General features: G+C 44.3%; 2 protein-coding genes across 3 annotated transcripts; both read right to left on the bottom strand.

Moving 5' to 3' along the window:
* Positions 1–39,790: 39,790 nt before the first annotated feature.
* On the bottom strand, positions 39,791–65,005 carry LIN9 (lin-9 DREAM MuvB core complex component). Of its 2 annotated transcripts, none has more exons than XM_035111452.2 (15): positions 64,927–65,005; positions 57,409–57,441; positions 55,732–55,826; positions 55,264–55,368; positions 53,611–53,744; positions 52,662–52,787; positions 51,155–51,312; positions 49,122–49,255; positions 48,760–48,879; positions 48,495–48,596; positions 47,986–48,066; positions 46,728–46,853; positions 43,556–43,738; positions 43,030–43,127; positions 39,791–42,877 (listed from the first exon to the last, which is right to left on the bottom strand). In XM_035111452.2, exons 1-15 carry the CDS (start codon positions 65,003–65,005, stop codon positions 42,772–42,774), a joined length of 1,680 nt encoding a protein of 559 aa, XP_034967343.1. In that variant the 3' UTR covers positions 39,791–42,771. The 2 variants fall into 2 exon arrangements, with proteins under 2 accessions (XP_034967343.1, XP_060128953.1); XM_060272970.1 differs by lacking the exon at positions 64,927–65,005 and adding an exon at positions 61,463–64,892.
* A 3,972-nt stretch (positions 65,006–68,977) lies between these two features.
* On the bottom strand, positions 68,978–111,155 carry PARP1 (poly(ADP-ribose) polymerase 1). Its single transcript, XM_060272969.1, has 23 exons — positions 110,680–111,155; positions 102,637–102,799; positions 101,711–101,826; positions 100,436–100,650; positions 97,223–97,319; positions 95,507–95,623; positions 92,190–92,366; positions 89,961–90,102; positions 88,578–88,718; positions 87,245–87,487; positions 86,961–87,029; positions 86,438–86,570; positions 85,276–85,471; positions 84,155–84,283; positions 83,716–83,799; positions 79,553–79,675; positions 78,203–78,331; positions 77,506–77,604; positions 76,177–76,329; positions 73,413–73,540; positions 73,020–73,081; positions 71,403–71,517; positions 68,978–69,551 (listed from the first exon to the last, which is right to left on the bottom strand). The coding sequence occupies exons 1-23, from the start codon at positions 110,797–110,799 to the stop codon at positions 69,470–69,472; spliced, it is 3,033 nt and encodes a 1,010-aa protein (XP_060128952.1). The 5' UTR covers positions 110,800–111,155; the 3' UTR covers positions 68,978–69,469.
* Positions 111,156–144,179: the final 33,024 nt, after the last annotated feature.

Genomic DNA, 144,179 nt, shown 5'->3' with positions numbered 1-144,179 from the left:
TTTATCTGATGCGGTTTGCCAGCATCAATCTAAAATCACTGCTACAGGAGAGTCCCAAGTCTGCAGCACATACGTGTGTTTGGAAGTGTCTGTTATTACCACGTGCCCAAAGAGCGCAGACACAAGCTTGACTCCAGAGCAAAAGCAGGTATCCTGGTTGGATATGCTCCTGGAGGTAAGGGATATAGAGTTTTAGATCCAAAGAGTGGCAGAGCAGACCCATACCATGTGGTTCATTTTGATGAACAGGGCAAGTTTGATACAAATAACACTCTTATTGACTGTTCTAAAGAATCACCAGATGAAGAGTTTATGAGTTTTCCTTTAGCACAAGGAACTAATGTACCTTCTAGTGTCACAACACCCCCTACAGGCGACACCCCAGAAGACGCAGAGGTCCAGACCCCTGGCGGCACCAGAGACGAAGAGGAGGAGCTGTACGTGGACATGCCAGCGTTGGAGGAGGATGAAGATGCTGATGCGGTTGCACAACCAGAGGTCAGATGCTCATCCAGAACCAACAAGGGCGTTCCACCACTACGACTGTCCTACTTTGCAGGGTCGGCGTCTCCACCAGAACCTTCCACTTGGGAAGAGGTAGAGCAGATGCCAGCCACCGAAGCCAGTCTCTGGAGGAAAGCCGCGCAGGAGGAGATAGACGCACTGCACAAGAACAAGACCTGGACACTCACAGAATTACCTGCTGGTAAGAAAGCAATTGGGAGCAAATGGGTGTTCAAGGTTAAAAGGGGTTCAGAAGGGGAGGTGCAACGTTACAAAGCAAGACTAGTGGCACAAGGTTTTTCACAACAACATGGCCACGACTATGACCAAGTCTTTGCACCGACAGTGAGATACAGTAGCGTAAGATTACTTTTAAGCATCGCAGCATCTAAAGGGATGGAGGTGAAACACATCGATATAGCTACTGTGTTTTTGCATGGGGAAATTTCTGAGGAAATTTACATGAAGCAGCCTAAAGGTTTTATAAAGCCAAATGAGGCACATTTAGTTTGCAAGCTTCAAAAGGGACTGTATGGTTTAAAACAAGCAGCCAGAGCCTGGAACTTGAAATTGCATGGAATGCTGGTGAAACTTGGGTACAAGCAAGGTGAAGCTGACAAGTGTTTGTACACTAAGCAGAGTAATGGACAATTTTCTTATATTCTTGCCTTCGTTGACGACCTTTTAATCGCAACGTCAAATGACAGGGATTATAAAAATGTAGTCCAGCACCTCAACAAGGAAGTGCAAGTGAAGGAATTAGGACCAGTTGAGTATTACCTCGGGATTCAAGTGGAAAGAGAACAGGATGGTTCATTTCTACTCAATCAGAAGCAAAAGATAATTGAACTGTTGGAGAGTATGCAATTGCAGGATGCAAAACCCATCAACACCCCGATGGCTACAGACTTCTTAAAGAACCAAGAGGATTTGAAGCTGCTGTCAAACAACACTTTTGTATGGTAAACTTTTGTATTTAGTTACCACGTGCAGACCTGATTTAGCCAATGCAGTAGGGATTCTCAGCAGGAAAGTGAGTAGTCCCACTGAGCATGATTGGGTTGGTGTGAAGAGGGTGGTTCGATATCTTAAGGGTACAATGGATTGTAAATTAAAGTTACCAGCTGTCAGTGACCCTAAGCTCATTGGGTACACTGATGCTGACTGGGCGGGTGATAATTCTGATTATAAATCCACAAGCGGGCATGTCTTTATGTATGGGGGCGGAGCTATCACATGGGGCAGTTATAAACAGAAATGTATAGCTTTATCGTCTACAGAATCGGAATATGTTGCGGCTACAGAAGCGTGCAGAGAGATTTCCTGGCTGGACCAACTCCTAACAGACTTTGGCGTGGAGAGAAAGGAACCTATAAGCCTGCTGGAGGACAACCAAAGCTGTCTAAAGCTGGTGCAGAATGAGAAGTTCCTAGCACGCTCAAAACACATTGGGGTCAGGTACCACTACGTTCGCCAGACGATACAAGATGGACTTGTCGAACTGTCGTACTGCTGCACATCGGAGATGACAGCAGACATCCTGACGAAACCCCTGCCAAGACAGAGTTTCCAGAACCTGCGTGTCAAGCTGGGACTCTTGGGTGGTTGAATAAAGTTGTTTATGTTTTGTTTTGTATGTAATGAATGTTGTGAATTGCCTGAGAAGGGGTTTGTGGGATGGAACACTGGGGCAGACAAGTCACAACAATTCCTAGAGTGTCCACTAACAGGAACTCACCTGGAGGGACACCTGACTACAGGTCAGTTCCTGTCCCCTCCTGATATGCAGATGAGATTAGCTGGGATTTAAGCCCCTAGCCTGCAATCACTCACTCTCTTAGCTACTTCCTCCTTCGATGAGGACACATCTCCAGAGAATCTCTAGTTAGGATGGTTCTCACTCTAGGCCTGCAGCCAAGAGTGAGACCACATGGAGTCTCACTTTACTAAGTAGTCTCTAGATGTATATACTTGTAACTTTTCTAAGCAAGCCTGCCTTTCTGAGATTATGCTGTAACTCAGGATGAAACTGTAAGTAAACTCTATCTTATTTTATAAACACTGTGTTGTGTATTTCTTTTAAGAGGGACAAAGGGGACCTTTGCCAGGAAGTGTAATATTGAACTATAAAGTGTAATATTGTTATAGAGATTCTAGCGAATCTAACGCACATGCTTTGCTGCGCACAAAAGGGGAATGTCACTCTGCTGATATTGGAAGCTTGCTAACACAAGCTTGGATAGGATCTATCTAATAATATATCCTAATCCACATCCCTAACATTCCCACATGCCCCTCCCTAGAAGCAGGGCTGGTGGGCGGAGGCGGAGCCCAGCCCAGCGGAGCGCGAGTTCAGCGTTTCCGCCCACCGCGCCGCGCTCCCTGGTTCCCCGCCGCGCTTGGCCTTGCCTGAGGGCGCGACGGGGAGCTGGAGGGAGGGTGCGGCATGGCGCGGCGGGAATGGCGAACTCGCGCTCCGCCGGGCTGTGCTCCGCCTCTGCCCACCAGCCCTGCTTCTAGAGTAGGGCAGCTGCCCTAACTTGCCCCGTGGTGGGTACGCCCTTGGACGGCGCTTTTGTCAGCACAATCGCGAGGCAAGGCCTGGTACACAGGAGCCAGCCTGCCTAGGGGTCTTCGACGCCCCCAATAAAATATTTGAGGAGGCTACCTCCACCACCCAAGTTGATGGGCATTGCCATTCAAACGGGCGGTGTGCACACCACATCATGTGATTGATTATGTAGGGTGGGGCTTACCTCCCCCCCTCCAATATTTTATTCAAGTTGGCACCCTTCTGGGGAGGATTGGGCAGCTAAAAGTGAGATGTACTTAAAGAAGCCCTCCATGTATGGATGCAAGGAGGGTTTCTCAGTTGACGCTTTCAGATTTCAATACAGTATCTGCCTCTGAACACACACATCTCTACATCTTAAGAGAAGGCTGGATGGTGCAGGTGCTTTTAAAACTTAAAAATAAATATCTCCATATAACCCAAACAACAAAAATAGAACTCAAGGAGATAAACACACCAAAAAAAAATTAAACAGAACAGAACCACGACTGGCATGGGATGTCATGGTACATGTGAGTGTTAGTACAAACCAAATTGTGTCCTCCCAGAAAGTGAGTCATTCTCCCTCCCCGGAAGACTGCAGAAACCCCATGGAAAAGGACTTGAACCACCTGCAGCTGCAGATTAGTGTGGCTGGAGATTGGAGGAACAGGGTTATAAGTGAAAATCAACCAATGGTTTAACTGCCCCAGGACTCCCTCAGCCCCTTCACAAAATATGCCGAAAGGAATTCAAACGTGGAGGATGAGCAATTTAGTGACCCAGCTCTCGACAGTCTTCTACAGCTGGGTTAGTTGAAGGCAGTACTTTTGGATGACGCGGCCGAGTGCTCATTTTACAGCATTTTATCAACATAGTTCAATGTCTTCCACGTCTGTTGGCCTATAATAAGCTCCTCCTTTCTTTAAATGAACAGGAATTTTCTGGAGGAGTGGCTTGACCAATAATGCACATGAGCCTGCAAATAATAAATCCCCCATTCTCCACAGTTACCTAAGAACAGGACTGAAACCAGCTTAGAAAATACAGTATACAATATTTACTTTCAGATATTCACTTTATTTATAGTGGCAGTATTCCCCCCCCTTTTTTTTTACATTGCCTGCTGCAAGAATCCAGGCCAATAAGCTTTCAAGCCTCACTCAGGCTGCTGTGAAGATAACATGTGCAGGTCAGATCCAGACACCCTACAGAGGAATACAAGAATCTTACATAGGCTCACAAATGTAATTATTCTTTTTTAAAAATATATTTTTCAAGTTGTGTTTTCTACAGATCAGTTTCATTTGTTGTGATGCATTAGTGTTGCATACAGTGTTAGGTTAGGAATAAAAGAGGGGAGAAGAGGGGGAGTGGCGAGTGGGGTGGGGTGGGGTGCCAATGCTTCTATTCTTCTTGGTGTATGTATGGGATTTTGAGTTGGCGCTACTTGTGTGGGTTCTCTTACTATTCGCTTGTAGGGTTGCCAGACTCAATAGAGGACAGGACTTCTGTGCCTTTAATTGCCCTGCTCTCTTTTGAGTCTGGAAACCTTAAAGAGAAACCAGCAGACCCTTAGTTTAAGGTTTCCAGACTCAGAACAGGGCAATTAAAGGCACAGAAGTCCTGTCCTTTATTGAGTCTGGCAACTATTCGCTTGTTGTCTTTCCTTGGGGAGAGGTTGAGGTTGGCCTAGGCTGTGGTTGGTTGTCTTTGGTAGGCTGTAGTGAGATTTGTTTTTGTGTGTGTGTGTTTTTGGATCAGGTTACAGATTGATCTGTAAGCTGTTGGTGGATTCTTGTCCTTGTCTTGTTTGGCTGGCTGTGTGTGTGATAAAGGGGAACCATAGAGGGATGAAGGCATCTTCTATTTGTCCCCATGGCAGTTTATTGGTTAGTTTTACTTATAAGGCTGTTTCCCATACTATTTGATACCATTGGTTAATGCTTACTCCTGACAGGTCTCTCCTGTGTTTGGCTATGATGCTTCTGACTTCTGAGAGTAGGTGGGTTATGGGCTCTTGATATGAGTGGGCATTATCTTGGTAGATGTTTAGTGGGGCCAGTTCCGGGGTGACGTCTAATAATTGCTTAGTTATTTTGCATATTTATTGTATGATTGGTGTCCAGAAGAGATGGATTTTGGGACATTCCCACTACATGATAGTATGTGCCTATAGAGGTGCATCCTCTCCAGCATTTTGCTACTACTGGATTGTTTAAGAGGGCAGGTAATTATTCTGTATAAAATACAACTGGAGAAAAAGACAATGCACATATATTTGTAAACCAAGAAAATCTTTAATAAAATTAAAAACTAATGTTTCACTAGAGACTGGTTAGCTTGGCAACTACTGTATATCAATTGAACAAGTCTGCACTTGACTTGAAGAAATTGCTGACAAAATCTGCAAAGTGATGTGCCTGGAATTGAAACTTGAGAGACTTAAATGTTAACATCACAATCCACAAAATTATGCAAAATGATTTGTGTGCTAAAACATTATCTTTCTCAAACAGAAATCACAAGATTGTTGCATTATTTGTTAATGCAATTTAAAATAAAATTAGCTTCAAGTTTTGTGCTCTCCCTTTTTACTACAAGACACTCCTTTTTGAAAACTGAAGGTAGCAATTTTTAGTGTGTACACGTGCACAAGTTGTTAGCTTTGCCTAGGGCACAAAATAGCCTGACACCAGCGCTGCCCATGGGGGAAGCTTGTGAACAGGATCACAGCCTTAGCAATAAGTGTTAGAAACTCTCCCATTTTTCCCATCCTCAAAGTTGTGGGATGTGAAACATGTGTATTGAATTTGCAGGCACAGCACAGCAGCAGAGCACCCAGCAACTAGTCAAGGGAGGTAGTGACTGCTTTTAATTAGCTTCACCTGGGTTGGTGCCATGAATAAAGATGTTACTATACTACCACTGGCTGGACTCACTATATAACAAAACACATAGCAACCAAGTACAACATTCCTAGAGTGGCACTTCTCATTTCATCCTGGGCTGGGACAAAACTTCCTCTGCATGTGATTAGAGGTGGGTGTGACCTTACCTGCCCAGATAACCAAAGGGCAAGTCAGGGAGCACACTTCTTTCCTCTGACTCCATTCGTTGAAGCAGCAATATCTCTTCAGCTAGAGATGCCCTGGAACTATCTCCGTATGGGATAGATTCCACATGTATTTATATTATAACCTAAGTCTGCCTTCAGGAATCCATCTGTGAACTGAATGAGTGTAAGTAAACTACTTTTATAACCTTTTTAATCAATACTGTGTTGTGTCTATTCTTTTTAAGAGGGATATAAGGGATTACTGTATATTCCTGCGTATAAGACTACTTTTTAACCCAGGAAAATCTTAAAAGTTGGGAGTTGTCTTATACGCCCAGTCGTCTTATACACCAGAATATACGGCACTAGGAATCTTATATTTAGAGGCTAAAACAAGCCTGCAGCAAGCTAACTGCTGTGCAATTTTAAAAGGGAATGCTTAAAACTATGTTATAGAACTTCCTAGCGCAAGTTAGAAGGATATTTTTAAACAATACATCCTCTCCTGCCTCCCTGAACATTCCCACAGAAGTCACCACCAAACTCAGAAATGCTTTATTCATTTACCCCTTCATCTGATTTCATTTCAACGCCTGCTAACATCCAATAGATCTCAAAGCGGCATACAGATACATGAAAGCATCACAATTAAAACCAAAATATACACAAAATATGCCCAAAAGTGAGAGGAGGAAAAAACAAATCATTCTTGAGCAAAGGAGCCGCACCTTCAGGAGGCCAGGGTGTGTGGGTGTGTCATGCAGGCTTCTTGACTGGCTCTGCTACTTTTTTTGGGGGGGCGGAACACACCAATGACTGAGCTGGGATATTCTTTCAGTGCCTATAAAAGGACCTCTGTAGCTTCAACACCCACATTTCATCCCCACCACCTGATCAGAGGAGCAGGAGATGGCTTTCCACGCCTTCCAGAACGACCTTCCCATCTCTTCGCAGGAGCCACCTGCTCCTCTTCCCCCTTCCTCTCACCTTCGAGGCCAAGAGCAGTGCTAGATTGGGGGGGCAGCTTGGGGAAACCGCAGCCTGCTTAACACCCCACTTTTCTCCTCTGCAGAGATCCCGATGTGCAACCGACTTCGCTCATTGGACCGGAGGAGGAGGAGAGTCTTCACCGAATTCCAGCTGGATGTGCTGGAAACCACCTTCAAGGTGGAACCAAAGCCGGGCTACTATAAGAGGATGTTGCTGGCCTGCCTCACAGAGATCCCCGAGGATTGCATCCAGGTGAGTTGCGAGGGGAGAGATGTTTATTATTATTATTAAATTCACCCAGGACCTACAGGATTATGAATCCAACAAAGTCTATCCATGGTTTGATAAATCATCATCCAATCATAAGCCAATCATAGATCTCAAGGCGGCATACAGACAGATACATGAAAGCATCACAATTAAAACCAAAATATACACAAAATATGCCCAAAAGTGAGAGGAGGAAAAAACAAATCATTCTTGAGCAAAGGAGCCGCACCTTCAGGAGGCCAGGGTGTGTGGGTGTGTCATGCAGGCTTCTTGACTGGCTCTGCTACTTTTTCAGGGGGGGGAACACACCAATGACTGAGCTGGGATATTCTTTCAGTGCCTATAAAAGGACCCCTGTAGCTTCAACACCCACATTTCATCCCCATCACCTGATCAGAGGAGCAGGAGATGGCTTTCCGCGCCTTCCAGAACGACCTTCCCATCTCTTCGCAGGAGCCACCTGCTCCTCTTCCCCCTTCCTCCTCTCACCTTCGAGGCCAAGAGCAGTGCTAGATTGGGGGGCAGCTTGGGGAAACTGCAGCCTGCTTAACACCCCACTTTTCTCCTCTGCAGAGATCCCGATGTGCAACCGACTTCGCTCATTGGACCGGAGGAGGAGGAGAGTCTTCACCGAATTCCAGCTGGATGTGCTGGAAACCACCTTCAAGGTGGAACCAAAGCCGGGCTACTATAAGAGGATGTTGCTGGCCTGCCTCACAGAGATCCCCAAGGATTGCATCCAGGTGAGTTGCGAGGGGAGAGATGTTTATCATTATAATTAAATTCACCCTAGACCTACAGGATTATGAATCCAACCAAGTCTATCCATGGTTTGATAAATCATCATCCAATCATAATCAGTCTGACCCTAGATTTAATCCTTCGAATGCCACTAGGTTCACGAGTGAGTCTAGCATTTCATCACAATCCCCATTGACAGGGTGCCATGCATGATAAACGGGATTTTCGAATGGACTACTAGAGTAGATTTATATAAATTTGTACGCGACGCGTTTGGCACTAAGGATCTACAGCCACAGCAATTTAGACCAAAATCTTTTCTGCCAATCCTGGTCCATCCACCACGTGTTGCCTTTTGTTGATCATGCTCTTAGCCAGAAGCACATGACTCATCCTATACAGAGGATGGAAGCCACAAGGTAGAAAGTTTGAGGCTTTTCTCTGCAAATGTAACTGCAACTAAAAGATAAAGCCTGACATTTGAACAATATCAACTGAATGTAAATAAACTTTACCATAACTTTAAAAAGAAGACCGTCGTGTCATTGTTTTTAAGAGGAAACTAATGGGGAAATTGACCAGGAACAATCCAATCTGGACAAGCCAGACTGGATTGCTCAACTTGATTTTAACAAATCCCAGCAATATGCAAGGGAATTTGCTCTGCTACTACCTCACTAGTGTTTAGTGAGGAAGGATAATATTTAATCAATATAGCCTCTCCTACTATCCACAACATCTGGCCAGTCCTGGTGGGAATCCCGAGTCCATTAACATGGAGGGGTGGGAGACTCAGGTCTGCCATCCCTGCTTTCTTGAGAACACCTGTGCTCACACTCCTCCTCTCATTCTTAACAGCTCTGGTTCTGCAACCAGAATCATGGAAACTGCCCTCCAGAATGTCTTCAGAGCCGCCTTTACACCTGCCGCTCAGGTTCAAGATGCTGGCCTACTATTGCCTCCTCTTCCTCCAAGCTGTAACCTACCACCACTTCACCTGCCAAGGCATATTCAGCCTCCAAACTTCAGCCTGGCTCCACTTCCAGTGCCTCAAAGATTCAGCCTGCCACCAACTCAGCAGTTCCTAGCAAGGAGCCTGTCAGCCCCTCAAATCCCAGATCAAAATAAATTTCATTATTTTTAGCCTTCCAGAGGACTAATGTTTTTGTTGTGTGAGGGGGGTAGCTATGTCAGAACTGGTCCACGCAGTCGGAAAAAAACTACCCCAGGACAAGCAGGTATGTAGAATAGGAGATAGTTTCCTCCAAGGACATGGAGGTGGGAGAGGGAAGTCTGCGGGGAAGCATTTCTGTGCATGCTCCTCGGAATGAGGAGGAGAAAATCCCTTTGAGGTCTTTTCCTTGCTGGAGTTTGCTTTTGGTGGGCGGGGTGCTTTCCTACAGGTTAATTTCAGGGAATTTGTGTTTTTTTTGTTTTGTTTTTTGCATGGGGAACAGGGCAGTTTGGGAGGGAACAAAGGGAAAAGGCCAAAAGGCCCAGGGATTTTAACTGCGTCACACTCAGGAGTGTAACTTGGGACTGATTGGGCTGGACTTCCCACCACCTGTGAACATTGCTCACACTGGCTGCTTCTGGTGGGGGGAGCCAGAGCCCAAGAACATGAGGGGTTTGAAGGCAAAGGACTGCCTAAGAATTAGGAAAATATAGTGCCTTCTAGGGGAGGAAGGGGAAACTACAGATGCTGAAAGCACCTAAGGGTCCTCTTTAAACATAGCAAGCCTTTCTGAATATAGAAGACAGAGGGTGTAGAGTGGGTTATCTCGGTGACAGTAGAACTCCAAGATACCAATTAAAATAAGTGAAATTAAGATTGAAATTAAGAGGTATTCATTAAATAGTAAATTCTCTTTTGCTCTTTTAAGAACTTGGACTGTATTTAATAAAAAAAAAGAGAAGGAGGAAATAAAAAATGGGAAAAGGAAGTAATGAGATGAATTATTAAAAGGTTTTTCCCACGGGAACTCTTAGTACGACAACCTGACAAGAAATTCATTGAAGGAAAGGAAAGAACAACGAAACAATAGTAAACCAAACAATTTTGGATAACATGAGTTCAGGGCCAAATAACAAGAATAAAATGAGCACAAAAAGTCAACAGCCTACAATAACAGCAACCATAGGATTGCAGTCTAGAAGACAATCAATGGTGGAACCAGACTCCATTGGTGACCTCAAGGAGATGATAGTAAAAATGGGTAAGAATCTGAGCGATAAATTAGACGTGGACAGTAAGAATGAGCAGAATGCAAAATTAATCAAAGAGCTCTCAGAACAAATAAAAGACTTAACAGTAAAATAGAAAGCTACAGCCAAGTCAATCCAGAAAAAAAAACAGTAAGATGTCTCTAATAAACTGATGACCGAAAATAAAGAAATGAAGAAAATGCAAGAAACAACGAATGAAGAAATAAAGGATATAAGGATATTACATGAGAGCACCCTGGACCAGATAGTCTTACTGGAAATGCATCAGAGGGAAATGATTCTATGTTTTAGAGGCCTCCCAGAGGCACAAGCAGAAAAGATAGAAGAGAAACTAACACAGGAACTGGCAACATGGCTGGGAGTGCAACAAGATGAGCTATGGGTGGCTATAGGCAAGATATTCTGAATAAGATCTGAAGGCGCAAAATCATTTAGAGGACCAGGAGACAAGATCCTTTTAAAGATAAGACAAACAAAATTGATAATAGATGACAAAAGTGTGAAAATCTGACTTCTGGCGAGGCAATATGGTGCACGCCACGGTGCCGCAGAGCTCCCCCACATCTTTGTTTTCTGCCCCCTTTTCCTCTTACATTTTCTGTTCCTTCTTTTTAAATTGAACCCCCCCCTTCTCTAGTCTGTCAACCTGTCTTTGAGGGGGGAGGCTTTTCTCCCACTCATCACCCCCTCCTTTAAAACAAAATCTTTCCCCTATGGTAGCTACAGTTCCCTCTCATCTCTGCCTACTGCCCCCCCCCTCACGTGAACTGTCTGTCTGCTGGTCCACCCATTTGTCTACTTATCTGCCCCCCCGCTCTGGTGACATCGCTGAGGCAAACACGGAAACCCCAAAGAAGTTCTTGAAACACAGCCAAGAAGTGACACAAATGGCCACCTAACCCGAAAACTCTAACAGTGCACCAGTCAACAACGCCTGATCAGCTCAACAAGTCAGCAACACCCAGGAACTATCAATGCCACAACTCCTAACTGCAACATGCCATACTCCAAGCAGACCTCAAACCAAAATCCTCAGGGAAACTGAGATGACATCAACCAAGTGGTGGTTAGGCAGCCCTGTTTAGGGAAGCTTTTAATGTTTTGATTTCTGTATTTTAATGTTTTGTTGGAAGCTGCCCAGAGTGGCTGGGGGAACCCGGCCAGATGGGCGGGGTATAAATAATAAATTATTATTATGAATGAAGGTGCAGCACAGAGATTCCAAGGAATCGACTTTCAAGTACAACCCTTTTAAACGTGTATCAGCCTTTCTCTCTTTCCCCTAAGTGATCATGCAGGTTCTGTGTACTATTCCATTACCCACCCATATCTGCATACCATGTGTATTTTCCACTTATTTGCCATCTTAATTCAACTGTAAATATTCAGTTGCCCACCCAGTTATCTAATTCAACTGGTATTACCAACACATAAATTATTTTTTCCCCAACTAGGCTCCAGGGGTCTATTGAACTTCACCAAACAGGAGCAATAAATGGATTCACACATCTTCCCAGTTCCAGAAGAAATGCTCCACCTCTACATTGCTTCTCTTCCCTCCACTTCACAGGGTTCCTCTAGCTCTGACAAGCATCTAGTCCTCAAGAAAGGGGGCTGGCCTTCTCCATGTCAAGGGAGGGAGGAAAGCCAACACTTCTCTTCTGCAGCTCAAGGGATCCCACAATACAATAAGGGATTCCGCACTGCTGTGGATCAGGGTCATCTGACCTGAGGAAGAAGACAGCCTTCAGCCCCTTCCAGTTGGGTGCTTTAGAGATGACCTTCAATGAGGTCCAGATTGCAGAGCACCACCAAACCACATTGTCAGCCAGCCTCACCAGCCAGACCCCAAAATTTCTAGTCAAGAATACATTACTCCTGTCTGCCATTCCTTTGACACCACTGAAGTTAGGAATGGCTGTGTCTAGCTTTCCCATCCTGGAAGAGGATGTCCACTTCTGCTTAGAGGAGAGTCCAGCACCTCCTCCATCCACCTCAGACAGTCCCCTCCAGTTCTGATCCTCAAGGCAGAGAGAGTAAGGCAACCTTGCTAACCCAGCTTGCCCCTGGCAACTCTGGGCAACAGAGCCACTATAGCCCATTGGGCCAGAGTGGCAGGAATCAGGGAGGTCCAGTTCAGCTGGATGTCCTGGAGGAAGGATTCAAAGAGATTCTGGCTGTCCAAGGGAGAGAAGAGATGGCCTTTCAGAAGCAGAGTGCCTCTTATAATCACAGATGGTCCTGGAGAACCTCTTTCAAGGGAGACTAGTGCAGCTGGTGGAGATTCCAGAGGGTGCAGTTCTGGTGAATGGAGGTACAATTCATTCTCCCTCTGCCTTGGGAGATGCACAAGACCTCAGTCTCCAGCCTTCTGGTCTTCAATTGAAGGAGCAGAGTTTTCAGAGCAGGAATGGAGCATCTGAAGAGCAGCATTTGCTGCAGAAATCAGTTGGTGCTCCTTTAAATGCACATTCCAGGAGAACATGAGGTTCCATTTTCACCTAAGAGAAGCACAAGAGGAAAACAAACTATTAGGAATAAGAATCAGATATGGCTTCCTTCCACCAGTCACCTCAACATTGAAATTCAGATGCCCTAGAGATGACTAAGCAGTATGCAAAATGTCCAAATAATACTATGTATTGATTAGATGCCAAAGCAGATGGGAAGTAAAGATTTGCCCATGGTTTAATTGAAGCTAAAAATAGCTGAGAGATTCTCAATATACCTGTTTCTCTATCTTTCCATGTTGTACTAGACTAGCTCAAACTTACAGAAACATGTACAGTACTAAGTTGCTGCTGACTGGGAGATCAAACCACAGGTTTCTGTATTGCCTCAAGGTGTTCTGGCACTTTCGTCCACTCCCTTGGTCCTCTTTTCATTCCTGGGACCCCTTCCTCCACCACAGATCCTCAGTTCAGGGCTCATTGTGCCAATATAGGGTCTATTTTGCCCCCAACCCATGCCTCTTCCCTCACACAAGTGAAACCTGGAACGCCAGTGCCTCATCCTCCCCCCTCCTGCTCTCACACTCACTGCCCTCGTTCACATACACACGTGTGAATGCGGGCGTCAACCAGACCACGATACACTTTCCCTAAATCACCCCCACTCCCTTCACACACTTACAATCGTCTTAATGAACTACAATACCCCCAACGAATTCCTCACAGCCTCAGAGACAGCTCCCCGTTTCTTCCCTCCCCACTCCTCTCACCCCCTTGGCACCGCCTCTGAGCCCATGGGGAAAAGTGGGGATTTAAAGAGTGACGGGATGTACACTAGATGAAATAAACTCAGTGTAGAGCCATCGGTTTCCTTGTGTTTATTTCAACTCATAGTAAAAACAGTCAATCATCCAGTAGGAGTCCGTCCTGCCCCTCCCAAACCCCAGGCTATATACAGGTGAAACTCGGAAAATTAGAATATCGTCGAAAAGTGCATTTATTTCAGTAATGCAACTTCTTTTTCTTTTAATTTTTACAAACGCTTACTTTTGGAAATTCCACAGTAATAAAATAGTTACAATAATACAAAAATAAAAATAAACATCGCTACCGGTACTACATTTCATTAATTACACTCCATTTATAATTGACCCGCCTAACGACAAATAAATGCAATTACAACAAATAAGGCTTGACATATTTTGCTTTGTATGTCATGCATCTATCTCATATATTGGTTTCACCTTTTAACTTGCATTATTGAAATAAATGCACGTTTCGACGATACTATTCTAATTTTCCGAGTTTCACCTGTAAACTTTATTGACACCATCAGTCACGCCTGATAGGCTGATTCAAACTTCCCTCCTGTAGCCGGATTGGACGGCTCCTACGGGCCAACCAAGTTACTGCAGTCTAGAATCCTACCTGCCTATTGTTCTGGGATCCATGCTCAATACATAACTCTAGAGCAGGAGAAGTCAATCACTCTCTTTCCATACCAACAACAGCTAACTCCTGTCGACTCCTTTAGTCAAAAGCCACAGTGTTCTCGGAGAAAGCTCGCAGGTTGCATTCCAAAAGTAGACCCTTTGCAACTAGCAAAGCTAAATCATCCATCCCCATTCATTTCAATGAGTTTTCCCCAAGAGAGAATGACATTCCTTAGCACATCCTAGTTTGACTGGGCTGGAGATTAGAGGAATTAATTCCTTTAGAAACAAAAATCAAAAAAATTCAGCAAACAGAATGTTAACGGCAAATATAGCATTTCCATTGCAGAGCACGGGGAGTAAATCAGCACTTACTGCGAATCCTCGCGATGTACTCAGCAACATAGACGCGCCAGCAGCAACCTCTTCTCAAACCGAGGACTGGTTGAGTCTGTAGCTTTCCTCCCTGGAGAATATAAAGGGCTGAACCGGATTGGCCCCAATTAGGTCCAGCTGAACCGGATTAACCCAAATTGGATGCCGGTGTGTCCCGGGAGAAGCACCCTCCCGCAGCAGACAGGAAGGATACGCCTCAGTTTTCCAGGGGACGCCGATAAAGTGGCAGGTGACCCCTCCGAGAGCTCCCCGTACCAGGACTGGGGCGGGGGGGCGCTTTAAGTGGATGCTGTGCATACAATCAATGAAAGAGGTTCTTGCTTCCTCCCTGCTGTCTTTGCACCCAGGTGTGTCTTTTTGGCAGCCCAAAGAGGTTCATTGCAGGCAAGTCAATTTACCTAAACAGAGAGGCAAAGCCTGTTGAACTTCCTGGAATTAACTGCTGACTAATCAGGCTTAGGGTCGCAGTCGAAAGTGCACCCCCAAGGTTTCTCTATCTGACCCAGACCATGCCTCTCTCTTCCCCATTGCAATCTGCAAAATGGCATTGGACTACTTAGCAGGGTCGTTGTGAAGGCATGAAGGCCCATGACTGCAACTTCTTCTACAGGCGTCTTCCATTCGTAAACATGTCCAGTTTGGGTCAATTAGTTCTGTCATGGGAGTCAACTCCTAGGGATCAAGGGGTTTTCGATGCCCAGAAAGAAATATTTGAGGGGGCCGGTCCCAATAAAATTGATGGGCATTGCTATTCAAATAGTGTGTGTGCACCATGTCTTGGGATCGATTATGCGGGGCGGGGCTTACCTGGACCCCCCAATATTCAAGTTGGCACCCCTCACTATGCAGTGCTCTAATGGGGGAGCACCAGGGATGTCAAACTGAATAAAATATGGGGGGGGGGAAAGCCCCGTCCCGCACAATCGATCACATGACACAGTACACGCACCCCATTTGAATGACAATGCCCATCATCTTTGGGGGGGGGGCTGTAAGGAGACCTGTAAGGTAGGGTTGGCAGAAAGGGCAGGAATGGGTCAAGACCAGGCTATGAGGTTCATAATTCTATCCAGTTCCCCTTTATCAAACCACTAAGGCTGCAATATGATACCTTTTTTTTTACTAGGAGTCAGTCCCCCTGAGAGAGTGTGGGGTAGCGATTAGCGTGCTGGACTAGGAACTGGGTTCAAATCCCCGACCCCCAAGCCGTGAAGCCCGCTGGGTGAACCAAGGCCATTCACTGCGTCTCAGCCTAACCTACCTTGCAAGGTTGTTGCATGGATAAAATAGGAGGGCATGTATATACAGCACCTTGAGCTCCCGGGAGGAAAATGAAATAAACTCAGGACGACATTCTGAGGGTGACAGCATTGTATTCGGAAAGATGGCTGCTGCCCGTTTATTTACCAAAAACATTACTATACAGTATTGGAAACGCTTTGTAGCATTTCCCTTGGATAAGTTTTAATGAGGGTCGGGCGCAATAGAAAGAGATTGCGGTTTGTGTGTGTGTGTGTGGGGGGGGGGTCCTTCGCCCCTCCCTTAAGCAGGGAGTCTCAACGACCCTGTAAGTTCGGGCTGGCTGAAAGTGCAGGAATGGTCCCAGATCAGCCAGTGAAGTTACAGTAATGGTTCTCCCCAATTCCATGTTTTCAAACCAAACCACTAAGACGCATGTCTAGCAGGAAGACCCTCTGAGCGCCACTGCACTGTGCTGGACAGGCCCAGTTATTTATGGAATATGAAAGGCAGAGCCAGAGAAAATGTTTTGTTGTCCTGGGTGTTTGTTGAAACAATGTTATCGTATTTAGAGCTTATGTTTTAAACTTGTACGCCCCTTTGATGGCTTCACACTACAAAACAGCTTATAAATTTGTTAAGTAACAATTATTTAAAATAATAACCACTACCAATTCTCGATCTCACTTTGCTTGAAACCCATTTTCAAAATAGACTACGCAGTATGTACTTTATAAAATATTTTGATAACTTTTTAAAAAGTGAGAAAGAAACCCATTCTCTCTAAAATGCCAACGTTTATGGAATATTAAGGGCATAGCCAAATAAAAGGTTTTATAGTTTTTAGAACTTATGCTTCTTTCTCTTTTTATCTTGTACGCCGCTGCGATGGCTTGATGCTAGGAATCAGCTTATAAATTTGTTAACTAATAATAATTTAGAATAGTAACCGCCGTCTCTGTTTCTTTAAACCGGATCACTCTAGAAGTTGCACCCCAATTCTGGATCTCGCTGTGCTTCATTTTGTCCCAAATGCCAAACATTTCAGGTTCACACTGCTGTCCTCCTGACATTTTATTCCCTTGGGGACCCAGGTTCCCTCACCTGAAATGAAAACTTCCTGCTTTGGGAAAGGGCTCCCCAAAAGGCTTCCTTCATCTCCATTTAAAGCGTCCCCTTTTAACCTCAGGGAAAACGACCCCCCAGGAACCAGGAGAGAAGCACACGAGGCAAGGTTGCAGCGCCACCCAAGGCGCGCTTACCCGAGAGTAAGTCTCATGGAACTCATGCGGACTTACTTCGGAGTAAAAATGCTGAGGTTTGCGCAGTCCCTTCGAAGGAAGGTTGGAAGGGTTACTCAGTGCCCATGCCAGACTATTTTACGCCCTAGGCAAAGTTAACTACTTGCACCCCGCCCCCCAAAATGAGAAATTCAATTCTTCGGAACAGTGGTCTTGCAGAAAAAAATGTAAAGCACAAAACTTGAAACTGCTAAATGTATTTTAAATTGCAATAATAAATATGACAATCTTTGATCATGATTCTATTTGATTTCTCAAATACAAAAGAACTTGTATTAGCGCACGAATAATTTCAAATAATCGTGTGAGTTGTTAAAATTCAAGTCTTTTAAATGTTTCACTTCCAAAGTTCCAAGCATATCAAAATCTCTTTGCGTGTTTTCTTTTCTGTTGCAAATGTGGTCAACGATTCCTTCAAACCAACCACACCCTAAGCCACCCCAACCTCTCTCACCACCAAGGACATACAACAAGCAAATAGTAAAAGAATCCATACAAGTAACGCTGACACAAAATCCCACACATACAGTAAGCAGAAGAATAGACGCCTCCCCACTCACCATTCCCACCTCCCCCTCTTTCCCCCTCTTTTTTATTCTTTTCCTAACATAACGCTGTATGGAACACTAATGTCTCACAACAAATGAAACTGATGTGTACAAAACACAACTTGAAAAAGAGACAACGCACGTAATTTCGTAAACATTTTTTTTTAATTTAAAAAACCCCTAAGTCCTTAAAGTTCATGTGCTCAGTCATGTTTCTATAGCTGCCAAGGCAATCGGCCTCTTTTGTAACATTGTTGAGCGTAAGTTTTTATAAGTTCGAGCTTTGAGCAACTGCGCTCACCACTTGCCTATTGCGGCAGCATAGAGTCTTTCGAAGCTTTCGAGCTATTTATACATATAAAAAGTAAAACATTGTCAGAAATTTATAAGATCTAACAAAAACCAATCTATATAAAACTGTGCCCCTTTGATGTCTCTCGCCCTAAGCTAGGCGGCTCCCCCTCGGCCATCAATATGAACTTGGCTTGGGCGAGTCTACCCGGAGAGATTTCAGCCAGCTCTAAATCAAAGGTGTCAATTAGTATTTGGAACACGTGGGATGGGGGTTTACTCCTGTTATCTCTTCGCTGAGGAACACTGCACTAATCAAATCAGAATGGTCGACATCCGGTTGCCAAGCCTCAGCAGCTGATTGAGGACTTGACAATTAGTACTTGAACTTGAATAACTCCTCATTGCAACACATATCAACTTCCAAATCTGCATGGCTGTGGAACTGATGGCGCTGGGCCTGAATTGGTCTTATCTAGATGCGTGATGGGATAAGGGATGCCAAATGCAATAGATAAGAGCAAGTATTATGTGGTTTGTGCCATCCTTGAACTTTCGCTGACCATCTCAACAAACACACCTCAATATGCATTTCGAGGGCATTTTATGTCCAATGTGGGTTTTTTGTTTCCAAAAGGTAAATTGTACTTTGTTGAAATTTTGGGATACAGTATAGACGGACTTTTGTAGCAATGCCTTAGAAGGATTACCCTGAAGGACCACTTATATGTAGGCTACCGTACAATGTTGTTGTGAGGATAAAATGGCAGAAGAAAGAAGAACCATTTTTAGTGCCTTGGGGGCGGCGGGCGGGAATATAATGCAAATGTGGGAGTACTGGCAGAATGTGTGCTTCAAACATCCTTCTACCCTGCTTTATTTTACCCACCGTTGCTGCCTTGGACTTTACTGAAGCAGGAAAACTTTCACAACTTTTGAGCTGCTGCTGCTGCTGCTCAAACCTTCACCAAAGTAATGAAATTGTGTGTGAATAAAGTACAACAGTAGTTGACCAAACCTGGACAGGTATAAAAAACAACTTCCTGACCTCACAACAAAGACCCATCGAGCCAGCACCTTCTTTTCACTGGGGCCAGTCAGGGGCCCATAGAGAGATAGCAACCACGTGCTCTCCACACCGGCGTTTCCCAGCAAACTGGGAGTCAAAGACACGGCGTCTTCATACAGAATGTCACCCCCTCCCAATTTAAACCTTAGCTCAACCTTTCCCCCGTTCCAATCCCTAGGGAAGATGTGGCGAAGCTGGAGCCCTGAAGATGTGTGGTACCCCAGTGCCTTTGATCATTGGTCATGCTGGCTAGTCCCGATGGGTATTCTAGTCCAGCCCCACTCTCTGCATCGCTGCCACGGGCTGCCCCGCCACCTCCTAGAAAGAACGAGCCGGTCCCCTGGAGTTGTTCTCTGCTGCCTCCCCTCCCCACCCATCTTCCAGGTCGAGACTCTCCGGGGGCGCATCAAGTGAAAGGCGGATTCCCCGTTTGTTGGGGGGAGGGGAACAAACAACTCCCCATTCGACTGTTTCTGCTCGGTTTGATGAAACCTCGCTTTGAACTCCGTTGCAACCCAGACGGCGCTTTTGCCAACACAACGGCCAGGCAGGGCGTGGTGAAATGGCAAAACGTCGCTCTCCTCTACCTAGCCTAGCTTTTGTGTCTGAGATGTATAGGGATGAGTGTGTGCGTGATTACATTTATAGATTGCTATCTTTGATGCTGATGACGAGGCCAGCTCGACCAACAGCGATTCCACAATATATGCAAGATACACTCAAAAGTAAGGGGGAAATGTCACCCCCCCCCGAGGTTCTTAGGCGGGGGAGGCTCTCTTTCAGCTGCTGGGGGTCCCGACTCCCGCCGACACTTTGGCTCCACCCCTCTCCCCAGGGAGGGGGACCAATGGCTGAGCTGGGAGATCCCGCCGACGCCCTTTCGGCGGCCTAGAAAAGGACCCCCCGCAAGTCCTGCGCCCACATTTCATCCACACCACCCGACGAGAGTAGCAGATGGCGGCTCCTCTTCCCTCCTCTTCCTCCGGCTCCGGTAAGTATCTCGCCTTCGAGGTAAAGATTGGGGAGGGGATTTAGGGAAAGAGCAACCTGCTTAACGTCCCGCTTTTCTCCTCTGCAGAGAAGTGCAACCGACTTCGCTCGTCGGATCGGAGGAGGAGGAGTCTCTTCACCGAATTCCAGCTGGATGTGCTGGAAACGACCTTCAAGGTTCAGCCCAAGCCGGGCTACAATAAGAGGGTGTTGCTGGCCTGCCTCACTGAGATCCCCGAGGATCGCATCCAGGTGAGTTGCGAGGGGAGAGATGAGATGGTCCGGGAGGGAGGATCCGATTCTGCCGGGAATAAAGGCGAGAGGGGAGGACGTCGGATAGAGATTGGGGGCACAGGAGGAGAATCGATTGGGAGCTCCCTTCCAGGTCCGGCTCTTGCAGCCCCTCGAGCCTGGGCGCCTTTCTCGGGGCGCCCGTCCACTGTGCTCGACGGGCAAGGGAAACTGCCGGAGACCTTCCTTGGCCGAGGCGAGCAGGGCTGGAGAGCTTCCAGGGGAGGCGTTGGTCCTCTTCCCACGGCCTCGCCTTCTCACTTCCCTCGGGGCGCTCGCTGTCTTTCCGCGATCGGTCCTCCTCCCTCGCAAGAAGGCTCCCACCCAGGCCTGGTGTCGCCGACGGGGCCTTCTGGGAGTCCCATGTGTCCTTCCCGCTCCCTCCCGGCTGGGTCTCGGGGGTCGCGTCCTCTTCCGAGCTGGGGGCCAGCATCCTCCTGGGCCCCTCACGGCATTTTGTCCCAGGGGAGGGAAACCGGCCAGGGAGAAGCAAATATGACGGGAGGGAGGCCTCTTCCTCTCCTCTAAGGACATGATGGCGGGGGAGGGAAGGCTGCAGCAGGGCCCCTTTCTGTGGGGCCTGACAAGACCCCCTCACCTCAGCCACCTTCCAGGTCTTTTCCTCGCTCCGGTCAGGAGTGGGGGCTGATGGATTTCAAGGCAGGTTGTTTTTTTTTTGCATGGGGAGTTGGGCCTGTTTAGGAGGTAATATAGGGAAAAGGACCAAAGGTCCAGGGATATTATCGTGATAGAATTCAGTGTGTGGGACTTGAGACTGGATCCCCGGGATCAAGGGGATCTGGCGGGAATCAAAGTCCAATAACACAAAGAGATGGTGGCGGCGGGTGGGGGTCAAGTCTCCCATCCGTGGTTTCTTGAACACCTGTGCTCATGTTTCTTTTCTTATTCCTCACAGCTCTGGTTCCGGAACCGGCGGGCAAAGGCGAAGAGGGCAAATCGTGAAAATTGTCCTCCAAAAGATGTGTCCTCCAGGGCTGCTCAGGTTCCAGTGGCTTCCTTTCCTCAAAGCTGCAGCCTGCCACTTCACCTGCCAAGAAATGGTCAGCCTCCAAGCTTTGGCCCGCAGCTACCTCACCTGGTCCAGCCTCCAAGCTTTGGCCCGCAGCCACCTCACCAGCTCCAGCCTCCAAGCTTTGGCCCGCAGCCACCTCACCAGCTCCAGGCTCCAAGCTTTGGCCCGCAGCCACCTCACCAGCTCCAGGCTCCAAACTTTGGCCTGCAGCCACCTCACCAAGTCCAGGCTCCAAGCTTTGGCCTGCAGCTACCTCACCAAGTCCAGGCTCCAAGCTTTGGCCCGCAGCTACCTCACCTGGTCCAGCCTCCAAGCTTTGGCCCGCAGCCACCTCACCAGCTCCAGTCTCCAAGCTTTGGCCCGCAGCCACCTCACCAGCTCCAGCCTCCAAGCTTTGGCCTGCAGCCACCTCACCAAGTCCAGGCTCCAAGCATTGGCCTGCAGCTACCTCACCAAGTCCAGGCTCCAAGCTTTGGCCTGCAGCCACCTCATCAAGTCCAGGCTCCAAGCTTTGGCCTGCAGCTACCTCACCAGCTCCAGCCTCCAAGCTTTGGCCCGCAGCTACCTCACCTGGTCCAGCCTCCAAGCTTTGGCCTGCAGCCACCTCATCAAGTCCAGGCTCCAAGCTTTGGCCTGCAGCTACCTCACCAGGTCCAAATAGCAAACACCAGTTTTACTGGTGAAACTAAACTCCAGTGTACGTCCGGTTAAAACAAGGATATTGGGACAAAAAATGTATTCTAAAAGTCATGGAGGCACCCCTTATTTCTCATTTTAATGAAGTGAATCATAAAGCCACTGATTTTAAATGGTTTGTAATTTACAAACATCCCAGAGATAAATGGAGATGTTTTAAAAAAGAAATTACATCAAATAGAGTCTTATTGGATTTATAGGTTTGGTTCTCTAGCTCCTTCAGGCCTTAATCTTTCTATTGATTATAGTTCCTTTTTGTCATTCAGTTTTTTAAATCTATATCTTATGGTATGAATCCTGTTATGTGGTCATGCTGTATTGTTCTGCCCTTTTAAATGGCTTTTAGCCTCCATGTATTTAACTCGGAGAAATTTACAGTTTGTATCAGCTTTTGCCGACCTCAAGGATTGTATGCAACGCTGGAGCTTTTTAGCCATTGTTTAATTCTCTCTTATATTGTCTCCCCTTGGTGAGTATAAGGAATTGTTTTCTATAAAATTTTTAGATTGTTATATGGAATGTTGATTGTATTTTATTATTGTTTCTATGAGGAAACTGGAGTTTCACCAGTGAAACGGGAGGATTTTCAGCTAGCAACCCGTCAAGATAGACGAGGATAGAAGAATTTTGCTGGGAAAAGAACACCAGTGAATATCAACTTTATACTTATCTGGAACATTTATGATTCCCAAGTGAACTATTGCACTTTAGACTTGTAGATTAGTAATATTTGTACACCATAGAATGTATGTGTCAGGCCATTGCATTTGCATAGATATTTTATTATTTACACTGTTGCTATAATTATTTTTCACTGTCGAACCTCACCAGGTCCAAGCGTGGAGTCAGCCCCCCCCCCAATGCTGTATCAAAATAAATTGTTATTTTTGCCTACCAGAAGACTCTGTAACGTTCTGTCTCCTCCAGGGCTGGCTCTGCACCTGCTGCTCAGATTCCAGATGTCGCCCTACCATTGCCTTTTGTTCCTCAAAGCTGCAGCCTGGCTCCACTTCCAGTGCCTCCAAGCTGTAGCCTGCCACCACCTTGCCAAATCCCAGCATAGAGCCTGTCAGCTCCCCCAAATCCCAATTCAAAATAAATTTGGTCATTTCTAGCCTAACAGAAGACTCTGTAATGTTTTTGTTGCGTGAGAGGGGGAGCAATGTCAGAAGTGGTCGGTGCAGTCAGAAATCTTGTGGGTGTCCTTGGGGCAGTTATTTGCTCTCTTCTCCGTTTTAACCATGCAGGTGTGGGAATGTTGTGGATAGTAGGAGAGGATATATTGATTCAATATTATCCTTCCTCTCTCACGCTAGTGAGTTATATAGCAGAGCTCATTCCCCTTTACACAACAGGGAGCTAGTTGCAGATTCATCTGAATCTCTTTAGTCCAACAATCCAATCTGGGCATGCTCCAGCTTGTAGTTATAGTGTAATATAGACTACACTGTAGTACGGCTTACATCCCTGTATGGGTGGGCCCATGTGCTGCTGGCAGAGAGCCAGCAGACAGCATCAGGAGCACTGGCAAAAATGGAAGAGAGTAGCAAAAGAGAAAGATGTCCGCGGGACTGGCCCCTTTGTAGGGTTTGCAAGGTCACATGCAGGGGTAGGATGCTCCAGACCAGGTGGAACAGGAAACTCTACCTTGGCTGGAGTAACATCCCCCTATCTGTGTCCACTCTAGGGAAACAAGCAATGTTGTACTTGACTGCTCCAATCGATTACATCCCACAGCAGGGTCATGAGGAAGAAGCACCTCATCTTACAAGGAGGGCGGGAGGGACTTTTACAGGGAGGCTCAATAATCATCCCAGGGCCTGGGTGTGGGGTCTAAGACACCTTGGTTTTTTTTGCCAACTACATTGTTTTCCTGACCTTCATTTCAGGGGTTCAAAGCAGCATACAAGTGTATAAAATAGAATCAGGGTGGGGAGATGGGAATTTATGGCAGAAATAATAGCCTAAGGCAGGCATATCCAATAGGTAGGTCATGATCTACTGGTAGATCACTGGATGTCTGTGGTAGATCACTGGCTCCCCCCACAGCTCAACAACTTTGAGCTGAACCCCCCCAAAATATGGGGGTAGATCACGGCCAGATTTTAATTAAGAAAGTAGATCACAGCCTCTTGGGAGTTGGCCACCCCTGGCCTAAGGCAATTCAATGAGCTCTTAACAGAGATTTTGAAATGTTGCTTTAAAATTGGTACTTTTATATCTTACTTTTCCTCCCTTGCAGTAGAGAGTGTGGCTGGGTTATGTATGTGGCCTATTCTTCTGATATTGCCAACATTTTATAGATACATTTCTACATATGGAGTCTTTCACCACCACCCCGGTCCAGCTTTTGCACCTTTTTTTGACTCTGCCTTTCCCCCTCTCCATTAAGCCCCTGTATATTGCGATACTCCTTGTGTGCTCTGTGACAAACTTTGGTTTGGGGGTGGGTTCAGGATAAGCTTGTGAGCGGGGTGGGTGGGTAAACCTCTCGCTCTTCCTTTGCCCTTCCTGACTTAACACACAGGAGAAGCGTCCCAGCAAAAGAGAAGCCGCCAGCAGCGGCTGCCCTGTGCAGGAACTTTCCCTCCGCTCAGCTCCTTCCTGCAACGAAGGCATTGGGCAAAAGTTGGGTCTATTGTCACCTCAAAGTGCCCCAGACTCCCAGTTCCTCTCACTGTGGCAATGGCGGCAGCAGCGGGGAGAGAGGTGGTGGAGATGACCTGTAGCTATTGTATCCCCTGTTGCTGTTTGTACCAATGAATGCGCTAAGAAGCCATGCCTGGCCCACCACCCAGGGGAGCCCTGGGTCCTATTGGACAGGTGAGAGAAGAACAGTCCAGTCATAGCTGGGTCCAGATAAATAGCCCTGAGAAGGGAACGCACTGGCTGCCGCCTTGCCCTCCTCTGAAACTGGATGAAGCTACTTCAGTCTTATTCCATAGTTTCTTTGTCATGGTCATTGAGAGCTAAGAAATAAAAATGATCAGGCAGTAAACATTATTAAAGCAAGCCCATTTTATTGACAAAAACATTACCAGTGGAATTTGCACTTTATTAAATTTCTATGCCACCCTTTATTCAAGGATCACAAGTGGTTTAGAATACAAGAATGTATAAAATAGTAACAAGCTGGGGGTATATTGATTTTGTTACTATGCTATGCATTTTTGTGTTTTCTATTTTGTAAACTGCCCTGTGAGCCCTGGTCGAAGAGCAGTATATAATTTAATAATAATCTTGGCAGACCATTAAAGCCCCTCCCCAGCTTCTCTGCTTCATTCCTTCGCAGCCAGGAGGCAAGAGGGGAGAGAAATTTGCACATCTTCTCAGTTCCAGAAGAGTTCCTCTAGTGCAGGGGTCTGCAACCTTTAAGACAAAAAGAGCCACTTGGACCCGTTTCCGAAGAAAAAAAATAAACTGGGAGCCGCAAAACAGGGACGTAATTAGAAATCAGAGGGCCCCATAGCAAAATTTGCTATGCCCAATAATCAATGCCCCAAAATGCCATAGAAAATTAATCAGGGCCCCAGTGTACCATAAATCATAATCAGTGCCTGATGTAAATAATAATTAATAATGAGGGCCCAATGTCATCCTCGTCATTATAAAAACAACTTTGAGTTTGGGCTGCCTTGATTACTGGGAATGGGCACCAGCAACCACTGCCTTATGAGTTTGGGCTGCCTTGATTACTGGGAATGGGCAAAACTCTGACTCCCTTATTAGGACACCTGTATGGTTTCATGTGTGTTGCTCCCATCAAGTAAACTTATAAAATTTCCTCATATTGAATCCACCCACTGATTAATACATCTACCTCAATCTCCTGACCAGGCCGGCAGGAGGCCACAGGCAGGCCGCAGGCAGGAGCAGCAGCAGCAAACATGCGCTCCGAGCCCGCAAGCCTTTTCTGCTGCTGGGCGGGAAGAAGCGCGCCCATTTAAAAAAATAAATAACTCCGCCCCCGCCCCCGTGAGCCTATTGGCTGCAGAAATGCAGCGGGGAGGGGCTGATGCAGGGAGGGGCCGACCACGCTCCCCGGGCTGCTAACGTCACCTTGCGTCCTTTTTGCACAGTGCACACGCACAGCGGAGTTGTGGACTCCGGCAGGCGCCGTGCGGGGCGCAGGCGCACAGCGTGCCACCGCAGCTGTGTGCTCCGGCGGCGGTGGGCACCGTGCGAGTGTCTGGCGGGCGTGGCAGGCGCCACCGCATGGCTCAGGCAGCGCATGGCTCGGACGCCTCCTCCCCTTGTATCCGCTCCGGAGCCGCAGCAAAGGTGTAAAAGAGCCACATGCGGCTCCGGAGCCGCAGGTTGCAGACCCCTGCTCTAGTGCTATTCAGTATCTAGTCCTCAAGACAGAGTGCTGGCCCTCTCCATGTCAAGGGACAGAGGAAAGTGAACCCTGACAACAACCCACTTCTCTCCTGCAGCTCGAGGAATCCTACAAGGGGATCTACACACCAGATCCACCGGAGCACACTGCCAGTTGGCCTCACTAGCAGGATTGCTTCCAGGTGCACAAAGGAGGAAGTGTGAGAAGGGTGGGTGGGAGGAGTCACTTCTCCCAAGGTGATCTGGAGCCCTGAAACCCTTCCACCTCCAAAGGCAGGTAAACTGAGCTTTACTAACCCCACTTCCCCTTTGCAGCCCAGAACAACTCAGGACCTTTTGACTCGGAGGCTGTGCGAGTCTAGAAAGTGAAAACCAGGCAGACCCCAAAATTTCTCAGTTAATACATGACTCCTGTCTGCTGTACCAATCCAGACCTATTAGACCTTCTCACTATAACCACAGGTCCACAGACGGTCCTGGAGAGCCTCGTTCAAGTCTTTCAAGGGAGACTCTGGACTGGTGCAGCTGGTGGAGATTCCAGAGTGTGCTGTGCAACAGGTCACCTTGTTCCAGTACTGAAGCGTGAAAGAGCGGAAGGCAAGGCTCGGAAGATCCCTCCTGCAGATCCCTCCAACGTTGATCTCCTGGGCTGACTGCCTCCCTAGCATCCAGGGTGCAACCTGCCTCTTGTTCAAGCCCCAGAGGAGTATTTTCAGATCACAATGATGGCGCCTGAAATAAACTTCATGGACTGCAATGCCACCGCTGCACCTTGTTGGATCCCACAATAAAGGCTTGCATTTTGAAAGTGTTCTCTCCCAAACAGAGCCAAAGCACCGTTTGCCAACCAATCTTCTCTTCTGCAGCTGGAGGCTGTTGGGAGACTCAGTTTCCCATCGGGCTGGAGCAACAGGACCTGCACCTGATATTCAATGACATACTTTTCCTTCCTTCTGCTGCCAATGGCCCGGGTAAGTCACTAGTCCTCAAGAGCGAGGAATACAGCCAACTTAAAGTAACTGAAAATGGTGTGTGTTGGCTCATTCAAGGTTCTCTTCTCATTTGCAGCTGGAGCCTTTTGGGAGCCGCAGTTTCCCGTCAGGCTGCTGGGGCGACATCACACCAGGAAGACAAAGTAAAACATCCAGACCCGGAAGCAGCCTTCAAGAAAATACTTTATCCCACCTATGAGAAGCGGGCGACCCTAGCACAACACCTGAAGCTGCAAGAGTGTCGCATCCAGACGAGTGAAAGAAGGATGTGCAGGCTGCCTCTTGTTCAAGTTTCAGAGGGTTTTTTTGCATTCACGATGACGGAGAGTCAGCTGAGGGCTACGATTCTGCCACTACATCATGTTTGATCCCTCGAGTGAAGGTGTGCAGGTGGAAAGTGCAGCAAGACCCTCTGTTGCTTCCTTTGGGTCACAGAATGGCAATGCTGTAAAGGATGACAAAGAGAACAGGAAAGAGTGACCAAAGGTGTATCGAGGTCACCTCAACATTTAAAGTTTTTGAAAGTTTGTGTACTAAGTCTGAGCTAGTTTAATATATAAAAAAATGGGAAGATCCAGGACAAACAGGCATATTGGGAGCCTCACAGCTATCTCTAGCTTCTATGAAAACAGATGGACAAACCCTTACTTCCCATATCCTTTGGGATCTCTAATCAATACATGGTATTATTTAATTAGACATTTTGCATACTGCTTAGTCATGTCCAAGGCACCTGAACTAAATTGTTGTGGGAATGTTCAGGGATGTGGATGAGGAGATATTGTTTAATATATCCTATCCCCGCTTGCGCTAGCAAGCACCAAACTTTAGCAGAGTAAAAACATTCCCCTTTTGCAAAATACACAGCAGAAAATGCGTTTGCGCAGGCTTGATTTAAGCCACTAAAATAAAGTTTATTTTCCTGGTATTCCCCCTTTTTCCCTCTTAAAAGAAAAGACACGACACAATGCTCTTAAAAGTATAAAAGATGTTTACTTACAAGCATCTCGAGGTACAGCACACTCAAGAGGTAGACTTGCTTAGTTAAAAGGTAATATATACATTACTAGTGTATTTCAGCCCATTTAATAACGGGCGCTAGAACATCCTGGGGTTCGGAGAAGCGCTTGTGCAGCGCTTCTCCGAACCCTGGGACCTGTCCTTGCTGTCGGCGGCAGGGGGACAGGAACGGAGGAGGAGAAAGCGCTGCATTCTCCTCCTCCGTTCCTGTCCCGCAGCCGCCGACAGGAAGAAGACATCCCAGGGTTCGGAGAAGCACTTGCGCAGCGCTTCTCCGAACCCTGGGACCTGTCCTTGCTGTCGGCGGCAGGGGGACAGGAACGGAGGAGGAGAATGCGCTGCGTTCTCCTCCTCCATTCCTCTCCCCCAGCCGCCAACAGGAAGGACGCGCGCACTCTCCCCCCCCCTGCCTCCTCCAACCGCCGCTCCTCACGGCCAGGGAGGGTTGTGAGGAGGCTTTCGCCGGCCTCCACCCTCGCTTCCCTGACGTGCCCTGCAGTGAGGCGGTGTCCGGCGGGAGCGGCGGTTGGAGGAGGCGGAGGGGGGGGAGAGTGCGCGCGCGCAGTCTCTGCTGTCCAATCCCTGTATCCCTGGGGCACATGCGCAGTGACCCAGGGACACACGGGACAGCTTGGACGCAGGGACAACTTGGACATTATTATATAGGATAAGAAGTGAGACTCCATCTCATCTCTCTCTCTAGGCTGGAGGCCTTGAGAGAGAGACTCACTAAGATGTGTGTAGTCCAAGAGGTCTGGTCCAAGAGAGGGAAATGGCTGTTTCCTTCAGAATTTATCTATCACCTTTCCTATCTAATTAGCATGTAAAGGAAGAGGAAACTAGGCTTAGTCATGTGTTCTCCTCAGTCCTCCAAGTGGACTATCTAGGGATTTTGTGACTTGACTGCACTTAACCCTTTGCATCCCACAATTATACCATATGTGAGGTTCCCAATGTGTCTGTTTCGCTGTGGATCTTCCCTTTAACTAGCAATTTTTTGGGGTGATATATATATATATATATATATATATATATATATATATATATATATATGTATGTATATATATATGTATGTATATATATTGTCCAGTAGCACCTTAGAGACCAACTAAGTTTGTTCTTGTCTCATTACATATGCTAATCACCTGCATACTATCCCTTGCTTTCCCCCCCTGTAGGACTAATTGTGTGGGAATGTTCAGGAATGTGGATGAGGAGATATTGTTTAATATATCCTATCCCCGCTTGCGCTAGCAAGCACAAAACTTTAGCAGAGTAAAACATTCCCCTTTTGCAAAATACACAGCAGAAGAACGTTTGCGCAGGCTTGATTTAAGCCACTAAAATAAAGTGTATTTTCCTGGTATTTCCCCTTTTTCCCTCTTAAAAGAAAAGACACAACACAATGCTCTTAAAAGTATAAAAGATGTTTACTTACAAGCATCTCGAGGTACAGCACACTCAAGAGGTAGACTTGCTTAGTTAAAAGGTAATATATACATTGTGAAGTTCACTTATAAGAAGTGAGACTCCATCTCATCTCTCTCTCTAGGCTGGAGGCCTTGAGGGAGAGACTCACTAAGATGTGTGTAGTCCAAGAGGTCTGGTCCAAGAGAGGGAAAATGGCTGTTTCCTTCAGGATTTATCTGCCACTTCCTCAACTCATTTGCATGTGAAGGAAGAGGAAACTACGCTTAGTCATATCCTCCTCCTCAGTCCTCCAAGTGGACTATCTAGGGATTGTTGTGACTTGACTGCACTTAACCCTTTGCATCCCACAAACCCCTTCTCAGGCAATTCACAACATACACAAAAACATACATAAATAACTTTAATCAACCACCCAAGAGTCCCAGCTTGCCACGAAGATCCTGGAACTTCTCTCTTGGCAGGGGCTTTGTTAGGACATCTGCAGTCATCTGGTCAGTGTTGCAGTAACACATTTCAACAAGTCCATCCTCGATCACCTGGCGTATGTAGTGGTACCTGACCCCAATGTGTTTGGTGCGTGCAAGGAACTTTTCACTTTGTGTCAGCTTCATACTGCTCTGATTGTCCTCCATCAAGCTGACAGGTCCCGTTCTTGGCACGCCAAAGTCCTTCAGGAGCTGATCCAGCCAGGGGATCTCTCTGCAAGCTTCCGAAGCCGCAATGTACTCAGATTCTGTGGACGATAAAGCTGTATTGCGTGTTGTTTGGCAGCAACTTCGAACCTTGTTGATTCTTCAAGAAGTCTGTGGCCATCGGTGTCGCAACTGGGTGTGCGTCCTGCATCTGCATGCTTTCAATCAGTTCAGTTATCTTTTGCCTTTGGCTGAGTAAGAACGATCCATCCTCTTCTCTCTCAACTTGAATTCCCAAGTAGTATTTCACTTTTCCAAGTTCCTTGACCTCTACTTCCCTGTTGAGGTGTTTGACTATGTCTTTATAGTCTTTCTCATTTGACGTAGAAATTAAAAGGTCGTCAACAAAGGCTAAAATGTACGAAAACTGTCCATTCCTTTGTTTGGTGTACAAGCACTTATCAGCAGTCCCTTGCTTGTACCCAAGCTGCACCAGCATCTCATGGAGTTTCTGGTTCCAAGCCCTCGCTGCTTGCTTCAAACCATAAAGTCCTTTCTGCAGCTTGCACACTAGATGTGCCTCATTTGGTTTAATGAAACCTTTGGGCTGCTTCATATAAATCTGCTCAGAAATTTCGCCGTGAAGAAAGGCTGTCGCAATGTCAATATGGTAAACTGACATTTGCTTAGATGCTGCAATACTTAAAAGTAGTCTGACACTGCTGTATCGAACTGTCGGTGCAAACACTTGATCGTAATCCTCTCCATACTTCTGGGAAAAACCTTGTGCCACAAGCCTAGCTTTGTAGCGTTGCACCTCCCCTTCTGAACCCTTTTTAACCTTGAACACCCATTTACTTCCAATTGCTTCCTTACCAGGAGGTAGTTCTGTGAGTGTCCAGGTCCTGTTCCGATGAAGTGCATCTATCTCCTCCTGAGCAGCTTTCCTCCAGAGACTGGCTTCATCTGGTGGCATCCTCTCTATCTCTTCCCATTTGGAAGGTTCCTGTGGAGACGCCGACCTTGTAAGGTAGGACAGCCGTAATGGTGGAACACCTCTGTTGGTTCTGGATGAGCGTCTGACCTCTGGTCTTTCGACCGCATCAGCTTCCTCATCCTCCTCCAGCAGTGGCATATCCCCATACAGCTGCTCGTCATCATCTTCGTCTCTGGTGCTGCCAGGGGCCTGGACCTCCACGTCTTCTCGGGTGTCACCTATAGGGGGTGCTACGACACTAGAAGTTGGATTAGTACTTTGTATTGGTTCAAAAGGAAAAATCACAAATTCCTCATCCTGTGGCTCCTTGGAACAATCAATGGCAGTGTCCTTTGTATCAACTTTGCCTTGCTCATCGAAGTAAATTACATGCTGCGAACTTGTCTTGCCAGTTTGCGGATCCAAGACTCTATATCCTTTTCCTCCAGAAGCGTACCCAACTAGGATCCCTGCCTTCGCTCAATCAAGTTTGTGTCTGTGCTCCTTGGGCACATGATAGTAGCACAAACTTCCAAATACACGTATATGTGACAAATTTGGGGCTTTTCCATGCCAAAGTTCAAATGGTGTGCGCTCTGCGCCTTTTGTGGGCAGTCTGTTCTGAAGATAGACTGAGCAACGAGCCGCTTCACCCCACAGCCTGTGTGACAAGTTAGCTTCCTTTAGCATGCACCTTGTCATTTCCAAAATGGATCTAAATTTCCTCTCTGCAATTGAGTTTTGTTGGGGTGTGTAGGCAACTGTGGTCACGTGTGATATGCCTTCTCTAGCCATGACGGCCTGCATCTCATGTGAACAAAATTCCCCACCATTATCGGACATTAAAATGGAAGGGGCTCGCTGGAACTTGTTCTTGACCATGTTAAGATAGTCCCTGAACAATTCCACTGTCTCACTCTTCTCCTTGATAAAGTAGGCTACGCAGAATCTCGAGAAATCGTCCAAAAATATCAAAATATATTTATTACCTCCTAGAGAAGACACATTCATTGGTCCACATAGATCTGTATGGACAATGTCCAATACTTTAGTGCTTCTCTTCTCTGCACAACGTGGGAAAGAAGGTTTAGTTGCTTTCTCACTAACACAAGTTATACATTTTGATGTTGGTGTATTTGTGTTGCTTTGCTTTACCTGCAGACCTCTCACAAGATCACCTTTCTGTAGTTCCAGAATAACGTTGGTGTCTCTGTGTCCAAGTCTCTTGTGCCAGAGTTCCAGACTTCCTTCGTCCTTTTGACTTGGTTGCGCCACCTTTGCAGACTGGTTCTGCTGGTTCTCTGAAACATTAAGCTCATATACACCATCCTTTAGTGTGCCTTGAACATAAACTTCATCATGCTTAGTCACAATACATTGTCCTTTTTCAAATGTAATTTTAAAACCTTTCCTGTCCAAACTGGACACGCTGAGTAAGTTGCAATTAAGCTTTGGTGCAAACTTAACTTCAGTTATCTTAGTATTAATTGTTTCATGATCTACGTTGAATTTCAAATTCACAGTTCCTGAACCAATTGCCTTTACAATGTTGCCATCAGCAATCTCAATTTCAGAGGTTTCATCCCCATTAATCTCATTAAAATACTCCTTTTCATAACAGAAATGAGAACTCGCTCCACTGTCAAGAATCCACTTATTGTGCTTATTTTCACAATCCTGGACAGCTAAACTCCTCTCCTGCATCAACATGGTTTGCTCATGACTCCCCTTCTTAACACCTTGTGGTTTTGAGGGGTGGGATTCAACTTTATCCCCATTTTGACTCTTGCAGTTCCTTGCTATGTGGTTTTTCCCATTGCATTTAAAACAAATTATTTCTCTAGATGTCTGTCTGGACTTTCCAAAATGCTTGGATGCATAGCTGCTATCCTTCCTCCTTGGATTCCTTTCTTGAGAATCAAGGCTATCTCTGCATTCCTCTCTTAAATGGTTGATAAGCTCATTAAAAGTTAAATCCTTTGTGTGATCCATTATACTTTTAAATGGAGCAAACGTAGGTCCCAATGATGCAAGCATAAACGTTACTTTAGTCACATCATCAAAGGCTCTGGGAGTAAGGGCAATTCTTTGAACAATCTCAGAAAAATTCTTAAAATGCTCTGTAAACTCTTCTCTAGAATTCATCTTCAACTTGAGTAACTTATCCAACAAGTATCTATAGGAACTCTCTGTAGATTGTGCATAAATGCGTTCAATGTCCTCTAGGATCTTAGATGCATCATCTTCAAAATTTATCATTGATAGATGCTCATTCCTCAAACTGCTCAAAATTATGTGCTTGGCTTCATCATTTTTAATACTCCAAGCTTCTATCTTAGCTAAAGCTTCTGCATCGGTTCCTGTAGGCTTTTCTTCCTTAATGGCCTGCAGAACACGCCTAGCAGCAAGATAAACTAAAACGCGCTGCTTCCACTGCACAAAATTATTGTCATCCAGCAGCATAAAACTTGGTCTTGCCTCACTATCAAAACTGGAGCTTGCCATCTTAAAACTTCAAAAATTTCCAAAATTCAAAAATCTTTCAAAAATCAAATTCAAAATCTCAAAAATATCTTCACTACCTCTGAGCTTTCTCAGTGCTGTAAACTCTGAGGGAGGGGAGGGGTAGTTAATCCCCCAAGCACACTGCAGAACAAAGAGACCATGTGCTCAACCAGGAAATCCTAACTGGAAAAATCCTACAGAGTTCAAAATCACAATCCAAATCAATCCTTCAAAAATACACAAAATACGCAACTCTGGGCCGCAATAACCCTTTGTGGGAATGTTCAGGAATGTGGATGAGGAGATATTGTTTAATATATCCTATCCCCGCTTGCGCTAGCAAGCACAAAACTTTAGCAGAGTAAAACATTCCCCTTTTGCAAAATACACAGCAGAAGAACGTTTGCGCAGGCTTGATTTAAGCCACTAAAATAAAGTGTATTTTCCTGGTATTTCCCCTTTTTCCCTCTTAAAAGAAAAGACACAACACAATGCTCTTAAAAGTATAAAAGATGTTTACTTACAAGCATCTCGAGGTACAGCACACTCAAGAGGTAGACTTGCTTAGTTAAAAGGTAATATATACATTGTGAAGTTCACTTATAAGAAGTGAGACTCCATCTCATCTCTCTCTCTAGGCTGGAGGCCTTGAGGGAGAGACTCACTAAAGGAAGAGGAAACTACGCTTAGTCATATCCTCCTCCTCAGTCCTCCAAGTGGACTATCTAGGGATTGTTGTGACTTGACTGCACTTAACCCTTTGCATCCCACAAATTGCAGTCATTAACAGTCGTCAACAGGTTTCAATCACCCATCTACTACCCTCCAGAGAAAAACCCCACCCCACCTTCCCACTATATACAGGAGTCTGGTGACTTCTGTTTCAATGTATCTGAAGAAGTGTGCACATACCAATGACAAACCTAGTTGGTCTCTAAGGTGCTACTGGACATTTTATTTTATTTTTTATATATATTTTGACTGCGTCAGACCAACACTGCTATCTACCTGAATTTTTTTGGTGAGTTTGAGCTAGTCTAAGTGATGGGGAGATCAAACCTGTTGATGGGGAGATCAAACCACACGTTTCTATATCGCCTCAAGCTGTTCTGGCACTTTCGTCCATTCCCTCTGCCCCCTTCCGGGACCCCTCTCCACAAACAGATCCTCAATCCGGGGGTCGTCATGCCAATATAGGGCCCCTATCTTGCCACCAACCCACACCACTTTTCTCATGGGAGTAAAACCTGGACCCCCCTCACAGGTCCAGTGCCTCAGTCTCTCCTCCTGTACCCACATTCACTCACTGCCCTCCTTGTCACTCACACCTGTGGGAGTGATGGGGTCAACTAGACCACCATGGACCACCCCACGTAGCCATCCTGTCCCACTTTCCCCAAGACACCCCCACTTCCTTCTCACACACTTACAACCGCCTTCATGAATCAGAATACCCCAACGAATACCCCAGTCTCAGAGGCAGCTCCCCATTTCTCCCCTCCGTCTGCACTCCTCTCACCCCCTTGGCGCCCCCACAGAGCCCATGTGGGAAAGCAAGTCAGAATTTAAAGGGTGACGGGCTGTACGCTAGAGCAGGAAAACTCACTCCACATCCAACAAACCTCTCCACCTGCGGAAGAGGTTAGATCAGGGGTCAGCAAACTTTTTCAGCAGGGGGCCGGTCCACTGTCCCTCAGACCTTGTGGGGGGCCGGACTATATTTTTTTTTGGGGGGGGGAATGAACGAATTCCTATGCCCCACCAATAACCCAGAGATGCATTTTAAATAAAAGGACACATTCTACTCATGTAAAAACACCAGGCAGGCCCCACAAATAACCCAGAGATGCATTTTAAATAAAAGGACACATTCTACTCATGTAAAAACATGCTGATTCCCGGACCGTCTGTGGGCCGGATTTAGAAGGTGATTGGGCCGCATCCAGCCCCTGGGCCTTAGTTTGGGAACCCCTGGATTAGATAAACAGCTAACCGAGATGGACTCCAGTTTCAGATCCAAGCCACATTCTTTAGCACCCCCAGTTTGAAAGGGATGGACATTAAAAGAACTCACAATTTTCAAGAATTAAAAAGCGAAACGGTTCAGCAAACTGAGCTACTGTATAACATTTCCATTGCAGAGCACGGGGAGAAAAAAACCAACACTTACAGCGAATCCTCGAGGTGGACTCAGCAACATAGACGCATCAGCAGCATCCTCTTCACAAACCGAGGACCGGTTGAGTCTGTAACTTTCCTCCCTGGAGAATATAAAGGGATGAACCGGATTAACCCAGATTGGATCCTGGTGTTTCCCGGGAGAGGCTCCCTCCCGCAGCAGACAGGAAGGATATGCCTCAGTTTTCCAGGGGATGCCGATAAAGAGGCAGGTGACCCCTCCGAGAGCTCCCCGTACCAGCACTGGGGCGGGGGGCGCTTTAAGTGGATGTTGTGCATACAAAATTAAAAAATTCCTTCAGTAGCACCTTAAAGACCAACTAAGTTTTTATTTTGGTATGAGCTTTCGTGTGCATGCACACTTCTTCAGATATCTTCATACTTCTTCAGGTATGTGAAGAAGTGTGCATGCACACGAAAGCTCATACCAAAATAAAAACTTAGTTGGTCTTTAAGGTGCTACTGAAGGAATTTTTTTATTTTGCTTCAACTCAGACCAACACGGCTACCTACCTGTAACTAGTTGTGCATACAATCAATGAAAGAGGGCCTTGCCTCCTCCCTGCACCCAGGTGTGTCTTTTTGGCAGCCCAAAGAGGTTCATTGCAGGCAAGTCCGTAGGGGCTTCCTTCCTCCCACGTAAGCGCGCCTAGCATCCTAGTCTCCAAAGGTGAGCTTCTCAAGCTACCTAAACAGAGAAGCAAAGCCTGTTGAACCATATGATCAAATAGAAGAGGTTTTTACAGGGTGGTTGCAATATCATCAAGTAAATGATGTCTTTAAGGGAGATGAGAAAATTGGTTTTGAAAATAAAAAAATATAATTTCCAAATCGAGTTGTTGGAAGGCAGATGTAAATTGTTATCAAAAATGTATAATTTGTTATTGGAATAGTATACAATGGATGAGCAGACGAAAGAGGTTATGATAAAATGGGCAATAGACTTTGGGTATAATATTGAATATGATGCGTGGTTAAAACTGGGGAATGAAAATATAAAATTTACAGCCTGTGTGGCTTTAAAAGAAAACGTAATGAAAATGATTTACAGATGGTATTTGACACCGGTAAAGTTGGCTAAAATGTACAGGATGAATAGTAGATTGTGCTGGGAATGTAAAGAGAAGGATGGAGATTTTTACCGTATGTGGTGGACATGTTACAAAATAAGATGTTTTTGGGAACTGATATATAATGAACTTAAAATGACTAAAAAACCAGAAGCATTTTTGCTGGGACTGATGAGGGGAGAAATTGCGAAAGTAGATCAAAGACTATTTCTGTACGCCACAGTTGCGGTAAGAACTTTATTAGCCCAAAAGTGGAAATTGCAGGAAATACCAACGATTGCGGAGTGGCAGACGAAAATGATGGACCATGCAGACCTGGCAAAACTGACTTGCAGAGTCAGGAACGAGGACGATTCAAAATTCCAGAGAGACTGGAGTACATTTACTGATTATATTAATAATTATTGTAAAAGTTTGAAGACACTAGCAGGACTGAAATAACTCCTGCCGCCACGAGGACTTTACAGTTTAAGTTAGTTATAAATGCGAGATATAGAGTTGCAATAGAAAGCTTGCTGAAGGGGGGGGGGGGAGGAAGTCTTGAGCTCGGCAGAGCGTGGAAAGATTGGATTGGTGATGTAATGTGAAATTATTCTCTGTTGAGACTATGAATAAAAATTATATTAAAAAGATAATTCTATTTTATCTTTTTTTTGTAAACCACTTTGAGTTTTTTTGTTTCTTTTAAACAATCAAACCATGGGTGTAGCCAGGAGTTTTGTTGGAGGTGGGGCAGGAGGACTTTGTTAGGGTGGAAAGAACCGACGTGATTGGTCAGTTAGTTATTGTTTTACTGCCCCGCTGCTCCCCCTTTAGCTACGCCCGTGAATCAAACTATGTATATTTGATGACATTAGTAAATAAAAAGCAGACTCTCTCTTCGGGGCCAGTTCTTAAGCTGCTGCTTCTCAGATTCATTCCTAAAACCTTGCTTTCCCAATCCTGGAGGAGTGTGGAAGGGGTTAGGTGGGGGCCGAGGTTGTCTGAAGTGGAGGCCTGGGGAGGAAGCGAGAGGAGAGCCCCAAAATCGCTTGGCTGTCTATATATCTGCCTCAAAGCGGTGCACGATAAAACAAAAAGAAGTTCAGTTAAAACCAAAACACCAAAATCTAATCCAAAGACAGAAGAGCATCAAAGAGTTAACAGATCAGGCCAGGCGGTTGCCTCCTGGCTTAAGCCCCGCCCCCAATCCACAGGGGAACCAGTGACGGAGACGGAGCCACGCACGCCCACTTCGGGCGGTCCATAAAAGGGCCCCGCAGTGCCTCCCCGCCATTCATTCATCACCACCGGCGGAAAGAGGCGGGAAATGGATTTGCGCATCTTCCCAGGTTCAAAGAGACCCTCCTTTTCGCGGCCAAGGGAGAGGAGTTGCGCAGAGAAGGCGGCCCTCTGGCGGGATATGCCGACGGACGTCGATCTCCCAGGTCAAGGGGTCCCGAAGCCCGACCACCACCGGAGAACAGTGCTGGCTTGCCCGGCCGACCCCCGATCCAGGTGCGTGAGGAAGACTCGGGACGAGGCGAGGGTGGCCGGCAGTGGAGGAGGATGACCTGGTCCTGCTAGGAACATAGGAGCCAACTCCTGGGGGCTGAGCTCCCTTCGGCTACATGGGCGTGGCCATGGGGGGGTAGGGGGCAGCTGCCTCCCCAGCAAGTACATCGATTAGAATACTTACCTATCTGTAGTTCTTCTCCCTCAACATAAAGCCTGCCCCCCAACAGAAATCCTGACCACGCCCATGCCCCCTAACATATTTTTTGGGGGGGGGGCAGAACCGAATTAGCTGCAATGCAATTGGTCAGTTGTTTTATTTACTTGATTTAGGGGGCAGATGCCCCCCCTGGCAACACCCATGGGCTAAGGACCTTCCCCAAAGTTGATGGGCGTTGCCATACAAATGATGTGTATGCTGCATCATATGATTGATTATGCAGGGCAGGGCTCACCTGCCCCCCCCAATTAATATTTTATTCAAGTTGGCACCCCTGGCAGGGAAATCCTTCTTGCACCCTCAAGTATTGTGAACCATGGTATACAAATTTAATAAAGGGGCAAGGTGGGAGGTAGCGTCTCTCTTGGGAGCTTCTTAGGGGCAGGCAGATTGTAGGGGTCCCTGCTTCCAGGCCTGCCTGTTACACTACCTTAAGCCTAGGTGGGTGTCCTGGGAGTGGGGTGTCAGTACCCTTACCTCAGTGGGCAAGTGAATCAGGGGGTGAGGAGGGGGGGTGTCAGTTCCCCTGGCCTGGTTTCATGGCTCACAAAAGGCCCTATTTTCCCCATTCTCCCAACAGGTGTGGTTCCAGAACTGCAGAGCAAATCGAGCAGAGGGGAAAGCCTTGGAAGATCCCTCCAGGAGATCCCTCCACTGTGGACCCCTAGGCCGATTGCCTCCCTATGATGCAGGGTGCAAGCTGTCTCTTGTTCAAGATCTAGAGGGGTGTTAATGGAGAGCTGGACTTATGTCATGGGCTATGATCCTGTCCACAGTAAAGGTGTGCATTTTGAAATTGCCGCAAGACTCTGGACAAAAAAAAAAATCTGCTGGACAAAGAAGAGGAGCAAGGCATGGAGGCCCAATGCCCAGAATTGCCCCCCCCGCCCAATTTCCACCTGCTCCAGAGATTCCAAGCTGCAGCATGTAGCCACCACACAAGATGAAGCCTGTCACCACTTCATAGGGTTCCAAGCTTTCAGAAGAGACTGAACTGTTTTTGCTGGGTGATAGGATGGCTTAACTTGCCTCCACTGCTGTGAGGGGGTACATTGCTTGCTTAATAATTTGCTACTGGGCCTGGTTCAAGTGTTACTTCATAGATCCCTAACCAATTGGGGATAAACTTACTTTAAGGAGTATCTGATTCCTTATGTTCTGCTTATGCCCCTCTGTGTGGAGAGAACCAGAGCTTATAGGGTTAATAGCTCTGAGGAAGTGCGTCCTGACACTGGGGGCAGTCCCATCCGGACTTGCGCTTTGTTCTGTGTGACTCTATCACTTATGTTTTTTGAGATGAAGGGGTGAAGATTTCTTCATGACCCGGACTGATTTATGTTCTTGGCTGTACAATAAAGCTTCTTTAGATTAGAGAAGCTGCTTTGGAGTTCTTCTATCTACTCTCCTGGGGCAAATTTAGTGGACCTAGATGCTTCAGAGGTTTAGCAAGGGTTGGGACTTCAGCGTGGCAGTTCATCCCCCTCCTCAAGGGAGCTTTGGCATGATTTGTCCTTGCTTGCTTTTCAAAAATATTGTAAAAACTATATTCAGACAGGTCTTTCAAACTTGATGTGTTGGATATTTTTCTTGTAACACTGTGATTTTAGGCTTGTAATATTTTATAGCAAAGTGTGGTTTATAAATATTTAAGATAAATAATAAAATAATTCTGTCTAGCTGGTACACTTTGAATTCTTACTTCTTCGCTCCCCCCCCCCCATGACATTTAGTCCTTTAGTGTTGTGTAACTGAAAAACAAAGGGGTTGTTTCAGGCTGTCACCGTTAAAAGGGGATGCAGAGGCTGGCAGGATGATGGGAGTTGCAGTCCAAAACAAGGGCACCAGGTTAGTGAAAGCTGATTTAAGCAGCTCAAACCAATTCCAGTTAATAGCACCACTGGTGGTGGTTATGTTACAGTTTGGTTTGCCTGGAGTTGACGTGGGAGAAAGACACAGTGAAGAAATTCTATTGTGAATATTACTCAAGATTGTATACTGAGGTACCTTTGAGAAATATACACAACATAGACCTCGAGAGCAGGAATTATCGTAGCAAATGAAGAATAAAAGCACAAATCCTATAAAATCAAAGTGGTTATTTCGCAACCAAGTAAGGGGTCGGGTCCTGGGATTTCCATAGGATTGTACAAAAATACAAATTGTTCCTCTTTGTGAGAGGAGCTGAACCTTGGAAAGAAACCACATACACATTGATCTTTTCCTGACCCCATTGTCTATGAAAAAATGAAGAGGCGTTTTACTACTGTTCTATCCACTAACATTGGCTCAGGCAAACACATACCCCAATAACAAAATTCAATTTTACGGTTATTTTATGCCACCAATGGTTTTGTTTCCATAAACTGTTATGTGGTAACTGACTGAAATTGGTGACATTGTACTAGGTCTATGTGGCTGCTGCTGTTTTACAATCTATGAAATAAATATATAAATTGCAGAGAAAAATACACCAGGGGAGCCTTTGATCCCCCCACAAATTGGATGAAGTTCAAAGTCCATCTAAACATTCACCTGTGCACACACCTTCCAAATCACCAGGCAAAAATGCATTTCTGAAAATATATTAACTAAACGTTTAAAAACTATTTCAGGCCTAATGCTCACGTTTCGCAATTTTTGTAAAACATTACAACTTACATAACTCAATGAGAATAAAAGATTTATGCATTTCTTAAAAGAACAGGTTTTGCTAAATATAGACTCTGCAGTTAAGTTTTAAAGCAGCACAAATACACACACAGAATACAGAAGCATTTTTAAAACTATACAAAATTTTAAATTGAAAATTGTTTACATTTTCTTTTTACATTAACATACAAAAGACCTCATTTTATGAGGCATGAAAGAATCAAAACATTGCTACAGCTATCTAAAAATTCAAATCTGGAAACAATTTATTACACTGAAGCTTTACAAGTCTATTCTAAATAACTCAATACACCCTTTTTACAAGATTGATATTTCTGTTTACTGCTCAGATCTTTGCTTTTTTTTTTAGGCAGTTCAGGGGACTGGCTTTCCAACTGCATCGTGAACTCTGTTAATTGCTTGATAAGCAGGTATCTAGTTTAAGTTTGTGCAAACAAATCAATGGAAAAATATTACCAGTTATTTGTGTGAAATATCTTAACTAGAACACTTTGCCCATTATGGAGGGGGAAAAGCAAGTCATATCAATTTCTGGGAATTCAGCAGTCCTTTTCTACTCCTTCATTAGATTACTTTTATAAGTTATGATAAATAAAGACATTCGAACGATATTAACTGATTTACAGGGATTCCCAGTATCCACAAGTGTACAATAGCTACCTACCCACTCACATTCCTTTGCATATCCTGCTGCCACATCACGAGAACAGGAATACACACTGCTTTTTACCAATCACAGCACTCTTCAGAAACTAAAATCAAAAGGCAGTGAGACACTAATACTAGGCTTTCAAGAAGAGATTGCTATGCAACCTCTCAGTGTCACTTCCTTCTTCAAAACAGCTCTCAAATTAAGTTTAAAAGTATTCTTGCTTCACATTATAAGAAAACATGTCTGTATAACTTTCAGTTCAAAAACAACATACCTATGTACTTTTATAACTAAAGGTTAGCTGTTAAACAAGATACTGTATGTGCATAGCAAGTCAGGAAGTCTATAGCAATGCTGGTAATTTTATGCTGGTTTCTTCAGAAGCAGTACAATGGATCTCAAAATATCCTTCTCTTTTCCTATTTCTTCTAGCAGTTAGGATATTTGGTGAAGCTTATATAAGAAGGCTTTTTCATAACTACATTCTGTACACTTGGACTAAGGGGAACGTTTCTCTCAGTCTCTGTTGGTGTTATTTGCAGCAAAGGCATGTAGATTTCCCATCTGGCTGAGGCCACTCTGGATGTGTGCAACGTGGATCTCAACATTATTTTGAAAACAGCTAAAGAAAGAAAAAGTTTTCATCTGTCAGCATCTCTGAAATGTTCAACTTACTGAATGTATTATAAGCTACCCTGGGCTCCCCCCCTTTTAAGGCAGATGGATATAAATACAAATAAGCACACCAATAAATAAAATACTGCAAGATATTACCTGATGTTGGTGGAATCTATGGAATTCTTGATGTCGTTTAATGAATCTGTTAACGACTTAAACTCAAAGGAGTTTAGATCCCCTCCTTCTGCTAGACACTAGAAGAAAATAAATTTAAAAAATAGAGGTCCAGGAGATAATACATGCTACAGCCGTTTACAAAATCCAAAAACTGTGGAAACTGCTCTGCCACTTTGTGCATCCTGCTTGAAAGTGGGTGTGGGGTGGGAGACTAAAGGAGGTTAGTGGACATTGATGAGGTCCTCAGAGCATGCATAAACAGTAAGGGAGCACTACAGACTAGGTTCTGAGAAGGAAATGTAATGACAAGCCAAGTCCCTCTCTGAAAATTGCTGGAGTGGTATGTATGGGGGAAGTTTAGTTATTAGGGGTAGCAGACTTCCACACTTTTCTGAGGCCAGCATTACTGTTTCAGCATCAGGGACAAGGCTGAGCTTTGGCAGCATCCTTCACCTCAACAGGGGGAATGAGCATATTACAATATGCATTTTCATTCTCTCAGTACCTTAATCTGCAATAATATTGCTGTAAGCCTAGCAATCAAATCTGTCAGGTTTTCATTCTGAACACACGGCTGTCCTGTTGTTGATGTATTTGACTGTCTGACAATTTCCTGAGCTTCTTCTTCACATCTCCGTCTCAGGTCTGTGGGATGGTCTGCAGGCTGTAGACCCTGATCTGGGGCAAGCTGGGATATAAAATGAACATAGTTGGAATTAGATTTTGTCTGCCAAGAGTTCATCCAGGTTCTATATTCTAACATTATTGCTGACTTATATTCTGTTTAGATATGTTATCTAATGTAACAGTATCTGACTGAACAAGTTTTGCATTTAAACATTTTTAAACACCACCACTCCATTAGGGACAGTAGCAGAAGATGGTAGTGTATGAAACTAATAGAATAGTGTCCAACACTTCAGACTGCAGATATGGGATGCAATTTTTAATGATCCCCACACTTTAAAAATCCCTTCAAGCAGAAAACTAGCATAGAGTGGGCTGGAATAGGAGCTCTCTCTCTGATGTACTAGCTTTTTATTTGTGGGGAAGCAATTAAATAGCATCCCTCACTTGCAATCTCAGTTGCTACTGTCCATTCTACCATATCAGAGACTTACTACCTCATTCTCTTGCATGTGTATATCAGTTATCTTAGAATTTTAAAGTGTCAGGCATAGCTCTAGTGGCTTTAGCCCAAACGTAGCAAAGTTTTCCTGCACAGCGCAGAAGCTAGTTGAGGTGGAAATGACTAGTCGACTAGACGCAGAATAACTATTTACAGGATTTATTAAAAGAAAAGAAAACCAGCAGAGTTTCTGCATACAAAGCAAAGCAAAATAAATCCTTACTCTCTTTCTCTCTCTCTCCAACCATACGCAGCACTCCTACTCCTAACACCCACAAGAAACAACTGTGCTAGCATTCCTAGATGACAGAGTTCAGTGCTGGTCATTAACCAATGAGAGAGTTGTTGCCAGGCCAGGCAGACCTTGGCTTTCTGCCAAGAGTAAATTGACACTGCCTTGAGTTAATTGTGTGAAGCAAGAATCTGTAATTTTCCCATGAGAACCAATTATCAGAAACCGAACAAGTTAAGTTTTCCATTCATTTATGTAGCAAATATGTGAAGAGGCTTCTAAACAGTTGGAATATCAGTCATGGTGAAGTGGAAGAGTGTCTCTCTCTCTCTCTTACACACACACACACACACACACACACACACACACAGAGACACACACACACACACACACACACACACACACACACAGAGAGAGAGAGAGAGAGAGAGAGAAAGATGGGAACTGCAAAAAGTAAATGTTGCAGCAAGAAATGCTGAAGTCCTTAGTTTCATGTGACCATGCCCTCCTCTTCTATGATTCTGTGTTCTATTCCCCCAATTGACACTCAGTATTCTGTGGTTACTGAACATGCTCAATCCTCATTGGACTGTTTGTGAGTTTTGGTCTTTTTCTTACTCTCAAGGTTTCTAATAAAGACATCTGCAAATGTAAGGCTTCTGCTGAGTGCGCCAATACTGCTCCTTCTTTGCAGTGGCCTCATTTTGCTAGAGAAAGTAATGAAATCTTTAGAACAGGCATAGGCAACCTTGGCTCTCCAGATGTTTTGGAACTACAACTCCCATGATCCCTGACCACTGGCCCTGTTAGCTAGGGATCATGGGAGTTGTAGTTCCAAAACATCTGGAGAGCCAAGGTTTCCTATGCCTGCTTTAGTCATATACCAACAGATGACCAGACAGAAGTGATTTAATTATTACCATATTAATCCCCCCTCCATCCTTTTCTCAAGAAATATTACAGATGGTGGAGAGCATAAAGTATTTGAAACTCCCATTGTTCTAAGCGCATCTTGCGACAGGAAATTTCATTAGCACGAGCATTTTCTGAGCTCTGGGCGCAGTACTGTGCCTAATATTTCGGATTAAAACTGCCACTGCTAAAGAGACCCTCTTAAGAATATTAGGGGGGTGGGCAGGGGGACAACTAGACCATGTGAAAATTGAACATAATATTTTAGCTACAGTTCATTCACTTTCAGCTTTGTATTCTTGTTATAAAAGAGCATGCCTAGACATTCCGTTGTTGCACCCATAACCAAGGTTTAAGGTCCCATTTAGCTCCTAGCTTTCATATCTCAGTTTCTAACACTGTCTACCCCAGGGGTAGTCAACCTTTTTATACCTACCACCCACTAATGCATCTTTCTTGATAGTAACATTTCCTTACCGCCCACCAGTGCTCGATGGAAGGAGGATTCAGCTTGTGCTGTAGAACCCCCTACCGCACACCTAGAATCCTGAAACACCCACTAGTGGGCGGTAGGGACCCGGTTGACAACCCCTGGTCTACCCATTGGAGAGTGACACTGTACGAAACAATGCCTTAATTACTAATATGAAAGAGAACAGTTCCTCATGCCTGCAAGTCATGACAGCAGGGCGTAGTGGTCAATGTGGGACTTAGACCTGGGAGACCAGGTTTCAAATCGCTACTCAGCCATGACACCCACTGGGTTATCTTGGCCAGTCACTATCTCTCAGTTTAACCTACCTCACAGGGTTGGTGTGAAAATAAAATGGAGGAGGGAAGTGTATATGCCACCTTGAGGAACTTGGAGAAAAGAGGAGATATAAATGCAATAACAACACTAGTTACCTTGATACTACGTAGGTATTTGTGTAGTGAGAAGGGCACTCTCTTTCCTTGGCCTTGAGAGTAGGGCTTATGTTTGGTTCATATTTATTTAGCTTCCATTCCTTTTTCAGTAGTGATATTGTGTTACTAATATGGTGCCTTAATTATTTAGCCCTGTGCAATGTAAAACTAATTTTCAGTAATGAGAGATAGGTTTTGGGGTTTAAGCCTCCCTGTCTTTACTCCTAGTTGCAGATGTTGGCAGAGGACATGGTGAAATGAATTCTGTATCTGCTTAGAGACACACTTTTTCTTTTGTAGTCATGCAGCAGCTATCCAGGATTCAAAACAGGAGATATTCACAGTCTTCCCTAGGAATGCCAGGAATTGAATCAGTGACACTTTTCATGCAAAACTGATGCTCTACAACTGAACTACACCAGTTTCTGAGGCTGCTATGGGTTCTTCCAATGGCTATAACCCTCTTTATTTTGGAAAGATAGAATAGCAGCATTTTACCTCATAACAATACTGTTGAACTTTATGTAAAACTTTGTTTAGATCCTTGTTCAGCTGTTCAAGATCTAAGACAATAGTTGCGTATCTTCTCTGAAATTCAATGCCAATAGGCATTGAGTAGGATTTCTGTGCAAAGAAAAGAGAAAGAAAAGAATTAAGTGCACAAAGCAATAACTTGTTTATTGTACATTACCTTTCTTGCACAATTAAAGAGAGATTTCAAAACAATTTGGTTTTGAAATAGTTTTGACATGAGGGCTTCTTAAAATGCTTGCTGCACTACCTAACCACCTTAAGGAAAGTGTGAGAATATATTTAAATTTTCTATGAAGATTTAATCAACAAACGGAGTATCTTTTCAAAATCAATTCCTGCAAATAAATCTGAATTTCTGATGCAGATATTTTGTGAACTGTATTACAGTTTATTTTTAAAAAATAATAATTTTTTTTTACACCCGTCCCTCTATAGAAGTCCAGGGCAGCAACTGCATGCCTATTTAACTGATGGATGCCCAAGATAGCTTGGGTTGAGTTCAGATTTAGTACTGCTGAAATCCTACACACAATTACCTGTCAGTTCTCAGTGGGATTTACTTTTGAGTATGCATGCATAGGGTTGTGTTGGAAGGTGTTTTAAATGGAGAAAGATTCCTACCAGGACTTGTTACCATTTTTTATTTGAACTGTGACAGCAAAGGTAAGGTCACTCCGTGTTTGTTGAATGCTCTTCCCCAGGGAGGCTCGCTTGGCACCTTCATGACGTCTTTTTAGGCAACAGATGAAAACATTCCCTCTTTGTTCAGGCCCTTGGCCAATTAAACAATCTATGGCCTTTCAAACTGAGGTGGGGAGGGAGTATTGCTTTTGTTTGTTATTATGTTATGTATGTTTTTATCGTAAACCACCCTGTGGTCCCAGATGAAGGATGGTATAGGAATTGAATAAACAATAATTAAAAATAGCCACAAAAGAACATCTTAGAAATATATAGTTCTTTCTTTATGTCAATACTTAGAAAAGCTGCTACTAAGAACAAATTCTTTTCAAGTATTCTCCCACTCTTACCTAGATCTGAGAGTTAAAACCTTCAAACTGAGGCTTGGAGGCTCAGGGGGATGGGGCATGAGGCCTTCAATCCAAATTCTGTTACACATCTTCCTTTGTTTGAACTTATTTAAACAAGCATACACCTTTAAAACTCCTTAAGCCCTATGTAACCTTTACAAAACAGCTGAAACAAGTATATATAGATTTACCAATTTTTCTGCTTCTGTGTTCATCTCCCTTAATTGCTTGATGTGTTCCTTCTTGATCATAAGAATCTTTGATAATCTGGTCTGCAGAAAACAGAGAAAGCATGCCATATCAGAATAAATATAAGATCATTGGATTGTAAAATACATTATAGAAGCAGAAACTTAGCAAGCTATTGTTGTAGATATAAATCAGATGACCAAAATACAAATTAAATGTACAGACGATGTAATCTGGCTTTCAAAGATTTATGGAACGTCATTGCAGATGATTGACGAGGAACCCCCAAACTCGGCCCTCCAGATGTTTTGGGACTACAATTCTCATCATCCCTGAGCACTGGTCCTTTTGGCTAGGGATGATGGGAGTTGTAGTCCCAAAGCATCTGGAGGGCCGAGTTTGGGGGTGCCTGTGTTTGACAGTCATGTATAAAGTAATTAAACCGATTTTAACTTTTGGAGGTGCTCAAAATCAGTACAGATAAAACTGAAAGAAAAGGATTTACACTCACCACTTGGATAAGGAATTCTACTGGAAAACCACCTAATGTCTCACTATCTGAGCCTGAAAATTTGTTCTTCCAAGAAGACTGTCCTAGTAAAGGATCACTGTCCTATACAACAAAGAAAGTTGCCTTAAGCACTTTATTTCATTAATTCTTATATATGTATTAGTTAACTATAGAATTTATTGAAATGATACTTCAATTTGCTTCAGATGGTTTAAAATGCAGCAATTTACTGAATGAATTAAAAATTTCACTTCATGATACTTACTGTAATTGGTGACTGGAGGGAAGGTGTGTAATGTAACCGAGGAGGAGTCATAAAGAATCTAGAAGGTCGCTGTTTTTGTCCAAAGGCAGCAATTGGCATGGTTTCATGAGGTTCATTACTCTTAAGTTAGAAAGAGGAAGAAAAGTTAAGCAGCCTTCACTACGATTAAGAGAATGAACTCAAGTTTTAGTAATATCTTGAAAAAGAAAATGTATTTTAGATATATTAATAAAATTGACAAAAATACTATATGCCTCTTATTCTTGAAATGTCTTGTAAAATAAAATTATGACATTCATCTGGGAGAAAAGAATTCACATGCTTGCTGACTTTTTTTTTTTAAAAAAGTAGATATTACTTACGAGAACTTCATAATCTGGGATTGTATGCGTTCCAAGCCCTGACCTCTCAAAGGTTACTCTGTAAGTAGCATTAAGAGTGTCGACAGCATCTATCTGTCCAGTGAAGAGTCCATCATGAGCACCACGTAATCGTGCTAAAATAAAAAAACAACCCCTAGTCTTAATCAGAGCAAAATACTGTTGCATGCACAGAAATCAGGTGTAGCTTCCTCTGCCTTTCCAGCCTGCAGCAGTTGCATCCAGTTTCTAGCTCACATCACTCAACTCTGGTCTTTTTGTCCTTCTAATTAATTTCTTCCAGTAGCACCTTAGAAACCAACTAAGTTTGCATGCACAGGAAAGCTCATACCAATGACTGGAAGGAATTTTTAAATTTTGTTTTGGCAGACCAAACACCGCTACCTACCTGTAACTAATTACGGTAATAGATAGTTGAGAGAGAAAGGCCCACCCTGTGGCACAGAGCCATTTCCTTTGTTTCCTTAATGACCCATACTTAACAGGCCATTACCAGGCTGGCTATTCTAACAACTGAATCTATGCTGGATCCAGGAATCAGAAGGGTGGCTCAGGCCTAAAGGTAAAGGGACCCCTGACCATTAGGTCCAGTCGTGACCGACTCGGGTTGCGCGCTCATCTCGCATTATTGGCCGAGGGAGCCGGCGTATAGCTTCCAGGTCATGTGGCCAGCATGACAAAGCCGCTTCTGGCAAACCAGAGCAGCACATGGAAACGCCGTTTACCTTCCCACTATAGCGGTTCCTATTTATCTATTTGCATTTTTATGTGCTTTCGAACTGCTAGGTTGGCAGGAGATGGGACCAAGCAACGGGAGCTCACCCCGTCATAGGGATTCGAACCGCTGACCTTCTGATTAGGAAGCCCTAGGCTCAGTGGTTTAGCCCACAGCGCCACCTGGGTCCCATACAGCATCTCACAACACTATCTCCTCCCAAGAACAAGACATCTGTCCCTAAAGCTATGGGTACAGTAAGGCAACTATTTAATGATAGAATCATTTAATGAACGAATCTACTATCTAATGAAAGAATCAGAGTTCTGCATCAACAAATTCTGTACCAGGAAAGCAGAATTCTATAGCTAGTATAGTATTGCAAATTAATTTTTAATCTCATATATTTTCTTATTTTGTACAATTTAGTCTGATTTTCTAAATGGGAGAGGACAAGGCAGGTGCAGGACCGTGATCCCTGTCCCTATCCCAGAGAATCCTTTCTGGCTTCTAAGATTTCACTAGGCATTGCTTGCCTAATGTAAAAGCCTATCTTCACATAGCTATGAAGGCTAGAACCCTGCATTTTCAAAATGGAAGATTATGAGGAAGTGGAATTATGTGCTTGTGTGGAATCAGAGAATACAAAGCCCCTATTATAAACATGGCAGGAAACAAATGAAACTAAAACTCCAAATGGTGGGCATTTAAAACAAAGCTGCATTCTTGTTGTTGTTGTTTAGTCATTTAGTTGTGTCCGACTCTTCGTGACCCCATGGACCATAGCATGCCAGGCACTCCTGTCTTCCACTGCCTCCCGCAGTTTGGTCAGACTCATGTTAGTAGCTTCAAGAACACTGTCCAATAAGCTGCATTCTTATTGTTCTATAATTCTGGACAAGGCTGGGACAGCCCATTCTAGATGGCTGATAGAAAGACTGCTGGAACCAGCAAGCAGAAAACTCCCAATGATGTAATATCATCATGCTGTGTTAAAGAAAATAGTGGCAGACAACAGTCATGGAAGTGACAGGGTGGGTTAAAAGGAATTATGGAAGCTAGCCCTTGATTTAAGTACATGGTCCTGACAAAGACTAGAGAAGTTTTGCAAGATACATGACTACTTGGGTCATTTGAAATACCAAACCTAGGGAAGGTTTGTAGACTGTTTACAGATGGTGCAGTACTAGCAGTGGAGATGTAAAAGCTTCACTCCTTTAAATAACTTCAAGTTAAACTACATCTTCAGAATTCAACACCAATTAAAACAGTTGTGTAATTTAGAGATGGGAAAAGGTACCTGTAACTTTTGTTCCTATAACTAGTGGCAACGGAATTTCTTCTGGAAGATCTTTAAATTGGGATATATCTGCCACCTTCCGCTGTTGCAAAAGTCTAATTTTTTGCCGTTTCTGTTTTAATGCGGACCTTTCCTCTTCAAAGAATGCAGAAGAGCATCTGCAAAACAATTGTAATTTCTTTACTCTGTGTTCATTTATTCAAACATCTTATAGCTTTATCCTCGAAAAGTATGATAGATTGGGTCGCAACCAACAGTCACACAAGGACATCCGCTTGTGCAATGGCAGTTTCCTCCCTCAGCCCTCTGGTGAAGACTACAGTGATTGGGGGGGGGGGGTAAGTTCCAATGTGCAAGTGGAAGTCTTGCACTAACAGGACTTCGTTGGAGAAAACCGACTGCTTTTATACACTTGTTGGTACACAAACTGGAAAGGTCCCCTGCAGGAGTATTTGACAGAACTGAAATCTGTATGTGCTGAAAATAATAGTTTATCCCTATGTCTAAACATTGACACACAGAAATGATGGTTGTCGGTAATAAATTTAGTTAGATGCAACAAGTTTATCCTTTCTTTGCAAAACTGAAGCCTGTCAAAACCAAGTATGCACTGAAGAACGCCAGTGGTCAGCAGCAGCTATTTTATTTGTGGGGCTATCCTTAAACAGTTTATCAACTCCAGGCTCAGCAGAATAATAAAAATAAAAAACACATCCTAAAGAAGCTAGGAAAATGGTCTAATCCTTTAGCATCTGCACTGGTTGTCTGTTATTTATGTACATTAGTATGCTGTTTTTGACTTGGATACAGATTTAACATCAAAATGTAATGCTTTCTTATAAGGATTTACTGGTCTTCATTCAGTCCATTACTCATCCTGATACCTGAATCAGATGAACGTAAGAGACAGAACCTATTCCGAAAATCAGAATTACCTTACTCAGTGGTTTCAGGTACCGTAGATGTTTAAAAATGGAGAGCAATACAGAACCCTACAAAACCCCGTAACATAAATGTCAAGAAGCCAATAAGTAGTTGTCCAGTGGTATCTTCTGGAATCAAGCTCCTAGGTATGAATGGAAACACTGTGCTCCCATTTCTCAGCCCTATGCATAAGGATGTCATGGTCCATGGCACTGAAAGCTGCCAAGATACTTAACACGGTTGTGCTCTCCCAGTCCAGTATGGGGAGGGGGTGGGGCATTTGGTTAGCCACTTTGAGAATAGGATGCTGGACTAGAGGGGCCAGTGGCCTGATCCAGTAGGCTCTTCTTATGTCCTTATATGTGCTAAGCTGTACTCCTCAAGTGCTTTGCATTCATCATCAGGCTGAAACTTGGCTACATACTCAATTACGATTATGCAACATATCTTAAAATTACCCATTAAGCACCAACTTTTAAAAATGAATCATCCAGGAAACCCTTCAACAAAAACCACTACCACCAATTCCCCACAAAAACTCTACAGGCTAAAGAGCCTTCAGTCTTTCAAGTTAATATTTTACCTTCGTGGCTTCCCCATTAACCGTCTGATCTTTCCCCATTCAACTCTTGTTAATTTTCTGGTTTTCAGATTGGGAAAAGATTCTTTCAGGCAAACACAGAAATCATTATCACCTTCAAAGAGTGGCCTATTAAAAACAATTGGTATTCTGTCATTATATTTTCAAGTACATTCGGAAAATGTATTACGACATGCCAACACAATTTTACCTCCATATACCTAAGAATAGAGAATTTTGCTTCCTAAATGTTTAAATTATAGTCCTTTGTCAACATGAGCTTAATATTAATTTCTTCATTTTATAAGAAAAATGTTATAACTGAAATGTAACATGTTATAACTGAAAACTAAAATGTTATAAGCTAATGCAGTCAATTTAGAAATGAACAAGGCATTTTTACAAAAAAAAAATACTTTCCTATTTATTAAAACCCTGCCTTGCATAATATAGTTTACAGAACCATGAAAGTCATTATTACGCTTATGACCCCAGTAACTGTACTATTCAGAAATTAAAGTAATAAGCTTTGTAACATTAGAAATATTGCTATAAGTTGTCACCAATATATGGTAGGCAAAAATGATAAGAACCAGGCCAAGGTACAGTATATTTTAGCAAGAAAATATCAATTATTTTCTTATCTCTTTAAAAAACTTGCTATTGCAAAACATTTTGCAGAGAAACTGATGAGCAATAATGAATTCTTAAATATTATTAAAATCTGACAAACCATTTTTGCCCCATTTTGCTTTTTAAAAAAACCAAGTTTCATTGCACAGCTATGAAGCAGCCATATGAAAATACAAATAGCTTAATTCCAGTATTTTGCTTTATAATGCTATCTCATACATGCCTACACAGAAGAAAGCACCTTTGAGGTAAATGGTACTTGCTTCCATGTCTGCATAGGATTGTAATCTTAAACTAACAAATGAAAATTCATACATACTTATCTATATTTGAGTAGAACCACTCATAAATACACCATTTGTGTGCTTTAGGAAGTTTGAGTAAGTTACGTAGCCGCAAACCAATCTTCTGTGATGCCTTTTTGTCTGGTGTTGGCATTGTTGCAGTAAACTTCTAGATAATAAAAACAACAACCAGATATTACTAACAGAAATACTAAAAGAACAGAACCACAGAGAGCCAGTGTGGTGTAGTGGCTAAGAGCGGTAGACTCGTAATCTGGGGAACCGGGTTCGTGTCTCCGCTCCTCCACATGCAGCTGCTGGGTGACCTTGGGCTAGTCACACTTCTCTGAAGTCTCTCAGCCCCACCCACCTCACAGGGTGTCTGTTGTGGGGGAGGAGGGGAAAGGAGATTGTTAGCCACTTTGAGACTCCTTTGGGTAGTGATAAAGTGGGATATCAAATCCAAACTCTTCTTCTTCTTCTTATAGAGTGGGAAGTGACCTTGAGGGTCATCTAGTCCAACCCCCTATAATGCAGGAATCTCAAGTAGATCATACATGACAGATGGCCACCCAACCTCTGCTTAAAAGCCTCCAAGAAACTTGGACAAGTCTTAAGGGCAGTGCTGTGCACTTAAAAACCTCCAAGGAAGGAAAGTCCACGACCTCTCTTAGGAGTCTGTTCTGCTCTTACTGTCAGAAAGTTCTGCCTGATGTTTAGTTGGAATCACTTTTTTTGTAACTTGACTCTATTGGTTCAAGTCCTAGCTGAACTTGTCTTAGTTTTTAGTTGCTATTTTGTTAATAGTGATTTATAGATTGTAATTGTTTTACTGATTATTTGTTAATTATTTCATATGCTTTATGCTGCACTTGTGATGTTCTGTTAAGCTCTACTACTGTATGTTATTGTTATTTATTGTTTGTAAGCCACTTTGGAATTCATCTGAATGAAAAGCAGCATAGCAATACAACCAATCCAATTTGCAAACCTGAGTTCATTCTGAGCTTTGGCCCACCTGACCTTCTCCTTACAACTGTTGGCTACTCTTTTCTTTGTGATTTCTCATTTCTTCCATTTTTTTACATGCCCTTCATAAATCTCAGTTCATCTGTAAGCTCCTTATGCAGCCACACTGGTTTCTTTAAGTGCAGCACATTTTTCTTTCTTGTTGGAATTATCTGCCTTTGTCCCTTCAATCTTTCACCTTTAAGAAACTCCCATCCACCTTGAACTCCCTTCTCTTTGAGTATTTCTGACCATGGAATCTCACTCAGTAGTTCCTTAAGTTTTTTGAAATCAGGCTTCTTAAAGTTCACAGTTGATGTTCAACTACACTCAGTTTTCATTGCCTGTGCATAATAAAACCCAAGAGGACATAATCAGTTCCTCCCAAGCTTCCGGGTACTTTCACTTTTTCGATCAGTTCCTCTCTGCTGGTGAGCACTAGGTCCAAGAGAGATGACACCCTTGTTGCTTCTTCCACTTGTCAGTGAGGCAATGGAGGAATTTGTTGGACCTTACATTCTTGGCAGAGTTTGAGTTCTAACAGATAGTGGTAGCTGAAGTATCCCATGACTACTATATTTCTCCTTTTTGAATGTGTTTGAATTTTTGAAATAAAGTGGAAACTGAGAAGGTTTAGTTTACCTATCAATGAATGCAACAAACTTTACAGATTAACTTACCTGGGGAACCATTGCAACTCTCTGATTTCTTTTGGGTGATCGTGTATTCATTTGCCTTTCCTCTTCCTCACAAAAGGACCGACTTCGTTTTGAACTTCTGAAGGGCTGGGGCAAAAAGAAAAATCTGACTCAATCAACTGAAAAGTTTCACAACGCGCTTTCCTGCAATACAGCAAACCAATGATAAAAATGCAGAAGATGCTTCTTATAATATAATCTTTCTTGATCTATGTAGCACAGTTACATACTTTTGTGGCCTCACCTCACTTATTTTACTTAGCTGAAAGCAAATTTACCTAAACAGCTGGCTTCCTTTTGTACAACTGCTACAGTACTCATGTACTGTCATATTTTATACTGTTACTGTGTGCTTACGAAACCAGGAAAAATGTTTATTCTTTAAAAAATGTAACGGCCAAAGGAAAGAAAATCAGAAGACCACTAATATAGGTCAATGTTACTCCTTACCATTTCTACAGTAGCTCCTGCATTCTTGCCTTTCCAAATGGGTGTTTTCTGCAAGGAACTGAATTTTTCATTCCATGTATTTGATAAACTTCCCTCTGTATTAAGTTATAAATCATAAATATTATTATTCCTATGTAAAATTAATATGTTCTCTAAAAATCCTTTACAAATCAAAATTTAAAAGTTTACAATTCTTAACCTTAATATTATACCCACATTGCAAAAAACCTCTGTTTAATTATTTAAAAATTATGTTATCTTTCTATTTTGAAAATGCAGAATGCCAATTTGTATTATTTACATGCTGAAAGCAGTTAATTGCAAATTGGCATGTTTCATTTTCAAAATAGTTTTATCTTTCTATGCCAAAATCCATAGGAAAGTTATGAAATATAAAAATAGAATAGCATCCAAATAGTATAGTATTTAGTTTTACTACCTTTTAAGACCAGTCTCTAAGTTTCACCCCACAGTGACCAACATTCTCTATCTTAATTAGGTTTCAACATAATCTTTCAGAATATCAAAATGTATCAACATATGATTTCACCTAAGGACGACTTAGCTCAAGGCAATTTCCCTACAGATGTATTGCATCTTTTTAGACTTAAAGTTTCCATGGGGAAATATGTTTCCTCTCCCCCCTTTTTGGGAGTATGGGGAAGAGAATTATAAATTTTGGGGGAAATTTAATTTTGGTAAGTAAAATGCTTTTAAAGTACATTTAAAAATAAAATTATAGTCTATTTACACTGCTGCAAATCTCTTAGATCCAAGATACAAATGTTTCAGAATAGATATTAATCCCCTCCAATTCCCGATTTTTCAATTTCAGGATCATTTGTTTGGTTTTCTTAAACTGTTTATCTTTTACAGGTATTATACAGAACAATAACTCTTTCCCGAGCTGACATTGAAGAACAGATTCATACAAGAGATATAGAAAAACTATAGTTTGAAAGTCACCCTATCAAGAGATGTTAAATAAAAGAATTGATCCACAATTAGGACCATTTGTCTTTCTGGTTCACATCTCTACTTCTGTGTAGCAAAACTGCACAGAACCATAAAATTCAGGAAATGCAGATACAACTCTTTGCCTTCTGACAAGGTTGAAACTTAAAAAATAAAATAAAATCAGAGGGCTTCCTGTATTAGTTTTAGCTGATGTGTGACTTTTCAATAGTTTCTTTAGTTATTATCTGGCTTATTTTATTATTGCTTTATCTTAATGGATGTTATAATGTATTTTTGATTCTTCTTAGCTACTTTGGATGTTTCCTTTAACAGAAGAGCAGGAAATGTGGTTTTTGATAAAAACACATTTCATTGTACACATACAGCAGAATTCATATATTATGTACACATATTGGGTGATATTCAATGTTAGTCAAAGTGAACCCACTGTAATCAATGGATGTACATCTATTGATTTCAATGACTCTTTGCTGATTGTGACTTAGTTGACTATCCCCTATTATGATGTATAAATCTGACAGTGCTGCACAAAGGATTTTTTTTGTAACTCCCCCTGAATACTTCAGGACCCAATGCTATTTTTTTATCTGATCCAACTTCCCACTTAAGAATGAAATGCTCTTTAGATATTCATTTACACCATGACTGAACTTTTAGTTCCAAAAGTACAACAAATTAAAAATAAAAGGTATGTCCTACCTTTCAAACTAACCAGAGCTTTTGCTGATGAACCTGAAATAAGTAAAAAAAATCCAATAAGGGAACAATATTTCCTGACAGTGGATTCACAGTTCTTTCAGCATTTATTTTTATTTTTTAATAGGGAAATGCCTTACGAATGTAAACAAGCTTCAGTCTGTTCAGCTATTATGGCTTCCAACCAAGGAAGTATTACTTCAGGGAATATGTACTTCTGGGAAGGTCAGGAGTCTCTGTGAAAACATCCTCAGCATGCTCACAAAGTATTCATCAGAGAAGTGTAGCTATGACAGCTAAGTCAAATTCAAAGTACTGTATAAAGTATAAATATCAGTTGTGTCCAATTGGTATCCCTCTACTGAGGAAGGCTCTTTGATCCAGCAGAATCTACCATCAACAGACTAAGAACTGAGGTGATCTTTGGTAATTCCCCCTGCAGATTCCACACCATCTCTCACACTGTACTGAAGGATCCATAACAGATTTGGGCAGGTATGGAGTTGAAGGGGGTTGGCATTTGTCTGTCTTGGGAGACAATGGAGAGTGTGCCTTTGGGGGTGAAGTCAAACTGTTGGAAGGTTGCAGTGCCTGCTGTGACTGATGTGGGAGAGACATGTTTTGTTGCAGCTGGGGCAGATGAAGGCACTGGATGTGCTGCTGCAGATGCACCATGGCGTTTCTTCTCTCTGTGCTCCTTGCAGCAGTCATTCCTCCTCTGGTCACTGCTGTGGGCACACAACCTGACTGATTGTCTCCAGGTACTGTGGTTGTCTGCAAGGGATTCCCACACGGTGAAGTTAATGTTGCCAGTCTTCATGTCACATTTGCAGACATCTTTGTAAATGCCAACGGGCCTAGGGAAAATTTCTGAAAATCACTCCAATCCCTGGTCCACTAATTTAAGTTTCCACTGGATCAAAGAGTTTTCTTTTGGTGGAGGAACACCAACTAGATACAGCTCAGAAGTACATTAGCGCTAGGGTTATTTCACACATATAATGTCAAATTATTGTGTGATGGTAAAGGAACAAGGACTGTGCTCCGTTGCCCTAGTCCCCTAATTACTAACTTCCTGATATTCAGCAAACCATATTTTGTGGTTTCATATAAGGAGCATGAATACAATCTCCTCAACTATAAAGTCAAAGTAAGCCAAAAAATGAAAACAAGCTTTCAGTAGAATGCAACATAGCAGTAATACCGGTGTCCCATGAGTCAAATCTGAGTATAGAAGGTAGGCACCAGAAGCAAAAAAACGGCAAATATCATTAGTTGTAGTTATTACATTTGTATACTGCCCTTCATCCAAGGATCACATAACAGTTCATGACACAAAAATGCAAAATGAGAACACATAATACATTTTAAAAAACCAATAACCTCCCTTTCCATAGACACATTTAAAAGGCCATTAAATGTTTAATCAAGCAATGGCCTGGTTATAAATGTTTTCACCTGGCACCTAGTGTTATGTAATGAAGGCACCAGGCAAGCCTCTCTGGGGAGTGAATTCCACAAATGCGAAACCACAGCAGAAAAGGCTTGTTCTTGTGTTGCTACCTTCTGGTCCTTTCGTGGAGAGGGCACATGGAGAAAGGCTCAGATGATGATAACAGGGTCTGGGTAGGTTCAAATGAGGAGATGTGATCCTTGAGGTATTGCAGTCCTAAGCCATTTAAGGCTTTACAAGTCAAAACCAGCCCGGAAGCCAATTGGCAGCCAGTGCAGATTGGTGTATGTTCAAACCGTTTTGCCCTGGTGAGCAACTTGGCCACCAAATTCTACATGAGCTGAAGTTTCCAAACCATTTTCAGAGGCAGCCCCATGTAGAACACATTGCAGCAGTAATCTAATTTAGAGATTACCAGAGAACAGAAGACAGAAGTTAGGCTATCTTTGTCCAGATTAGGGGCACAGCTGGGCCACAAGACAAAGCTAATGGAAGGCACCCTGTGTCATCGAGGCCACTTGAGCCTCAAGTGACAGATTGAGTGACAGCAAAGGATCCGGGATTACCCCCAAGCTATGTACATACTCTTTCAGAGGGAATGTAACCCCATTAGGAGCAGGCAATCTCCTACCCATCCAGTCTAGGGAAGCACCCACTAGCAGTGCTTCAGTCTTATCTGGACTGAGTTTCAGTGTGTTGGCTCTCATCCAGTCCATTACTGAGGCAATACAATAGTCCATCACATCTACTGCCATACCTGCAGATGTAAAGGAGAAGTAGAGCTGTATGCAATCCACTTATTGCTGACAATGCACTCCAAAACTCCAGATGCTCCCACTCATCGGCTTCAAGTAAATGTTAAACAGCATAAAGGATAAAATTGAATCCTGAGGAACCCCACATTGAAGGTTCCACAGGGCAGAAGAACACTCCCCAAGCATCACCCTCTTGAAATGGCCATCCAAGTATGACCGGAACCAAAGAGGTTTCCGTGCCTAAACCAGGCCTAAACCTCAATTGATACGGACCAAGAAAACCAGTTTCCTTCAAGAGCATCTGGATCTGGTCTGTGACTACTTCCTAAAGAACCTTGCCCAAGAAGGGGAGATTGGATTTTTCTGAATCCAGGGAGGGCTTCTTAAGGAGTGGTCTTACCAATGGCTTCTTTCAAGCAGGGAGGGACCACCCCCTATCACAGTACCCTCTGTGCTAGTTTTTATTAGTCAAGAGGGGCGAGAGCTCAAGCAGCTTCCCTGACCGATCCAAGTATCTTGTCCACATCCTCAAGCCTTACCAACTGAAAATCATCCAACACAACAGGACTAGACAGTGCTTTGGACACCCCTTGAGAGTCATTACTGTAACAGCGGAGTCAAGATCCCTGTGGATGCAAGCAATGATGACACAAAGCAAAATCTTACTGACAACATTGATTTTCCCTCTGTCCCTGTGCAATGTTGTACAGTAACGATAAAAGATCGGTTTTACTCTCAAAGATTAGTCACAGGTCCAAAGACTCAGATGTTATAATGCAATACAACATCACACACCTGTATTTTTACAGACCACAAACAAAATAGAAAGAGAGAGAGAGCAGTAAGCTGGAAGCATGGCTGAGCAGATAGTCCACACACCAGTCTAGCACAGACCCAGATGAAACCAGTTAGGAAGGCAGTAACAATTAGTATGCAATACTGCAAGAACTGTATTAGATCAGCAGTCATTATTTGCCAGCACTACTGAATCACACTATCAGATTATGATCTCAGGCCACTTTCTTCATGGTAAATTCCATTACTTGATGGGACTTATTTCCAAATAAATGTTTTTGGAGTCAGGTATGAAAGTGGTTGACAAATGTTGATCTAACTACAGAAGCCTATCACTTTGTGAAGCTGGTGGAGAGTGGGATGGGGAAATTTAATAGAAAGCTGTTACACCACAAATGATTGAATAAGAAGGCGATCTCAGCACTGTTTGCATTTTGTGTTTTAAAAAATAAGCATTCTAAATCAACCCTACACCTCCCAAGTGAACTAATTAAGTTTAGTTTATGTAGCTTAATTTACCTATTTTGCATCATTTTTTTGGCTTGGGCTAATGGGAATTGACAGCTTTGTTCAGATGTTGATGCAGAACATCCCAACAGATGCACCTTTTGTAAAGGAAGAAACTTCTGGCTTGAATGATTATGAGTACCTCTTAGCACAGGGGTCAACAAACTTTTTCAGCAGGGGCCCGGTCTACTGTCCTCAGATCTTGTGGGGGGCCGGACTTTATTTTGAAAAAATATATATGAATGAATTCCTATGCCCCACAAAAAACCCAGAGATGCATTTTTAAATAAAAGGACACATTCTACTCATGTAAAAACACCAGGCAGGCCCCACAAATAACCCAGAGGTACATTTTAAAGAAAAGGACACATTCTACTCATGTAAAAACACACTGAACCCCAGACTGTTCATGGGCTGGATTTAGAAGGCGATTGGGCCGGATCTGGCCCCTGGGCCTTAACTTGCCTACCCATGACTTAGTAATTATTTTTCATGTGAATGCAGCCATCACACAAACTACTTATCAGCATGGTTGCACCAACATTACTTCCTCCAGGTGGCTGTGTCCTTCAGAATGCGCTTTGGGGGATATCTGGACTGGACCCATGTGTCCTTATATAAAAAAAAATCAGTTTCCTGAGCAGAAACCTGCATTTAAAAAAAAGATAAAGCATTATGTTGTTCAATTCCATACTGCCAAATGATTTGTGCAATAGGTTGACAAGCAACAGTTATTTAGATAACTGTGTTATCTAAATCAGTAGTCTTCTACTTTTTCAGACCAAGGACCAATGTTAACCCAAACATGCATTTGGAAACCCAGTTCTTAATTTCCCCCATATATTTGAATGGTGGTAGTGCTGCTGTTTTGACCTAACTTAAACCAAGCTGCAACCTGGTAGTGGGTCCTAGCCTACCAGTTGAAGGCCAATGATCTAAATACATGTTCATAACTTCTTAATCACATGTTTGGAAGGTGGTTGCATGTGCTAATGTAGATGTATCTTGAGTTTTCTGATTATCATGCTTGGAGTGGGGAGGAAATTTCTTCTATGTCAGAGTAGACAACTAGTTGTAATTGCCTTCCTTTAACACCTGGCTTGGGTGAGTTTCTCAAGATATTTGGTATATAGATGCACCGTGCAATTCCTTAGTGAGTGGTCATCTCTGACATGGTGTCGATGCATTCTGCTTGATGCACATGTTTATACTTGGGATCATGCAAGTTAATATGTAGATAGAATAGTGATAGTGCAAATAATAGGTACCTGATTCAATATTAAACATACAAACAAATGCCTTGCATGTTCTCATTAAAGAATTCTCATACAGGTCATTTTCATATATGCATCTCCCAGTACAAAACACTTGTATATAAACATTGTGCATTCACACTCATTAGTCTCACCCTATGAAGAGGATAGCCCCCAAATGATAGCTCCCAAATCATATCAGACTAGAAAATACCTTTCAAAATGACCCTTACAGTTTGTCATGTGGAACCAATGGACCTACTGAGAATGACTAACAATTGATATCACCTAATACACTGAGTAGGGACGCGGGTGGCGCTGTGGTCTAAACCACAGAGCCTAGGGTTTGTCGATCAGAAGGTTGGCGATTCAAATCCCTGCAATGGCATGAACTCATGTAGCTCGGTCCCTGCTCCTGTCAACCTAGCAGTTCGAAAGCACGTCAAAGTGCAAGTAGATAAATAGGTACCGCTCCGGCGGGAAGGTAAACAGTGTTTCCGTGCACTGCTCTGGTTCACCAGAAGCGGCTTAGTTATGCTGGCCACATGACCCGGAAGCTGTCTGTGGACAAACGCCGGCTCCCTTGGCCTATAGAGCGAGATGAGCGTCGCAACCCCAGAGTCGTCCACAACTGGACCTAATGGTCAGGGGTACCTTTACCTTTACAACATTGAGTAAATCTAGTAATTTTTACCAATCATAGTAAACTGTAACCAAACTTACTTACTTTCAAATGTACTTTCAAATGTACAAATACTGTACAGCTCAAAATAAATTTATTAATATTGTACAGTTTCCCCACATAATGATTTAATTCTTTGCTTAATCTACTATATAGCACATTAGACAAATACCTTTGATTATTATAACCTATATTCACAACACCCTTCAAAGCCATTGATAGTTTGTCCATAAATGCAATTTTATATAATTCAGTTTTTCTTTAAGCTTCAGCTTTTGCAATATCAACACAGTTGTGAACTTGAGTGTATAGTGTGTATATTGCCTTGCATTATTTCCCGCACATTTGAACAGATCTTTGGCCACCACCTGCATAACTACTAAATGAGTCCATATGCAGTAAGATTTCATGTTTTGTATTCATTTTCTTGTTTTCATATACACAGTTATTTTCAGTGTACATGCAAACCTGCATTAATTTCCACCAATTCAACACAGAACTCTATATGTAAGTCACCGAAGTGTTCCTATTCCTTAGAAAGAAGTTAACAGTGACATCCACAGCACATTAACACCTCCTGTTAATACTCTGATTACCTTTTTACATAAACACAACAAAAGGTCAAGTGAATCTTGACCTGTCTCAGGGTGAATTTTTGTGGCAGCTCCCAATCCTTCATATAATAAATGCATCAGAGAACATGCATTACTTTTATGTTGAGAATATGAGCCACCATTCTTCTATATCCAGTGCTTACTCTTTTTTTATTTGCTTACATTGGCACCCTACCCTATAGTAGAACTCTTGGAGCAGTTTACCTGCTTTACACTTTTGAGCTGAGAAACATCTCCCAGATTCAACGAAAATGCTTCCTCATGAAGATATATACTTGTTTTTGCTTCCCTGGACAACCTGAATGTCCCCTCCCCCACATACATGGAACTTCTCAATATACCATGCCACAATTTTCCATGGTGCAACATACATAGCAAGCAAACTCTAGGAAGCATATTCAACCCTGCCAAGTGATCGGCCACAAAACCAGCACTTTTTTTTCCTGAAGAAAATGTTTAGGGCTACTTTCATTTTCCTACTATATTGAAATACTGCCCCTCAATGAGGCCAAACTTAGATTCACAAAATGTTTAGGGGTATGTGTACCCCTGCGTACCCCCCAGAAAAAAGCACTGCACAAAGCAATGCACTACCTTGGGTCCATATTGAGAGGTTGCTAAATTACTAGATGACATACACAAGAGAAACAACAATATAGACCTTGCCTTTGTCACTTTCACTATCCTGTTGCTATGGACAAAAGGAGAGTGAAAAACAATGCTTTATTTATCCTGGTTAAGAAACTATCTTCCCAAGCAGCAGGACGTTCCGTAGTGAAAAAGGGTGATCACCTAAACCACCCCCAAAGCATCGAAGATTAGTGCCATGTCAAACCCCCGGGGCAGGATGCCCATGGCAGGTCAGACCCCCCCCCCCAACTGCGCTGTGGTGGTTGCTGTACCCTTTATTTCCACTGCCTCCCCGGAGATGTGCAATGTCAGTGGCAGCCACCTGCCCCGCACGAATACTTCACTGCCCGGCCTAGGGAAGCTTCCACATCTCCCTTTCCAGCCCCGGGCACTGCCCCGGCCTGCACCAAGACTGGGGGTGCAGGGTGCGGCTCACCCCCGACAGGAGAAGTGGAGGTTACATAACAGCGGCTTCCGGCCCTGCTCTGCTGGCCTCTCCCCGCCACCGCCTCCCGAAGAGGGCAGCTCCGGGGTACGGGCGGATTGGAAGCCACTGGAGAACTGCACTAGGCCGGGCACTGAGGGAGGAGGAGACTGTGGCTCCGGCCCCGCACAGCTCCCACAACAACAGCAGCAGCAGCAGGAGCAAAAACAGCAGCAGCAGCAGCGAGCGCCGCCGGCGGCGGCAGCCGGAGCGACCAGGGCGGCTCCAGGCCGGGGGAAAGGGAGCAGGCGGAGGGTCCCGTCCCCGGGACCGCCCTTTGAGGAGCTGCGGCGGAGGAAGGGGCCGAGCGACGGGACGGAGCGAGGGGCGCCGCGGGTTGCTACTCACTCTCGTCAGGCAGCTGATCCAACTCCGCCATCTTGAAGGAGCCGCGCCGCTTTTTCAAAGGCTGCCTGTCGCGGTGCATTGTGGGGGAGGAGACGGAGTCCTCCAGCCCGCCTGGCTGGCGGAACCGGGGCGGCAGCGTCGCGCCAAGCCGCTCAAGCAGCCCGTCCGGGGCGCCGCCGAGGTTCCCGCGAAGGCAGCCGCGGGCGGGAGCGCGCTCCGCTTGGCTGCCGCGCGGCAGGCGGCTATCTGCTCTCTTTCGTAGAGGCTTGAGAGAATTCCCAGCGCTGGCTTCCCTGCCGCCCCGGGTGCAAGGGCTACCCCTCTGACACGCGTCTTGCAGTCGTGGGCATGGTTGAGGCTGATGACGCGCAGAGCCACCGGGCTGTGCATCTCTTGCTCTGCTCTCAGGAGGGGATAGTTGGGTGTCGTGGTGCGGGGCGTAAGAGAAACCCCCCTCTCCTCCCCAAGCAACTTTATAGGTACTCGTCGAGATGGTGCTTTTTGTTGTTGCATTTTGGGGTTTTTTGTACAGTCCTTAATTTCTGGGCACCGCATTTTAAGGAGGCTGCGGGGTTTTGTTTTCCAAAGATGGTGAGGGACTTGGAGACCACGTCTGACGAGGCTGGGTATATATTTAGCTTGGAGAACAGAGACCATTAAAAGACGGCATGATACCCATCTTCGGGTATGTTGAAAGGCTGTCCCATAGGTGTTGGAGCACACCCTGTTTCCTCACAGCGCAAGACTTTGAACCGGTGGGTTCAAATGACAAGAAAGGAGGTTATGAATAATCCGGAGGAAGAACTTCCCGAGTGTAGGAGCGATTCAGTTCACTCTTCTCCATCGCCCCTCCAACACGGTTTTTTCCTCTGAGCGGAAAGAAAGAAAAACATTATGATAACGACAACTGCCTAGAGTAGATCTTTCTGCAATTTGTGCTGCCATTGAATGCTAGTAACATTTCTTCAGGACCTCTCCGGGGAGTCACAGGGCAGTTTCCGTTGCTAGACTCAAACTCCCATCGTCCTTGGCCGTTGGACTTGCTGGCTGGGGCTGATGGGAGTTGGAGTCCAACAGCACAAGGTCCCTATCGCTCAACTAGGGCGACTACAGTATAGATTTGCAGTCTTTGTGGAATATGGGAGGGGAAGCAGCTATGTAGTAAGTAACTGGTGGTTAACAGATTGAGGTTGAATCCTGACAAGACTGAAGTACTGTTTCTGGGGGACAGGGGTGTGTGTGTGTGTGTGGGGACTCTCTGGTCCTGAATAGGGTAAGTGTGCACCTGAGGGACCAGGTGCGCAGCCTGGGAGTCATTCTGGACTCACAGCTGTCCATGGAGGCGCAGGTTAATTCTGTGTCCAGGGTGGCTGTCTACCAGCTCCATCTGGTACGCAGGCTGAGACCCTACCTGCCCGCAGACTGTCTCACCAGAGTAGTGCATGCTCTGGTTATCTCCCGCTTGGACTACTGCAATGTGCTCTACGTGCGGCTATCCTTGAAGGTGACCTGGAAACTGCAATTAATCCAGAATGCGGCAGCCAACTAGTGACTGGGAGCGGCCGCCGGGACCATATAACACCCTTCCTGAGAGATCTACATTGGCTCCCAGTACGTTTCCGAGCACAATATTGCTGTATCATTCCCCCCTAATCTAAATTACCCCTCCCACAGAGCTCACCTGTGATATGTAATTTTTCTGCCTAGCCAATAGTGGCAAGTGGGATGCTCATGTTGGTATAATTTGAAAATATGTGTGAAATTGCACTAGCTGCTTAGCCTGTGTCTTCAGTTACCATTCCCCCATGTCCAATGTTGAGGGTTAGGATGCCAGTTGTGGTGGGCCTCTTGAAACAGCCCAAGGCCACAGGCCTCAGCCATGACTAATCAACCCTCCACCAAGGCTGCATGCAGCAACCTGGTAGTGAATGGTGAAAGTGGTGGATCTCTCTCCAAACTTGGATCTCTTTAGTTTAGCCTCTAAGAGCAGGTTACTGTACTTGGTAGCATAGTTTACGATGCACCAGCATCTTTTAACTATATGTATATAGGGTGTTTGGATTGTATTGTGTCTTGAGCCAATAAAACACTTTACATTGAATTGTGTGGGCAACGAGTTTTCTTCACCGTCAATTCTGGAAAGGCTGACAACTGGAGAAGACTCTGAAGCTTTGATGGACTACTCTGCCGGTGCTGCACTACTCTGCTGGTCATACTGATAAAGGTGTGGTATCCAAATGCTATCACCATTTGCCATCACATCAGAAATATAGCCCACTAGAATGCAGTCATGCCTTACAGCGTACATAGACTTATCACTTGTTGAAAGTTGGCTTATTTGCAGATAGTGGTGGCTTTTCCAGTGTTTAATAATGATAACCTAAAGCGTAGGCAAGGATAAGATCACAGCTGTTCAATGTCCTCTGGCTCTCTGCTTCCGTTACTGTTGTGAAAATACTGTAAATCCAATAGGCGAACCATGTTGAATGAAGAGGAAGATTATACAGGGTAATTCATTATGAAGTACTGTACAGTTTCAACTGTATAAAAAAAGAATGTACCTGTAACAGAATTGTAGGGGAATATTTAAAGTTTTTTTAGAAACAGTCACAGATACATTTTTTGCTTGGAGGTCCCCCCCCAAAAAAATCGTGATTAAAAAATGCAGTTGCACAAGTTACAGATTCTGTTCTGGTCTATTCAAGAACACACCTTGTCCACTGCAGACGCAGCCATTTTGCCTGACAAGTCATGTGACACATGCGCCATCGCATACGGCACTTCCCTCAGTAGTGGAACACAAACTTTATGAGTGTATCTACCTCAGGTTCGCAGTTGTGGTCCGTGTCGTCACCTGTTACTGTTTTACAGCATCTGGAAACTATACTTCACTATGAATCATCGTGTATATAACATGGGACAATAGCCAGCAGACAGAGGCACTTATCCTAATGAAAAATTTGTACCTGTGTGCACACTTTACAAGACTGCATTGGAAGAAGGGCTGGGTAAGATGAGCAATATGCTACTCAAGTGAGGCTATTGGTGCACAGGCCAGTCACTGGCTAATATGCTGAATTTGCAGGTTTATATGTTTTTTCGTCCTCCTTAGTCCTAGGAATCAAACATCTTGGAATCCAAAGACTGAACTACCATTCAGATTTAGGGTAGAGTCTCCCATGTATGCAATGGGTGGATATGGCAAGGCTCTGCATGACTAGAAAGCTGCTATGGCTACATGGTCAGATGGTTGCTCTGTGGAGGTTCTGGTTTCATGACAGCTTGGGCAAGGAGATGTGTTGTCTTTCTGGCTGCCTGGTAAGTGGATGGTGGAAGGGGTATTGGGAGTATTGGAGTTGGGAAATGTCAAGGGGTTACTTAGCTGTTGAGACACATTGATTGGAAGCCGCACATGCTGAAGACAAGATCACCAGGCCTCATCAGTGCCCAGTGGGAACGCCATGCAATACTACCTTCAATTCTGTTAGAAGAAAGCCGGGGGGGGGGGAATACAACTGATCAACTATTATTACTGTCATTGACTGGAGTTGCAGGCAGCATAATCACATTTGCTTTCGTTTCTACAGCTGCTGTTGTGCTACTGACTGCTGCTGGTTCAGGATAGAATCATGGCTAATTTACAGAGGCATTAGCCCTGGTCTATCACGACGCTGTGGGTTAAACCACAGAGTCTAGGGCTTGCTGATCAGAAGGCTGGCGGTTTGAATCCCTGCAACAGGGTGAGCTCCTGTTGCTCGGTCCCAGCTCCTGCCCACCTAGCAGTTCGAAAGCGCATCAAAGTGCAAGTAGATAAATAGGGACCGCTCCGGCAGGAAGGTAAACGGCGTTTCCGTGCGCTGCTCTGGTTCGCCAGAAGCAGCTTTTGTCATGCTGGACACATGACCCGGAAGCTGTCTGTGGACGAACGCCGGCTCCCTCGGCCTATAGAGCGAGATGAGCGCCGCAACCCCAGAGTCGGACACAACTGGACCTGGTGGTCAGGGGCCCCTTTACATCACAAAATCACAGGATTGTACGAAAAGTAACTGAAGCTTTAAATATTTAGTATGAAATTAGTTTTTATTTTTACTTCAAAATAAACACGTTTAACATTTATTCATAATCAAAACTAAGGAAGGTATTTTGTAAAAAACAAAACAAAAACAAAAAAGATTTATAAACAATTCTAAGTTTCTCCTCCCTGCCTCACTTACAAAAGACAAAAATCAAAGGTGTGTTTGTGTGGCTATTTTGTTTTTGGTCTGTCAGTTAAAAGTCACAGAATGGCCTTCATACTAGAATTGGCCAAAAAGAAGGGGCTGGGGAGGAGATCAAAAAACCCAAACATATCTCATAGTACAGTATTCAGTTTCATGTGTTTTTGCACATGTCTTTTGCACATGGGGGGGGGGAGTCTTACTAAGCTGACAAAGATTCAGCAAAGCCCTGCAACTTATTTCTTGCATCTCAGCAACGGGAGTAAACACTCCCCAAAGGGATTTGCATTATTAAATCCTTTTAACATGTCTTCCAAAATACTTGTTCACCAGAGGGATGTCTTATAGTTGAACTTCAGTTTTAGCAGATACTTCAGATTAACTTGAGCAGTATCGTAGACAATATATCTGAAGGAAACAATGAGTTAAGACTTTTTCTTTAAAAAATTGTTTTGTGAAGGACATCAATGCTGGGTGGATGCTTAAATGTTTGCAGCACCAATGGGGAAAACCATTCTTACTTACCTTTGTTACTGGTTTCTTCCATGCAGTCAGATTCTGGGGCACACACACATACAAACCACTGTTTGGACCCTTCTAAAATTCTAATGGGACGCGGGTTGCGCTGTGCTCTACACCACTGAGCCTAGGGCTTACCGATCAGAAGGTCACTGGTTCGAATCCCTGCAATGGGGTGAGCTCCTGTTGTTCGGTCCCTGCTCCTGCCCACCTAGCAATTCGAAAGCACGTCAAAGTGCAAGTAGGTAAAGGGAGTTTCCGTGCGCTGCTCTGGTTCACCAGAAGCAGTTTACTCATGCTAGCCACATGACCCGGAAGCTGTACGCTGGCTCCCTCGGCCTATAGAGCGAGATGAGAACCGCAACCCCAGAGTAATCCGCGACTGGACCTAATGGTCAGGGGTACCTTTACCTTTAAAATTTCAGAAAGGAGCCCCTGATAGGTGGCTTCTGCCCTTCTCCTTGGATACAATTTTTTTCTGTGTATGTAATTTGTCATATTGATCAGAGCACACAGTGGCACACGCTTAAGAATACAAAATATACAATAAAAAAAATTTCAACTGAAAATTAAAATAATTAGAAACCTTATTGCAGATTGCAACAACTCCCCAAAGTCTGGCAATACAGATGAGTTTTACCAGAAAAAAACGTACGTGGAAACTGTAGGAGAAAAACGGCCTAGTTGTAGGAGAGAAAAGGCCCAGTAAGCCTCCATAAAGGGGCACCATAGCCAAGGATGTTTCACTCCAGGTTGACATAAAACTGAAGGATGGAGATCAGAGAAGCATCACTCCTAAATATTTTTTTAGTTTGGGATTGGGGTGGGGAGAGAAGTGTTCCCTTAAATAAGCTGGGTCAGGACATTTCCACCCGTAAAGATCAAAACAATCTGAAACGGGCCTGAATACAAACTAGCAGCCATCATAGCTTATTACCCAGCTCCCAAATAAGATAAAGGCTCTCCAGATGTTTTGGAACTACAACTCCCATGATCCCTAGCTAACAGGGCCAGTGGTCAGGGATCATGGAAGTTGTAGTTCCAAAACATCTGGTGAGCGAAGGTTGCCTATTCCTGGTGTAGACAATAGTAAACTAGAGGAACCAACTGTTGTCGGCCTACAACAGTTTTCTTACGATCCTAAAGGATCGTAAGAATTTTTTTTAACAAGTTAGCTTTTTAACAAGGTAGCTTTTGAACTGTCACCAGGAGGAGCTCTATGTAGAGTCGATACTTGTCCATCAAGTGAAGGCTGAAGGGAACAAGGCCCCTATCTCTTCCAGGAAGAGAACGGCAATACACCAGTGTGCAATTGATCAAATGCCCCGCTCCCGCACCCAGTAGCCCCTGACAAGCTTGGAGGGCAATCAAAGCACACCCACCGAGAACAGTTTTTTAAAAAATCTTAAGTACTATTGAAAGGAGAGAGTGCTCCTCACTCCCGGTTTGCTTCATGACTTTGGGCGCCATGCTTTCCAAATTGCAGAATAAAATTACTCACACATTCAGTCTCATACTGATCTTACAAGGTCAGTATCCCTTTCTGATGGTGGCATTCAATTGTCCGAAAGCAGCCACTGGCAGGCCGGCCAGCTCTGCTCTATGGCCATGATTATCCCCTATCAGGGATGCTGTAGGAATGGATTTCCCGCATTGGCAGGGGGCTAAACTAGACTCACTTTCTGGTCCCTTCCAACTCTATGATTCCACGATCCTAGAAAAATACTGTTCAAAGGATACTCGTTATACAGAAGACAGGTATTGCTAACTCCTGATGGTATTCCATTGCCTAAAGGAACTTCTACACCATTGAGAGAGGTAGTGGCTGTGGGATCTGGTGCCGTTTTGCCCAAGCCTATATAGGAGCAAAAGCAAACAAAATTGCAGCTGACAGATGAACATATGCATTAAGTGACTTTGAACTTACCTGAATCGTGACTAATTTTCACTCATTTCTTTGGTGTCAATAAATCTATATATAGTACTTTGCTCAGGTGAAACTGGGAAAAGCACTACCTGTTAGATCCAGACTACGGCTGCAATCCTAATCCCGCTTACCTGGAAGTAAGCCACATTCCAGTAAATATGGCTTACTTCTGAGAAGACATGGCTAGGATTGTGCTGAAAATGTTTTTTTTGTGTGTGTGTGTGAATTTTATGCGTTTTTACTGTGACATTCTTTATAGTTTCATTGCTTTGTGATTTTAGATCGTTGTAAAGCAGCCCTGACTGCTTCAGGAGCACTAGCAAGGTGGGACAGGTACTTTATGTACAAGTTCCCACATAGTTCCCGCTGAAATCAATGGGACAAGTCACTTGCCCTATTGATTCCAAGTCTGGATCCAATCCTATGGTACTGCTCACAAAGATTTACAACAGGATATTATTATCCTACGGGACCGCCTCTCCCGGTATGACCCACAGAGGACATTAAGGTCCACAAATAATAACATACTGGAGATCCCGAGTCACAAGGTGGTTAGGCTGGCCTCGACCAGGACCAGGGCCTTCTCAGTACTGGCCCCGACCTGGTGGAACGCTCTGTCCCAGGAGACTAGGGCCCTGCGGGATTTGTCATCTTTTCGTGGGGCCTGCAAGACAGAGCTGTTCCGTTTGGCCTTCGGACTGACACAGTCTGACCCCACGGTTACCCTCCCCTAAGGTTTTATTTCATAATGGTTTTATCTTATTTGTAGGTTTTTAATTTTAAAATTGAATTTTAACATTGTATTAATCTGCGTTTTAACTGAATTGTTTCTTTTATACTTGTGTTGATATTATTTGTTGTTAGCCGCCCTGAGCCCGGTCTTGACTGGGAAGGGTGGGGTATAAATAAAAATTATTATTATTATTATTATTATTATTATTATTATTATTATTATTATTATTCCAGCCAACCCAGTTCTACTAGATAGCTACTAGATCCAAGTTTTTTGTGAAATGGGCTTCTATTTGCATATACCAGAGATGGGGGGGGGTCTTCTGCATCTCAAGGCCACATTCCCTCAAAAGAACTACTTAGTGAGCTCTGTGGCAGAGCAAGGGGTTTCAACCCAGATCTCTCATATCCAGCTTTGAGGATATATGCAGTGCACCATGTTGGCGTCGATGCATTAGAATTTCCAATCTTATAACTTGCTATTCAGCTAAAATTGTCGGTAAATATATTTTTGGGTTTTTTAAACCTATTATATTGACCTAAAATAACTACAGAAGTCACCAAACGGTTTGCAGATCTTTTCCCAACAAGTCTGAAGGAATTTAGCCAAATGCCCAGGGCCAGCCTTGGCTACTATGGCAAATTTGCTTGCAGTCTTTGAGTCCCCATTTGTAGCAGCATTTCCAATGGGGTTTTACCTTTGACACTATGTTTTCCTTTCGGCAGCTTGGTTATGTGGGATGCATTCTTCAGCTCATACCTAGCAAACAGAGAGAAGGAGGACTTAGAGCAGAACATCAAATACGTTCGAAGAAAAAGCCTTTCCTTTTCAGTTTGTAACAGTGGTTTGCAGAGTCAGCTGATGCACGATTTCACCACTTCAGAATGCAACCCTTTAATAAGATTCATCATGATTTAAAGCCTGCCATTTGATGAATGCAGCACAAGCATTTATACTTTGCAAATAATCAGCTGGGTGAAAGGGTTCTTAAAAATCAGTCAAGTTCCAAATTTGGATTTAAGATACTTTGAAGTTAGGAGTTGCAGCATCATACATGGTGCAAAAGTACTCTTAAACACACTCAACTTACATGTTTCCAAGGGCAACTTCTCCCAGCAAGAGTAAGCCAATCGGGTCAGTCTGAGAGGTGTGGCAATAGTTTGCACTCTTGGACACCATATCAGCAAAGTAGATACCTTTACCAAACATGTAGCCAGTCTAGAAGGAAAAGAATGGCGGTAGTTTAACAGCCAGAAATCAACTCATCAGAGAAGTTTAGTGAGAAAACAGAGGAATTGAGGACAGACTGCAACTTCCTGTTTTGTGAAACCTAGTTTCACAATATAAGGATATTATACCTGAAGGAGTGTCTCCACCCCCATCGTTCTGCCTGGACACTGAGGTCCAGCACCGAGGGCCTTCTGGTGGTTCCCTCACTGCGCGAAGCAAAGTTACAGGGAACCAGGCAGAGGGCCTCCTCGGTAGTGCCCGCTCTCCCATGTCAAAGAAATAATCTGATGTTTAGAGGACATCTGAAGGCAGCCCTGTTTAATGTCTGATGTTTTAATGTATTTTTAATCTTTTGTTGGAAGCCACCCAGAGTGGCTGGGGAAACCCAGCCAGATGGGTGGGGTATAAATAATATACTATTAATTATTATTATTTTATGTAATGTGAAATCTCTGCCAGGAATGGACCTGGCTACAGCTCTGTGGACATGTAGCTCGTTCCTGGGCATCTGACAAGATTTCCCACACTGGAAGGCAGGAAATGATTTTCTTCCAGATCATCTTTGACAGAAGTTTTACCATTTTGTTTTGTTTCCTTTTGCATTCACCTGTGTGGCATCCAACCCCACTTGCTTGATTTAGTCATTTGGGTCTCTGGTCCGCGGTCTGCTTTGGTCTGGACTGCAAAGGGTAGCCTTTCGGTCTCTTGCAGCCCTACAATTAGGCAAACTGAGCAGAACCACTTTCCCCAACTTGGTACCCTACAGATGCCTTGAACCACAACACCTTCTCTTCCGTGACTACTGGCTGTACTGGCTGGGACTGAGGCAGTTGTAGTCTAAAACAGTTGGAGGGTACCAGATTGGGGAAGGCAGGAATAGAACTGAATTGCAGGTTACAGTGGTGATGGATCTCGGGTCACCATTCCCAAAGGACTGGTTTTATGGGGCGAGAATGAGAACCTCATTGTAAAGGCCTTCCTCAACGATGGATGCTCCAGCCGAGATTCCAGAAGTAAACGAAAAATTACAAGAACTCGGGCCAGAAAGGATAATTTCAAAAAATCTTCACAAAGTTTTATTCAGGATAACTTCCAGTAAACATCAATATCAGGACAAGGCCCTGTTTCGATGATTCTTCATCAGCGAGGTTTCTCAGGTCTAAGTGTACCAAGTATGTTTGCAAACATACTTGGTACACTTAGACCTGAGAAACCTCGCTGATGAAGAATCATCGAAACAGGGCCTTGTCCTGATATTGATGTTTACTGGAAGTTATCCTGAATAAAATTTTGTGAAGATTTTTTGAAAATACAGTATCCTTTCTGGCCCGAGTTCTTGTAATTTTTCGTTTACCAGCCGAGATTCCTGCATTGAAGGAGGGACCCTTGGGGTCCCTTCCAACTCTGCAATTCTATGATTCAATTCTGATGTATAGGGAGCCGTCTTTAAATTCTTCCTACTATGCTTGACACTTATTAGTATGTCTAATAATTAGTATATCTGCTCGACTCCCTTGGACACTTGCACTTTTTAAAGCAGCCTGATATCTGGGATGCATTTGCTGTATTTCTCTCGCTTTTTTGTGATTTTCTCATGGACTGCTTTTATGTTCATTTGTTTACTCTTTGCTGCCTTGGATGCTTTAAGTGGAAACATTTCAAATAGCTAGATATTATCATTGGCTGTAAAAGCTTTAGCCACTTTGGACCTTGAAACGTAGGGCAGAAATGGTTTTGAAATAAAATAATGCGTACATCTTGCCAGAATTCTGAATGTAGGGGAAAAGGCAGACTTACACAAAACTATTGGGCGCTATACATGGCAGTTTGACTAGTATGCCTTATTCTCTCTCCACTTTAGCAGACGGAGACATGCTACTTACGTAGACATATGCAGAAATATTCCTATCCCAAGCTGTATTAGAGGAATACCTTCTTAAGCAATCATCTCAATGGAATGTTTTTGAAGGTTGTTTTGGCTAGCCTGAGCCACACTAATATGGTTTCCAATGGCACCTTTCCAGGCAAGTAGTAGATTAGATGTTCAGTCGTTCACTTTACTTAATGATGTTCCTGTTACCAGGACCATTGCTTACGCAGCCTATACAGCAGCAGCCACCATGCAAGGAAGAGTTATTGGCAGGCTTGGGGGAAACTCCAAAGTTTACAGAAGTTCAGAATCAAAGGAAAATAATATCCAGAACCTTTATGATAGGGAGAGGCAACATGGCGCCCCACAGATATATTGCTGGGCTACAATTCCATGACCATGGGCCATGCTGATTGGGGCAGGTGGGTTTTGCAGTTCAGCAGCATCTAGAAGACAGCACACTGGCTACCCCCATACAGCCCAGTGTGGACTGCATGTGCTCAGTAGCCACGGAATACTGACTGATTGTTGGGAGAAAAAAAAGCCTTGAAAATAGGTGGGAGTGGAATTCTGGGAGTATCCACTGGAGGAAGGCACTGAACAGGAACTCCCCACGTGGCAACATTTTGTTGCAGGACACACTTCTTTCTTTCTATTGTACATAGAAACCAAGAGGGTTTTTTTTGGGGGGGGGGAGAGGATTAAAAGCTCTGTTTCTACATGCAATATACTAACAAACTAGCCTTGTACATACCACAGGAGCTTCAGGAGGAGCTATTCGGAGACCCTGCGACAAGATGCCAGCGTAGTTGGTTGTGCGAGAACCGTGCCAGAGCAACTGACGGTTGTGTAACTCCTGGAAGGGCCTATAACGCTGAACTTCTCCTTCCCGCTCAATCTTGAAAATCTTTGGAAGGGGTGTAGAGAAGAGAGGGAATGAACCATACATCATGTGATTTCTGAAAAATCATTTCAGAAACTGCCTTATATAAAGACTATCAGTCCACCTAGCTCAGTACTGTCTATGCTAACTAGGGGAAGCTTTTCAGACAATGGTCTCTCCCAGCCCCACATGGAAACGCCAGGGATTGGACTTGGGGCCTTGTGCATGCAAGGCTGGTTGTTGCCACCGAACTACAGCTTTTCCATGCTGGTGGTTTTGGTTACAGTTTGTGGCTAGCGAGGAGGGAGCTTAACTATGAGCCTGATTTGGATGATACACTTGGCCAAGCCTTGAAAGGCAGCAGAAAGGACCAGGGAGGAGCAAAGCAGCTGCAAGTTCCTGTCCAGATGTCCATGTGCCCTCGTGGTCTCGCTGAACCCATGTTCAGCTCAGCACGTCATGCGGAACAGGCCACAAACACAGCACACACGTGGGCCTTGCCAGCACAAGTTATACACAAAATGTTAAATTCAGAATTCTCTGGGGAAATTTAATCTTCCAGATTGCTTGAGATATGGAAATGCTTAATGCCACATTTCATTTCAGCCATCTAAGAATTAAAGTGGCTTGGAAGGTTTGAATTTCCATACTTTAGACTTGGGTTTGGCCAAAAATGAACGAGACAGTTGCATGGGCTGGGTTTTCATCTGACCTGGGACTGGGGAATCCCAGACAGGTTATTGACTAAGAAAGAAGAATATGAAAAGACTCAATCCCATGGCCCACCCCATCCCCAATCCTTAATCTGCAAAAGCAAAACAAAATAAAAGCCACAACTTTCCTGTCTGGATTTTCTAGGCCAACATTCTTCTCCTATAGCCAACACCCAGATGCCTATGTGAAGCTCACAAGCAAGACATTGAGACCTCCTCTTGCTCCCCAGCAACTGGCATTTCAACTGGTATTTATTTCTCACCCTTCTCCCAAAGGTCCCAGGGTATATACACATATACTGAGCAACAGCCTCACTCACAGAAGAGCTTGTATTCCTTTACTATAGGTTTTCGCATATGGAATACTATTCTACACAAAGGTTAGTTGGGTACTTAGCACCATGTGTAAATTAACACATAAGAAAACAAGTAAAACGACCGGTTCAGAATTTAAACAATTTCCCCCCGATCCCCAGTCAGAACCTACCTCCATGACTTTCAAGTCATACGCGTTGTGGGTGCTTGCATGGGTATTCTTAACATACTGCTTTAGGATCTTCGCTTCTTCTGAATCTTTATCTACTACCTTTGAAGGAAGGCAAAGGGCAGAAATATTGAAAACTTGAAGTGAAAAGAATGCTAAGAACACATTAGGCCATTAAAAGTATTGCACAATTTAATGACTTCATGTTCCTATTGAGCCGGAGGTTTGGCCTTATTTTGAAAAGGGACAATGACAAGAAAAAAATACTGGTTTAAGAAGTTCTGGGTTAGGACATGTTCTCAGAGGTATCCTGTGGTTGATCCTGAAAGCCCAGCTGAGTGGCACCCAGGGAGTGGCAAAGACTAGACTGCAGAAGGGACCACTTTTCCTAAGGCAGGAAATCTGGCTTTGGTGCTCTTCCAGCTCTTCTTCATAAACCTAACTCCTTTTAAACAGGGGTTCAGAAAGAGACAGCCAAGGCACAGATGGAAGGCCTAGAGGTGTCTTTGAAGCACCCTGGGAATAAGTTGAATCCAGATTGAAATTGTGTCCCTTATCTCCAAGCAAATAACAAAATGTGCTTTGTAGGTATAGCCATCCAAACCTGCCTGTGAACTCTGGGTGGGTGTCTTCAGCTTGGGTTGAGAAACAACCCTTCTGAGATATACAACAGTCTTGATTCTGTTCCATGATATCTTACCTTGATATCTGTTTTGAGCTTTTCATAGTTCACATCTATTGGATCTTTATCCCCATCCTGACCCCCACTTCTGAGTAGGCTGTAGGCGACCTCAATGTCAAGCAGATTGTCCAACATCTCCACTTTGGACTTGATAAAACAAGAAGATGCGGTTATTCTTGGCAGCAAACACATTTCATGGCCTAAGGACTTAGCCCAGGCATCCCCAAACTTCGGCCCTCCAAATGTTTTGGACTACAATTCCCATCTTCCCCGACCACTGGTCCTGTTAGCTAGGGATCATGGGAGTTGTAGGCCAAAACATCTGGAGGGCCGCAGTTTGGGGATGCCTAACTTAGCCCAATAGATTGTGTGGGGATCTACACGTCACATTGCTACTAAGGAAGTCAGATACAAGGTCAGCACCAACTTCCTGTTAACAGTAAAAGTGTTGTCCCAGATTTAAGCCTGTTATCATGGTTCCTCCCCTTCCACTCATCCCCCCCCCAAAAAAAACAATCCATGAGGTTGATTAAGTTGAGGGATAGTGATAGGTCACCCAGTAAGTTTTAAGGCAGAGCAAGGATATGAACCCAAATCTCTCTGGTTCAATTCCAACACTCTGCTCTCTCCAAGCACAATTCAAAGTGTTGGTGCTGACCTTTAAAGCCCCAAACGGCCTCAGCCCAGTATCCCTGAAGGAGCAACTCTACCCCCATCATTCAGCCTGGACACTGAGGTCCAGCTTTGAGGCCCTTCTGGTCATTCCCTCACTGCGAGAAGGGAGGTTACAGGGAACCAGGCAGAGGGCCTTCTTGGTAGTGGTGCCCGCCCTGTGGAATGCCCTCCCATCAGATGTCAAGGAAATAAACAACTATCAGACTTTTAGAAGACGCCTGAAGGCAGCCCTGTTTAGGGAAGTTTTTAATGTTTGATGTTTTACTGTGTTTTTAATATTCTGTTGTGAGCCACCCAGAGTGGCTGGGGAAGCCCAGCCAGACGGGCTGGGTATAAATAATAAATTATTATATTATTATTATTGTGCTATGCTGATCTCTCTTTTACCCTCTGCTCAGTGGGCCTCTGGTGAAGGGGCAGTTCACTCTCGCCTGATGTCTGAACTTATAACATTCAGAGATTCCCCCCCCCCTTCCATTGCTCCATCCATTGTCTCCCCCTCTGTCCATTTACGTCCCCTAATATGTATCTACCTTCTGGGCTTCCCTCCAACCACCTGAAATCAGCCTGAAGGTTGAAGACTGCCCATCTCTGCTCTAGGAGTTGGTACACAATTTATTTTATTTCTGTGCTTTAAGGGCCAGCTGTCAAAACTAAATGCTGCCATTTGCGCCAGAGGTTCCCCATCAATACCTTAATGTAATCTAGATTATTTAAAAGAGGAGGCTTCTTCATCCCAAAGTCATGGGGGATCAGAGTGTAGAAGCGGTTGGAAAGATCCAGTATCTGTGAATCGGTGCCACCATCAGAAACTGCCTACATAAAAAGGAAAAGCAACATAATAAAAATCAGCAAAAATGTGTACCTGAGTTACTTCACTTATAAAAAGCTAGGCTTAGCTAAGGTCACACATTTATAACTTTAGCAAGAACAAGTTTTTAGAAAACCAACACTTCTGTAAAATCAGCTCTTCCATTTATTTTCATGTCAATTCAATCTTGTTCACAAATCCATCACATCAAGTTAATAGGGTTAAACACGCCCTAAAAGACAGTTACATTTATTTGAATCTGTCTTACATTTATTTTAAAACAGCAAGCATGAACTCTTAAAATGCTTGCTTAGGACTTTGAAGAACTCTTCCTACAGTAATTTTAGGCCAAACTAGCTGACAGCGCAGCCCCACCGAATTGAACAAGAGAGTTCATAAAAGCTGTCAGTCTAGCTTGACTTAAATGGAATGCCAAGCCATACATTTCAAAGGCTTCAGTACCGCCTCAGCTGAGACAATCACCGAAACTGGGAAGCCAACAGCCCCCCTTCTTCTCTCCCTCCTGGAGCTGGTGTCTCAAACGGAACACGACCCAGGGACCGCAGTAGCCTGGGCACGCAATTAGCAGAGCTTATCCATGCAGGGTTAGCGGAGAAGATGAGGCAGATGAGAGACAGCTTGTATTTCCATAAGCAGTTTTATTTACAGCATCTTAAAACACTCGGAAGAGAGAGAGAGCAGTGCTTCTCCTCCTATACTCCTCCTCAACTCATACAGCAACTACAGCACACAAAACGGAAAAGCACAGACATGTGACACACTATCTCAGGAACATGTCTAACTCTTAAGGTATTATGCTTAAGGTGGAACTGAATTTACCAACAGTAATCACATAATCAAATCACACCCTTCTGGTACAGCCATTCTGATGAACAAAAAGCAAGAGTAAAATAAAAAAATTCCTTCAGTAGCACCTTAAAGACCAACTAAGTTTTTATTTTGGTATGAGCTTTCGTGTGCATGCACACTTCTTCAGATACAGTGAAATGGAAGTTTCCAGGCACTTATGTAGAGAAGGGGTGGGGAGGGGTGGGGATGGGGAGGGGGCATCACTCAGAAGGGTGGTGGAAATGGGTGATTGACTGACTGATAGCTGTTGTTGACTGCAAACGACTGCAAATGGTTTTGCATGAAAAAGCAAGGGTTGAGATGGCTGAAGATCGCTTATCATGTATAATGAGATAAAAATCCGATATCTCTGTTCAAACCAGGTCCCTCCATGGTTTTGAGCTTGGTGATAAGTTGCAATTCAGCAACTTCTCTTTCCAGTCTATTTCTGAAATTCTTTTGTAGTAAGACAGCTACTTTGAGATCTTGTATAGAATGTCCTGGGAGATTGAAGTGTTCTCCTACTGGTTTTTCTGTCTTCTGGTTCCTGATGTCAGATTTATGTCCATTTATCCTTTGGCGTAGGGTTTGGCCTGTTTGTCCAATATAGAGAGCTGAAGGGCACTGTTGGCATTTGATGGCATACACAATGTTAGAGGATGAGCAATTAAATAGTCCTGAGATGGTATGTTGGATGTTGTTGGGGCCAGTAATGGTGTTGTCTGGGTGTATGTGGCAGCAAAGTTGGCATCTGGGTTTATTGCAGGCTCTGGTACCAGTGTCCATGTTAAGTCTGGTGGTTGTATTATTGTGGGTGAGGAGTTGTTTAAGATTGGGTGGCTGTCTGTAGGCAATGAAAGGTCTTCCTCCCAGAGCTTGAGAAAGGGAGCTGTCATTGTCCAGGAGAGGCTGTAGATCTCTGATGATGCGTTGTACTGTTTTAGCTTGGGAGCTGTATGTGATGACTAGTGGTGTTCTGTTATTTTCTTTTTTGGGTCTGTCTTGCAGCAGGTTCTCTCTAGGTATCTGTCTGGCTCTGTTGATCTGTTGTTTAACTTAATCAGGTGGATATTTTAGTTCTAAAAAGGTTTGCTGTAGATCTCTTAGGTGAGATTCTCTGTCTGTAGAGTTGGAACAGATGCGGTTGTAACGTAAGGCCTGGCTTACGCCCCATCATCTCAGGTATTGGCACCATTACAGTGGGTGTTTCCGGCTATATGGACTCTGTTCTGAAACCATATGCTATCAGTGCTCCCAGCTACGTACGTGACACCACAGATTTTCTGAGGAAAATACAATATTTGAACAATCTTCCTAACAATACTATACTAGCCACTATGGATGTGGAATCTCTATATACCAACATCCCACACAATGATGGTTTACAAGCCATAAGGAACACCATTCCAGATAAAACCACAGCGGACTTTGCTACCAAACTCTGCCACTTTGTCCTTACCCACAACCACTTCAAATTTGGTGATGACCTGTTCCTCCAGATCAGCGGCACAGCCATGGGCACCCGCATGGCCCCACAGTATGCCAACATCTTCATGGCAGATTTAGAACAACGTTTCCTTAACTCCTACCCACTCAAACCTCTCCTGTACCTGCGATACATTGACGATATTTTTATTATCTGGACACATGGACAACAGACCCTGGAAACCTTCCACCAGACATTCAATGACTTTCACCCCACCATCAACCTAACAATGAACCAATCTATGCAAGAAATACATTTTTTGGACACTACTATAAAAATACAGGATGGACATATAGACACCACCTTATACAGAAAACCAACTGACCGACAAACATATCTACATGCTTCTAGCTACCATCCCAAACATACCAAACAATCCATCGTATACAGCCAGGCCTTACGTTACAACCGCATCTGTTCCAACTCTACAGACAGAGAATCTCACCTAAGAGATCTACAGCAAACCTTTTTAGAACTAAAATATCCACCTGATGAAGTTAAACAACAGATCAACAGAGCCAGACAGATACCTAGAGAGAACCTGCTGCAAGACAGACCCAAAAAAGAAAATAACAGAACACCACTAGTCATCACATACAGCTCCCAAGCTAAAACAGTACAACGCATCATCAGAGATCTACAGCCTCTCCTGGACAATGACAGCTCCCTTTCTCAAGCTCTGGGAGGAAGACCTTTCATTGCCTACAGACAGCCACCCAATCTTAAACAACTCCTCACCCACAATAATACAACCACCAGACTTAACATGGACACTGGTACCAGAGCCTGCAATAAACCCAGATGCCAACTTTGCTGCCACATACACCCAGACAACACCATTACTGGCCCCAACAACATCCAACATACCATCTCAGGACTATTTAATTGCTCATCCTCTAACATTGTGTATGCCATCAAATGCCAACAGTGCCCTTCAGCTCTCTATATTGGACAAACAGGCCAAACCCTACGCCAAAGGATAAATGGACATAAATCTGACATCAGGAACCAGAAGACAGAAAAACCAGTAGGAGAACACTTCAATCTCCCAGGACATTCTATACAAGATCTCAAAGTAGCTGTCTTACTACAAAAGAATTTCAGAAATAGACTGGAAAGAGAAGTTGCTGAATTGCAACTTATCACCAAGCTCAAAACCATGGAGGGACCTGGTTTGAACAGAGATATCGGATTTTTATCTCATTATACATGATAAGCGATCTTCAGCCATCTCAACCCTTGCTTTTTCATGCAAAACCATTTGCAGTCGTTTGCAGTCATCAACAGCTATCAGTCAGTCAATCACCCATTTCCACCACCCTTCTGAGTGATGCCCCCTCCCCATCCCCACCCCTCCCCACCCCTTCTCTACATAAGTGCCTGGAAACTTCCATTTCACTGTATCTGAAGAAGTGTGCATGCACACGAAAGCTCATACCAAAATAAAAACTTAGTTGGTCTTTAAGGTGCTACTGAAGGAATTTTTTTATTTTACTTCGACCCAGACCAACACGGCTACCTACCTGTAACCAAAAAGCAAGAGAAAAAGAATAGAGCAACCCTTTCACTATATAACAAAGACTCTTCATCTTACCTTTATGAAAAGGGAGGTTTAGGAAAAAAAGAAGGGCAATTTTTGGGAAGGGAGAAGCGCTAAGAATTCAAGAGTTCCCTCAACCATTCCAAAGGTGCCTTTTATTTCATCCTCACCTGATGCACCTCATTAAGGATGGTGTATGCACTCTGGATCTGCCTCTTGCTTAGCTTCCCCAAAGGCATCTTCTGGAGGTCAATCTGGCAATGAGATAAATGGAAGGAATTAACGTGAGACTTGTTGTTATGTGAAAACATTCAGAGACTGCTTATTGAAAAGCTCGATGTCTTGAAGTAGAACAGATAAACTTTTTGTTTTTTTACGTGTCAGAGTTATCTGTTTACAGGTCTATTTAAGAGCATCGCACTCTGAAGATGCCGTAAGTGCTGTATCACCTCAGTTTCATGTGGGGGACGTTCTCATTATTGAGTGCCGCCACCACTGAATACTGAACCTCATGGGAAAACGGCTAGTGTTAAGAACGCACTGCTGCCATTATCACACAGTGAACAAAAGGGAGAACGACAAGGGGTTAAGCCAAGGATGCTTAGTAACCTCAAATTCCACCATGGCTTTCTTCATGCTTTCCACATCAAATATCATCTTGATAAGGTCCTGGACTGCCTTAGGAAGCTTGGATTTGGTTCCTGCACTCACGGTCAGCTTCTTCACGGCTTCTTCATCCTAAGGAGGGGGGAAAAGACTACCAATATCTGTCTACACGTGCAGAGATTCAGAAGCAAAAATGGATTCTGATTAAATACTCCAAGTTGAAGATGTTCATGCAGTTTTCTAGTGATCTTATAGCTCAGGCATTTCCAACCCCCCCCCCAAAGCATTTAAGCCAAAATCTTAACACTGTGTTTTGAATCAACTGGTTCAATACAAAAATTCTGTAAAAGAAATAAAATTGAGTTCCAGTTGTGTCCAATTAATTTCCCAAAAATCAAGGGTTCCTTTTAAAAATACAACGTAATTTTATTAATCTAGATTACCAAGGTAGCCTACAAAAGAGAACCATAAAACAAATACAAAACAGATCAAAAACTTCAGAAACAAAAGCAGTTATCGCAGCAACAGTAAAAATACAAAATACAAAAAGCAGTAGATATAAAATCAGTTAAAATCCTGGGCAATCTCTCCCCCCCCCAATGCTTGGGAAATTCAAGTCCAGAGCTAGAACATTTGCATATTATTATTATTGCTGTTGTCTTAAGCTCTTGTCTGTGTGTATATAGCAAAATCATTGATATTTGCAGGTGTCATATATTTTAAAGCTATATTTCTATAGCATGGGATTAACAATAGGTCAACAACAGTGAATGTTGCAAGCCCTTATGATTGCCAAGAGACTTCTACTTCCAGCCTGGAATGATGAATACCCTGTCCATTACACAGCTGTCTGAGGACCTCACTGCCCTTGCAACATCTGAAGCTGCTTTTTTAAAAATTAATTTTTTTATAAATTGTGTGCGGGTACCTATTTCAAGAATGGGGGGGATTATATCAACTAATATGTTTAATTTTAGATGGAAGTTCACACACACACACACACACACACAGGTGTTAAAAACCTGCTGTTTGGACTTCTCCCAAATAATCATAAGTATTTCCTGCTTGCATGGTCTTTGATACAGTTGTGATTTTCTCTTTTTAAACAGGATCACCCAAGTTACCTGCCCATAGTCTATTTCCAGAGGATAGAATTTTTTGGGATATTTAGTGAAATTCTTAGAATGCCACGAGTTGCCCGTCTTTTCTTCATACAGATTCAGGAAGTGCTCAATGGCTTCTTCTTTCGATGGCATCTGCTCTAGCTTGTTGCTTCCAATGACTGTGCCAACACGGCCCCAAGAGCGGAAAACCCAGTATCTAAATTCAAAGGGAAAGGGGAGAAATTGGCAGGTAGAATCAATCTAGCTGGCTTTCTCCATACGTATATTGCTGGACCACAACTCCCATCACCTCTTAACATCCTGGCTGGTGCAGAGATATTTCCAGCATAAGAGTTTCTTCAGAACTCAAACAGCACACTTTGAACCGTACACGGCTTTAGATCGAGTGTAGCAACAAAGGCAGATGCTGAACAAAGGAAGGGACAATCTAATCTTGATTGATAGGTTTCCTTGATGTCACTCAAGACAGATAAGATTGTCTACAAAGGGGTTTGAAGGTAAGGAAACTAAACAGTTTTTTTCTGGGCAGAAAATAAAGTCTGACATTCCCAGCAAAGTCAAAAGTAAATTAAAAAAGGATAGTGACCATTTCCCCTTGCTGCTGGGATTTAAGGTTTAGTTGATTCAGGTTTCTGGCTCTCCATTTTGTTTTACGGTTTTTTTTAACCTGTTCTTGCGAGCTGCCTTGCTCCTTCCAGCCCAAATGATGAGGGCCTGAAAGATAGGATAGGAACACTTTGATCAATCAATTCACAACAGCAGCAATAGGGGGTCCTCCTGACTTTGCTGTGCCAGTTTAAAACCAACAGTAAGACAAAAACCTTTTTATTAAACTTCAAACATAAATGGCACAGACTGTAACTCTTGCGTTTGCATATAAGTCCCTGAGAGTCTATGCCATAAAATAACTCTGTTATATCTTCAAAGGAGACAGGGCTAAGGGTGCTGCCCTATGCAAGTATCAGCAGAGGGAACCACCTAGTTCAATAGCATCTACTCCAAGGTAAGTGCATAGAGAACTTAAGAACCCCCCCTGCTGGATCAGACCAAAGGTCTATCTTTTGTGGAAGTCTCACAAAAAATGATTTAAACAGAGGAGGCAAGCAGGAGAAAAAAAATTGCAGCACACATTCTATTTGGGAAAGGAGGGAGAAAAGCAAACCTGATTTCTCGATCATCTTCCAACAGCTGAAGCTTGTAATACGAATTCGTTCCTTTAACAATATCTACCAGCCCAAGAGTGGCACTGAAGATTTTGCCACCTTTTTCAAAGACGTGAGCAGAATCTTCCAAGCCTGTAAAAAGAGGCAGTCAACCAGGGGCACGGGGAAACACATTTGACCTTTATCCAAATTGTTGTTTTAACTTGAACACAAGACACACAGCATAGAGGTGCTGAAATACCTCCCCCCCCCTTTTCCCTGAAGCACACAGAGAGGCATTTCAAAGGGGTTTCTCAACACGGGGAATTTATTTACTTATGGTGTTCTACAACCTGTCCCCAACCCGTAAAAGGACAGGGTGCCTGCACCCTTTTAGAAGTTGTAAAGAGGGAATTTCAGCTTACTATGCAATCTGCACTTGCTGAAATTCCCTCTTCTGGACAACTATTCAAGGTGCAAAAGTGCAGGAGTCCTGTCGCCTCTTGCTTCTGGCAACCCTAAAGTAGATGTAGAAATGCTCACCTGAATCAGGATCCACAGCAGCACCTCCTTTAACTGTCAGCTTCATCTTCTTTTCCAATTTGCTCGTTCCTGGATCAGGGGAGGGAGAGATGCAGTATTAAGTTGTATTTTATAGTGTTGTAAATTCCAGCTCCACAGTTCTGTGATTCTAAGCCTTCCCTCCACTAATCGCCTCCTTAATTTCAGGAGTGAACCCCAAAACTGGCCGCTAGGAGGTCTACCCTGAATGCAACAAATGCCAAGAACGACAATGATAAAAAATGTGAGCCCCATGGGTTTTTCACCTTGTTCTTCCTTGATCTTCCCAGTACTTTTCGTGTTTGACTGTCCACTGGGTTTTCCTCCCACGGGAATTGTTTCGTGCTCCTGCTTAACTTCAGTGCCCCAGGGAGAAAGAGCATGAAGCGAAAGCACCTCCTGAAACCCCTTGCTGGAGGACTGCACATCCTGGAGAAATTCCTCAGAGACAACACGGACCTGGGCCTCCTTCACTTCTTCCATTTTCTTGTTCATTTTCTCAACTTCCTCTGGAAAAGGGAAGCAAGAGGACGCCGTGTGTCATTGTTCTTGAGGTTTTCTTGCGCATGCAGGTTATTTTAATTTAACTGACAAACCACTTCCCACAAAACATCCCGGAACGATTACCAACAAAGACATTGATAGCACACAACAACCATAAAACATATAAAAGCCCCTTTCAAACCCAACGCAGATACTGACTAGCATAAGATTCTCTGCTCAAGAGGCTTGTTGGAAAAGGGTGGATATTACTAGGCACCAAAAAGACAGTAAGAGGTGCTCATCTGATATGTAATAGGAGGGAGTTTCAAAGGGTAGGTGGCACCACAATAACACCCCAATGCCTGTACTAGGGCTGGAAGTTATCTGGTTTTCTACGTGATATCACCAGCTTAACGCTGTGATATACTGATATATCACAATGTCTGAAATAAGGATGGCACTATATTGGCTGGCTTCACGGTTTTTCCCACATTGTGATTTTTGCACACAAAGTACCACACACATTAGGGACCCAGGTGGCGCTGTGAGTTAAACCACAGAGTCTAGGGCTTGCTGATCAGAAGGTTGGCGGTTTGAATCCCTGCATCGGGGTGAGCTCCCGTTGCTCGGTCCCAGCTCCTGCCCACCTAGCAGTTTGAAAGCACATCAAAGTGCAAGTAGATAAATAGGGACTGCTCCGGCGGGAAGGTAAATGGCGTTTCCGTGCGCTGCTCTGGTTCGCCAGAAGCAGCTTTGTCATGCTGGCCACATGACCCGGAAGCTGTCTGTGGACAAACGCCGGCTCCCTCGGCCTATAGAGCGAGATGAGCGCTGCAATCCCAGAGTCAGACACGACTGGACCTGATGGTCAGGGGCCCTTTACTTTTACCACACACATTGTGATTCGCAATATATTGCCAGGTCAAAAATTATGAAACCGTTATCACGATAGGGGCTTCAAACTGGTTTCTAACAATATATGGATCTACTGCCCAGTCCTAGACTGCACTGTACTTCTTCTTTTCATATTAACTAGTTACCTCATCTAACTTCACACTTTTCTCCTACTGGGAGTCTTCCTGTTTCTTAACGCCACCCATTAAGAGCATTACTCACTTTGTGAGCTGATGCACAGATCAGCTTTGTTCACAGTAGCCGTCACCTTTCCCCCAAGTTCCTCAATGACAGACTTGATTTCATCCTTGTTCTTCGACAGTTTTCCAACAATCAAAATCTTCATGCTACTTAATGGTTTACCTGGCAGTTCAAAGGTAAACACAGACTGTGTGATGTACAGAAGAAACACAGGAGACACCAAAAACTCCAAACATATTGGGGGGGGGGAATCAATCCATCAAGGTTATTTTAAGAAAATGTGTATGAATTGCTTAATTTATAGAGTTTATTATACCACATAAGTTACATGAAGGTCAAGTTCTTAATGACCAGCAAGACTTTGCCTAGCATTGCCTACAAGCCTTAAAACTTGTATTTGCATCATGCAGGCTAGCCTCTCCCCCCCCCCCGCCCCCAGCCTAAAGCCTTCCATATGTTTTGGATTACGACTCCCATCACCCTTTACAATGGTAAAAGATTATATGCCAATAAAGGTGGTGTGTGTGTGTGTGGTAAAGGAGTCTTATTCCAAAACATATGTGGTCGCTGTGGCTGTGATCGCTGTGGCTGATGGAAGTTGTAGTCTAGCATGTGATGGGCACCAGGTTTGGGGAAGAGTGTCATAAGTTGTTAGTTCAGAGCTTTCCAAACTGTGTGTCACAACATGGGTCTGCTGCAGTCTGTAGGTGTGTCACATGAATGCTCCCTGCGCTCCTCCTGGGGCTGGAAAAAGGGCTTAGTTTAACCTCCAGTTTGCTGGAAGAACTGAATTACTGTGTCAAGAAATGATGCATGTCTCAAAAGTGTGTCACCAACATGAAAAGTTTGGAAAGCTCTGTGTTAGTTGATAAAAAGATAAAGGGACCCCTGACCATTAGGTCCAGTCGTGACCGACTCTGGGGTTGCGCGCTCATCTCGCATTATTGGCCGAGGGAGCCGGTGTACAGCTTCTAGGTCATGTGGCCAGCATGACTAAGCCGCTTCTGGCAAACCAGAGCAGCACATGGAAATGCTGTTTACCTTCCCGCTGTAGCGGTTCCTATTTATCTACTTGCATTTTGACGTGCTTTCGAACTGCTAGGTTGGCAGGAGCTGGGACCAAGCAACGGGAGCTCACCCTGTCACAGGGATTCGAACCGCCGACCTTCTGATCAGCAAGCCCTAGGCTCAGTGGTTTAACCACAGCGCCACCTGGGTCCTTAGTTGATATTAGTGGGCTTATTATGCTCCAGTTAGCCAGTAGGTGGCAGCAAGAGGACAGAAAAGGCCATTTATGCCCTGTGCTTTCCTCAACCTTTTCAGCCAATTCTGCAAACATTTTGGAATGTTTTCTTCATCAAATCAGTTTATCATTAGTATGAACAATGCTTGCAGGTCATTTACCTGCTGGTGCTGCTGAGTTCTCTGTAATATGGGTAGAAACTTCTGGAGGAGGTGCTGAGTTTGCAGGGGCATCCTCTGGAGGGAATGCTCTATCCTGCTTCTTAAATTTGAATTTCTTTAGATAAGCAATTTCCCGGAGCTCCTGCATTTTGGGTAAGAAAAGTTAACACACGTGAGAAAGTCCCACAGGCTACTACAATGATCAAAATCAACTTAATTCAAAGAATATTTGCTGTTGTGAAGATTCCTCTGCACTACTAGAGGCCTGCTTCTCTCCAAAAATGCAATTCACCCTGGACTTGGAGCCACACACAATTTCTTTCAAGCGCAAATACATTTTGCTTAGAATTCTCCTCTGCATTCCGAACTCAGTGGAGGGGTGGGGAAGTTTTGGTGCGAATCTAGGCTGCATCTCCCTTACCCATCCCAGACAGGGCTCTAACCATTTCTGCTTAATAATAATAATAATAATAATAATAATAATAATAATAATAATAATAAACAACTCCTGTGTTTGTAATGTCAGCGAAGCCCAGCAGGCTGATTTCCTGCAAGCTTGCTCTTTCTTACAATAAAGCACTGGAACTGATCATGCCGGAGTTTTTGACGTCCTCCTTTAGCATCCCTGCATCAAACCACTCGAGTGCGCAGGCTCCCCTTGGGACCTGCGGTTCAGAACAGGGGCAAAGTATTCCTGCATCCCAGGCAGGAATCACTTAGATGCATTTGACTAACCCTAGGCTAATCAAAGCAAGCCTGGCTCTGCCAACTGTGGGAAAAAATACTCTTGGAGATGGAGAGGGGACAGATGGAAAAACGAGAGAAGTATCTGCCTCCTCCTTTCTCTCCTATCCACTAAGGCTATTGCTGAAGATAGAGCAAGGCAGCTGTGCATGGGACAAAGTCAGTCCAAATTCTCCAGGTTCAGCCTGAACCTATTTTCATCAGAATGATGGGGAAGGGAAGCAGGGGAAGGGATTACAGTACTGGGCAGCACAGGGAGACTGTGTTTGTATGTGTAGCTATTAATAATAATAATAATAATAATAATAATAATAATAATAATTTTATTTATACCCCGCCCTTCCCAGTCAAGACCGGGCTCAGGGCGGCAAACAACAATAATATCAAAGCAAGCATAAAAGAAACAATTCAGTTAAAATGCAGATTAAATACAATGTTAAAATTCAATTTTAAAATTAGGAATCTACAAGTGCAACCTCATTTACATATCTGTAGGATAAAGCCTTAAGGGAGGGTAACACCGCGGTCAGACTAAGTCAGTCCAAAGGCCAAGCGGAACACCTCCGTCTTGCAGGCCCTACAAAAAGATGACAACTCCCGCTGGGCCCTAGTCTCCTGAGAGAGCGCATTCCACCAGGTTGGGGCTAGTACTGAGAAGGCCCTGGTCCTGGTCGAGGCCAGTCCAACCACCTTGTGACTTGGGATCTCCAGTATGTTATTATTTGTGGACCTTAATGTCCTCTGCGGGGCATACCGGGAGAGGCGGTCCCGTAGGTACGAGGGTCCTAAGCCGCGTAAGACTTTAAAGGTCAAAACCAGCACCTTAAACCTGACCCTGTACTCCACCGGGAGCCAGTGCAGCTGGTAAAGCACTGGATTAATGTGATCTCGCGATGAGGACCCCGTAAGGAGTCTCGCCACGGCATTCTGCACCCGCTGGAGTTTCTGGGTCAGTTTCAAGGGCAGCCCCGTGTAGAGCGAGTTACAATAATCAAGCCTAGAGGTGACCACCGCATGGATCACTGTGGCCAGGTCAGGCTGCGAAAGGTAGGGGACCAACTGCTTAATGCGGCGGAGATGGAAAAATGCCACCTTGGCTGTGGTTGCAACCTGCGCCTCCATGGAAAGGGAGGCATCCAAGGTTACCCCCAAGCTCTTGACAGAAGGGGCTGACACTAATTGGGCCCCAGCGAAAGATGGAAATTGGCCTCCCCGCCCCATGTCATCCTGACCCAACCAGAGGACCTCTGTCTTCAAAGGATTTAGCTTCAGCCGACTCCCACGTAGCCATCCAGCCATAGCTTCCAAGCACTTGGTCAGTGTGTCCGGGGCCAAGGCAGGACGGCCATCCATCAACAGATAAATCTGGGTGTCATCAGCATATTGATGACAACCCAGCCCAAAACTCCGGACAATCTGGGCGAGGGGGCGCATGAAATACATAAAATAATAAGTATGCAGTTAAAAACATGGTGCACTGCCTACCTTTGGGGTTACCCATTCTTTCTTTTTGGGTGTCTGCGTCTTGGCAACACAGTTGGTCCAACCGGTGATGTGCCCTGTACAGTAGTAAGCGTCGCTCTTGAACACAAACTGCCCTTTGCACTCCTCGCAGGGCAGCAGAGCCCCAAAGGCCATACCATCTGCGACACGGTCCAAGATCTAAAAAAGCCGTGAAAAGACAAGAAAAAGAAAGAAAAGAGGAAGTATTTATTGCACCACACTACCCACAGATCAGCAACTCAGGACCTCACTCTGCAGCAAGATGGCCTGTAGCTCTAGATCTTTCCAAATTTGGGACTCCTGGGGCAGAAGACGTCAATGGGATTCAGGATTGTACGTTGCTGGGTCCGAAAGGCCAAAGTTTGGGAAGGCGATCTGCTGCAGGTCAGAAACCTGAAAGCCTTCATTGGCATCAAGGATGGGGAACCTGGGGCTCTTCCGAAGCTGTTAAGACTCCAAACTCCCATCGGTCCCAGTCAGCATGGCCAGGATTCGGGTAGGATGTGCAGCTTCGTAATATCTGGAGGGCCAAACGTCCCTCATTCCCAATCTATAACCACACACAGCCTCTCAGTGGGCATGTTGAGAGAAGCATGGAAACCACACCTACAATTTAGGAGGGAAGAAATCAAGCACCGCCGATGCAGAGACTGCAAGACGTCTTATACTGTGGAGGAGGGAGCCTCCCTACATGGCTCTTAGCATCTCTCTTAGAATATTTTTAGGACAGCAAGTTGTGTTTTTAATATTGTTTTATTACTGCAATCCACCCTGGGACTTTAGGGTGAAGGGCAGGTAATCAATAAGTAGTAATGATAATAGTAATTGTGGAATGCTCTCCTCAGGGAGGCTCACCCAATGCCTTCATTACACATCTGTAAGGGTGACTCCCTACAGGGAGCCAGCCCCCATCATCCTGACGTCCACCTTGTTAAGTACAGAGAGCACCAGTGGTTCTGAAGGAGCCAGGGGGGGAGGGGGAGACTTGGAGGAGGAGAGAAATCAGAGGGTGGAACAATGGGGAAGCTCGGGGGGCAGAGGGAGGCAGGCAGACACTCAAGAGATGCTGCGGAGCCAAGACACCTTCTGCTCAGGGAGGAAGCTGAGAGGGCACCACTCTTTCCAGTGCCAGAAGTAAGGAGAGCGCCACAACGCAGGTCAAGGGGGGAGGCGTTTTGGGGTGCCCAGACTACTTTGCTGGCGTAGGAACAGACGTACGCCATTGCCGGATTCTGATTTGAGATGAGAGGTCATGTTTTAAGCTATCTCTACACTGTAAATACTTTGCACAATAAAAGTCTTTAAAGACAAACTGAACTCAAGCGGAGTTACTCTAGAGTAGCCACGACGATCCTCTGACAACATCTTTAGGCGCTAGGCGAATACGTTTCTCTATAACCAGAGCTTTGTCTGATTAAACTTTCTTCGGCTTTTAAAATGTTTGTGGGAGGTGGGTTATAGGGGTTTGGTTTTTTTTATCACCATGTATTTTGTGTTCTCATTTTGTGTTTCTATGAACCGCCCAGGGTGGATAAAAATCAATGATTTTTTTTTTTAAAAAAGTTGGATTTTAAAAATAAAATGCTTTTGTAGGAAAAATCTTTCTAAAGATACTTTTCTATTTAAGTTACATCATAGTCCAAAGGCTATTCATCAGGAAATAAGGATTTGTTTTAAGTTTTTCATGTGTGCTAAAACTCAGTCCAAGTTTTTTTTAAATTGTTTAACCACATCAATTAACAAACATGGATACATGTGCTATAATGTTATTGTTTTAGTTAAATAAATTGTTTAAATTGTTATTAAGGAAATGATTATTTCCCCCCTTCCAATAAAGTACAGCAGAAAAGTTGTCCAAATATAAACAGTTAACTTATTAAACCTCACCATAATTTCATAATTATCTGTCTATGCATTTCTGAAAGTACCGAATCAGTAATTTTTGATATAACTGTAAAAACTATTCTGAAAATTTATTATTCCAAAAACGAAACTTTCCTCTGGTTGTAAATATTAACATTATACCAGCAAGAATGTGTCTTTCCTTAAAAAATGATTTAAATCAAGTCTTACTTGATATAAATCGTGATTTAAATCAAATCCACCCTGGAACTGCCTTGTGATCTTTGAATGAAAGACAGTATGCAACGTTATTAAATGATGGTGATGATAATAAAAATAAAAAAAATAAAAAAATAAGCAAGCATAATAATGAGCAAGCATAATAATCATCTGGCATATTCTATTTGCTCTTTATTTTGAAACTGACAACAGTACAGGCACCTCACAGACATAGCTGCCAAGTCTCCCATATTCCTCGGGAAACCCCAGTTTTTCCAGCTGTTTCCCGCTGGCAGCCTGGATTTTAAAAATCCCGTAAATCCCCCGGATTCTTACCGATCCGGGGAGGCTCCTTCTGCGCATGTCTGAAGTCTCTGGACATGCACAGAAGCACTTTCTGGCGCTGCGGCCATTTTGGAAATGGGCAGAGCATGCGTAGAAGCGACTTCCGGTGCTCCTCCGCCCAGTTCCAAAATGGCCACAGCGCGACTTCCGGCCATTTTGGAAATGGGCAGAGCATGTGTAGAAGCAACTTCCGGTGCTACTCTGCCCACTTCCAAAATGGCCGCAGCGCGACTTCTGGTGCCGCGCTGCTGCCAATCCCGGATTTTTCCATCTGGGAGTTGGCACCTATGCTCAGAGGGCAGGAGCTTGAACCAGTGGTTGGAAATTGTAATGAAGCAGTTTTTGGCTAAACATTAAAAGAAAACTCCTAATAGCACAAGCTGTTCAGCAGTGGAACAGACTGCCTCAGGAGGTGGTGGGCTCTCCTTTGCTGGAGATATTTAAGCAGAGGCTGGACAGTCATGTCAGGGACAGTGTGGCTGAATCCTACATGGCAGGACTTGGACTGAGCTGCGGGCTAGACGAGGTGACCTCCTAGCTACCTTTCAGCTCTACAAATGTTTCCAGTCATCCAGAGAACACGCAATCACAAGAGCATTTTGACCATTTCCAATTTTCCTGCCCTCAGAAGAAGAACCAAGTACTGAATATCTCCTCTCTCAATTTTATCTTGTGAACCGCCCTGAGATCTTCAGGTGAAGGGCAACAAAATCAACACTTCCCTACATGTGGACGCAAACCACATTCTTCTTGAAGCTATTAAGAGTAGGGCTTTCCCTCCATAAACATTTCACTTTGTCAGCATTTACCTAAATGTAATTAACGTGCAAGGAGTGTTAATACAGAGCAAGCACGTAGTCAAAATGTCATCTACAGAACAGCATCCAACTCACAGCGGATTCCCCAGAAGGAATCTCTTGCTTGTTCGCTATCAGGAGCTCTTTCAGGTCGTTGGTGCAACAAGATTTCTTCAACTCGTCTTTGATGTTCCAAATCAATTCCGTCTGTTCCTGAAGAAGAGAACAACACAGTAAAAAAGAGAGATTTATTTCTTTATGGAACTATTAAAGTGCAGTACAGTGGTACCTCGGGTTACATACGCTTTGGGTTACAAACTCCGCTAACCCGGAAGTAGTACCTCGGATTGAGAACTTTGCCCCAGGATGAGAACAGAAATCGTGCGGCGGCAGCAGCAGGAGGCTCCATTAGTGAAAGCACGCCTCAGGTTAAGAACGGACCTCCAGAACGAATTAAGTTCAAACCCGAGGTACCACTGTACATGCAAGACACATGGCAAGGAACATTGCAGGCGATTATGTTAAGGTAAAATGCTATCTTCCATATCAGGACTGGGTAACCTAAGGTTGAAGGGCTGCATATACCGTGTTTCTCCGAAAATAAGCCATAGTGATAGGCAGTTTAACCTTGTAGGTTAAACTGTACCATACTTAATAAAAAAATAAGACATCTCCTGAAAATAAGCCACCGTGTGTTTTTTTGAGGAAAAATAAATATAAGATGGTGTCTTATTTTTGAAGAAACACGGTAGATTAATTTCATGTGGACAGTGAGGTGGAGAAAATGTAGGTGGAGCAGAAGGGGTTGCAGACTGAGGGAAAAAAAGGAGGTGCCCCATGTTCAAAGTGCAACAGCAGGGATCATTCAGTTTGTATCCTAACGGTTAATTCTGTTGTTAGCAAGTCAGCTAACAAAGAAGTGGTGGTTAGGGCTGGGCGATATCAGCTTTTCAACACTGCGGTATATCGCCATCCAAACATTGTGGTCTGGCGATATACCGCAATGTCGAAAAAACAATCCGCATTTGCCTCAGCTTGTGAGGCGCCAGGGGAAATTGTCGCAGCTCTCACCCCAGGGCCTAGCCGACTGGGATAAGGCAGCTTCTTTGTACAGCTCATCTGGGGCGCCTCACCGATACAACTTTTTTCTCCCTCTGCGCAGTATGAGGCCACAGTGGGATGGTGGTTTCACTCAGCAATACAGTGGTACCTCGGTTTACAAACACAATTGGTTCCGGAAGTCTGTACTTAACCTGAAGCGAACTTTCCCATTGAAAGTAAAGGAAAGTGGATTAATCCGTTCCAGACAGGTCTGCAGAGTACTTAAACTGAAAATACTCAAACCGAGGCGTACTTAAACCGAGGTATGACTGTATATTGCTGGTGAAACCACAACCGCTCCGGAGTCTCCTGGTTTGTTTCGCTCCCAATTATGACGTGCAGCCAATGTTTGTTTTTGGCTTACTGACTGTGATCTGCTTGGAGCAAATCTTGCATATATGGCTTGATTCCAAACCACTCTGGGATAGAGGCAATGCAGAAAGGACAATCTCTACCAGGCTTCCTCAAACTCGGCCCTCCAGATGTTTTGAGACTACAATTCCCATCATCCCTGACCACTGGTCCTGCTAGCTAGGGATCATGGGAGTTGTAGGCCAAAAACATCTGGAGGGCAGAGTTTGAGGAAGCCTGATCTATACTTTTATTCCATACGTCCACACTGCTTTTGAATCCCCCCCAGAAGGTAGTTTAAGAGTGTTTAGTCAGTGAGAAGCAAATTAAGAAACAAAAAGAAGTCACTGAGAAATAAACCTTCAGCAGCTTCTCCAGTTTAGACTGTTTTTCTTTCTCCTTTTTTGGTTTCTTTTTTGAGATCACGTTGGCATCCACCTCATCTCCTTTTCTCTTCCTGGAGGAGAAAGAAAACTCACATTAGAAGTTACTCAAAAGTTAGACCATAAGTTCCATTTACTAGTTCTTGGGCAGCACCAGTTTATGATGGACTGTATATTTGGCGATGCGGGTGGCGCTGTGGGTTAAACCACTGAGCCTAGGGCTTGCCGACCAGAAGGTCGGCGGTTTGAATCCCCGCGACGGGGTGAGCTCCCATTGCTCGGTCCCAGCTCCTGCCAACCTAGCAGTTCGAAAGCACGTCAAAGTACAAGTAGATAAATAGGTACCGCTACAACGGGAAGGTAAACGGCATTTCCGTGCGCTGCTCTGGTTTGTCATGCTGGCCACATGACCTGGAAGCTCTACACCAGCTCCCTCGGCCAATAACGCGGATGAGCGCCGCAACCCCAGAGTTGGTCACGACTGGACCTAATGGTCAGGGGTCCCTTTACCTTAACCTTTATTTGGCATAGGCTTTCCCCTTCCTTTCTTTTCAGCTTTTACATGTATCTGTGAGATCTGTTTCAAGTATCCCCATCATCAAAATGCAAATCACGAAACTGAAAAGTGCCCAGAAATGGTTTAACACTTTGAGATACATTGAGCTAAATGCAAAATTGGTTAAATGTTGATAACTGAAAACGCCACACAAGATCACAGAAACATTTTCCTCTTCTCTTTGTTCCTGTGCTGCGGGCCCTCCTTTTCCTACTTTGATCTTAGAGACTGGTCATATGCTTGGGACTTCTGTCTCCAGTCCAAGATTGCAGTCCTAGAAAGCCCATCCTACCTACTCCTTCCTGAAGCATTAGCTGAATGGCCATTTAAAAGGTATCTCTCTCCTCAGCTATCTTGATGCTCTACAGCAGGGATGGGGGAACTGCAGCATTCCAGATGCTGTTGGACTCCCCTCTCCCATCAGGCCCAGCCAACGTGGTCAATTTGCAGAGATGATGGGAGTTAATAGTCTAACCGCACTAAGACTCTTTCCCACTGCTGAAATCAAAGCATTTCCCTCAAGTCATATTCACTACACTCTTGCCAAATGGACAAAACGTCATGAGGTCTCCCAGCCCTACCTGGAGACAATGGGAATGAACAGGGGACCTTCTGCATGTAAAACAGATGCTCTATGACTTGACGTTTTGCCCCTTCCCCAAGAGATGAAAAGGAAGCGACTGGGCAACCAAAATGGTCAAAGGCCTGGAAACAATGCCTTATGAGGAATGGCTTAGGGAGCTGGGTATGTTTAGCCTGGAGAAGAGAAGGTTAAGGGGTGATATGATAGCCATGTTCAAATATATGAAAGGATGTCATATGGAGGAGGGAGAAATATTGTTTTCTGCTGCTCCAGAGAAGCGGACACGAAGCAATGGATTCAAACTACAAGAAAGAAGATTCCACCTAAACATTAGGAAGAACTTCCTGACAGTAAGAGCTGTTCGGCAGTGGAATTTGCTACCAAGGAGTGTGGTGGAGTCTCCTTCTTTGGAGGTCTTTAAGCAGAGGCTTGACAGCCATATGTCAAGAATGCTTTGATGGTGTTTCCTGCTTGGCAGGGGGTTGGACTGGATGACCCTTGTGGTCTCTTCCAACTCTATGATTCTATGAACTGTGCCACAATGCCTTGTTTGGTCTTTGGGTGCAAAGGTCTGCCTATTAAATGAGAAAGCTTCTTGAAAGTCTAGCCATTTTTGAAGAACTGGATATATCTCTGCTGCATGCGAACCTTTTACATGGCCGTATTTACAGAAACCAAGAATCTAAGTGATTTCAAACTAGTAAGGCAAATGAAGCTGCTTTTAGCACTGACACCCAAGCTAAGTTATTTTCCACTGTGATTCTAGCACTGTTCTGTGCTTCTGTAGTAACCTGGCAAGCTAATGCAAATATTTCATTATGGAAGGGGTGCAGGAGGATTAATGAAAAGTTATCTCCTTTGAAAATGGAAGCAAAAGCCCCGCCCCCGCAGGCATTTACATAGGCAAAGCCTCCATGATCAGGTTCAGATGCCAGAGCAAATCATTTATCCAGCTTCAGTTTCCTATGCTGCTCTGGGTGTGAGGCAAAGCAGCAGCCTCAAAATACTGACATGGGAAGAAAGCATGCAAATCATTGGCAGCAAGCAACAGCTGATGAGTGTAAACATGGCATAGAAGCAACTTTCCTAAGAGGAGCTGGGTGCTTTGTCTGGCTCACAATAGCATCCAAGTGTTGAAGTAAGGCTTGTATATATATATATTTCATGAGTTGCAGAGGCCTGAACAGCCTCAGCTAGAAGTTGGCCATTTAGAGTTTGTCCACACTTCCACTTATCCCGTGCCTAGAAAGCATGGATGTGAGTGGTTTTCTGCTTGCCCCATGCTTTCTAGGCATGAGTTCGAGAGGTCTTCTGTTTGCCCCACAACTTTCCCTGGAAAACCCAACTCTTTAACACTGAATCAGAGCAAATGGGGGGAAACCCCAGTTGACATCTGCTCCACTTCCGTGGCAGAGATTGGGTTTCCCCAGGGGAAAGAGAAGGATGAAAGGAAATCTGGATTAGGCTCAAGTGTGATGTTTCTCAAACTTGGATCCTCAGCGGGACAACAATTCCCATCAACACTAGCTAGCAGCACCAGTGGTCAGGGGTGATGGGATATGCAGTCCAACAATGCTGGGGTTTGAGGAACACTGGTCCCACGTTGTGCGAGTCTATCTTACGTTTGCAGACACTCCCACTGTACCAAAGGACACCCTGTTAAGGGCTTCACACAAGCAACCATTGCAGCTTAGTCAAGACACCTTACTCCCTGTGCCATTAGGGCAGAACAACAGGCAGCCTGCTATCTGCGACTATGAAGTGCTACCTTGCTGATGAGCAGCCCAGCAGGACCAGGTAGCTCCAACAAGGTCAAATCACAGGACTTCAGTCTGAGCAACTTGTCTCGCAAGGAAGGTTAAGTTGCTGCAGACGAGCCCCCTGCCTGAGCTAACTGAACCAGTCTCCTGGCAGCTCTCTGAACATCCTCTCTCCGGGGAGTGGAAAACTGAAGAAAGACCTTTTAAAGTTTCTTGCATTACTCACAACTGCCTGAGCTACTGCTGTGTCAACAGAAATCCTGCCTTCCTTTGGCATAATCAACAACATACCCTTCATTCTTGACTGCAGGCAGCTGCTTTTTCAGAGTCTCTTTATCTTCAGCATTCAGGAGCCCAAAGCCTAACAGCTGAGAGGCACTAAAAGAGGCAAGGAACCCCAGATCTGCTCTGCGGCTGACGAAACAGTCTGGGTGGTACCAGTTGTCTATCATCCCCAACTGGGGCTTTTCGGGATGCACCATTTTCTTTGAAATCCTGATTTGACCCTGCAGGAGAGAGTGGGAGAAGGAGGGCGGATTAAATAACATGAGTCAGACCATACAACTCTCCTGTGTTACTGGCCTCACGTAAGCCAAACTATGGCTCGCTGTGAACAAGCAAGCATGCTGGAACCCGCTTCATCTTCCCCCAGTCCTGATACTGCCACACTGGGGACTCAGCTATACAGCTGCAAATAAAATATTTTAAGTGTGTTGTAAAGTGCAATATACAAATATGATACTAGATGGCAACAGTGACCTATGGCAGATTCAATGTATTTTCCCCCTTCAAACCTTTTTTTAAAACACATTTTCACAGCATTTTTTATGTGTGTGTAGATCTAGTGCTAGTTTGTCTTGCTCGAAAAAAACCATGAGCTGCAAAACTGGCCAGGATGTTCTCTCCCAGCACCAGCATGCTTGCACGTTCACAGTAAGCCATAGTTCGGTTACTGTTATTGTGCAAAAACGCCAGCAAATTTTTATACACAAATTCACACTATAGTGGCTAAGTCAGCTCTTATACCAAACATGTGAGCTCTACAAGATTGTAAAAGCCTGCATGAGTTATTGACAGAAGGTTGAAAAAAAAAATATGTATCTTAAAGATAAAGACAATGATGAAGCATTTTGGAGAGAGAAATCTCATTAATTTCCCCCATTAATTAAATTAATCAGTGCCTCTAATTCATGCAGAAAGGTCCACAACAACAGATCATGCTCTGAAAGGAGGCAATTTTTGCTAATTCCCTCTTTAGCCCCCAGCCACATTCTAGATAATTTCTCAACCCTCCACAGTGCAGGAAGATTGGAACCTGCTTTATATAGAGTAATATCATTAGTCCATCCAGCTCAGTAATGCCTACACTGACTGGCAGCATCGTTTCATGGTTTCAGATTCCGGGCATTCCCAACTCTACCTGGAGATGCCGGGACTGAACTTGGGACCTTCTGCATGCAAAGCAGATGCTCAGAGACTGAGCTACGGCCTTTCCTGAAAAGGATTTATACATTACGAGTGCTATAACTCCTATTACAGAGACGCAGAATTGCACACCTATTTTACCTTTTCTATCTTCTCACCACAGCCTTTGCAGGTACTTCTGTTGGACTTCGCATATTCTGCGGCAAAATCGTTTAAACATTTATCACTTTTGCCACCTCCCTCTTGGTCACCTTTGCCTGGAAAACAAACAATATATATATATATGTTAGATAAATGTCCGGCATTTCCCTTCATGGAGCTCTGGGTAGTGAACATGAGTTAAATCTAACCCTGGAGCCCCATTCGGTATCTATGTCTAAAAAGAGAGAGAGAGACCAAACTGCAGCTAATCAATCCCATGGGGATAAAGAAGATTCCAGGTGGTAAGAGCAAAAACCATTTCCTCCAGTCCTCAAGCTGAAAACTTGCAAATGTCCATGGCAACTACACGGGAGGCTGATTCTTATTTACAGCCGGTCTCCTTGTGTCCAGGACACCTGGACAGAGCCAGTGTGGTGTAGTGGTTAAGAGTATTATACTCGTAATCTGGGGAACCGGGTTCGTGTCTCCGCTCCTCCACATGCAGCTGCTGGGTGACCTTGGGCTCGTCACACTTCTTTGAAGTCTCTCAGCCCCACTCACCTCACAGAGTTTTGTTGTGGAGGAGGAGGGGAAAGGAGATTGTTAGCAGCTTTGAGACTCCTTAAGGGGAATGAAAGGCGGGATATCAAGTCCAAACTACTCCTCCTCCTCCTCCTCTTCTTCTTCTTCTTCTTCTTCTTCTTCTTCTTCTTCTTCTTCTTCTTCTTCTTCTTCTTCTTCTTCTTCAGTAGCCCTTGTTTTCTTCTTCAGTAGCCCTTGTTTTCTCTCTTCTGATTCTTCTTCCACGCATCTGGGGCAGCAATTAGCACACAAGCCTGGGAACCCAAATTGCCCAAAGCTGCTTGATACCTAGGCTCATGCAACAAGTGGCTATCTCTTTCGAGAGTCACTAAACATTTGCCTACCTGCTCCTGCGCCGCCACTTTCTATGGACTTCTTAATTTTCTCCTGATCTTCCCAACGCAGTTCCGAGAAGCCGAACAAGTCAGTGTGGGACACCAGTCGAGCCCGCTTCCAGAAACAGGAGAAGTGGTGCCAGTGGGGTACTTTGCCATCAAACATGGGGGACTAAGAAGAAAAGAATGGTAAGAATAAGAAAAGGAGAGAGAGAAAAACTCAAATATGAACATGGGTATCCCATTTGTAGTGTGTATGTGTAGGAACCCAATGTAATTCTGGCCCAGCTTATAATGTATTTTATAACCTCACCTCCTCCCAGAGCATCACCCCTCCATCCTTCATCATTTTACCAAAGCACTGCAGAGGCGGTTTAGTTACTATCCTGGCCACATTCAGGCCACAGCTACACCTTAAAGCAGTATTATGCCACTTTAAACAGCCATGGCTTGCCCCCGAAGAATCCTAGGAACTGTAGTCTGTTAAAGGTGTTAGGAGACCCCCCATTCCGCTCACAGAACTACATTTCCCAGAGTGCCCTAGGAAGAGGAACTGATTGTTAAACCACTCCAGGAATTCTTAATTTAAACTCATTTTTTGTTTTATTGCAGCGTGTCCCCTTCTACGCTACTTAAGAGGCTACAGTAATTAGGTGGCATAAAAACAGTCACAATAAATATTGAATTAAACATTCTCCACAATTCAATCTTTCTTTTAGGTCTGGGAACAGGTAGATAAAAGGTGGCAGTAAGAGGTTAATGGGTTTCAGGGTGTTCAAAAATGGCATAGACTTGGGAGATGGGTGCAGACATGTTGAAGCTCTCAGGTATCAAGAAAACCGATTAGAGCAGAGTAACTGGAGTCAGAAATATGCCATGCATAACCAGAATAAGTTTAAAACCAAAAGAAGAAGAAGAAGCCTGAAGCCCTATGAAATATCCTATCTCCTATTGATGCCCTTGAAATGCTTCATGCAGGAATGTAATCTCATTTAGCTGATAAATTGACTCCCGACAGCAGACGTTAGGGTTTTTTCCACGAAGCGCCTGAAGTATTGTGAACGGCAGAGCAGAACGTAGCGTAACCTCCCATCATTATTACCAAGTAATCCTAAACGCTCTAAAAGCGCCGAAACGTGAGCAGCGGCCTCTTCAGAACAACGTCAAGTGTCCTCAGGTAAAGGCTCACAAAGGAGGCAGCACCTCTCGTGCTTCAAGGCCCTACTCCAAAGCAACAAGGTTGAGTTGAAACAGACACCCCACTCAATACCATTCCGATGCAAACTCACTCAGGGCCCCAGAAATTGTAATAGGTGCTTGGGGAGACCCCCCACCTGTCAGTCACCAAACATCACAGGACAACCTCAAAGACGTGCAGTCAGTCCCAATCTGCAGAACGGTATTTTCTGAAAGCAGAGCCTCCCCAGAGGCTCACACGCCTCCCCAGTTTCTCAATGGGGAACTTCCCTAGGGTAGCTGATCCCAGTGGGGTTCACTGTCAGAGAGACCCACTTGCAAAGGAACAAATCAGGGATGAACACAAAGCTCCCAATTATTCCTTTGTGACCACGTCCTTACTTATAAAGCCAGGTGTGCGCAGTTTGGGGAAATCACCTCATGGGTCCATAATTTATACTGCATGTCGTTTTTATTGTACGGTTTTGTAAAATACTTCTGATTACAAGCTACTGCAGTTATAGAGTTGCAAGATTGCAGCCTGGAAAGAACTGGGGGGGGGGCGCAGGGGCAGAATCCAAAATTATCTCCTCCTGAACTGAGATCCAACATATGGTCTCACTGGAGAAAGAGGGATGATGCAGTTTTTGTCAATGCTGCTGCCCTAGGGCCACCTCCCACATTATTCTAAACTAAAGCATGGGTAGGCAAACTAAGGCCCGGGGGCCGGATTCGGCCAAATCGCCTTCTAAATCCGGCCAGCGGACGGTCTGGGAGTGTTTTTACATGAGTAGAATGTGTCATTTTATTTAAAATGCATCTCTGGGTTGTTTTATTCAAAAAATAGTCCAGCCCCCCACAAGGTCAGAGGGACAGTGGACCAGCCCCTTGCTGAAAAAGTTTGCTGACCCCTGTTCTAGAGAACCCTTAACCTTCTGGAATAACTACACAGGGACTGGAAGGAGGAATTGGACCAAAGAACCCAAAACACTTCCACTTCCTCAGTGAGAGCATTGTGTGAGTGGGGCTCTGCTCATGGGAATTTTGGATTCACCCCTGTATTCTCAGCTACACTGATTTTTCCGCTGTGGAAACCCAGACCCGCCTTGCAACCTCTGCACACTGCAGAGGATTCTGGGTCATATTCTAGGGGGCTTTAGAATATAAAGCAAATCTATTCAGATCATGGTAATATAAAAGCTACAGCAGATGAAAAAGTATTCCTCTCCCTAACTTTTCCTCCTCCTCTTCTTATTTTGAAAGAGCTGAAAGAGACCTTCTGCAAATCTTTTGAAAAAGCTCTCACTCAGCCTCAGTAATCTCTTAACAAGAAACAAAGCTGTGCACTTTGCACTATATTAGCTGCAGAAGGCCATCTTATTTAAACAACTGAATGTTTTTCACTAGCTGCCACTTGCTTCCCAGTACTGTACAACTGAAGTTGCTGCTTTTGATGTTTAATTCCTAATGACAGGTAGGTAGCCGTGTTAGTCTGCCGTAGTTGAAACAAAGTAAAATTTTTCCTTCCAGTAGAACTTTAGAGACCACCTAAGTTTGTCATTGGTATGAGCTTTCGTGTGCATGCACACTTCTTCAGATACACTGAAACAGAAGTCACCAGACCCTTATATATAGTGAGAGGGTGGGGAGGGGTATTACTCAGAAGGGTGGTGGGAATGGGCGATTGGCTGGACTGTTAACGACTGTAATTGGCCTTACAGGAAAAAGCATTTCAGAAATAGGCTGGAAAGAGAAGTTGCTGAATTGCAACTTATTACCAAACTTAAAACCATGGAGAGACCTGGTCTGAATAGAGACATTGGATTCTTATCTCATTGTACATGATAAAGCCATCTCACCCCTTGCTTTTTCCTGTAAGACCAATTGCAGTCGTTAACAGTCGTCAGTAGGTTTACCACACCTATCATACCAATAACAAACTTAGTTGGTCTCTAAGGTGCTACTGGAAGGATTTTTATTTTAATTCCTAATGGACTTGGACCTTGTGACCCTCACAGAACACACACTCTCGTATAATTCACCCCACTCCTTAGTATCACGTACCGGTCCAGGAGTTCCCACTGCCTTCCTCTCCAGGCCCTGACTTAATGTTATGTTCGAATCATGTTTTATGGCTTGTCTTACTCCATGCAAACCACAATATGAAGCTATGTTTTCTTCTTTGCTTCCGATGGTTTGCAATGCTATGTGAGTGCAGCCTCTTTGTCTATCGTCAAAGGTGCTATTGCACAACTTTTCCATGGCAGTGTTTCACTTCCTCCAAACAAAAGCAAGGAACTACCGTGTTTCTCATATTATAAGACACGTCTTATAATTATTTGTACTCAAGAAAATAAGCCTATGGCTTATTTAGGGGGGTGTCTTATTTTTTTATATATAAAAAATTACGGTATGGTACCTCCTCTTCCTGTCGCGGCTCGGCGCCCGGAACTGGCTGCTGCTGCGCTGCTGGGCGTGTTGTCGGCGCTTCAGCAGGGCACGCTGCTAGGTCCCGCCGGGTCGAGGCTGCACGCAGCGCGCGCTGCGGCTCTTGCCGGGTCCCGCCGCCGGGTCGGGGCTCGGAGCCGCAGCGCGCTCAAGCGCCAACCCGGCGACGGGACCGGCAAGACCCGCAGCGCGCGCTGCTCCAAGCCCTGACGCGGCGGCGGGACGCAGCAAGAGCCGCAGCGCGCTCAAGCTCAGGGCTTTTTTCACTCGCTCCTGCTTGGCGCCGAGCTCCCAGTGAGACTCACCGCCGCTGCTGCCTCTGCGCGCAGCAGTTCAAAGCTCCGGTGGGGCAGCCTCTTCGCAAAGGAGCTCCGGGAGGGACCAGCGAGTGGCAGCCGCGGCGGCCAATGAAGGCTCGGCCGGGTGTTTTTTGTTCTTGTTGCTGCGTCCCGCCGCCGGGCTGGAGCTTGGAGCAGCACGTGCTGCGGCTCTTGCCAGTCCCGCCGACGGGTCAGCGCTTGGCGCGGTGCATGCTGCTGGGCATTTTGGAGGGGCAGCAGCATCCGGTTCCGGGCGCTGACAGGCATCTTCCTCTTCCATGGCGCCATCCACACCTGCTCCCACCACTATGGCTTATTTTTGGGGTATGTCTTATATTTCTTCAACTCAGGAAAATCCTGCCATGGCTTATTTTGTAGGGATGACTTAAAATATGAGAAACACGGTAGATGTGTGAGAACAAAATCCATTTAATACAAAAGTCCTGCTGACTAGGGCATCAGTTACTCACAATAGGGGTCTGAAGTATCTGTGATGGGGTTACGCTTCCCCCTAAAGGGCCAAGTTATTGGTTTGGTGGTGCTCGTTGAACCTGGTGTTGGATACTACGGTATGGTGAGCTTCATGGCTGAGTGGGGATTCAAACCATTGTCTCTCAGGTTCTAGTCAAACACTCTAACCACTGCACATCAGGCCTTTTTTTAAAAAAGAAGGCAGTTTAAGAATCATACTCTGTTAACTATCATGAGTTCTGAAACATTCCCCCCGTCACTGATGTGGTCAATGTAAAATGGGGAAATGTAGAATGAGCTAGGGATTTCTGGGAGACAGTGAGCTGTTGCCAAGCATCTTTTCCTCACTAGAGGAGGAGCAGAACCCATCAAAATAATATTGGGATTACAAAACTTAGAATAACTTGTTAGGCCCAAGCATTCAATACAATTTGTTCAATAAACAAGAATTATTTTTTATTTTGAATACTATAAGTCTTTCAGGATTACCCAGCATATGCTAATTGAATTTCTATCATTTTCCAGATGTTTATACAGTGCTCTATATGTTAACAGAGGCCTCTGAACCTTCCAAGAGAAATGTTTTCCATGTCTGATTTATGAATAATTGTAGCCACAAAATTCATAGCGGAAGACAATCTTTGAACATTGTCTTTTAAGTGGAGTAAGCAATCTGATGCAATGTAAGCAATGGGATGCGAGTGGCGCTGTGGTCTAAACCACTGAGACTAGGGCTTGCCGATCAGAAGGTCGGCGGTTCAAATCCCCATGACGGGTGAGCTCCCGTTGCTCAGTCCCTGCTCCTGCCAACCTAGAAGTTCAAAAGCACATCAAAGTGCAAGTAGATAAATAGGTACCCCTCCAGCGGGAAGGTAAACGACGTTTCCGTGCGTTGCTCTGGTTCGCCAGAAGCGGCCTAGTCATGCTGGCCACATGACCCGGAAAAACTGTCTACGGACAAATGTTGGCTCCCTCGGCCAGTAAAGCGAGATGAGCGCCACAACCAGAGTCATCCGCGACTGGACCTAACGGTCAGGGGTCCCTTTACCTTTAAGCAATCTGAAACCAAGACCTCTATTTGGATGCCTTTCCAGTTGGGAAAGGCTTGTGAGCAGACCTGTCTTTCTGTTGGAGAAAGTTCACTTGTTTGCTGTTGATCTATGCCTGCCTGTTCACTTGAATTATTTGCTTTACTAGGCATTATCTTAATAGACTTGTTTCCAAGACAGTTATTCCTGCATGACCTAAATCTTTTGTTACCCACAGCAGCATGTGAGCAATCCAACTCTATTTTTAGCTACAACTTTGTCTTTTAACAGAAGTCTGAGTCATTGCCACTCAGGTATGCCTTCACACCTTTCTTTCAGTTCTTGTTCCGTAATCTCAGCTGTCAAATTGGCTTGATCAGGCTTTGAAACACTGATTTAACATGATGATAATCCAGAGCCTCCTTGGGCCATAAAGCTATGTCCTCTTAAACTGCAAGCTCAGCCTATAATTCCAGAGCAGAGGGGGAGCTCCTGTCATTCCCCCAGACTGGAAAACTCATGTTTGTAGCCAGACATTAAAACACAGATTCCCAATTTGTCTGTAACAAAAAACTGATTCAAGAAACCTCAGAAGTACTGAACTGCGGCATATCAGAGTAGGGAGAGGGAAAGGGAAAGAACGGGCACAAAGCTGGCAAATATTTCTCAGGCTTCATACACTGAACCACGCTTAAGTAATTGTAATATTAGTGTTATACCATTACAATGAGATGTGTTCACACATTACATTCAGTGAGTATGCAACCTGTGAATACACCAGCAGTTGTAGTCTCTTTATCTGTGTACACAGTACTTGCTGTACAAATCAACAAGTGTACATGTTCACACAAATACTTGTGTACTGGTCGAGACAGTTTGTACCTGCATTCAATGCAAATTGTCTACGGTTTACTCATATTACAACTGTTTTCACCACCTTGTAATACTTACCAATGGTTGCGTTTTAAGGTCAGTGCAGCCTACCTTATTGGGCTATAATGTTAAGGTGCTGAGGTATATTTCTTGGCGAACTAACAACAAATTAAGTAAGTGATGATGCAATCCTATATAGACCATTGGCTCCCAATTAGCTATGTATTGCGGAGTACTACAGACCCCGTTTTTCAAAGGCCAAGCTATGGACTTTTGAAAATGTTGACAAATCTATGGTAGTTATTGTTCCATGAATGGTGCCACAGAACCCAGGGTGGGGAATTGGGAACCACTGCTATAGACAAGTTTCCTGGGAGTAAGTCTCACTGAACTCAATTGCTCTTTCTTGTGAATAGGCATGCATAGGATTAAAATGCAAATTATTTAGAAGTAGTGTTGCCTATTCGCAGCACATGAGTTCTACAAGTTTTTTCATCATATATCTTTTACCACTGCTGTTACAACATTTCAGAATTTAAAACTAAGCTGGTGCATATGCATATTCATGATATTATTTCATTACGTGTTATTGATTTCTATGGAAGTAAACTGGCCATCATAAAGGGGGAAGGGGGTTGCTAGTATTAAACATAAATACTTGCAAACGAAGAGTCGGACACGACTAAACGACTAAACAACAACAACTTGCAAAACGAGAGAAATGGTACCCACAGAGATCTGATGAAACCAACAACAAAGTATTACCAAGGCAAGGCAAACTTTGCATAAAAAGCACAATTAAGTTCCCTGTCCTCATGCTTCTGGAGTACAGCTTGAAAACGTGTGAATGAGTCATGTGACTGGGGGACTGGCACCTAATCCAATGTGTACCCTGAACCTAAACCAAGTCCCACAGAGTTTAAAGGGAGTTACTTTCTCCCTATTAAACCCACAGCACTGTATTTGTATAGCACATCAAGGTAGCAACCCTCTCTTTGCCCATTTACCTGGGAGTAACACGGGGCTTACTTCTCTCAGAAGCATGCCCCAAAGCCTGAACTGCAAGTCAACTCTCCTGATCGCTGCCAACCCAAGCGAGATCTTCAAGAGTGGCAACCAAGTCCTGATTTTGCACTTGGCGATCGGCTAGCTACAAAAACTGACACCGGCCACTCCGGGCAGCTTTCGTCGCCGTGACCAAGCCAACCCCTTTAGGCATCCGGATGAGGCCGAGGGAGGAGCCCGCGGATGAGCAAGCCATGGCGCAATCCTACGCCGCGTGTTACTTTATTTTTATACAGCTGCCTTCAGGTAAACGTAGCCCAGGGCTGTTCACCACGTTTTATCCAGAGGCCGGCCGCCCCACTCCCCTGAGTTCCTCGGGGCTTACACTCGGGTAAGTGTGCTTAGGATTGCAGCCTAGACCTAGACCTGCACCCCGAGCTGCTCTGAGGCAGCGAGACGAGGAGAACGGGGACAGCCCCTCCGCCCTGCAAAGAGCGAGGCCGTGCAAGAGGGCGGCTTCTCCTCCGAAACCCGCATGCGGCACATGGCCGGGATGACCGGACCCCGGAAGGCTGCTTCTCCTTCTGGCTGCTGCCAGAAACAAAGGGCGGCGGCGGCAGCAGCCCCAGAGGCGCACCTATAAAGGCACCTGCGCCTCTGCAAGCAACGTGGCGCGGCTGGGCTGCACGGAGCCCGCGGCGGCTGGTGGGGCGGGTGGGGAGGCGAAGTACCTGCACCATGATGGCCAGGCGGAGCGAGTCCTTGGCGATGTTGTCGCCGCATTTCTTGCAAGAAGCCCGGCTGCTCTTGGCGTACTCGGCCCGGTACATCTTCTCTGCAGGCTCCGCCATAGCTGCACCAGCAAGCCTGACCGAAATCAGTTCGGGCTGAGGAGGAGGAGGAGGCAGCGGCAGCAGCAGCGGCGCCAAAAACCCAGCCGGATGGCTTCTTACACAGCCAGGCTCCCGCCCCTCCGAGCCGAGCGCAGAGCGATCGAGCCGTGCCCCGTCCAAGCCTTCTTCCTTTCGGCGATCGATTAGCCGCGCCGCGCCCAGGAGTCCTAGGTCTCGAGAAGCGACCCCCACAAACTCTCCAGGGAGGAATGACGAGAAATCGTCGCGCTCGAGCTGGCGGAGCCGCGAGGGAAAGGGCCGGCGGTCACGTGGTCGGCGTGGGCGTTCTATGGAGTTGCCCTCGGCGTTTAAGGACGTTCTCCCTCTCTCTGCCCCCTGTTAGTAGAATGGGTGGTGGCACGTGCTTGCTCCTATTTCGGTAGGAAATCCTTTATGCAGTAGCTGTGCCTTGACTGAAACGCACTTCCGGGTGGAATGCTGCTAAATTCAGGCTGTTGTCCTACGCGCGCTTGTCCCTGGGAGTAAGAAGAACCCATTGGGGGGTCTACTTCTGAGTAAACAGGCATAGGGTTTCAGGTTACGTTCAGGTTGTGTAGAGCAGAGGGCAGGCAAGCTTTTTGGGATGTGTGTGTTTGTGCGGTATGATACAGTGTTTTGCTGTTACCCAGAAATCTTCCACGGGGAGTAACTTTGTTAAGAGCAATGTTCCTTCCCCTGCAGATTTTTCTAGATTCCCCAAGCTTCCCCTGAAAATCAATTTCCTCAGGACATTCACATGTTCTAATGGTTTACTGCAAAAAGATCCTCGTGCATGAGTGGATGGTATTTCTGCTTAGCTGGGAGTTAGCATTATTTTTATTATTTTTAATTTATTTTTACAAAAAAATCTCTTTTATAATATTTTTATTAATTTTCACAATTAACAATATTACATTTAAAAAGAAAGAAAAACACATAAAATAAAACAATTAAAACAACTATAGGTAAAGGCAAAGGGACTCCTGACCGTTAGGTCCAGTCGCTAATGACTGGGGTTGCCTCACTCATCTCGCTTTACTGGCCGAGGGAGCTGGCGTACAACCAGCATGACTAAGGCACTTCTGGCGAACCAGAGCAACACACGGAAACGCCGTTTACCTTCCCGCTGGGGCGGTACCTATTTATCTACTTGCACTTTGGCGTGCTTTCGAACTGCTAGGTTGGCAGGAGCAGGGACCGAGCAACAGGAGCTCACCCAGTTACGGGGATTCGAACCACCGACCTTCTGATCAGCAAGCCCTAAGCTCTGTGGTTTAGACAGAGCCTAAGGGCATTCGGCAATCAATTAGCCGTGCCGCACCGCGTCCCTTAAAACAACTATACTGTATACACTCTTAATATTAAATCCATATTTTGGTATTCCTTTGAATCCCCTGACTCCCCTCCCCTCCCCTGGTTCCTTTGTATTATTTTCATTTATGCATGGCAACAAATAATCTTTATCTCTAATTACCTCATAATTTAAACATTGTCCATAGCGTTACAAGTGTTTTTTTTAAATCCTGCTAATTTACTTCCTTACATTGCTTTTTTATATATGCAATAAACATTTCCCATTCTTTTTTATATTTGTTTTCTAAGATTTCCGGTTTGTTTAGCCATTTTCGCATATTCCACTAACTTCATTTGCCAATAGAAAAGCTTTTGGTTTCTTAAACATCCCCCCCCCAAATTCATTATATATCATTTCCCATTTTTTAAAATGACCTTACATTGCCACCACATATGATAACGTACGTTTTACATCTCAGTGCCTTCCAGTGGCCTTCCAGATATTGTTCGACTACAACTCCCACCATCCCTAACTATTGTCCCTTCTGAATGGAATCAATAGGAGTGGAGTCCAACAGCAAATAGAGAGTTACAGGTCTACCGTATAGAACTGTCTTTGATTTAGGACCAACTTCAGAAAACATCTTGCAAAGACCTTCGGAGTTGTTCTCCCATGCTATTAGGCAAAAGACAGCAGCTTTCAGTGCTAATGTCACAGGCTACTGGTTTCTGTATGTGCACACACACACACATATTGGGAAGCAACCAAAATGGAGACAATGGAGTGCACCTCTGGGGGTGAAGTCAATGGTGCTGTGTTAGTAACACCAAACTAACCTTCCTAGGACACAAGCCTGGGCAGAGTGTATAGAGGTCCTGGGCGGCCCAGACAACAAGACCCACCTCCTTGCTGATGTAGTCAAAAGGAACGCAGAACAGTATATTTGGCACCAGCTTGACTGCAGGAGTTGCTGGGAGGAGGCATACAAGGTGTCATCCAACCATCCTGGGGACTCTACTCCTGATTTGTGTAGGCTTTACTTCTTGGCCTCTTGAAGGGGTCACATGAGGTAGCAGAGGTTAAGGATGAGAGTTCCTTCTAGATGGGCTACCTTCCCAGGTTGATAAGCCCCACCTGTTCTTCCCTTAAGCATGTGCAGAAACCACCTTCTTGACCTTGGGACCCACTGTTAGGCTCATCCACACTCCTTTGGTCCCCACGCTGCACTCACCTCTCACCTGTGGCTCCTAGAACCTGTCGGCATGCGGCAGTGTGGTCACACCCCGACAATGGCTTCAGCCGGCCGGCTAAACCAGTTGAGGGTAGCTGATGGGTCTTAAACCTTTGGTGAGTTAGGGACTTCCCCTGCATGCTTTTGGATAATATAATTGTTATAGCACCAAATTGTTACATGTATTTGTTCAGGAAATAGATGGATTAGGAAATTGGAAACTTGCTTTACAGTCACCTTGATATAAACCAGTCCGTTGAGGACCTGATCTAAAATGCATTTCTTATGAGAGAGTAAAAATGGACAAAAGAAAGGCAAAGCATGCTAGGCAACTTGAAATTACACGTTCTCACTCCTAGTGAAAAGCTTCAGTTCCCAAAGGTGCTTGAACATAACTTGAACTGATAAGGTGACCTAAATTCAGCAGACGCAGGCTGCCCTATTTATAAAGATCTGTCATCGAGAGATAACCAGCAGATGAGTTTTCAGAGCCCTGTGACACCCCAGAACCGAAGAAGCACGCTCTGTTTTCCTTATCTGAAGAACCGCATCGGGCAGACATAGGCAAACTCAGTCCTCCAGATGTTTTGGGACCTGACCACTGGTCCTGTTAGCTAGGGATGATGGGAATTGTGGTCCCCAAACATCTGGAGGGCCAAGTTTGCCTTTGCCTGCCATAGGGGATCCTGCAGGCACTCCCTAATCCAGATATGCCTGAACACTGAGCTATTTGGGACACAGAGTCTGGCTTGATGGCATCTTCTGCAAAATCTGCCTATGTTGGGAAGGGGAGAAATTTGATTATCTCTGCACTAGATGGCACCACCGCTACAGTTAAAATGTGGCATATATAGGAAACACTCCATGGTGAAAATGGAAGAGAGTCACTCTTGTATTATTCACATTCCTTCCTGAAGGCCAAAGGACCACCTTTGTTAATGTGACTTTGCATTGGCAGGTGTGAGTTTTTCTTAAATGATAGCAGGGCAGGGGCTGGAAGGAGAGAAAGGAAGAGGCAGAAAATACTCATTGCAGTGTAGAGGAAAATGGTCTATTTTCACTTTTGCCATGTTCCAGATCTGAACTGGCCCCTCCAAGGATGTGATTTAACACTGATAGACACATGCACAATATGTAGTTTGGCCAAGGAAATAGGTTCCAGGACATTGTTTTACAGGGACGGATTACTTGGGATGCAGGAGTATAACTGTGATGCATGGTGTTTTTGTCATTTATTTTTATTTGTAAATATACAAACCAAGTAAGGGGGAGCAGGCAGACACCCAGAGAGGCATCTGCTAGTCTTTGAAGCTACACCAGTTCAACAGAGGCAATAGCATATGCCTGCAGCCACCCAAGGCTACGTCATGCCAGCCAGCAGTAAGCATTCAATCTGTTTTTCTCATCATTGCTTTTTAAAAATCATGCTTTGTTTTTTTAAAAAGACATTAAGGCAATTCACAACAATTAGATGAAAAGTTAAATAAGAGCTATCAAAAATCCCAACACTACATTAAAAAAAACCCTCAAATCATCAATGTAAATCAATGAAATATCCTGACGTTGAGTTGGAATCTCCTTTCTTGTAACTTGAAGTCATTGGTTTGGGTCCTACCCTCTGGAGCAGCAGAAAACAAGCTTGTTGCATCTTCCATGTGACAGCCCTTAAGATATTTGAAGATGGCTATCATTTGTCCTCTCAGTCTCATTTTATCCAGGCTAAACATACCCAACTCCTTCAATTGTTCCTCATAAGGTTTGGTCTCCAGACTCTTGATCATCTTGGTCACCCTCCTCTGCATATGTTCTAGCTTGTCAATATCGTTAAATTGCACTGCCCAGAACTGGACACAGTATTCCAGGTGTGCTCTGACCAAGGCAGAATAGAGAGGAATTATTGCTTCCCTTGATCAGGACCCTATACAGTGGTACCTCTGGTTACAGACACTTCAGGTTACAGTCTCTGCTAACCCAGAAATAGTACCTCGGGTTAAGAACTTTGCTTCAGGATGAGAAAAGAAATTGTGTGGCGGCGGCAGCAGCGGGAGACCCCATTAGCTAAAGTGGTACCTCAGGTTAAGAACGGTTTCAGGTTAAGAATGGACCTCCAGAATGAATTAAATTCTTAACCTGAAGTACCACTGTAGTTCTATTGATGCAGCCTAGAATAACATTCTATGGACTGCAAGAAGATCAAACCTATCCATTCTTAAGGAAATCAGCCCTGTCATTGGAAGGACAGATCGTGAAGCTGAGGCTCCAATACTTTGGCCACCTCATGAGAAGAGAAGACTCCCTGGAAAAGACCCTGATGTTGGGAAAGATGGAGGGCACAAGGAGAAGGGGACGACAGAGGACAAGATGGTTGGACAGTGTTCTCTAAGCCACCAACATGAGTCTGACCAAACTGCGGGAGGCAGTGGAAGACAGGAGTGCCTGGTGTGTTCTGGTCCATGGGGTCACAAAGAGTCAGACATGACTAAACGACTAAACAACAACAAGCTTTTTCTGCTACTGTTGATTCATGTTAATCTTGTGGTCTACTAAGACCTCTAGATCCTTTTCACAATATACACCAGGAGGCTTAGTTTGGTCAGAATTAAGTATACACATCCAGAGTTAACACTAAATACGACTAAACAACTACCGGTAAATATGGTAACAACAACAAACTTTACTTCTGGTCAATGAGCCACCATAGCTGCTAGAGGGCACGAAAATTTGTGCCCTTCCTGTTTTTTTTAGACTCATCTGCCCATGTACTATTTGAAACCCAAGGGACACATTGGTTGCCAGGTGTGATTCCCCCCCCCCCCAGATCTCCTACCCCACTATTTCTCCAGACCACTTCTGCCAGCTCCAGCCACCTGAGAGAATGTCAGAGCCGTAAAAGGCCAGCCTTCTGGCCTGAAGGTGAGCACTACTCTATAGCCTTCCTTCTGGTGTGTTCCTGTCATTGCTGGACTGACAATGTGGTGTGGGTGGCATCTGGTTCTTCAGGGGAAGGTGTTCTTGAGGGTCCAGGATCTGGCCTTAAAGGCCCTGATGATGTGAAAGGTTCCTCTGAAAATTCTTAACCAACTTCCTCAGATGCAGTGGTCTTCCTCAGTCAGCTCTGAGGCCTGACCCAGACCTAGCTCCCCATCTGGTGCCCCTGCAGCCTCCATCTCTGTGCCCAGATCACTGCTGGGTACAGGGGTCATGGAGCTGTGGATCATTTGCTCCTCTCTATCTTCAACCCAGGTGGCGCTGTGGTTAAACCACTAAGCCTAGGGCTTGCTGATCAGAAGGTCGGCGGTTCGAATCCCTGTGACGGGGTGAGCTCCTGTTGCTTGGTCCCAGCTCCTGCCAACCTAGCAGTTCGAAAGCACATCAAAATGCAAGTAGATAAATAGGAACCGCTACAGCGGGAAGGTAAACGGCGTTTCCATGTGCTGCTCTGGTTTGCCAGAGGCGGCTTTGTCATGCTGGCCACATGACCTGGAAGCTATACGCCGGCTCCCTCGGCCAATAATGCGAGATGAGCGCGCAACCCCAGAGTCGGTCACGACTGGACCTAATGGTCAGGGGTCCCTTTACCTTTACCTTTATCTTCAACCCATATGCACAAAACATTTTAATTATATTTTTGTTATTTGTCTTGGGAGGCTCACTTTAGTGCCATATGATGCCTCTTGTCTTCCAAGTGTTTTTTTTTTTTGCAGGGGACATTGCTGCCCTTCCACAAGGGACTTGTTATATTGATGAATAAATTAGGCATAAAGATCTGTTTCTCCTGCTTCCTAATTATAGGCATACAGCTGTTTCCTCTCTGTAGACATGCACATTCTATGCACATCAGATTTCTGAGATACAACTGCCCCTTCTGTTTGTAAATTTAACTGCTAAGAGGTCATAGTGAAGGCAGTAGAGAGTTATTGGCCTATGTGTAGAATGAAAACCCATGATCCCAGTGTCTATAAGGCTCCTCCAGGTGGGGGTGTCCACAGTATCCCAGGTGAGAGATGCGGTAGAATCCCTGGATGTTTCAAGATTGAGACTTGGATCCAAAATATGTGCATCAACTGGAGCATGTGAGTGTTTTGTATACTATTTTTTTATTACTGTGTTGGGTATTATTCTCCTTCCTGTTTAGTTTTAAGCTGGGGTTTTTTAAAAATTGTTTTATACACATTTGAATGGGCTTCTTTGATTGATTGATATTATTATTTCTAACTGTTTCTAATATATATATATGAACTGTTAGTTGTTCTCTTGTGATGTCTTTGGGCACATTTTGGTGGGAAAGTGGCGTACAGCACAATATAAATAAGCACAATATTATAAAATGGTAACCAGTCTCCAGTGATCTCTTTTCAAAAGAAACCAGCCATGGGTAGGCCATGGAACTTTTTCAGCACTATTAGAACTGGGGTGTAGATCACAAATGTCTCTATGGGAAAACAATACCATATAGGTTGGAGAGGTAGCTTGGAGAGGTAGCTTTTTGGATGTCACCTCTCTGGGGTTACTAACTGATCTGGGCTCCTCTTGTATTATTATTATTATTATTATTATTATTATTATTATTATTATTATTATTTTATTTATACCCCGCCCATCTGGCTGGGTTTCCCCCGCCACTCTGGGCGGCTTCCAACAAATACCAAAATACATTAAAATATCACAGATTAAAAACTTCCCTAAACAGGGCTGCCTTTAGGTGTTTTCTAAATGTCAGGTAGTTGTTTATCTCCTTGACCTCCAATGGGAGGGCGTTCCACAGGGCAGGCGCCACTACCAAGAAGGCCCTCTGCCTGGTTCCCTGTAGCTTTGCTTCTCGCTGTGAGGGAACTGCCAGAAGGCCCTCGGCGCTGGATCTCAGTGTCCGGGCTGAACAATGGGGGTGGAGACGCTCCTTCAGGTATATAGGACCGAGGCCGTTTAGGGCTTTAAAGGCCAGCACCAACACTTTGAATTGTGCTCGGAAACGTACTGGGAGCCAATGTAGGTCTCTTAGGACCAGTGTTATCTCGGTGGCCGCTCCCAGTCACCAGTCTAGCTGCCGCATTCTGGATTAATTGCAGTTTCCGGGTCACCTTCAAAGGTAGCCCCACGTAGAGCGCATTGCAGTAGTCCAAGCGGGAGATAACTAGAGCATGCATCACTCTGAAGACACAGTCTGCGGGCAGGTAGGGTCTCAGCCTGCGTACCAGATGGAGCTGGTAGACAGCTGCCCTGGACACAGAATTAACCTGCGCCTCCATGGACAGCTGCGAGTCCAAAATGACTCCCAGGCTGTGCACCTGGTCCTTCAAGGGTACAGTTATGCCATTCAGGACCAGGGAGTCTGCCTGCCCCCTGTCCCCCCAAAACAGTACTTCTGTCTTGTCAGGATTCAACCTCAATCTGTTAGCCGCCATCCATCCTCCAACCGCCTCCAGACACTCACACAGGACATTCGCTGCCTTCACTGGTTCTGATTTAAAAGAGAGAGAGAGTTGGGGGTCATCCGCATACTGATGAACACCCAGCCCAAACCCCCTGATGATCTCTCCCAGCGGCTTCATATAGTTGTTAAAAAAGCATGGGGGAGAGGACGGAACCCTGAGGCACCCCACAGTGTCTTTAGCAGCAGTTTCTGATGGAGAAACTAGCCCCATTGGCAGTCACTGAGAATTCCTGTATTGTGATTTCCTTATCTCTGTAGTTGAACTGTGGCTCATTCTTGGTCCTTGTCTAATCACCCGCTATATGACTAATCGGCATCATTCATTAGAAGGGCCATAAATTACTGTTGACAGGAGTGGGAAATGTGTGACAGTGTCACTTGCTTCTGTTGGCTTTCAGTGACAAGCTTTCGAATCTAGCAGTCAGTGTGATTCTCTTCATTCTGGTTCAGGAGCTGTTGGTTGCATGGAATGTCAGACAAATCAAGTGAAGATGAATAGTCTGAGAAGATGAACTTTTCTGCTGGCAAAAGAAGCTGCGCTTTTTTGGGGGGGGGGAATACAGAGTTCATGTTTTATAACCCCTTCTCCACCTCGTATCCTATAGTTTATGATATTGGAGGTGCCTTCCTATAGACCACTGAACTCCAGTTTAATCAAACAGAAGCAGAGGTGACTGTTTACAGGGACCAGTTTGAAACAGAAGACTCCCAGAAGTATCAGTGGATCAAGTAAGAAGATCTAGTGCTGGTTTGTGGGACTTCAAATAAAATAAATGAAAATAATACCATTGGCTTTCTCTGAATTTAAGCAGGGCTGACCAGGGCTGACTAGGATCAGACATATACAAAGAGATAACTTACAGGGTCCCATAGAGGGGGGGGGGTCAAACTGGGTCCGCCTGGCCTTCGGTTTGGGCCAAGTTTGACCCCCCTCTATGGGACCCTGTAAGTTACCTCTTTGGCCCTTTTATCAGCTCATGTGATAGCTGGCCCTGATGAATACATGAGGTTCCTGACCCCTATGGTTGTAATTTGTGGGCAGTCATTTAATTTTATCCTGATCCTAATTTTTAAGCTGTATTTTAATCAATTGTTTGATTGTGTTTTAATATATTTGATATTTGATATCTGCTGCTCTAGAGAAGCGGACACGGAGCAATGGATTCAAACTACAAGAAGGAGATTCCACCTAAACATTAGGAAGACTTCCTGACAGTAAGAGCTGTTCGACAGTGGAATTTGCTGCCAAGGAGTGTGGTGGAGTCTCCTTCTTTGGAGGTCTTTAAGCGGAGGCTTGAAAGTCATCTGTCAGGAATGCTTTGATGGTGTTTCCTGCTTGGCAGGGGGTTGGACTGGATGGCCCTTGTGGTCTCTTTCAACTGTATGATTCTATGATTCTGTATTTGATGTTAGCCGTCCTAAGCCCGCTCTTGGCTGGGGAGGCCGGGGCATAAATAAAAATTTACTTACACTCCAAGGAATGGTGTGAAGAATTCTTCCTCTCTCATCAGACTAGGACTAGAAGACATCAAATGAAGATGAATGTTGGCAGATTGGGGTGGGACAAAAGGAAATGCTTCCTCACACAGTGCATAGGAATTTGCTCTTGCAAGAGGTAGTGAGGGCTACTAGCTTGGATGGCTTTAAAAGGGGATTGGACAGATGAATGGAAAATAAGGCTACTAGACACAATGACTGAGTTGTACTTTCACTGTCGGCTTCTGAATACCAGCGACAAGTGGGGAAAGTGCATAGGCACTAGATGGGACATTGGCTGATCCAACAGGCTTCTTGATGTTCTTATGAAACAGTAATAAATCCAAGCATAGGAGGAGACCTGCCCATACTCCTGCTTATATTAAGAGATGAAGTGGTGGTGGTGGTGGTGGCAACCACTGTGACCCATCAGGACAATTCTCAGTAATAAAATAGATTTCCAGGATTCAAATGGCTTCTCAGTTCTTTCAGAGGAAGATCCGCCAGTCTTTGGCAAGGCGACTAAAAAAACAACCAATCCATAGTGGATAACATTGGCCTTATGGTTTATTATTTCATTTTTAATTAAACAAAAAGTCTCTGTTGTTCCAGCACAGGCTTAAATGGGTCACAGAGATTATTTCTCTCCTATTTCTTTGCCGGGGGGGGGGGGGGGAGGAAAAACATCAGTTCCATTATTTGAACATGGCTATTATATCACCTCTCGGTCTAAGCATACCTAACTTCCTCAACCATTCCTCAATCAAGCCAGTGTGGTGTAGTGGTTAAGAGCGGTAGACTAGTAATCTGGTGAACCGGGTTCGTGTCTCCACTCCTCCACATGCAGCTGCTGGGTGACCTTGGGCTAGTCACACTTCTCTGAAGTCTCTCAGCCTCACTCACCTCACAAGAGTGCTTGTTGTGGGGGAGGAAGGGAAAGGAGAATGTTAGCCGCTTTGAGACTCCTTTGGGGAGTGATAAAGCGGGATATAAAATCCAAACTCCTCCTCCTCTTCTTCTTCTCATCATCATAAGGCTTGGTATCCTGACCCTTTTATCATCTTGGTCACCCTCCTCTGTACATGTTCCAGCTTGTGAATACCCTTCTTAAACTGGGGTGTCAGGACACAGTAGTCCTGGGTGGGAGTGTTCCTACATACAAAGGTGTATGGTTCTTGGTGACAAGACTTGTGTTCTGCACCTCTTGATTTTAGCTCTGTCACCTCCTCTTCCTGCAGAGTCCCTTCCACTGGTTGGTTGAAGTCTTCCTCTGTTCCCCATTAGGCTCTGCTCTCTGCAGGAGGGGCAATAAAGAGAGCCATTAGTTCTGATTCCCCCTCTTTAGTGTCATAAGGGGAGGACTTCTGTCCTCTTTTCCTGGTCACCAGCCTTCAAGCCCCTCTCCTCCTCTTCCTCCCCCCCCCCTATCCAGGGTTGCCCAAGTATGTCAGATCCTCACAGAATCCATGGGTCCATATCAATATCTGTCCTGTATCGATCCTGTCATTCTTTTTTTAAAGGGAAATGCTGTGTTTTGATTGATTTTCCCCCAAACCACCCTTGATCCAAATGAAGGGGGAAAACACAGTCCAGACGCATTTTAAGCAAAAAAAAATCTGTACACAGCCTTAGTTGTGCTAGAACAAGCGAGTTAAATAATTGCACGATTTAATGAGCAGGAAGCAGGATATCCCAAGGAGGTTTCCAAAAGTCTTCCTGGAAGATGATACCAACCAGAAAGGTCGTGTCTGAGATTATGAATCCCAAAACCCTGTGAAAATTGGGTTGGAATGCTGGTTTTTATTATCTTGTTTATATTAATGCTGGAGCTCTGAACTTCACTGGTTCAGGTTATGAGGGAGGGAGAATTGTTTCCTGAAAGAAACAAAGCTTTGGCTCCCTATAGGTGCTGTTTCTAATTCTAAGGACAAGCTGGTATGAGGCACATGGAAAGGGGAGGCCAGGGCATGTAGAAAATAATGTGTCCTACAGGGAGAGTGCTTTGGTGTGGCTTACAAGCTCACAGCCATTTTGCAGTTTCCATAGAAACACGGAGGAGATTTTGAAACAACTTGCTGTGAAAGTTGACAAATCCATGAAGCATTGCCTGCCAATGCCCTTGTGGTGTTCGAGTGCATTTAGCTCTCCTGTTTTCATGTGAGGTGAATGGATGTAATACAAACAATCAATTAAAGCCTTTTGGAAGTTGGAAATAAAGGGACTAAGTGGTTTTAAAACAACAGAGGGGCGGAATTGTGGAACGGTATCTTTACTCTCACAAGAGCAAATAATGGCTCATGTTAAACCACAGTTAAGCTGGTTTGATGTAAACTAGCTTAATGTAACTGTGGTTTGATGTACTGTAACTTGATGTAACTGTGGTTTGATGTAAACGAGCAGCATGCTCAGGAATTCCTGCATTGCTTCTCCCCAGCTCTTGGCCTTGACAGGAGCAACAAAGTACAAGCCTTGTATTGTAGTAACATCGGAACCTGGGCTCATGGCTTGCCCCCCCCCCCGACAAACTACATACTGTTAAGACAAGAGCAAGTATTGATTACTGTTTATGGTTCTTTGGAGAGAAGCAAACTACACCCATGAGTATGGACGATAATAAAAATCCAAGGCTTGATGTGTTTTGTTCCTCCCAGTGCAGTGTGGTGTGGCTGGGAGCTAAGAAGAATCTGCCACCACTCTCCCAAGCCAGGCACCCCAGCATTACCATTTTAAATATACGGTAACCAGCAGTGTGCTTTAGAGTAGTTGTGTTTTTGATCTGGTGAACCTCAGGGGCCAACAAGGCAGAGCTATTTATTTGCTGCTTCAATGTTTTATGAGTTTTCTTTTATTATAATGAAGACAGCAGGAGGTTGAGTGGCTGGCAGGGTCTAGCCGAGAATCCATATTTCCAAGTCTATTTTTGAGCAGACACAAAAGTTGGATCTCATCTGAAGCTGCAGGCACAGTTATTATGTCTCTGGAGACATGGCAGGCTTGCACCTGCTTGGCATTAAACAATGCAGCTTGATTCAGCGGCGTTTTACAACTTGCCAAACAAAGAGACTGGCGATCTCTATGGAGAAAAGGAATATTGTGGCTACGCACGATGGCTATATGCTATCTTCCAGATCAGTAGGCCTCTGAATAATAACAGCTCCTAGGGAACAGTTCAGACGATTGCCCTCATATCTAGCGAGAGAGCTTTTCATGCTCTTCCTCATCTCCAGAATCCCAGAAGCATCTCTTTGGCCGCTATAGGAAACAGGAATCTACTCAAGTAGACAGACCTTTTCTCAGGGCTGACGGGGCTTCCTCTCTTCACAACAATCACCACGAGAGCCTCCGGACATTTTTATGGACTTTATTTACAGTATTTACAACAGGTCATTAGACTGTAATAATCATTCATCAGAGTCACTTAGTTCAGATCTCTGCTGAGGCCTACGCTTGCCTCACGAGAGCTGGGGTAACCCCCCCTTCTGAGCTCGAGCTTAACCCTTGCTGCTCCTGTGAACTTCCTGGCTCTCTAGCCTCTAGACTTACTCCGACAGCTCTCCCCTCATTATCTCCCTCCTCTTTGGACACAACATCCTCTTCTCTCCCCCCCCCTCCCCAGGTTCCCCTCTGGGGAACTGGAAGCTGCTGGCTCATCCCTGACACCTTTGGTCCAGCAGAGTTATCCCATTTTCTTAATCCCTCTGTACTAGTTTAAGAGACCCTCTCCTCCTGTGTATAACATGTACTCCTAAACCAGCCTTGCAGATAAATAAACAAACCCACAAAAGGTACAATCTCCACCTAGCAGGTTGGGATGAATTACTCTGTGCTGGTCAGACTTTCCTTCCTCCATGTCTAGCATAGACACCAAGTAGGCTGGTGAAGGAAGAATGGAATGATCCACACCTCCTCTGCCAGCCTGTTCACTCGCCTACTTGGAATTTCGGGTCGCCTAGGGCTACCAAGCAAGTTATAAAATTCAAGGCTGCCCTGATCTATTCTGTGCCACTGTGAAGTTGGATGCAGAAGACAATACATTTGATGAACAGAATACAGACATGGATATAAAATGTCAGCAGCAGCAATAGCACTAATGCAGGCATCCCCAAACTTCAGCCCTCCAGATGTTTTGGACTACAATTCCCATCATCCCTGACCACTGGTCCTGTTAGCTAGGGATAATGTAATAATCAATCATTCATCAGAGTCACTTAGTTCAGATCTTGTAGGCCAAAACATCTGGAGGGCCACAGTTTGGGGGTGCCTGCACTAATGCAATGCAAGAGAAAATTGTTCATCTGGATAAGCTGGGGGGGGGGGAGAGACAACGATCAAGCAGCTCTTTCAAAAACTGTCCTTTGAGGTTACCTAACATGCCTGGAATAAACTCCCAATTATGAGCTATTGCAGCTACATCTACAGGACCTCAAGAGGATCTCAAATTACTAAAGTACAGCCAAGGCCCCGTGGCACACAAAACAAACAAAAACTAAAGCAACAAACCAGAGGCAGAAATCTTTTAAGAGAGTTAAAATAGAAGGCTGCATTTTTCTTGCCTCTCAAGGGTTTCCAAATGCTGCCCAAGCAGCTTCCTAACACTTTATTTCAGCGACACGTTGAAGCTCTTTAAGAAAATTGGGATAAATAAGGGGCGCTGGTTTTTCCCCAGATTGCAGCCAATAAACTAGAACTTTTCCTACTTCCCTGCAGTGATTAAAGCCTGTAACCACAGCAAACGAAATGGCTACGGTATATAAACCCAGATAGCAAGTGTTACCTCCCTATAGGCGAGAAAATTAGAAAGGAAGAAAACCCCAGCCTAGTAACCCCTCCTCTGAAACCACAAAACATTTCAGCCAGAAAAACATAAGAAGTAATGAAGCTGTTGCACATGTTCTCTGAGCCGTTGCTTTATTTTCACCTGGCTGAACTATTAAGGGAGATTACATGACCCCCCTCTGGGCATGGAAAGATTTGGAGGAAATCGTGAGCAAGCTCTGCTCCCCTGTCATCACCTGCACATTCAAGCCAGTGGCAACGGATGCCCATTGGAACTGATGGGCTGGAAGGCAGGGAGCCCAACAGTAGGCAGAGCCAGAGCCAATGGCAGGCAGAAACCAACTAATTTTAGCAGACCCTCCAAGTGTCCCTATTTTCCAGGGACAGTACCAGATTTACAGAAGGCATCTCAGTTTCCAATTTGATCCTGGAATGTCCTGCTTTTCTTTAGGACATCCCTATTTTCACTGGAGAAATATTGGAGGGTGTCAGGGATGCTGGTGGCTACCCTCGAGTAATGACGCTCCACCCCGTTGTGTCTTTAAGGCTTTTATTGGTGCATACTTATTTACAGATAGAGGAAACATGACTGTTCAGTCTTCATCAGAATCTCGCAATGGCGCTTTCCGGCTACGCGCCCAGCAAAGTAGTTTGGGAACCCCAAAGCGCCGCCCCTTGCTTCTACGGGAGCTGGCACGCCTCAAATCAGGCGTTGGGGGGAAAGGGCTCCGCCGCTGGCCATTTCCTGTATAGGAGCTCTAGGCTGCAGTCGTGGCTCTTGGATGCTGCTGGAGCCCTGTACCAACTTGCTCCCTTCCTCCTGCCCTTCACTGGACCCGCTGCTGGAGCTCTGACTGGTTGAGGAGCTGGACTTTATGATGGGGGGCTGTTCTCTGTAACTCCGCCCCTTTACATCGGGCATGGAATTATGCAACCCCGTAGCGGAGGAGATAAGAAACCATACAACCTCTAGAAGACATCTGAAGGCAGCTCTGTATAGGGATGTTTTTTTAAATGTTTAATTATGTTTTTATAATTGTGTATCTTGGAAGCCTCCCAGAGTGGCCGGACAACCCAGTCAGATGACTGGGGTATAATAATAATAAATAAATAATAGGACATCCCTATTTTATCAGGGAAATGTTGGAGGGTATGTTCCAGTTTCTGTGCCCCTCCTCCTCCCTACTTAGTTCTATAATGGCAACATTGAGTGTCACCTGGACTGGATGCAAGTAAGATGGAAGGTGGTGCCTGTCTGGAGGCAAAGCAAGTTTGGTGGAACAGAATGTGGCAGCTAGAGTGGTGACTGGGAGCGGGCGCTCACTGGGAGCGCTGGGAGTCCGCTCACTCCCGCGGACTGGGAGCGGGATCTACATTGGCTCCCAGTACGTTTCCGAGCACAGTTCAAAGTGTTGGTGCTGACCTTTAAAGCACTAAACGGCCTTGGTCCAGTATACCTAAAGGAGCATCTCCACCCCCATCATTCTGCCCGGACACTGAGGTCCAGCTCTGAGGGCCTTCTGGCAGTTCTCTCATTGTGAGAAGCCAAGTTGCAGGGAACCAGGCAGAGGGCCTTCTCGGTAGTGGCGCCTGCCCTGTGGAACGCCCTCCCATCAGATGTCAAAAAGGAAAACAGCTACCAGATTTTTAGAAGACATCTGAAGGCAGCCCTGTTTAGGGAGGCGTTTAATGTTTAAGAAATTAGTGTATTTTAATGTTTCTTTTGGAAGCCGCCCAGAGTGGCTGGGGAAACCCAGCCAGATGGGCGGGGTATAAATAATAAATTATTATTATTATACCCAATTTACCCTAATGGACTAGGCTCCATATACTGCAGATACATGGGTGGGTGGATGTGCATAGAGACCCTCCTTTGGAAGAGGGACTCTTGGCCAAATGGTCTTTCCCTGAGTGAAAGGGCCCCCCCCCCCCCGCAAGTTTTACTCCCTTTGTTGTAGCTTCAAAGCATGGAGGCATTTTGGAGATGTAAGGAGATGTGGCAGTGCAGAGCGAAAATGGAGCTGGCCCGCCCAGCTCCGCAACCCCCCCCCCCATACCTTATTTCAACACATGGAAGAAGTTGTATTCTCCCCGCATCCTGTATTATTAAAGAACACCCATATTAGACTCACCAGACAATATGGCATATACATTTTGTTTTGGTCGGGAGACACATTATGAATGCACCAAGTAGGAAAATCTGTACTACATCTCATCAAACCATTGAAGGAACAGAAGGACTCTATTGTCTCTCAGATGGCTTGCATAGTTTCTTAAAAAGCAAAGGGTAACACTTGTCTGGCTGACACACTAAGCAGGGAATATTTCCAGCTCAATTAAGCTTCATGGGTTGATAAGCAGGAAATGCAGACTATTTTTAAAAAAGTTATATGGGACATGATTTCAAATGCAAATAAGGGCACTTGCAAGCTGTTGTAAAATTCTGGACAGTAGAATGTCTGACTGCAGGCAACTTTTTTAAATGCTTCCACCCTCAGTGGTGGTTGGTGCTCTTCGTGGGGCTGCTCAGTCAGAGGCCAATGAGTGGTCACAGGGTTGCTGCCAAGTTGTTCTGGTCTTCTCCCCATCCTCCTCCCTTGCAAAACTTCTGTGTGCACGTAAGCATTGCGATTTAAGAAATGTTGTTGTTGTTTGTTGTTTAGTCGTGTCCGACTCTTCATGACCCCATGGACCATAGCACGCCAGGCACTCCTGATTTAAGAAATAGCACCTAACTAAACTAAGAAGCATCTTACTCTGGTTCAGAAGGGGTCCCTGGTCTCACAATTTCTAGGGTTGGTTCAATGCCAAAGAAACTGTACGTTACTCAGAAATAACCCCCACTGAATTCCATGGGGATTGCTCCCTTAGAAGTACAGGATTGTAGCCTGAATTTATTAATAATCTTCAAGGTGCCACACAGGACTGTTAACAAGGGACCTGTCACCCCATAGATTTCCAGATTTATGGGAAAGTTTATCCTGCTCTCCCATCTTTCTTACTTCTACACCTTTCCCTTTGAGAATGCGTACTTGATTTAGAGATGATTTGAGAGTTATTAATGAGGGCCTTTGGGGGATTAAACTGATTTGGGGCAAGATCTGTTGAGAAAATAAACAGGGGCAAACAAATGGTAGATCTGGAGCAGGACACCAGTTAACTGAAGATTAATTGAATAAATTGCTGAATTGGATGCAACTGTCCGGCTGCCTTCTATATAATCTTTACATTCTAAATATTCATCTGTACATATAAATTCATCTATACTTGCAAATTTGTGTCTATACTGTACCTCCCCCACCCAATCTTTGATGTGCTTAGCAACCTCCCTATTTTCTGCTTTAGAAGATAAAATATTCTATGGTTGTAACACCAACATGAGTAGTTAAGGCCGCAATCCCAACCCCACTTACCTGGGAGTAATCAACATTGAATTCAGTAGGACTTACTTCTGAGTAGATGCGGTTAGGATTGCATTTTAAGTAGTTGGCCACATCTGTTTTTCTCCTGCATTGACAAATTTGTCTTTTTCACCACCTTTTGGGAATTAATAGCCATAAAATTAAAAATCAAGCTTTTGTCCAGTGAGTCAAGTAAAACTTATATCAAGGGTGTTGCAGAAAATAACAGTTCCTGTTTGGGTATATTTTTAACATATCCAATGCTTCCCCCACCTTCCTCCTAGCAACTACTTGATGAAAATGAGCTGTGTTGGAAACACACTGTGGAAAATGACTTTCTGGAGATTAAAAAAAAAACCTCTCCTGGAAAAGCATAGTTATTATCTAAAAGTAGTTTTGTTACACAGAGTGTGCCTATAGAAATTTTAACACAAAGGTCGTCAACCGCCCGTACATTGCCAGCATGTGAACAATTTAATTGCAATAATGACAACGTGCTTTCTCTAAAGAATAAATTGTAGCTGCAGTAAATGAGGTCTTGGAAAAATAATGCAACTGAGCAACCGTAACAAACAACTATTGTGGCAAGAATAATCAGGTGACCCTGTTGTTAATTCTGAATCCTACTTGTGTGACCTTCCAGGGATGAGGGGTTGGGGTGGATTTGACACCGAGAAACAGATCATTATTCAAGGCTGGTTATTAGAGTGCAAAAGCAGGATTCTGCCATCTGCTTGACTAGTTTGCTTTCCACCTCAATCCTCCTGTGGGGATTGCGGAGTTCCAGCCTTTCCCCCTCTAGCTTGCTAGACACCAAATGGACTGCAAAGTTGTAGGCTGAGTAAAATGAGGACTGGCCCTTCTCTGATGGCATCACAAGCTTCTGTTTGCTATCTTTGCTTATCACAGTTGCCCCCTTGGAACAGGGAGGAGAAGAGAGGCAGAAGGTTCTGTGACAGCAGAGAGGAGCAAGTGGCAGTTTTTACAGATCACTTTGCTGATTTGGGGAGCCAGTCCAACCACTAGGCAGGCTGATGTTTTCTGACAATCCAGAGGAATACATGTGCTAAATAATTAAGCAAGCAAACAACACACACATATGATATAACACCACAAATGAACAACAGATAGAGTACACTTAAGACAGTGACGGCTGTGACATATCTTTCTTTTGCTTTCAGAGGAAAAATACAAATACTTTCAAGCAATGCAAGCAAGAAAATTTATTCTCTCTTAAAGGCAATGGAATTGGTTAATAATGTTTAAAATGAACCAAGAACTGGAGCTGCCCCCATCCTGCATGTTTAACTGATGCACATATCTGTCATTGCAGGAACCCTCTTATAAGATGCATTCCTTCCTGTGTCTGAGGGTTCCCGCAAGAACAGACGTGCGCCTCAGTTAAAAACAAATGAAGTTTCCTCCTCTTCAGAATAATTTTTCAAAATTATTCCTTTGCAAAATGCTGTGGATTCAATTAATTAATGTAGCACCCATGTGATTATTCAGCTCAGCTTTCTTTGTTCAGGTGTCAGATATAGTTTTCACGTGTGGCTTGACAGCTGAAATGTGCATTTTCATGACCCACCACATTCCTCTAACTATAATTTGTTTTAACTGTTTTTAATTCTGCATTTTAAATTGTCATAGTCCACCCTGGGACATGCTGCTGAAGGGCTGGTAATAGGTTTAATAATAACTAGAGGCTGTTGTCCCTGTTTGCTGTGCTTGCCAGCTCCACCTAACTGCAACCCCTTTCGCTCACACCTGGCCAACTCCTCCTCCCTTTATAACTGACCAAACCCTACTCCCTTTATGTCTTGCCCACTCCCTGCCTATCCCCTCACAATTCACCCCAAACCACTTCCCTTCCCTCACAGCTTGCCCCAACCCACAGAGCCTCACACTTTTAGAGGAAGGTGAGAGGACTGTTCGCCAAACAACTCTCTGAAGTGCTTTCCACCCTCCTTTAAACATCACTATAATGATATTTTCCCTTCTGGACTCCACCTGCATTGTTTAAGTGACTTTGCTGATACCAATGTAAGCTTAGATTTGATGGTTTTGTGGGGATCCAGTGTAAAAATAATGCAAATTCAAGAGGATCCATTTGAGTTCTATGGGGTCTCACTTTTAACCAGACTACAGTGGTACCTCAGGTTACAGACAGGTTACAGATTCCGCGAACCCAGAAATAGAACCTCAGGTTAAGAACTTTGCTTCAGGATGAGAACAGAAATCGTGCTCCGGCGGTGTGGAGGCCCCATTAGCTAAAGTGGCACCTCAGGTTAAGAACAGTTTCAGGTTAAGAACAGACCTCCATAATGAATTAAGTTCTTAACCCAAGGTACTACTGTACGTGAAAAATCAAAAGGTATGGTATTTGTCTCTGACTCGTGAGCTTGCTTCCCCCTCCCCCCATCTTTCTTTCTGCAGGGGTTGCTCTCTCTCTGGGTTTTTGCTCACTCTTGTCTCCTTATTCTCTCTCACACACACAAGCACCTCTGTCATTCCCATCTTTTTCACCCAACTAGCAGCCAGTCACTCCATCTTCTTCCTCTACCATCCTCTATTAGGGAAATTTTCGGGTTGCACTGACTTCCTCCCCTGACTCCCTTGGTTGTCCTCTTAACACCATATTTGTTGCCCTATTCTCCCCCCTAGCCCTGTCATAAGAATTGTCTGCTGGATCAGACAAACAGCCCATCTAGACCAGCATCTGTTCTCACAGAAACTGACCAGATGCCTATGGAAAGCCCCAAAGCGTGACCTGGGGTTGACAGCACTCTACACACTTGTGATTTTCAGCAACTAGCAATGAGGCAGAACATACTCATTGTTGCTAGAAGCTCTTTATAGACTTAACCCTCCATGAATTTGGCCAATCCTCTCTTTAAAGTCATCCAAGTTGGTGGCCATCTGTCTTCCGCTCCATCCACATCACTGTGTCTTCCTCTCTCTGGTCACTTCAGACCCTGCCTGTTCCCACCCCACACTCATGAAGCAGCTGCAGCAGTATCCCTCTCCTCTCTCACAATTTTGCTGAATGTGTCAACCACCATCTTTATTTCTCAAGAATGCCTCTGGCCCCCATTACTTGCCTCTTTAATAGCCTCTCTTAATTGCCTCAGTGTCAGTTTCTGTTCCCACAGGTGGGGGGGTGGCAGCTTTAAGTACTGATTTCCTCTTGTAGTTTCCCCCCTTTTATTTTTTTAATAACAAAATAGTTATTAAAAACAACAGCCTAGTTGTTTTTATCACCTATAACTGAAGCACTTAAAATTACAGGAAAACATCTGAAAAGGAACCTAATATCAAAAATGTGTTCACTCAATTATCCTTGATTGTATTTTACTGTGATTGACTGGCGTATGACTCAGGAACTTCTGTATTGCTCTGCATTTATTTGCTGTGACATGATGTTTTATAATAATATGAATGCTATTTATTTGATCCATTTCATTCCAGGTTTTCCATTGTCTAAATGTGTTAGACTTTAATTACAGCTTCTATTTAAGCTGGTAAAACGGCAATACAATACAATACAATACAATACAATACAATACAATGACTAATGGAAACACAGAAGCACAGAATTGTAGAGTTGAAAGGTGGAGAGTTTAAAAGCTCTTTTTGCCCTGTGAGATCTTACAAGAGCATCCCAGAACTGGTGCTGGGTCTTATACAACCCTTGGTAAGTTGGGGAGCTCAAATATAAAATACAAATCTGTTGGGCACCCTTCCTTGAGGGGAAGGGCCATGGTTGAGTGGTAGTGCGCTTTCCTTGATGATGATCCCTGGTTCAGCTCCTAGCATCTCCAGGTAGGACTGAGAGAGACCTTTTGTCTGAAACTGGAGAGCGACTGCCAAGCAGTGTAGGCTAGGCACAGGGAATCTTTGGCCCTCCAGATGTCACTGAACTGCAAATCCCACCAATCCTGGTGTGGAAAGGAAATCCATCTAAGTGGAATTTTCTGGTCTGTGTTAGCGAAATTGTTAGAAATCCCTAAGCACTGACACCAAATGCCTCCTTTAAAAAAACAAACAAACTTTATTTCAGCTCTTCAAATAATACAAAATACAAATAATACATAAATTATAAGAAAAAGAAAAGGATAACACAAACAAAAGGACCTACAAAAATATACAAAGAAAATCAAAATCAAGATTTACAAAAGAAAACAAAAGAAAAAGAAAACACAGAGAAGACAAAATAATATTTTGTAATGCTCAATAATATAAATCATATAAATCGCACAAATACAAAACAAAACTTTGCAAACAATACAATAAACATGTAACTTTAAAAATTAACTTCCTACCGCTCATACATCACTTCCCTTTTCTAATCTTGCTTTACATTAACTACCAAATTACCAAATTCTTTCTCTAATACTATTTTCCTATTTATATTAATTCCTATACCTATCTCTCCTATTTTCTTATCTCAATTTCTATAATTCCCTACTCTTCCCTCAATTTAGGCAAATCACCAAATTGATATTAAAATTTTCTTTGATCAAATATTCCTCCACAAATTTCCATTCCATTATATATTTTTCTTTGGGTATATTTCTAATTGCAGCAGTCATCTTGGCCAGATTCATGAACTCTACTAATTTCTCCTGCCACTCAAAAATCGTCAGCGTTTTCTCCCCCTTCCAGTTCTTAGCTATAAGTAATCTAGCCGCTGCGCTGGCATATAACAATATATTTCTTTTGATTTCCGGGATATTTTCAGGGACAATACTTAATAGGAACAGCTCCGGTTTCTTTCCGAACGTCATTTTAAACATCTTTTTTAGATTTTCATACACCGCATTCCGGAATTCATGAATTGTAATCACTCTTTCATTTTGTTTTTTCTTTAATTTCCAGGCCAATAATTTGCCAACTTTCCCTCCCATTTCAAAAGTTTTTTGTTTAGCCGACTTAATTTTCTTTTCTAATTCATATCCCATTAATATTGATAATTCGGCTTGTAGAATTTTAATTTCGGATGCTATTTTGGAATCTTTGGGATTTTTTGTCAACTCCTTTTCTTTTTCTTCTATTTTAGTCCTAATTTCATTTTGATTGTGCTCTCTTTCTTTTTTAACTTTACTTTTCTGTTGGATGTAAAGACCTCGGACGAATGCTTTACTAGCATCCCAGATTGTTTCCAGACCAAATGCCTCCTTATCTGTCCTTCAATGCCAGTTCTGGTGAGAACCAATGAAATATACTCAGAGCCGAGTAGTGATTTCACACTCAACAAACACCCGAGTTTGGGATTATTTTTAGAGGTTTACCGAAAGTTTCACTTTGAAAATAAACAAAATCTGAGCCGGTTGGTAAGGAACCTACTGAGAGCCCGAAGGAGACTCAGGAGAGTTCTCCAGATAGAAGAGAAACCAGGTCTGAAGCAAAACACAGTGCTGTGAATACTTGACAACATTACTTCAGCTACACATGCAGTGTTAGAGAAGCTATTCTGTTTGAAGAACCCAAAGGGAAGTGGCTCCTTTCCACCCGCCCTGTGGAACACCCTCCCATCAGAGGCCAGAGAGATAAACAACTACCTGACATTTAGAAAATACCTAAAGGCAGCCCTGTTTAGGGAAGTTTTTAATCTGTGATATTTGATGTATTTTAATGTTTGTTGGAAGCTGCCCAGAATGGCAGGGGAGGCCCAGCCAGATGGGCGGGGTATAAATAATAAATTGTAACAGCCAGGAGTTGTAGGAGCGAAGAGCATAGGAGCAAGGCTTATTACAAGCGGTGGGCTCTCATGAAGACAAGCCAGACAACTGATAGAATCAACCAGTCGTGGGACGAGAGCCCCGAGCTCTCTCGTGACCACATATTTATTAGGTATAGAAAATACATATTCACAAGCCATGAACCAATCATTACAGCACGCCTATCTAGCATTATCCAATAATATCAGCAGAACATACTTATGCCCATATATGCTCAGACCTATTGTTCTCCATAGTATGCTTGTTTCTCATGGGAAGTTGTGCTCCTGGGGAATGAATAACTAAAGATGGATGTGGAGATGTTCCCTATGACTGGCGTAACTAACTAAAGATGGATGTAAAATAAAAAAATTCCTTCAGTAGCACCTTAAAGACCAACTAAGTTTTCGTGTGCATGCACACTTCTTCAGATTCACTTGAAACGGAAGTCAGAACCTTATGTATATACAGAGGGTGGGGGTGGGAGGGTGGTATGTATATAAAGATGGATGTGGAGATGTTCCCCACGACTGGCATGACCTCTGGGGAATGGATAACTTGTGATGTATGGGAGATGTTCCTCTTGGCTGGCTTGGCCTCTGAGGATCATCTATCTTGTGTGGTATGTGGAGAAGTACAGACTCTACCTCCCTGGCTCGTTACGCCTAGCCGACGTTGCCATGGTGCCCGCATACCACTTGAGAGAGGAGCACGGAAGCACCACTTGATGGCTTTGGGAGGTGGCTGTATTATTCCCACAATATATTATTATTATTATTATTATTATTATTATTATTATTATTATTCTGTGAGGCTTATCTTACTTCTTAGGACATATCCACACTACAGATTTGAATCAGTTTAACAGCCATTGCCTGTCCCCAAGACAAGGGACTAGGGGAACCAATGGCCTTCTAGATGTTGTTGGTCTCCAGCTTCCATCAGCTTCAGTTACCAGGATGATGGGCACTTTAGTTCAGCCACTTCTGGAGGAGTTTAGTTCGGCCACTTCTGGAGGTCCTCATTCTCTGAGCTAAGGATCTCCAATAGAGAATTCACAGCATCACTCTCCCAAAGCTCCCATTCCCCATGTTTCTTGATGAGGACAAGCCATAATTAAAGGTGGGGTAGAAATAATACAGGGTGGTAGCATAGACAAGACCCTTGGATGGAAAACATTGTGCACATATAGGCTAAACCAGGGAGAGGATTATAAAGCTCACCCTCTGCCTTGCTGCAATGACAACACAATAGCCTTGCAAGAAAATTATGTTTGCTTTGATTTATGCCACATGTGTTATTTGTCTTCCCCTTGTGCCTCATAATTACTAGCAGTATTACGACAGCTTACTGGGTTCTCTTATTTAAAAAAATTAACGTCAAAGTGGGGCATAAGCTCTGTTGATTGTCAATGCAACATGACAGAAAAGCCACCCAGGTAACAGAATGCTGAGGGCACAATTGATTTTCTGCCAGAGAGTCTACTGTTCTCTTGCTGTGTTCTCTTTTAAAATGAAAAACACAAGGCCTCTTCTCCTGTTTTATTGTTGCTACTTTTCCTCAGGATTGAATTTAATCCCGATAACTCAGATGTTAGGCTGCTTATATTCCTTTGCTGAAAGAGAGCTTAATAAGTCTGTTGGCTATGAGCAGGATGCTTCCTTCCAAAAATCCAGATTAACTATAGCTCTGAATTCTTTATGGAACTTTTAAGGTTATCATTCATTTTTATGTATAACCTTTCCCAAGTGCAAAGTGCTGTTAAGAATTTTTAAAAAATTGGAACAGCACCGACCTCATTTCATACTGAAATTCGCTTGATGATGATGAATGAGGGCAAAAGGCTTGCTGGAAGCATTTTGCCTGTCTCCCCTCCCCCCACGTAACACTAGAACTCATGGCCATCTAATGAAGCTGAATGTTGGACAGACAAAATAAAGTACGTCTTCACAGCATGTGGTTAAGCTAAGGAACCTGCACCCACAAGAGGCTTCAAGCCTTAAATGAAGAGGACTGAGAAAAATCCTCTACAGAGAATGGGCACATGTTGCAAAATTTGTGAACAGGGTTGCCAACTGACAAAAAAACCCAACCCATCCTAGCATGATCCTGTAGCTTTAAAACAAACCTGATGTGCAGAAACAACCAGGGGCGTTTTTCATAGCATTTAGATAGGCATTATAATATCCTGGAAATAACCATGAGTGCCAACTGAGCTGCTGTTAAAGGCACAGGAACAGAGACCAGTTAAAATATTGGCAAACTGTTAGTGAAGGTGAAAAAAAAACTCTTTTAAGGTGAAGAAATAAAACTATTCTTTTCTGAATTGCTCAAGAACACATGGCTCAGTATAGAAAGGAAGAATGCTATTCCTAATGAAGCATTTATCTAGTTTTTGATGTATACCCCTGTGCAAAGGGCCAATGTGGGAGGGAAGACACCACTAAAATCCCATTTAATACAGGATTTAATATGGTTTAATAGTGTGTTATGCTTTGAGCTGCGATAAACGGTCTCCCTGAATGAGCCAAAACAATAATAAACTCACAGGGTCTTACTCTGAGCTGGAAGCTCAGTGGGAATTATTTTTTAATTAAGGAGAATTTGTTTCAGTTTAGCACGGAGCAAATACTGGTGACATGTTTCTGATTAATAAGCTAAGGGTCAATGTAGCTGTAAGCAGACTCCACCTGCCTGCATGTGGCTATTAGCTTGCTTTGGAGAACATGAACATGCTGATTTGTCAGTCCTCTTAGATATGCTACCAGCATTATTTTTCTGGCTCATTCGTACACAAACGAAGTGTAAAGATGAGCTGCTTAGTGGTTTGGCAGGAAGAAGCAGGAAGGGAGAACTTGAAATGTAATTCTTGATGATACCTTCCAAATAGGGAAGTATGGCACCTTATGTGGAAGTGGAAAATGGTTCACTAGTCAAACTTTCTATTCATACAAGGTTGTAAATAAACCTTCAGGACCTTCAGTGCAAAATATCTGGAACTCTGTCCAAAGAAACAGCAAAACAAAACACAAGCTACATATTTTCATAGTGCATCAAAGGTGGTAAGGAAAAGAACCTACTCCGGAATATTTCTGGTGTGAAACATTTTGTGATATTTGCTGGAAGCTACAGGGATGCGGGTGGCGCTGTGGTCTAAACCACAGAGCATAGGGCTTGCTGATCAGAAGGTCGGCGGTTCGAATCCCCATGATGGGGTGAGCTCCTGTTGTTCGGTCCCAGCTCCTGCCAACCTAGCAGTTCAAAAGCACATCAAAGTGCAAGAAGACAAATAGGTACTGCTCCGGCGGAAAGGTAAACGGCGTTTCCGTGTGCTGCTCTGGTTTGCCAGAAGCAGCTTAGTCATGCTGGCCACATGACCCAGAAGCTGTCTGTGGACAAACGCCGGCTCCCTCGGCCTATAGAACGAGATGAGCGTGCAACCCCAGAGTTGTCCGCGACTGGACCTAACGGTCAAGGGTACCTTTACAGACCATGCAGATTGCTACTTATGCCATGTGACCACCCCAAGAGTGGATGGATACAAATCAACTTAAATGTGGAAGTGTGTGTGACAATCCCAATAGCGTCAAGAGCACAAACCATCCTGGATGTATAGAAAAAGCTCATCTGGAAAAGCCCTAAAGCGCATTCAAAACACATCACCCACCCAAGAGTCCTGGCCACTCTAGTTTGTTGAGAGTTTCTGGGGATGGAAACTCTGTGGGAGGTCCCTGAAATGGAGGGGGGATATGGGGGGGGCAATGCAAACTATAGGATCAGATCTAGCTCAATAACACAATTGGCAAACCCCTCCCTTCATAGATACAACTTTTAACCTATCTCAAGTGCTTTATATTCCTTGTACCTGACTTATTCCTGTCTTAAATTCCCCAATGTGATATAATCAATTATAAACTCTATGCACATGAAGAACGGGTGACTGTTGGAATGAATGCTGATTCTGCCTAAACTGTTGAAAATAGAGCTGTGGATGTATTTTTCCAAAGAAGAACTGTGCCTTTTACATCATCGTCGTCATCATAATTAAGTAACAGAGTAAAAACATTAGGTAAGAGCAACCTTCATTGCAAGTTGCGGGTTAACAGACATGCCAGAAGAGGTGTGATTGGCTGAAATGGCACATTCCAAGGCAGCTGTCTCCCCGGAAAGGACAGTAGCATTCTGATAAGATCCTTGCAATCTTGTCACATGCCAGGGAACTTTAGACAAAAAAGAGGAAGCCTTGCCCTTCTGAGTGAAACTTTGGACATTTCAGGACAATGGTGACTTTGGAAAAGAATGGGAACCTTTTACAACTTATTTGCAGAAACAAAAAAAAAAACATGCACTCTTTGGCAGGATTTTAAAAAAACATTTACCATTTTATTTACAGAGAAAAAGAAATATAACAGGTGATAACATAGTATTATGTACAAACAGCAGAATGTAACATTTGATTTAATAAACCAGAAATTGAAGTTGGGGGAAGTCACAGGGAGCGGGAAAATTGGAAAATGAATATTAAGTAATGACACTGGATATTTGTTATGATAAAAGAAAATTAATTAATTTTTTAAATAAACTTTGGACATTTCAGCTTTAATTAAAACAAGGTAGGTTGTGTGGGAGTCTGCTTAATTGCAAGCCAATCTGGGACCATCTTCTATGATGAAGGGTGAGATAGAAATGTTATAAAGGTATTATAATAAATTGATGCTTTTGAATTATGGTGCTGGAGGAGACTCTTGAGAGTCCCATGGACTGCTAGAAGATCAAACCTATCCATTCTTAAGGAAATCAGCCCTGAGTGCTCCCTGGAAGGACAGATCGTGAAGCTGAGGCTCCAATACTTTGGCCACCTCATGAGAAGAGAAGAATCCTTGGAAAAGACCCTGATGTTGGGAAAGATTGAGGGCACTAGGAGAAGGGGATGACAGAGGACAAGATGGTTGGACAGTGTTCTCGAAGCTACGAACATGAGTTTGACCAAACTGCGGGAGGCAGTGCAAGACAGGAGTGCCTGGCGTGCTATGGTCCATGGGGTCACGAAGAGTCGGACACGACTAAACGACTAAACAACAACAACATAATAATATAATTAAATTGCTTAGGGGTGAGATTTGCCCTATGGGCTTCAAGCTGGCCAACCCAGCCCTAGAACATTTATCGCTCACAATACTGCTGTATTGGAAACTCCAACCAACAGAACAGTGAGACTCAGAGAAGCACAGAGGCACTCAAAAGAGCTGCCAAACACGCAGTGTGTGCCACTCGTGATCCACCAGAACTCTGTGAGCTGCTAAGGTTCCTGATGGTGCTGGCAGGCTTGCCAGGTCCCACATGAGTCATCAAGCAAGTGCTGAGCAGCTGCTTGGGGAAGACAGTAATTCATGGGAAGCCTGTCTCTTGTTGATGACAAGCTGTGCTCTTGCTGTTCCTTGAGCACTGCCTTGCTCAAGACGCTGGGGATTTGGCAAATCCTGTAGCAAGAGAAAAGGCAGGACTGTCGGGGCAGTGAAGATACAATTGCCCCATGGTTCAGAGAATCTCTTAAAGACTTAAACAATTAAGCTGTTTCTTGTTTTGGAACAGGACATAAAACTGACTCCAGATTCATGTGGACCTCAAGGAAAGAAGCTGTTGGTAGGGACAATCAGTCTACTTTTGCAGGTTATTTAATTCATGCTTAGGGCCCCGCTCTCTTGGAGGCCCCCCCAAAAAATTAAAGGAAAAAAACCAACTGGATGTACATTTCCAAAATATAAGATAAAAAACAAATAAAATAAAACCTACATACAGCAACAGTGTTTTGTGTTGTGTAGGCTCCTGTGATGTAAGTAATGGGTCCTGCCTGCTAGCCTGCTCCCTAAAATATCACTGGTTTGGTCATTTCTATAGGGTGCCTACATTCTGCATGGACTGGTTGCATGGCAACATGTGCAAATGGCTTTAGATACCTATTAGGTCCATCAATTACCATATAGCATATATTCAACACAAAAACAGCGGCAATTTGTTGTTGACAAAGGACAGCTGGACATATAACGGGCCCCATTTCCTTCAGTATCTTAGCGCCTCATCAAACCTAAATCCGGCCCTGACCAGGACATGTCCCTGCTCCCGTAACACAATGTTCTCTGAGCAGCTTGCAATAGATAAGCATGAAAACAATTTAAATGCAAAATAACATATAAACCCATCAAATCCAAAGCAATATAAACACATCAAAAGCATAACTCCACAAACTTAAAAAACAAAGATTTGACCCACAGATCCCTAGGCATTCATCCCTTGCCCCCAGCTGCTGGGTGCCTCACTGAACATGTTGATTTTCCAAACAAAGGGTGTGAGGGAAGGGATCTATAAGTCCTAATTTCATCAATGATATATAATTTGTCCTCTTCCTCCTTGGAGTGGATCGTCGTGGTCGACGTCGCTAATGTGAATATGTCTCTTGTTCAATAGAAGGATTCCTTTTGAATAGCAAGTAGGCTATTCTTCCTTCGGGTTGACCTTGTTCTTGAAATACTGATAAGGCCTGGCATGTTTCTATGCTCCTCCCATTCATTTCAGGATTCATTTCTCTTCGCTTGGGCTTCATACATGCTATAACTTTAAAGCACATTCAAAGCATCTTCTGCCCTCCACCTGAGTTCTGGGCATTGTCATTTGTTAAGGGTTGATGTGAATTGTAACTCTGTGAGCGGACAACTACAGTGTCCTGAATTCTTTGAAATGTACTTTGAGTGTGCCATAAAATTACATTGTATACACAGCTGAATCTGAAAAGGGCTTTATTATGTTTCCCTTTCCTTGACATCTACGCATGTGCATTGTTCTTCATGGCATTTATTTCTTGCCTTGTCCTTGCTGTAGTGAAGAGCTCTGAGCCTTGCTCCAGTGCAAACGTCTAAGGACTGGGATTTATTTTTGAACAAATAAAGCCCCTCTTTTTGACCAGCTTCATATTTACACCAATGGGGTCTCAACTGGTGATGGCTGATCAGGAAGGAGATTTTGAGGTCGTGGCAGATAGCTCAATAAAAATGTTAACTCAGGGTGTCACAGCTGCGAAAAGGGCAAGGTCTGCGTTAGGGGAAAAGATGGAAAATAATACGACCAATGTCATAACGATTTTATACATATCTATGGTCTGGCCACAGTATACTGGACACAACTCTGGTCTCTGCATCTCAAAAGGGATAGCGTTAGAGCTGGGAGATGCATAAAGGGGCCACCAAAATGATGCAGGGACTGGAGCATTTTCCCCCTTGGAAAATGCACAATGTTTGGAATGTTTTAGTTTGGAATAAAAGGTGTGTAAATTGGGACCCGAAAGAAGTTTATAAAATGTGTGGTTTTGAGAAACTGGACAGAGCTGTGGTCCTCCCTCCCTCTCTCATAACAGTAGAACCTGCTTTTTATGACGATAGGCATGGGGTGACTCAGAAATACAATAAACAACCCCCCACCCAATGATAAACTGATGGTGTGGCCTTCAGCCTCTCAGCCCACTCTAATGATTCTTTCTCTACATTGCATGGTAATTCATAACCTGTCCCATCACCTGCCTGCTCCACATTGTCCTGAGATGCCTTTTTCCTCCTCCAGTTCTCTAGCTCAAGGCCATCACAGTAAATGTGGGCAGGTGAGATGGAGGCAGGGTAGGTGGGAAAGGCAAGCATAGGCCCATGGTAGAGATCTGCCAAAGCATCTGAGCAACAATATTTCACTGAAGTCATCTTTCCATGACTCTCAAAGGACAGGAGAGGCAGAACATGCTGTACATTTGTACGATGTGCCGAGCTATTAGCAATATGTATAAAAGGATTCCAGAGGGGAAGAGGCTGATTAAAGACGATGTCGCTTGTGGCGCAGCTCATTGTTTTGAAGGAAGCCTGCAGTAGGTGGGTGGATGTGTGAGGGGGAAGGAATGATTGATGCAGAATGTCCCTTCTTCCCAGGATAGATTCCCCCCCCCAAATGCACACACCGATAATGCGGTATGGAACGTGCTTTTGCTTTTGTCCTGTACAGCACAATCACTGATCACTGTGCGGTGCTTATTGTTCAGTAACAATAGCCAACTAATGGTCAAGGTTGGGAAAAATGACTTTCAGGCCAGAAGAGCATGAGAAAAGCTTAGCATATTGGGGGGGAGGGCTTGGCCCCCTGGAGTTGGCACCCCTGTCCACAATCATCTCATAAATTCATAATACTAGAACCTAGTACAGTGGGACCTCGACGTACGAGCTCCTCGACATCCGACGTTTTCGACTTACGAGCAGAAAAAGTGGCTGCGCGCTTACGATTTTCTCGACATCCGAACGGAAAAACCGTTCGTGGCTAGATGCGGTTTCCTCGACTTACGAGTTTTTAGATGCGGTTTCCTTGAATTACGAATTTTCCCGTTTCCAATGCATTCCTTTTCCGTTTCCAAGGCATTCCAAACCGCTTTTCCTATGGGAAACTCAACTTACAAAGTTTTCGACCTACAAGTGTGCATTCGGAACAGATTAAATTCGTAAATTGAGGTCCCACTGTACTGTATTATGGATGGTAGGATATTGCAATGAAGCTGAATGTTGAAAGATTCAGGATAGAAACTGTAAACTATTTCCACATACAGTGCATAGTTCAACTATGGAATTCACTCCCACAAAAAGTAGTGATAACCACCAACTTGGATGGCTTAAGTCAGGGCCGTCTTACGCCGGTTGGGTGCCCTGGCGCCGTGGCGCGGAGATCGCTCCAGCGCCCCCGCCCTGGTGGGCGGGCACAGCGTACAGCATGGCTTCCGCACGGCTTTGCCGTGCAGCGCCCTCCTGCCGGCCCGGCGCCCTGGCACCCCGCGCCACCAAGACTACCCCTAGAGCCGGGCCTGGCTTAAGTAAAGGATTAGACAGATTCATGGAGGGTGCGGCAATCAGTGGCTACTAGCCATGATGGCTATGTTCTGCCTCTGCTGTCGGAGGTAGGATGTCTCTGAGTACCAGTTGTTGGGAATCACAAGTGCTGCTGTTGCCCTCAGATCCTGCTTAGGGGCTTCATGTAGGAGCATCTGGTTGGTCACTGTGAGAACAGGATGCTGGGCTAGATAGGTCTTTGGCTGGATCCATCAGGGCTTTCGTTATGTTCTTCCAGATTTCTGTGCAGACTTCAGCCCCAGCAATTCTTTGCTTTAAATGGAAGTTCTGCTCAAGAGGACTCTTCTGGCTTCACTGGGACCTCTTCTTCATTGTTCTTCCTGTTGCATGTGAACAATACTTGAAACAGAATATCACTCCTAAAAATGAAGTGCTCTCAACAAATGATGCTCTAATCTAAAGACTTAACCAGAGAAAAAGTTTGTATATGCAGCCAGTGCCTTCTCCCCCCCCCCCCGGGGGGGGATGCAGGGGTACCCATACCCTAAACATTTTGTGAATGTAAGTTTGGCCTCGTTGAGGGGCAGTATTTCAATATGAGTAGGAAAATGAGAGTACCCCTAAACATTTTTAATAGAAAAAAGCACTGTAGCAATATAACCCAAGACACACAATCTGTTAAATTTCTGAAGTGTAGGTTAGAACCAACAGAGCTGTTGACCTCATGGTCATGGCTCTCCATCCAGTTTTTAAAAAGAGTTGGCCTGTTGATGCAATGTTGGTAGCTAGAGAGAGAGAGAGAGGAAGTGGAAGTGGAAATGACTGTTTTTTTAATACATTGCTTTGATTGTGTGGTTAGATTTTAATTGGATCATCTGGCTGACTTGGATTGCTTTCAGGAGCTTTAGATGTGATATGATATTTTAAAGGACTGTAAGAGCACTTCCAGACGGCTGCTTCCCCCGCGATGGCAGAGCGAAACAGGAAGGGAGGGGAAGAGATGAACTTGGGTTTTGCACCATAGTTGATTGTGTCACCTCTGTGGATTTTCCATTCCATTTGGATTAGTAATAAGCATGGGGATAATGGTTGTCTCCTACTGGATTGAAAGCGCTCGACATGTTGATGTTGAAGCTGTTCTTCCAGAAGCTTCTATGTAAAGG

This window comes from Zootoca vivipara, chromosome 3 (genome assembly GCF_963506605.1).
Source record: "Zootoca vivipara chromosome 3, rZooViv1.1, whole genome shotgun sequence".
NCBI lineage: Eukaryota > Metazoa > Chordata > Lepidosauria > Squamata > Lacertidae > Zootoca > Zootoca vivipara.
Note: the sequence above shows the minus strand (reverse complement) of the source record. Positions and strands in the feature narration are given on the sequence as shown.

What these genes read in the sequence shown, in the direction of transcription:
- LIN9 (XM_035111452.2), bottom strand. Translation starts at nt 65,005, where the DNA reads ATGCACCGCGACAGGCAGCCTTTGAAAAAGCGGCGCGGCTCCTTCAAG. An exon ending in CAGGAGCTACTGTAGAAATG is followed by an intron (nt 55,369 to 55,731) that starts GTAAGGAGTAAC and finishes TTTTTGCCCCAG; the next exon opens with CCCTTCAGAAGTTCAAAACG. An exon ending in CAATATTATTGCAGATTAAG is followed by an intron (nt 43,128 to 43,555) that starts GTACTGAGAGAA and finishes ATTTTCTTCTAG; the next exon opens with TGTCTAGCAGAAGGAGGGGA.
- PARP1 (XM_060272969.1), bottom strand. Translation starts at nt 110,799, where the DNA reads ATGGCGGAGCCTGCAGAGAAGATGTACCGGGCCGAGTACGCCAAGAGC. An exon ending in TCTGTGCATCAGCTCACAAA is followed by an intron (nt 87,488 to 88,577) that starts GTGAGTAATGCT and finishes TCCCTTTTCCAG; the next exon opens with AGGAAGTTGAGAAAATGAAC. An exon ending in AGCTCAAAACAGATATCAAG is followed by an intron (nt 77,605 to 78,202) that starts GTAAGATATCAT and finishes CTTCCTTCAAAG; the next exon opens with GTAGTAGATAAAGATTCAGA.